Genomic DNA, 126,035 nt, shown 5'->3' with positions numbered 1-126,035 from the left:
CCCCTGTGTCTACACACCCTCCACCAACCTAGTCCCCCCCATATATGGGGGACAAGGGGAGAGCAACGGACTTGAACTCATGCTTCCTTCATGCCTGAGTGTCCAAGTCCGCTTTCTTTTCAAAGATCATTCATTCTGTTAAGACCATGTTTCTGTTTAATCAGGTTTTTAAAAGTAATCTTTTTGATCATGTGGAAGTGTTTTTTTTTTTTAAATGACAACGGGCCGGAGATCAACGTCAAACCCTGACCTCCTATAATTTCAGGGCGGACACTATAAAGGCTATAAGCACAATATGGCCACCTCACGAGATAGACAGTATACAGCACCTCAGTAAACTAGTCCAAACAGTCACAGACAGTACAGACACACAACTAACCACAAGGCTGCACTGAGCTGGTGGTGCCAGAACGTAATTTAGGCCTATTACGTTTTTTGTTTTGTTTTTGTTTGTGTTTGTTTTTTATCCAACGTGCACACGATGTGCACGCAGCACACGGGCACCTGCACAACACTTTCTGTCCAACTGAATGTGTTAAAACAACATTTGTTTTTATGTTTTTGTTTTATATTAACGCATGAATGTCTGCAGCAGTTAAACTTTAGAGGAAGAGACAGGCTGTATAGTTTCTATTAGCTTGTAAGTGGAGGTAGAAGAAGTAATCATGTAGCCTAATAATGAAAATTAATTGGTCCAGAACCCATAAAGGTTGGTTCCAAGGAGTCCACTTTGGAAACAGAACTGTGATGTAGCGTAAGTTCTGTTTCTGTATTTTGTTGTTTATGTCCAGTGTCTTTATAGTCAAGCAATGAGAAGACATCCTGTATTGTGAAAGTGACACAAGCTGGACAGAACATGTGTCTCTCTGTGCAGTTTTCCTTTGGAAATTAATAGATGTTGACTATGTGTGGAACAGTGATGCACTCTAGTGGTGAGAAAGTGTATCACAACATTTCTTGCCTCATTTTGCATCTTTAATTACCTTTATTTTGTTTTACTTAGTGTCTGAGCTTTGTAACGTAATTATTTGTATAATGCAACACTTTTCATAGCCTAAAAATCTAGGTGCACACGTAGATATATGGTGTGTGTGTGTGTGTATACTGTATAACTACTGTTTCTGCCAATGTATGTGGCATTTTGAACTGTGCCAACATCTCTGCGATTTCGTAGCTTAATTCCAGACCTTTTAATAAAATAATAATAATAATGAATTTATTTTCCAAGTGCTCAAAGCGCTTTACAATGGTTCATTCATTCATACATTGGGAGGTGAAGCGGCGAACAGTCGACGCCAGCGTCCTCACTTCCCACCCCCAATCCAACCCTTGATGCTGAGTGTCAAGCAGGGAGGCACTGGGTCCCATTATTTACAGTCTTTGGTATGACCCGGCCGGGGATCGAACCCCGACGTCCCAGTCTCAGGGCGGACACTCTAACCACAAGGCCACTGAGCTGGCTTTTTCAGAACTCTTAGTGGTACTGCGTATCAAGAGACTTTGCCTGCGTCGTTGTGTCTTTCTCCTTTTTTTTCTTTCAAACTCACGAAAAAGTCTTTGTCCTTTGTAGCGAGTTCGTCATGATTGGTATCAAGGTGACGCTTCAGTTTACTCGGAACCATGCCGCTGTTTGCCAGCTTGAATCCACAAGCTATACACAGCGGAATCGGATACGTTGTATCCCCAGTAAAAGTCTAGTTGTTAGGATTCATAATTAAGTGTATGATGAAGGAGAAATGTGCATTCAACAGGGTACTGTAGATGTGTGTATGCGCGAAGACCCGTTTGTGGTTCTGGTTTTGGGTGCGTTTGGAAATGCGCACCGGGAATGTGGTCAGTTTGTTGAGTGTGGTGGGCGGTGACGTCACAGAGTGCGTTCAGTGTGCCTTATTTACAAGCCTAGCTTATTGTAACCATAGTTTAGATTAGTGTATGTGTGCACGTGTACGAGTGTGTTTATTTCATTTTTTTCTTTATATAAAAGCAACAAAATACATTTACGTTATGGTTTGAGTGTTTTTTGCATTAGGTTGATGTCCAACATGTGTCTCAGAGTGAGACACACGTTGAAGAAATGATGAAGAATGAGGATTTGAAAAAAATACTAAATCACTCGTCTCAGTGAATTTTGTCTTATTTTTTTATCCTAACAAAAAAAAGAACGGCGTGCTATAGTATGCCGTCCGATATGGGCTATAGCACATGGTCTAAAAATGATGAGAAACGAGGATTTGAAAAAAGAAAAGACGAAATCACTCCGAGACCATGGGCTATATATAGTCCATCATCTTGAGTGATTTTCGTCTTTTTTTTTTCAAATCCTCAAAAATGATGAAAAACGGCGTGCTATAGTATGCCGTTTTTCATCATTTTGTTTTCATCATTGACTGTATAGTCAGGTCAAAAATACATTGTTTTTTCCTGTGATGCTATAGGTTAATGTCTCCAGACGCTTTGAAATCGGCTATTTTTTTCCTACACAAAGATTTACATGTAGTATTGGTACTTTATTCCACCCGGCTATCCTCAGCCTACACCTGTTTACACCTACACCTGTTTACACCTACATCTGTTTACACCTACACCTGTTTACACCTACATCTGTTTACATGAGCTATCCTCACGTTTACATGCAACATGTTGCACATCTTTTCCCAACAGGTTTAGGTACTTATAATGCACTGTTCAAGTGATTCATGCTATGTGCCTATTTTGTTATTTCACTTTGATATTTTGAGCACACATATTTTTCAGCCAATGATTGTGCCTGTTATTGCACTTTATTGCCTCAAAGATGTAACACACTGCATGTATTTAAACCACCACAAGATGGGGCTGTAGCAACAACAAACAACAAACAAAATTTACATTTCAACGAAAGGACCTGTAAATGACAACACAAAAACTAAGGCACTGGTGTCTTACTTCTGGTTTACCGGAACGGGGTTCAACTCCCTGCAGTGCCCTGCTCAATGTGTTGTATTTACATGGTTCATTGGTCCATGGTCTCAGAGGTCATTGAGCGGCACGAAAAAAATGACGAAATGACAAAAACGATGGGTTATAGCCAAAATCCGCAATTTTGAAAAAAAAAGTTAGCCTCGTTTCTCATCATTTTGGACCGTGGGCTATAGCCCATATCGTACGGCATACTATAGCGTGCAGTTTTTCATCATTTTTGAAGATTTGAAAAAAATGACGAAATGACAAAAACGAAAGGTTATAGCCCATGTTTTTTGAAATTTTGAAAAAAAAAGTTAGCCTCGTTTCTCATCATTTTGGACCGTGGGCTATAGCCCATATCGTACGGCATACTATAGCGCGCAGTTTTTCATCATTTTTGAAGATTTGAAAAAAATGACGAAATGACAAAAACGATGGTTTATAGCCCATGTTTTTTGAAATTTTGAAAAAAAAAGTTAGCCTCGTTTCTCATCATTTTGGACCGTGGGCTACAGCCCATATCGTACGGCATACTATAGCGCGCAGTTTTTCATCATGTTTGAAGATTTGAAAAAAATGACGAAATGACAAAAACGATGGGTTATAGCCCATGTTTTTTGAAATTTTGAAAAAAAAAGTTAGCCTCGTTTCTCATCATTTTGGACCGTGGGCTATAGCCCATATCGTACGGCATACTATAGCGTGCAGTTTTTCATCATTTTTGAAGATTTGAAAAAAATGACGAAATGACAAAAACGATGGGTTATAGCCCATGTTTTTTGAAATTTTGAAAAAAAAAGTTAGCCTCGTTTCTCATCATTTTGGACCGTGGGCTATAGCCCATATCGTACGGCATACTATAGCGCGCAGTTTTTCATCATTTTTGAAGATTTGAAAAAAATGACGAAATGACAAAAACGAAAGGTTATAGCCCATGTTTTGTGAAATTTTGAAAAAAAAAGTTAGCCTCGTTTCTCATCATTTTGGACCGTGGGTTATAGCCCATATCGTACGGCATACTATAGCGTGCAGTTTTTCATCATTTTTGAAGATTTGAAAAAAAGTGACGAAATGACAAAAACGATGGGTTATAGCCCATGTTTTTTGAAATTTTGAAAAAAAAAATTAGCCTCGTTTCTCATCATTTTGGACCATGGGCTATAGCCCATATCGTACGGCATACTATAGCGCGCCGTTTTCATCATTTTTGAAGATTTGAAAAAAATGACGAAATGACAAAAACGAAAGGTTATAGCCCATGTTTTTTGAAATTTTGAAAAGAAAAGTTAGCCTCGTTTCTCATCATTTTGGACCGTGGGCTATAGCCCATATCGTACGGCATACTATAGCGTGCAGTTTTTCATCATTTTTGAAGATTTGAAAAAAATGACGAAATGACAAAAACGAAAGGTTATAGCCCATGTTTTTTGAAATTTTGAAAAAAAAAGTTAGCCTCGTTTCTCATCATTTTGGACCGTGGGCTATAGCCCATATCGTACGGCATACTATAGCGCGCAGTTTTTCATCATTTTTGAAGATTTGAAAAAAATGACGAAATGACAAAAACGATGGTTTATAGCCCATGTTTTTTGAAATTTTGAAAAAAAAAGTTAGCCTCGTTTCTCATCATTTTGGACCATGGGCTATAGCCCATATCGTACGGCATACTATAGCGCGCAGTTTTTCATCATTTTTGAAGATTTGAAAAAAATGACGAAATGACAAAAACGATGGGTTATAGCCCATGTTTTTTGAAATTTTGAAAAAAAAAGTTAGCCTCGTTTCTCATCATTTTGGACCGTGGGCTATAGCCCATATCGTACGGCATACTATAGCGTGCAGTTTTTCATCATTTTTGAAGATTTGAAAAAAATGACGAAATGACAAAAACGATGGGTTATAGCCCATGTTTTTTGAAATTTTGAAAAAAAAAGTTAGCCTCGTTTCTCATCATTTTGGACCGTGGGCTATAGCCCATATCGTACGGCATACTATAGCGCGCAGTTTTTCATCATTTTTGAAGATTTGAAAAAAATGACAACATGACAAAAACGATGGGTTATAGCCCATGTTCTGTGAAATTTTGGAAAAAAAAGTTAGCCTCGTTTCTCATCATTTTGGACCGTGGGTTATAGCCCATATCGTACGGCATACTATAGCGTGCAGTTTTTCATCATTTTTGAAGATTTGAAAAAAAGTGACGAAATGACAAAAACGATGGGTTATAGCCCATGTTTTTTGAAATTTTGAAAAAAAAAATTAGCCTCGTTTCTCATCATTTTGGACCATGGGCTATAGCCCATATCGTACGGCATACTATAGCGCGCCGTTTTCATCATTTTTGAAGATTTGAAAAAAATGACGAAATGACAAAAACGAAAGGTTATAGCCCATGTTTTTTGAAATTTTGAAAAGAAAAGTTAGCCTCGTTTCTCATCATTTTGGACCATGGGCTATAGCCCATATCGTACGGCATACTATAGCGCGCCGTTTTTCATCATTTTTGAAGATTTAAAAAAAATGACGAAATGACAAAAACGAAAGGTTATAGCCCATGTTTTTAGAAATTTTGAAAAAAAAAGTTAGCCTCGTTTCTCATCATTTTGGACCATGGGCTATAGCCCATATCGTACGGCATACTATAGCGCGCCGTTTTTCATCATTTTTAAAGATTTGAAAAAATTACGAAATGACAAAAACGATGGGTTATAGCCCATGTTTTTTGAAATTTTGAAAAAAAAAGTTAGCCTCGTTTCTCATCATTTTGGACCATGGGCTATAGCCCATATCGTACGGCATACTATAGCGCGCCGTTTTTCATCATTTTTGAAGATTTGAAAAAAATGACGAAATGACAAAAACGAAAGGTTATAGCCCATGTTTTTTGAAATTTTGAAAAAAAAAGTTAGCCTCGTTTCTCATCATTTTGGACCATGGGCTATAGCCCATATCGTACGGCATACTATAGCGCGCCGTTTTTCATCATTTTTGAAGATTTGAAAAAAATGACAAAATGCCAAAAACGAAAGGTTATAGCCCATGTTTTTTGAAATTTTGAAAAAAAAAGTTAGCCTCGTTTCTCATCATTTTGGACCATGGGCTATAGCCCATATCGTACGGCATTCTATAGCGCGCCGTTTTTCATCATTTTTAAAGATTTGAAAAAATTACGAAATGACAAAAACGAAAGGTTATAGCCCATGTTTTTTGAAATTTTGAAAAAAAAAGTTAGCCTCGTTTCTCATCATTTTGGACCATGGGCTATAGCCCATATCGTACGGCATACTATAGCGCGCCGTTTTTCATCATTTTTGAAGATTTGAAAAAAATGACGAAATGACAAAAACGAAAGGTTAAAGCCCATGTTTTTTGAAATTTTGAAAAAAAAAGTTAGCCTCGTTTCTCATCATTTTGGACCATGGGCTATAGCCCATATCGTACGGCATACTATAGCGCGCCGTTTTTCATCATTTTTGAAGATTTGAAAAAAATGACAAAATGACAAAAACGAAAGGTTATAGCCCATGTTTTTTGAAATTTTGAAAAAAAAAGTTAGCCTCGTTTCTCATCATTTTGGACCATGGGCTATAGCCCATATCGTACGGCATACTATAGCGCGCCGTTTTTCATAATTTTTGAAGATTTGAAAAAAATGACGAAATGACAAAAACGAAAGGTTAAAGCCCATGTTTTTTGAAATTTTGAAAAAAAAAGTTACCTCGTTTCTCATCATTTTGGACCATGGGCTATAGCCCATATCGTACGGCATACTATAGCGCGCCGTTTTTCATCATTTTTGAAGATTTGAAAAAATTACGAAATGACAAAAACGATGGGTTATAGCCCATGTTTTTTGAAATTTTGAAAAAAGAAGTTTCTCATCATTTTGGACCATGGGCTATAGCCCATATCGTACGGCATACTATAGCGCGCCGTTTTTCGTCATTTTTGAAGATTTGAAAAAAATGACAAAATGACAAAAACGAAAGGTTATAGCCCATGTTTTTTGAAATTTTGAAAAAAAAGTTAGCCTCGTTTCTCATCATTTTGGACCATGGGCTATAGCCCATATCGTACGGCATACTATAGCGCGCCGTTTTTCATCATTTTTGAAGATTTGAAAAAAATGACGAAATGACAAAAACGAAAGGTTATAGCCCATGTTTTTTGAAATTTTGAAAAAAAAAGTTAGCCTCGTTTCTCATCATTTTGGACCATGGGCTATAGCCCATATCGTACGGCATACTATAGCGCGCCGTTTTTCATAATTTTTAAAGATTTGAAAAAAATTACGAAATGACAAAAACGATGGGTTATAGCCCATGTTTTTTGAAATTTTGAAAAAAAAAGTTAGCCTCGTTTCTCATCATTTTGGACCATGGGCTATAGCCCATATCGTACGGCATACTATAGCGCGCCGTTTTTCATCATTTTTGAAGATTTGAAAAAAATGACGAAATGACAAAAACGATGGGTTATAGCCCATGTTTTTTGAAATTTTGAAAAAAAAAAGTTAGCCTCGTTTCTCATCATTTTGGACCATGGGCTATAGCCCATATCGTACGGCATACTATAGCGCGCCGTTTTTCATCATTTTTGAAGATTTGAAAAAAATGACAAAATGACAAAAACGAAAGGTTATAGCCCATGTTTTTTGAAATTTTGAAAAAAAAAGTTAGCCTCGTTTCTCATCATTTTGGACCATGGGCTATAGCCCATATCGTACGGCATACTATAGCGCGCCGTTTTTCAAAATTTTTGAAGATTTGAAAAAAATGACGAAATGACAAAAACGAAAGGTTATAGCCCATGTTTTTTGAAATTTTGAAAAAAAAAGTTAGCCTCGTTTCTCATCATTTTGGACAATGGGCTATAGCCCATATCGTACGGCATACTATAGCGCGCCGTTTTTCATCATTTTTGAAGATTTGAAAAAAATGACAAAATGACAAAAACGAAAGGTTATAGCCCATGTTCTTTGAAATTTTGAAAAAAAAAGTTAGCCTCGTTTCTCATCATTTTGGACCATGGGCTATAGCCCATATCGTACGGCATACTATAGCGCGCCGTTTTTCATCATTTTTGAAGATTTGAAAAAAATGACGAAATGACAAAAACGAAAGGTTATAGCCCATGTTTTTTGAAATTTTGAAAAAAAAAGTTAGCCTCGTTTCTCATCATTTTGGACCATGGGCTATAGCCCATATCGTACGGCATACTATAGCGCGCCGTTTTTCATCATTTTTGAAGATTTGAAAAAAATGACGAAATGACAAAAACGAAAGGTTATAGGCCATGTTTTTTGAAATTTTGAAAAAAAAAGTTAGCCTCGTTTCTCATCATTTTGGACCATGGGCTATAGCCCATATCGTACGGCATACTATAGCGCGCCGTTTTTCATCATTTTTGAAGATTTGAAAAAAATGACAACATGACAAAACGAAAGGTTATAGCCCATGTTTTTGAAATTTTGAAAAAAAAAGTTAGCCTCGTTTCTCATCATTTTGGACCATGGGCTATAGCCCATATCGTACGGCATACTATAGCGCGCCGTTTTTCATCATTTTTGAAGATTTGAAAAAAATGACGAAATGACAAAAACGAAAGGTTATAGCCCATGTTTTTTGAAATTTTGAAAAAAAAGTTAGCCTCGTTTCTCATCATTTTGGACCATGGGCTATAGCCCATATCGTACGGCATACTATAGCGCGCCGTTTTTCATCATTTTTGAAAATTTGAAAAAAATTACGAAATGACAAAAACGAAAGGTTATAGCCCATGTTTTTTGAAATTTTGAAAAAAAAAGTTAGCCTCGTTTCTCATCATTTTGGACCATGGGCTATAGCCCATATCGTACGGCATACTATAGTGCGCCGTTTTTCATCATTTTTGAAGATTTGAAAAAAATGACGAAATGACAAAAACGAAAGGTTATAGCCCATGTTTTTTGAAATTTTGAAAAAAAAAGTTAGCCTCGTTTCTCATCATTTTGGACCATGGGCTATAGCCCATATCGTACGGCATACTATAGCGCGCCGTTTTTCATCATTTTTGAAGATTTGAAAAAAATGACGAAATGACAAAAACGAAAGGTTATAGCCCATGTTTTTTGAAATTTTGAAAAAAAAAGTTAGCCTCGTTTCTCATCATTTTGGACCATGGGCTATAGCCCATATCGTACGGCATTCTACAGCGCGCCGTTTTTCATCATTTTTAAAGATTTGAAAAAAATTACGAAATGACAAAAAAGAAAGGTTATAGCCCATGTTTTTTGAAATTTTGAAAAAAAAAGTTAGCCTCGTTTCTCATCATTTTGGACCATGGGCTATAGCCCATATCGTACGGCATACTATAGTGCGCCGTTTTTCATCATTTTTGAAGATTTGAAAAAAATGACGAAATGACAAAAACGAAAGGTTATAGCCCATGTTTTTTGAAATTTTGAAAAAAAAAGTTAGCCTCGTTTCTCATCATTTTGGACCATGGGCTATAGCCCATATCGTACGGCATACTATAGCGCGCCGTTTTTCATCATTTTTGAAGATTTGAAAAAAATGACGAAATGACAAAAACGAAAGGTTATAGCCCATGTTTTTTGAAATTTTGAAAAAAAAAGTTAGCCTCGTTTCTCATCATTTTGGACCATGGGCTATAGCCCATATCGTACGGCATACTATAGCGCGCCGTTTTTCATCATTTTTGAAGATTTGAAAAAAATGACAAAATGACAAAAACGAAAGGTTATAGCCCATGTTTTTTGAAATTTTGAAAAAAAAAGTTAGCCTCGTTTCTCATCATTTTGGACCATGGGCTATAGCCCATATCGTACGGCATTCTATAGCGCGCCGTTTTTCATCATTTTTAAAGATTTGAAAAAAATACGAAATGACAAAAACGAAAGGTTATAGCCCATGTTTTTTGAAATTTTGAAAAAAAAAGTTAGCCTCGTTTCTCATCATTTTGGACCATGGGCTATAGCCCATATCGTACGGCATACTATAGCTCGCCGTTTTTCATCATTTTTTAAGATTTGAAAAAAATGACGAAATGACAAAAACGAAAGGTTATAGCCCATGTTTTTTGAAATTTTGAAAAAAAACGTTAGCCTCGTTTCTCATCATTTTGGACCATGGGCTATAGCCCATATCGTACGGCATACTATAGCGCGCCGTTTTTCATCATTTTTGAAGATTTGAAAAAAATGACGAAATGACAAAAACGAAAGGTTATAGCCCATGTTTTTTGAAATTTTGAAAAAAAAAGTTAGCCTCGTTTCTCATCATTTTGGACCATGGGCTATAGCCCATATCGTACGGCATACTATAGCGCGCCGTTTTTCATCATTTTTGAAGATTTGAAAAAAATGACAAAATGACAAAAACGAAAGGTTATAGCCCATGTTTTTTGAAATTTTGAAAAAAAAAGTTAGCCTCGTTTCTCATCATTTTGGACCATGGGCTATAGCCCATATCGTACGGCATTCTATAGCGCGCCGTTTTTCATCATTTTTAAAGATTTGAAAAAAATACGAAATGACAAAAACGAAAGGTTATAGCCCATGTTTTTTGAAATTTTGAAAAAAAAAGTTAGCCTCGTTTCTCATCATTTTGGACCATGGGCTATAGCCCATATCGTACGGCATACTATAGCTCGCCGTTTTTCATCATTTTTTAAGATTTGAAAAAAATGACGAAATGACAAAAACGAAAGGTTATAGCCCATGTTTTTTGAAATTTTGAAAAAAAACGTTAGCCTCGTTTCTCATCATTTTGGACCATGGGCTATAGCCCATATCGTACGGCATACTATAGTGCGCCGTTTTTCATCATTTTTGAAGATTTGAAAAAAATGACGAAATGACAAAAACGAAAGGTTATAGCCCATGTTTTTTGAAATTTTGAAAAAAAAAGTTAGCCTCGTTTCTCATCATTTTGGACCATGGGCTATAGCCCATATCGTACGGCATACTATAGCGCGCCGTTTTTCATCATTTTTGAAGATTTGAAAAAAATGACGAAATGACAAAAACGAAAGGTTATAGCCCATGTTTTTTGAAATTTTGAAAAAAAAAGTTAGCCTCGTTTCTCATCATTTTGGACCATGGGCTATAGCCCATATCGTACGGCATACTATAGCGCGCCGTTTTTCATCATTTTTGAAGATTTGAAAAAAATGACAAAATGACAAAAACGAAAGGTTATAGCCCATGTTTTTTGAAATTTTGAAAAAAAAAGTTAGCCTCGTTTCTCATCATTTTGGACCATGGGCTATAGCCCATATCGTACGGCATTCTATAGCGCGCCGTTTTTCATCATTTTTAAAGATTTGAAAAAAATACGAAATGACAAAAACGAAAGGTTATAGCCCATGTTTTTTGAAATTTTGAAAAAAAAAGTTAGCCTCGTTTCTCATCATTTTGGACCATGGGCTATAGCCCATATCGTACGGCATACTATAGCGCGCCGTTTTTCATCATTTTTGAAGATTTGAAAAAAATGACGAAATGACAAAAACGAAAGGTTATAGCCCATGTTTTTTGAAATTTTGAAAAAAAAAGTTAGCCTCGTTTCTCATCATTTTGGACCATGGGCTATAGCCCATATCGTACGGCATACTATAGTGCGCCGTTTTTCATCATTTTTGAAGATTTGAAAAAAATGACGAAATGACAAAAACGAAAGGTTATAGCCCATGTTTTTTGAAATTTTGAAAAAAAAAGTTAGCCTCGTTTCTCATCATTTTGGACCATGGGCTATAGCCCATATCGTACGGCATACTATAGCGCGCCGTTTTTCATCATTTTTGAAGATTTGAAAAAAATGACGAAATGACAAAAACGAAAGGTTATAGCCCATGTTTTTTGAAATTTTGAAAAAAAAAGTTAGCCTCGTTTCTCATCATTTTGGACCATGGGCTATAGCCCATATCGTACGGCATACAATAGCGCGCCGTTTTTCATCATTTTTGAAGATTTGAAAAAAATGACAAAATGACAAAAACGAAAGGTTATAGCCCATGTTTTTTGAAATTTTGAAAAAAAAAGTTAGCCTCGTTTCTCATCATTTTGGACCATGGGCTATAGCCCATATCGTACGGCATTCTATAGCGCGCCGTTTTTCATCATTTTTAAAGATTTGAAAAAAATACGAAATGACAAAAACGAAAGGTTATAGCCCATGTTTTTTGAAATTTTGAAAAAAAAAGTTAGCCTCGTTTCTCATCATTTTGGACCATGGGCTATAGCCCATATCGTACGGCATACTATAGCGCGCCGTTTTTCATCATTTTTGAAGATTTGAAAAAAATAACGAAATGACAAAAACGAAAGGTTATAGCCCATGTTTTTTGAAATTTTGAAAAAAAAAGTTAGCCTCGTTTCTCATCATTTTGGACCATGGGCTATAGCCCATATCGTACGGCATACAATAGCGCGCCGTTTTTCATTATTTTTAGAAGATTTGAAAAAAATGACAAAATGACAAAAACGAAAGGTTATAGCCCATGTTTTTTGAAATTTTGAAAAAAAAAGTTAGCCTCGTTTCTCATCATTTTGGACCATGGGCTATAGCCCATATCGTACGGCATTCTATAGCGCGCCGTTTTTCATCATTTTTAAAGATTTGAAAAAAATACGAAATGACAAAAACGAAAGGTTATAGCCCATGTTTTTTGAAATTTTGAAAAAAAAAGTTAGCCTCGTTTCTCATCATTTTGGACCATGGGCTATAGCCCATATCGTACGGCATACTATAGCGCGCCGTTTTTCATCATTTTTGAAGATTTGAAAAAAATGACGAAATGACAAAAACGAAAGGTTATAGCCCATGTTTTTTGAAATTTTGAAAAAAAAAGTTAGCCTCGTTTCTCATCATTTTGGACCATGGGCTATAGCCCATATCGTACGGCATACTATAGCGCGCCGTTTTTCATCATTTTTGAAGATTTGAAAAAAATGACAAAATGACAAAAACGAAAGGTTATAGCCCATGTTTTTTGAAATTTTGAAAAAAAAAGTTAGCCTCGTTTCTCATCATTTTGGACCATGGGCTATAGCCCATATCGTACGGCATTCTATAGCGCGCCGTTTTTCATCATTTTTAAAGATTTGAAAAAAATACGAAATGACAAAAACGAAAGGTTATAGCCCATGTTTTTTGAAATTTTGAAAAAAAAAGTTAGCCTCGTTTCTCATCATTTTGGACCATGGGCTATAGCCCATATCGTACGGCATACTATAGCGCGCCGTTTTTCATCATTTTTGAAGATTTGAAAAAAATGACGAAATGACAAAAACGAAAGGTTATAGCCCATGTTTTTTGAAATTTTGAAAAAAAAAGTTAGCCTCGTTTCTCATCATTTTGGACCATGGGCTATAGCCCATATCGTACGGCATACAATAGCGCGCCGTTTTTCATCATTTTTGAAGATTTGAAAAAAATGACAAAATGACAAAAACGAAAGGTTATAGCCCATGTTTTTTGAAATTTTGAAAAAAAAAGTTAGCCTCGTTTCTCATCATTTTGGACCATGGGCTATAGCCCATATCGTACGGCATTCTATAGCGCGCCGTTTTCATCATTTTTAAAGATTTGAAAAAAATACGAAATGACAAAAACGAAAGGTTATAGCCCATGTTTTTTGAAATTTTGAAAAAAAAAGTTAGCCTCGTTTCTCATCATTTTGGACCATGGGCTATAGCCCATATCGTACGGCATACTATAGCGCGCCGTTTTTCATCATTTTTGAAGATTTGAAAAAAATGACGAAATGACAAAAACGAAAGGTTATAGCCCATGTTTTTTGAAATTTTGAAAAATAAAGTTAGCCTCGTTTCTCATCATTTTGGACCATGGGCTATAGCCCATATCGTACGGCATACTATAGCGCGCCGTTTTTCATCATTTTTGAAGATTTGAAAAAATGACGAAATGACAAAAACGAAAGGTTATAGCCCATGTTTTTTGAAATTTTGAAAAAAAAAGTTAGCCTCGTTTCTCATCATTTTGGACCATGGGCTATAGCCCATATCGTACGGCATACTATAGCGCGCCGTTTTTCATCATTTTTGAAGATTTGAAAAAAATGACGAAATGACAAAAACGAAAGGTTATAGCCCATGTTTTTTGAAATTTTGAAAAAAAAAGTTAGCCTCGTTTCTCATCATTTTGGACCATGGGCTATAGCCCATATCGTACGGCATACTATAGTGCGCCGTTTTTCATCATTTTTGAAGATTTGAAAAAAATGACGAAATGACAAAAACGAAAGGTTATAGCCCATGTTTTTTGAAATTTTGAAAAAAAATGTTAGCCTCGTTTCTCATCATTTTGGACCATGGGCTATAGCCCATATCGTACGGCATACTATAGCGCGCCGTTTTTCATCATTTTTGAAGATTTGAAAAAAATGACGAAATGACAAAAACGAAAGGTTATAGCCCATGTTTTTTGAAATTTTGAAAAAAAAAGTTAGCCTCGTTTCTCATCATTTTGGACCATGGGCTATAGCCCATATCGTACGGCATACAATAGCGCGCCGTTTTTCATCATTTTTGAAGATTTGAAAAAAATGACAAAATGACAAAAACGAAAGGTTATAGCCCATGTTTTTTGAAATTTTGAAAAAAAAAGTTAGCCTCGTTTCTCATCATTTTGGACCATGGGCTATAGCCCATATCGTACGGCATTCTATAGCGCGCCTTTTTTCATCATTTTTAAAGATTTGAAAAAAATACGAAATGACAAAAACGAAAGGTTATAGCCCATGTTTTTTGAAATTTTGAAAAAAAAAGTTAGCCTCGTTTCTCATCATTTTGGACCATGGGCTATAGCCCATATCGTACGGCATACTATAGCGCGCCGTTTTTCATCATTTTTGAAGATTTGAAAAAAATGACGAAATGACAAAAACGAAAGGTTATAGCCCATGTTTTTTGAAATTTTGAAAAAAAAAGTTAGCCTCGTTTCTCATCATTTTGGACCATGGGCTATAGCCCATATCGTACGGCATACTATAGCGCGCCGTTTTTCATCATTTTTGAAGATTTGAAAAAATGACGAAATGACAAAAACGAAAGGTTATAGCCCATGTTTTTTGAAATTTTGAAAAAAAAAGTTAGCCTCGTTTCTCATCATTTTGGACCATGGGCTATAGCCCATATCGTACGGCATACTATAGCGCGCCGTTTTTCATCATTTTTGAAGATTTGAAAAAAATGACGAAATGACAAAAACGAAAGGTTATAGCCCATGTTTTTTGAAATTTTGAAAAAAAAAGTTAGCCTCGTTTCTCATCATTTTGGACCATGGGCTATAGCCCATATCGTACGGCATACTATAGTGCGCCGTTTTTCATCATTTTTGAAGATTTGAAAAAAATGACGAAATGACAAAAACGAAAGGTTATAGCCCATGTTTTTTGAAATTTTGAAAAAAAATGTTAGCCTCGTTTCTCATCATTTTGGACCATGGGCTATAGCCCATATCGTACGGCATACTATAGCGCGCCGTTTTTCATCATTTTTGAAGATTTGAAAAAAATGACGAAATGACAAAAACGAAAGGTTATAGCCCATGTTTTTTGAAATTTGAAAAAAAAAGTTAGCCTCGTTTCTCATCATTTTGGACCATGGGCTATAGCCCATATCGTACGGCATACAATAGCGCGCCGTTTTTCATCATTTTTGAAGATTTGAAAAAAATGACAAAATGACAAAAACGAAAGGTTATAGCCCATGTTTTTTGAAATTTTGAAAAAAAAGTTAGCCTCGTTTCTCATCATTTTGGACCATGGGCTATAGCCCATATCGTACGGCATTCTATAGCGCGCCGTTTTTCATCATTTTTAAAGATTTGAAAAAAATACGAAATGACAAAAACGAAAGGTTATAGCCCATGTTTTTTGAAATTTTGAAAAAAAAAGTTAGCCTCGTTTCTCATCATTTTGGACCATGGGCTATAGCCCATATCGTACGGCATACTATAGCGCGCCGTTTTTCATCATTTTTGAAGATTTGAAAAAAATGACGAAATGACAAAAACGAAAGGTTATAGCCCATGTTTTTTGAAATTTTGAAAAAAAAAGTTAGCCTCGTTTCTCATCATTTTGGACCATGGGCTATAGCCCATATCGTACGGCATACTATAGCGCGCCGTTTTTCATCATTTTTGAAGATTTGAAAAAAATGACGAAATGACAAAAACGAAAGGTTATAGCCCATGTTTTTTGAAATTTTGAAAAAAAAAGTTAGCCTCGTTTCTCATCATTTTGGACCATGGGCTATAGCCCATATCGTACGGCATACTATAGCGCGCCGTTTTTCATCATTTTTGAAGATTTGAAAAAAATGACGAAATGACAAAAACGAAAGGTTATAGCCCATGTTTTTTGAAATTTTGAAAAAAAAAGTTAGCCTCGTTTCTCATCATTTTGGACCATAGGCTATAGCCCATATCGTACGGCATTCTATAGCACGCCGTTTTTCATCATTTTTAAAGATTTGAAAAAAATACGAAATGACAAAAACGAAAGGTTATAGCCCATGTTTTTTGAAATTTTGAAAAAAAAAGTTAGCCTCGTTTCTCATCATTTTGGACCATGGGCTATAGCCCATATCGTACGGCATACTATAGCGCGCCGTTTTTCACCATTTTTGAAGATTTGAAAAAAATGACGAAATGACAAAAACGAAAGGTTATAGCCCATGTGTTTTGAAATTTTGAAAAAAAAAGTTAGCCTCGTTTCTCATCATTTTGGACCATGGGCTATAGCCCATATCGTACGGCATACTATAGCGCGCCGTTTTTCATCATTTTTGAAGATTTGAAAAAATGACAAAATGACAAAAACGAAAGGTTATAGCCCATGTTTTTTGAAATTTTGAAAAAAAAAGTTAGCCTCGTTTCTCATCATTTTGGACCATGGGCTATAGCCCATATCGTACGGCATTCTATAGCGCGCCGTTTTTCATAATTTTTAAAGATTTGAAAAAAATTACGAAATGACAAAAACGAAAGGTTATAGCCCATGTTTTTTGAAATTTTGAAAAAAAAAGTTAGCCTCGTTTCTCATCATTTTGGACCATGGGCTATAGCCCATATCGTACGGCATGCTATAGCGTGCCGTTTTTCATCATTTTTGAAGATTTGAAAAAAATGACGAAATGACAAAAACGAAAGGTTATAGCCCATGTTTTTTGAAATTTTGAAAAAAAAAGTTAGCCTCGTTTCTCATCATTTTGGACCATGGGCTATAGCCCATATCGTACGGCATACTATAGCGCGCCGTTTTTCATCATTTTTGAAGATTTGAAAAAAATGACAAAATGACAAAACGAAAGGTTATAGCCCATGTTTTTTGAAATTTTGAAAAAAAAGTTAGCCTCGTTTCTCATCATTTTGGACCATGGGCTATAGCCCATATCGTACGGCATTCTATAGCGCGCCGTTTTTCATCATTTTTAAAGATTTGAAAAAATGACGAAATGACAAAAACGAAAGGTTATAGCCCATGTTTTTTGAAATTTAAAAAAAAAAAGTTAGCCTCGTTTCTCATCATTTTGGACCATGGGCTATAGCCCATATCGTACGGCATACTATAGCGCGCCGTTTTTCATCATTTTTGAAGATTTGAAAAAAATGACGAAATGACAAAAACGAAAGGTTATAGCCCATGTTTTTTGAAATTTTGAAAAAAAAAGTTAGCCTCGTTTCTCATCATTTTGGACCATGGGCTATAGCCCATATCGTACGGCATACTATAGCGCGCCGTTTTTCATCATTTTTGAAGATTTGAAAAAAATGACAAAATAACAAAAACGAAAGGTTATAGCCCATGTTTTTTGAAATTTTGAAAAAAAAAGTTAGCCTCGTTTCTCATCATTTTGGACCATGGGCTATAGCCCATATCGTACGGCATACTATAGCGCGCCGTTTTTCATCATTTTTGAAGATTTGAAAAAAAATGACAAAATGACAAAAACGAAAGGTTATAGCCCATGTTTTTTGAAATTTTGAAAAAAAAAGTTAGCCTCGTTTCTCATCATTTTGGACCATGGGCTATAGCCCATATCGTACGGCATACTATAGCGCGCCGTTTTTCATCATTTTTAAAGATTTGAAAAAAATTACGAAATGACAAAAACGAAAGGTTATAGCCCATGTTTTTTGAAATTTTGAAAAAAAAAGTTAGCCTCGTTTCTCATCATTTTGGACCATGGGCTATAGCCCATATCGTACGGCATACTATAGCGCGCCGTTTTCATCATTTTTGAAGATTTGAAAAAAATTACGAAATGACAAAAACGAAAGGTTATAGCCCATGTTTTTTGAAATTTTGAAAAAAAAAGTTAGCCTCGTTTCTCATCATTTTGGACCATGGGCTATAGCCCATATCGTACGGCATTCTATAGCGCGCCGTTTTTCATCATTTTTAAAGATTTGAAAAAAATGACGAAATGACAAAAACGAAAGGTTATAGCCCATGTTTTTTGAAATTTTGAAAAAAAAAGTTAGCCTCGTTTCTCATCATTTTGGACCATGGGCTATAGCCCATATCGTACGGCATACTATAGCGCGCCGTTTTCATCATTTTTGAAGATTTGAAAAAAATGACGAAATGACAAAAACGAAAGGTTATAGCCCATGTTTTTTGAAATTTTGAAAAAAAAAGTTAGCCTCGTTTCTCATCATTTTGGACCATGGGCTATAGCCCATATCGTACGGCATACTATAGCGCGCCGTTTTTCATCATTTTTGAAGATTTGAAAAAAATGACGAAATGACAAAAACGAAAGGTTATAGCCCATGTTTTTTGAAATTTTGAAAAAAAAAGTTAGCCTCGTTTCTCATCATTTTGGACCATGGGCTATAGCCCATATCGTACGGCATACTATAGCGCGCCGTTTTTCATCATTTTTGAAGATTTGAAAAAAATGACGAAATGACAAAAACGATGGGTTATAGCCCATGTTTTTTGAAATTTTGAAAAAAAAAGTTAGCCTCGTTTCTCATCATTTTGGACCATGGGCTATAGCCCATATCGTACGGCATACTATAGCGCGCCGTTTTTCATCATTTTTGAAGATTTGAAAAAAATTACGAAATGACAAAAACGATGGGTTATAGCCCATGTTTTTTGAAATTTTGAAAAAAAAAGTTAGCCTCGTTTCTCATCATTTTGGACCATGGGCTATAGCCCATATCGTACGGCATACTATAGCGCGCCGTTTTTCATCATTTTTGAAGATTTGAAAAAAATGACGAAATGACAAAAACGATGGGTTATAGCCCATGTTTTTTGAAATTTTGAAAAAAAAAGTTAGCCTCGTTTCTCATCATTTTGGACCATGGGCTATAGCCCATATCGTACGGCATAATATAGCGCGCCGTTTTTCATCATTTTTGAAGATTTGAAAAAAATGACAAAATGACAAAAACGAAAGGTTATAGCCCATGTTTTTTGAAATTTTGAAAAAAAAAGTTAGCCTCGTTTCTCATCATTTTGGACCATGGGCTATAGCCCATATCGTACGGCATACTATAGCGCGCCGTTTTTCATCATTTTTGAAGATTTGAAAAAAATGACGAAATGACAAAAACGAAAGGTTATAGCCCATGTTTTTTGAAATTTTGAAAAAAAAAGTTAGCCTCGTTTCTCATCATTTTGGACCATGGGCTATAGCCCATATCGTACGGCATACTATAGCGCGCCGTTTTTCATCATTTTTGAAGATTTGAAAAAAATGACGAAATGACAAAAACGAAAGGTTATAGGCCATGTTTTTTGAAATTTTGAAAAAAAAAGTTAGCCTCGTTTCTCATCATTTTGGACCATGGGCTATAGCCCATATCGTACGGCATACTATAGCGCGCCGTTTTTCATAATTTTTAAAGATTTGAAAAAAATTACGAAATGACAAAAACGATGGGTTATAGCCCATGTTTTTTGAAATTTTGAAAAAAAAAAGTTAGCCTCGTTTCTCATCATTTTGGACCATGGGCTATAGCCCATATCGTACGGCATACTATAGCGCGCCGTTTTTCATCATTTTTGAAGATTTGAAAAAAATGACAAAATGACAAAACGAAAGGTTATAGCCCATGTTTTTGAAATTTTGAAAAAAAAAGTTAGCCTTGTTTCTCATCATTTTGGACCATGGGCTATAGCCCATATCGTACGGCATACTATAGCGCGCCGTTTTTCATCATTTTTGAAGATTTGAAAAAAATGACGAAATGACAAAAACGAAAGGTTATAGCCCATGTTTTTTGAAATTTTGAAAAAAAAAGTTAGCCTCGTTTCTCATCATTTTGGACCATGGGCTATAGCCCATATCGTACGGCATACTATAGCGCGCCGTTTTTCATCATTTTTGAAAATTTGAAAAAAATGACGAAATGACAAAAACGAAAGGTTATAGCCCATGTTTTTTGAAATTTTGAAAAAAAAGGTTAGCCTCGTTTCTCATCATTTTGGACCATGGGCTATAGCCCATATCGTACGGCATACTATAGCGCACCGTTTTTCATCATTTTTGAAGATTTGAAAAAAATGACAAAATGACAAAAACGAAAGGTTATAGCCCATGTTTTTTGAAATTTTGAAAAAAAAAAGTTAGCCTCGTTTCTCATCATTTTGGACCATGGGCTATAGCCCATATCGTACGGCATTCTATAGCGCGCCGTTTTTCATCATTTTTAAAGATTTGAAAAAAATTACGAAATGACAAAAACGAAAGGTTATAGCCCATGTTTTTTGAAATTTTGAAAAAAAAAGTTAGCCTCGTTTCTCATCATTTTGGACCATGGGCTATAGCCCATATCGTACGGCATACTATAGCGCGCCGTTTTTCATCATTTTTGAAAATTTGAAAAAAATGACGAAATGACAAAAACGAAAGGTTATAGCCCATGTTTTTTGAAAATTTGAAAAAAAAAGTTAGCCTCGTTTCTCATCATTTTGGACCATGGGCTATAGCCCATATCGTACGGCATACTATAGCGCACCGTTTTTCATCATTTTTGAAGATTTGAAAAAAATGACAAAATGACAAAACGAAAGGTTATAGCCCATGTTTTTGAAATTTTGAAAAAAAAAGTTAGCCTCGTTTCTCATCATTTTGGACCATGGGCTATAGCCCATATCGTACGGCATACTATAGCGCGCCGTTTTTCATCATTTTTGAAGATTTGAAAAAAATGACGAAATGACAAAAACGAAAGGTTATAGCCCATGTTTTTTGAAATTTTGAAAAAAAAAGTTAGCCTCGTTTCCCATCATTTTGGACCATGGGCTATAGCCCATATCGTACGGCATACTATAGTGCGCCGTTTTGCATCATTTTTGAAGATTTGAAAAAAATGACGAAATGACAAAAACGAAAGGTTATAGCCCATGTTTTTTGAAATTTTGAAAAAAAAAGTTAGCCTCGTTTCTCATCATTTTGGACCATGGGCTATAGCCCATATCGTACGGCATACTATAGCGCGCCGTTTTTCATCATTTTTGAAGATTTGAAAAAAATGACGAAATGACAAAAACGAAAGGTTATAGCCCATGTTTTTTGAAATTTTGAAAAAAAAAGTTAGCCTCGTTTCTCATCATTTTGGACCATGGGCTATAGCCCATATCGTACGGCATACTATAGCGCGCCGTTTTTCATCATTTTTGAAGATTTGAAAAAAATGACGAAATGACAAAAACGAAAGGTTATAGCCCATGTTTTTTGAAATTTTGAAAAAAAAAGTTAGCCTCGTTTCTCATCATTTTGGACCATGGGCTATAGCCCATATCGTACGGCATACTATAGCGCGCCGTTTTTCATCATTTTTGAAGATTTGAAAAAAATGACGAAATGACAAAAACGAAAGGTTATAGCCCATGTTTTTTGAAATTTTGAAAAAAAAAGTTAGCCACGTTTCTCATCATTTTGGACCATGGGCTATAGCCCATATCGTACGGCATACTATAGCGCGCCGTTTTTCATCATTTTTGAAGATTTGAAAAAAATGACGAAATGACAAAAACGAAAGGTTATAGCCCATGTTTTTTGAAATTTTGAAAAAAAAAGTTAGCCTCGTTTCTCATCATTTTGGACCATGGGCTATAGCCCATATCGTACGGCATACTATAGCGCACCGTTTTTCATCATTTTTGAAGATTTGAAAAAAATGACAAAATGACAAAAACGAAAGGTTATAGCCCATGTTTTTTGAAATTTTGAAAAAAAAAGTTAGCCTCGTTTCTCATCATTTTGGACCATGGGCTATAGCCCATATCGTACGGCATTCTATAGCGCGCCGTTTTTCATCATTTTTAAAGATTTGAAAAAAATTACGAAATGACAAAAACGAAAGGTTATAGCCCATGTTTTTTGAAATTTTGAAAAAAAAAGTTAGCCTCGTTTCTCATCATTTTGGAACATGGGCTATAGCCCATATCGTACGGCATACTATAGCGCGCCGTTTTTCATCATTTTTGAAGATTTGAAAAAAATGACGAAATGACAAAAACGAAAGGTTATAGCCCATGTTTTTTGAAATTTTGAAAAAAAAAGTTAGCCCCGTTTCTCATCATTTTGGACCATGGGCTATAGCCCATATCGTACGGCCTACTATAGCACGCCGTTTTTCATCATTTTTGAAGATTTGAAAAAAATGACGAAATGACAAAAACGAAAGGTTATAGCCCATGTTTTTTGAAATTTTGAAAAAAAAAGTTAGCCTCGTTTCTCATCATTTTGGACCATGGGCTATAGCCCATATCGTACGGCATACTATAGCGCGCCGTTTTTCATCATTTTTGAAGATTTGAAAAAAATGACGAAATGACAAAAACGAAAGGTTATAGGCCATGTTTTTTGAAATTTTGAAAAAAAAAGTTAGCCTCGTTTCTCATCATTTTGGACCATGGGCTATAGCCCATATCGTACGGCATACTATAGCGCGCCGTTTTTCATCATTTTTGAAGATTTGAAAAAAATGACGAAATGACAAAAACGAAAGGTTATAGCCCATGTTTTTTGAAATTTTGAAAAAAAAAGTTAGCCTCGTTTCTCATCATTTTGGACCATGGGCTATAGCCCATATCGTACGGCATACTATAGCGCGCCGTTTTTCATCATTTTTGAAGATTTGAAAAAAATGACAAAATGACAAAAACGAAAGGTTATAGCCCTTTTTTTTTAAATTTTGAAAAAAAAAGTTAGCCTCGTTTCTCATCATTTTGGACCATGGGCTATAGCCCATATCGTACGGCATTCTATAGCGCGCCGTTTTTCATCATTTTTAAAGATTTGAAAAAAATTACGAAATGACAAAAACGAAAGGTTATAGCCCATGTTTTTTGAAATTTTGAAAAAAAAAGTTAGCCTCGTTTCTCATCATTTTGGACCATGGGCTATAGCCCATATCGTACGGCATACTATAGCGCGCCGTTTTTCATCATTTTTGAAGATTTGAAAAAAATGACGAAATGACAAAAACGAAAGGTTATAGCCCATGTTTTTTGAAATTTTGAAAAAAAAAGTTAGCCTCGTTTCTCATCATTTTGGACCATGGGCTATAGCCCATATCGTACGGCATACTATAGCGCGCCGTTTTTCATCATTTTTGAAGATTTGAAAAAAATGACAAAATAACAAAAACGAAAGGTTATAGCCCATGTTTTTTGAAATTTTGAAAAAAAAAGTTAGCCTCGTTTCTCATCATTTTGGACCATGGGCTATAGCCCATATCGTACGGCATACTATAGCGCGCCGTTTTTCATCATTTTTGAAGATTTGAAAAAAAATGACAAAATGACAAAAACGAAAGGTTATAGCCCATGTTTTTTGAAATTTTGAAAAAAAAAGTTAGCCTCGTTTCTCATCATTTTGGACCATGGGCTATAGCCCATATCGTACGGCATACTATAGCGCGCCGTTTTTCATCATTTTTAAAGATTTGAAAAAAATTACGAAATGACAAAAACGAAAGGTTATAGCCCATGTTTTTTGAAATTTTGAAAAAAAAAGTTAGCCTCGTTTCTCATCATTTTGGACCATGGGCTATAGCCCATATCGTACGGCATACTATAGCGCGCCGTTTTCATCATTTTTGAAGATTTGAAAAAAATGACGAAATGACAAAAACGAAAGGTTATAGCCCATGTTTTTTGAAATTTTGAAAAAAAAAGTTAGCCTCGTTTCTCATCATTTTGGACCATGGGCTATAGCCCATATCGTACGGCATACTATAGCGCGCCGTTTTTCATCATTTTTGAAGATTTGAAAAAAATGACGAAATGACAAAAACGAAAGGTTATAGCCCATGTTTTTTGAAATTTTGAAAAAAAAAGTTAGCCTCGTTTCTCATCATTTTGGACCATGGGCTATAGCCCATATCGTACGGCATACTATAGCGCGCCGTTTTTCATCATTTTTGAAGATTTGAAAAAAATGACGAAATGACAAAAACGATGGGTTATAGCCCATGTTTTTTGAAATTTTGAAAAAAAAAGTTAGCCTCGTTTCTCATCATTTTGGACCATGGGCTATAGCCCATATCGTACGGCATACTATAGCGCGCCGTTTTTCATCATTTTTGAAGATTTGAAAAAAATTACGAAATGACAAAAACGATGGGTTATAGCCCATGTTTTTTGAAATTTTGAAAAAAAAAGTTAGCCTCGTTTCTCATCATTTTGGACCATGGGCTATAGCCCATATCGTACGGCATACTATAGCGCGCCGTTTTTCATCATTTTTGAAGATTTGAAAAAAATGACGAAATGACAAAAACGATGGGTTATAGCCCATGTTTTTTGAAATTTTGAAAAAAAAAGTTAGCCTCGTTTCTCATCATTTTGGACCATGGGCTATAGCCCATATCGTACGGCATAATATAGCGCGCCGTTTTTCATCATTTTTGAAGATTTGAAAAAAATGACAAAATGACAAAAACGAAAGGTTATAGCCCATGTTTTTTGAAATTTTGAAAAAAAAAGTTAGCCTCGTTTCTCATCATTTTGGACCATGGGCTATAGCCCATATCGTACGGCATACTATAGCGCGCCGTTTTTCATCATTTTTGAAGATTTGAAAAAAATGACGAAATGACAAAAACGAAAGGTTATAGCCCATGTTTTTTGAAATTTTGAAAAAAAAAGTTAGCCTCGTTTCTCATCATTTTGGACCATGGGCTATAGCCCATATCGTACGGCATACTATAGCGCGCCGTTTTTCATCATTTTTGAAGATTTGAAAAAAATGACGAAATGACAAAAACGAAAGGTTATAGGCCATGTTTTTTGAAATTTTGAAAAAAAAAGTTAGCCTCGTTTCTCATCATTTTGGACCATGGGCTATAGCCCATATCGTACGGCATACTATAGCGCGCCGTTTTTCATAATTTTTAAAGATTTGAAAAAAATTACGAAATGACAAAAACGATGGGTTATAGCCCATGTTTTTTGAAATTTTGAAAAAAAAAAGTTAGCCTCGTTTCTCATCATTTTGGACCATGGGCTATAGCCCATATCGTACGGCATACTATAGCGCGCCGTTTTTCATCATTTTTGAAGATTTGAAAAAAATGACAAAATGACAAAACGAAAGGTTATAGCCCATGTTTTTGAAATTTTGAAAAAAAAAGTTAGCCTTGTTTCTCATCATTTTGGACCATGGGCTATAGCCCATATCGTACGGCATACTATAGCGCGCCGTTTTTCATCATTTTTGAAGATTTGAAAAAAATGACGAAATGACAAAAACGAAAGGTTATAGCCCATGTTTTTTGAAATTTTGAAAAAAAAAGTTAGCCTCGTTTCTCATCATTTTGGACCATGGGCTATAGCCCATATCGTACGGCATACTATAGCGCGCCGTTTTTCATCATTTTTGAAAATTTGAAAAAAATGACGAAATGACAAAAACGAAAGGTTATAGCCCATGTTTTTTGAAATTTTGAAAAAAAAGGTTAGCCTCGTTTCTCATCATTTTGGACCATGGGCTATAGCCCATATCGTACGGCATACTATAGCGCACCGTTTTTCATCATTTTTGAAGATTTGAAAAAAATGACAAAATGACAAAAACGAAAGGTTATAGCCCATGTTTTTTGAAATTTTGAAAAAAAAAAGTTAGCCTCGTTTCTCATCATTTTGGACCATGGGCTATAGCCCATATCGTACGGCATTCTATAGCGCGCCGTTTTTCATCATTTTTAAAGATTTGAAAAAAATTACGAAATGACAAAAACGAAAGGTTATAGCCCATGTTTTTTGAAATTTTGAAAAAAAAAGTTAGCCTCGTTTCTCATCATTTTGGACCATGGGCTATAGCCCATATCGTACGGCATACTATAGCGCGCCGTTTTTCATCATTTTTGAAAATTTGAAAAAAATGACGAAATGACAAAAACGAAAGGTTATAGCCCATGTTTTTTGAAATTTTGAAAAAAAAAGTTAGCCTCGTTTCTCATCATTTTGGACCATGGGCTATAGCCCATATCGTACGGCATACTATAGCGCACCGTTTTTCATCATTTTTGAAGATTTGAAAAAAATGACAAAATGACAAAACGAAAGGTTATAGCCCATGTTTTTGAAATTTTGAAAAAAAAAGTTAGCCTCGTTTCTCATCATTTTGGACCATGGGCTATAGCCCATATCGTACGGCATACTATAGCGCGCCGTTTTTCATCATTTTTGAAGATTTGAAAAAAATGACGAAATGACAAAAACGAAAGGTTATAGCCCATGTTTTTTGAAATTTTGAAAAAAAAAGTTAGCCTCGTTTCTCATCATTTTGGACCATGGGCTATAGCCCATATCGTACGGCATTCTATAGCGCGCCGTTTTTCATTATTTTTAAAGATTTGAAAAAAATTACGAAATGACAAAAACGAAAGGTTATAGCCCATGTTTTTTGAAATTTTGAAAAAAAAAGTTAGCCTCGTTTCCCATCATTTTGGACCATGGGCTATAGCCCATATCGTACGGCATACTATAGTGCGCCGTTTTTCATCATTTTTGAAGATTTGAAAAAAATGACGAAATGACAAAAACGAAAGGTTATAGCCCATGTTTTTTGAAATTTTGAAAAAAAAAGTTAGCCTCGTTTCTCATCATTTTGGACCATGGGCTATAGCCCATATCGTACGGCATACTATAGCGCGCCGTTTTTCATCATTTTTGAAGATTTGAAAAAAATGACGAAATGACAAAAACGAAAGGTTATAGCCCATGTTTTTTGAAATTTTGAAAAAAAAAGTTAGCCTCGTTTCTCATCATTTTGGACCATGGGCTATAGCCCATATCGTACGGCATACTATAGCGCGCCGTTTTTCATCATTTTTGAAGATTTGAAAAAAATGACAAAATGACAAAAACGAAAGGTTATAGCCCATGTTTTTTGAAATTTTGAAAAAAAAAGTTAGCCTCGTTTCTCATCATTTTGGACCATGGGCTATAGCCCATATCGTACGGCATTCTATAGCGCGCCGTTTTTCATCATTTTTAAAGATTTGAAAAAAAATACGAAATGACAAAAACGAAAGGTTATAGCCCATGTTTTTTGAAATTTTGAAAAAAAAAGTTAGCCTCGTTTCTCATCATTTTGGACCATGGGCTATAGCCCATATCGTACGGCATACTATAGCGCGCCGTTTTTCATCATTTTTGAAGATTTGAAAAAAATGACGAAATGACAAAAACGAAAGGTTATAGCCCATGTTTTTTGAAATTTTGAAAAAAAAAGTTAGCCACGTTTCTCATCATTTTGGACCATGGGCTATAGCCCATATCGTACGGCATACTATAGCGCGCCGTTTTTCATCATTTTTGAAGATTTGAAAAAAATGACGAAATGACAAAAACGAAAGGTTATAGCCCATGTTTTTTGAAATTTTGAAAAAAAAAGTTAGCCTCGTTTCTCATCATTTTGGACCATGGGCTATAGCCCATATCGTACGGCATACTATAGCGCACCGTTTTTCATCATTTTTGAAGATTTGAAAAAAATGACAAAATGACAAAAACGAAAGGTTATAGCCCATGTTTTTTGAAATTTTGAAAAAAAAAGTTAGCCTCGTTTCTCATCATTTTGGACCATGGGCTATAGCCCATATCGTACGGCATTCTATAGCGCGCCGTTTTTCATCATTTTTAAAGATTTGAAAAAAATTACGAAATGACAAAAACGAAAGGTTATAGCCCATGTTTTTTGAAATTTTGAAAAAAAAAGTTAGCCTCGTTTCTCATCATTTTGGAACATGGGCTATAGCCCATATCGTACGGCATACTATAGCGCGCCGTTTTTCATCATTTTTGAAGATTTGAAAAAAATGACGAAATGACAAAAACGAAAGGTTATAGCCCATGTTTTTTGAAATTTTGAAAAAAAAAGTTAGCCCCGTTTCTCATCATTTTGGACCATGGGCTATAGCCCATATCGTACGGCCTACTATAGCACGCCGTTTTTCATCATTTTTGAAGATTTGAAAAAAATGACGAAATGACAAAAACGAAAGGTTATAGCCCATGTTTTTTGAAATTTTGAAAAAAAAAGTTAGCCTCGTTTCTCATCATTTTGGACCATGGGCTATAGCCCATATCGTACGGCATACTATAGCGCGCCGTTTTTCATCATTTTTGAAGATTTGAAAAAAATGACGAAATGACAAAAACGAAAGGTTATAGGCCATGTTTTTTGAAATTTTGAAAAAAAAAGTTAGCCTCGTTTCTCATCATTTTGGACCATGGGCTATAGCCCATATCGTACGGCATACTATAGCGCGCCGTTTTTCATCATTTTTGAAGATTTGAAAAAAATGACGAAATGACAAAAACGAAAGGTTATAGCCCATGTTTTTTGAAATTTTGAAAAAAAAAAGTTAGCCTCGTTTCTCATCATTTTGGACCATGGGCTATAGCCCATATCGTACGGCATACTATAGCGCGCCGTTTTTCATCATTTTTGAAGATTTGAAAAAAATGACAAAATGACAAAAACGAAAGGTTATAGCCCTTTTTTTTTAAATTTTGAAAAAAAAAGTTAGCCTCGTTTCTCATCATTTTGGACCATGGGCTATAGCCCATATCGTACGGCATTCTATAGCGCGCCGTTTTTCATCATTTTTAAAGATTTGAAAAAAATTACGAAATGACAAAAACGAAAGGTTATAGCCCATGTTTTTTGAAATTTTGAAAAAAAAAGTTAGCCTCGTTTCTCATCATTTTGGACCATGGGCTATAGCCCATATCGTACGGCATACTATAGTGCGCCGTTTTCATCATTTTTGAAGATTTGAAAAAAATGACGAAATGACAAAAACGAAAGGTTATAGCCCATGTTTTTTGAAATTTTGAAAAAAAAAGTTAGCCTCGTTTCTCATCATTTTGGACCATGGGCTATAGCCCATATCGTACGGCATACTATAGCGCGCCGTTTTTCATCATTTTTGAAGATTTGAAAAAAATGACGAAATGACAAAAACGAAAGGTTATAGCCCATGTTTTTTGAAATTTTGAAAAAAAAAGTTAGCCTCGTTTCTCATCATTTTGGACCATGGGCTATAGCCCATATCGTACGGCATACTATAGCGCGCCGTTTTTCATCATTTTTGAAGATTTGAAAAAAATGACAAAATGACAAAAACGAAAGGTTATAGCCCATGTTTTTTGAAATTTTGAAAAAAAAAGTTAGCCTCGTTTCTCATCATTTTGGACCATGGGCTATAGCCCATATCGTACGGCATTCTATAGCGCGCCGTTTTTCATCATTTTTAAAGATTTGAAAAAAATACGAAATGACAAAAACGAAAGGTTATAGCCCATGTTTTTTGAAATTTTGAAAAAAAAAGTTAGCCTTGTTTCTCATCATTTTGGACCATGGGCTATAGCCCATATCGTACGGCATACTATAGCGCGCCGTTTTTCATCATTTTTGAAGATTTGAAAAAAATGACAAAATGACAAAAACGAAAGGTTATAGCCCATGTTTTTTGAAATTTTGAAAAAAAAAGTTAGCCTCGTTTCTCATCATTTTGGACCATGGGCTATAGCCCATATCGTACGGCATACTATAGTGCGCCGTTTTTCATCATTTTTGAAGATTTGAAAAAAATGACAAAATGACAAAAACGAAAGGTTATAGCCCATGTTTTTTGAAATTTTGAAAAAAAAAGTTAGCCTCGTTTCTCATCATTTTGGACCATGGGCTATAGCCCATATCGTACGGCATTCTATAGCGCGCCGTTTTTCATCATTTTTAAAGATTTGAAAAAAATACGAAATGACAAAAACGAAAGGTTATAGCCCATGTTTTTTGAAATTTTGAAAAAAAAAGTTAGCCTTGTTTCTCATCATTTTGGACCATGGGCTATAGCCCATATCGTACGGCATACTATAGCGCGCCGTTTTTCATCATTTTTGAAGATTTGAAAAAAATGACAAAATGACAAAAACGAAAGGTTATAGCCCATGTTTTTTGAAATTTTGAAAAAAAAAGTTAGCCTCGTTTCTCATCATTTTGGACCATGGGCTATAGCCCATATCGTACGGCATACTATAGTGCGCCGTTTTTCATCATTTTTGAAGATTTGAAAAAAATGACGAAATGACAAAAACGAAAGGTTATAGCCCATGTTTTTTGAAATTTTGAAAAAAAAAGTTAGCCTCGTTTCTCATCATTTTGGACCATGGGCTATAGCCCATATCGTACGGCATACTATAGCGCGCCGTTTTTCATCATTTTTGAAGATTTGAAAAAAATGACGAAATGACAAAAACGAAAGGTTATAGCCCATGTTTTTTGAAATTTTGAAAAAAAAAGTTAGCCTCGTTTCTCATCATTTTGGACCATGGGCTATAGCCCATATCGTACGGCATACAATAGCGCGCCGTTTTTCATCATTTTTGAAGATTTGAAAAAAATGACAAAATGACAAAAACGAAAGGTTATAGCCCATGTTTTTTGAAATTTTGAAAAAAAACGTTAGCCTCGTTTCTCATCATTTTGGACCATGGGCTATAGCCCATATCGTACGGCATTCTATAGCGCGCCGTTTTTCATCATTTTTAAAGATTTGAAAAAAAATACGAAATGACAAAAACGAAAGGTTATAGCCCATGTTTTTTGAAATTTTGAAAAAAGAAGTTAGCCTCGTTTCTCATCATTTTGGACCATGGGCTATAGCCCATATCGTACGGCATACTAGAGCGCGCCGTTTTTCATCATTTTTGAAGATTTGAAAAAAATGACGAAATGACAAAAACGAAAGGTTATAGCCCATGTTTTTTGAAATTTTGAAAAAAAAAGTTAGCCTCGTTTCTCATCATTTTGGACCATAGGCTATAGCCCATATCGTACGGCATTCTATAGCGCGCCGTTTTTCATCATTTTTAAAGATTTGAAAAAAATACGAAATGACAAAAACGAAAGGTTATAGCCCATGTTTTTTGAAATTTTGAAAAAAAAAGTTAGCCTCGTTTCTCATCATTTTGGACCATGGGCTATAGCCCATATCGTACGGCATACTATAGCGCGCCGTTTTTCATCATTTTTGAAGATTTGAAAAAAATGACGAAATGACAAAAACGAAAGGTTATAGCCCATGTTTTTTGAAATTTTGAAAAAAAAAGTTAGCCTCGTTTCTCATCATTTTGGACCATGGGCTATAGCCCATATCGTACGGCATACTATAGCGCGCCGTTTTTCATCATTTTTAAAGATTTGAAAAAAATGACAAAATGACAAAACGAAAGGTTATAGCCCATGTTTTTTGAAATTTTGAAAAAAAAAGTTAGCCTCGTTTCTCATATCGTACGGCATACTATAGCGCGCCGTTTTTCATCATTTTTGAAGATTTGAAAAAAATGACAAAATGACAAAACGAAAGGTTATAGCCCATGTTTTTTGAAATTTTGAAAAAAAAAGTTAGCCTCGTTTCTCATCATTTTGGACCATGGGCTATAGCCCATATCGTACGGCATTCTATAGCGCGCCGTTTTTCATCATTTTTAAAGATTTGAAAAAAATTACGAAATGACAAAAACGAAAGGTTATAGCCCATGTTTTTTGAAATTTTGAAAAAAAAAGTTAGCCTCGTTTCTCATCATTTTGGACCATGGGCTATAGCCCATATCGTACGGCATACTATAGCGCGCCGTTTTTCATCATTTTTGAAGATTTGAAAAAAATGACGAAATGACAAAAACGAAAGGTTATAGCCCATGTTTTTTGAAATTTTGAAAAAAAAAGTTAGCCTCGTTTCTCATCATTTTGGACCATGGGCTATAGCCCATATCGTACGGCATTCTATAGCGCGCCGTTTTTCATCATTTTTAAAGATTTGAAAAAGATTACGAAATGACAAAAACGAAAGGTTATAGCCCATGTTTTTTGAAATTTTGAAAAAAAAAGTTAGCCTCGTTTCTCATCATTTTGGACCATGGGCTATAGCCCATATCGTACGGCATACTATAGCGCGCCGTTTTCATCATTTTGGAAGATTTGAAAAAGATTACGAAATGACAAAAACGAAAGGTTATAGCCCATGTTTTTTGAAATTTTGAAAAAAAAAGTTAGCCTCGTTTCTCATCATTTTGGACCATGGGCTATAGCCCATATCGTACGGCATACTATAGCGCGCCGTTTTTCATCATTTTTGAAGATTTGAAAAAAATGACGAAATGACAAAAACGAAAGGTTATAGCCCATGTTTTTTGAAATTTTGGAAAAAAAAGTTAGCCTCGTTTCTCATCATTTTGGACCATGGGCTATAGCCCATATCGTACGGCATACTATAGCGCGCCGTTTTTCATCATTTTTAAAGATTTGAAAAAAATGACGAAATGACAAAAACGAAAGGTTATAGCCCATGTTTTTTGAAATTTTGAAAAAAAAAGTTAGCCTCGTTTCTCATCATTTTGGACCATGGGCTATAGCCCATATCGTACGGCATTCTATAGCGCGCCGTTTTTCATCATTTTTAAAGATTTGAAAAAAATTACGAAATGACAAAAACGAAAGGTTATAGCCCATGTTTTTTGAAATTTTGAAAAAAAAAGTTAGCCTCGTTTCTCATCATTTTGGACCATGGGCTATAGCCCATATCGTACGGCATACTATAGCGCGCCGTTTTCATCATTTTTGAAGATTTTAAAAAAATGACGAAATGACAAAAACGAAAGGTTATAGCCCATGTTTTTTGAAATTTTGAAAAAAAAAGTTAGCCTCGTTTCTCATCATTTTGGACCATGGGCTATAGCCCATATCGTACGGCATTCTATAGCGCGCCGTTTTTCATCATTTTTAAAGATTTGAAAAAAATGACGAAATGACAAAAACGAAAGGTTATAGCCCATGTTTTTTGAAATTTTGAAAAAAAAAGTTAGCCTCGTTTCTCATCATTTTGGACCATGGGCTATAGCCCATATCGTACGGCATACTATAGGGCGCCGTTTTCATCATTTTTGAAGATTTGAAAAAAATGACGAAATGACAAAAACGAAAGGTTATAGCCCATGTTTTTTTAAATTTTGAAAAAAGAAGTTAGCCTCGTTTCTCATCATTTTGGACCATGGGCTATAGCCCATATCGTACGGCATACTATAGCGCGCCGTTTTTCATCATTTTTGAAGATTTGAAAAAAATGACGAAATGACAAAAACGAAAGGTTATAGCCCATGTTTTTTGAAATTTTGAAAAAAAAAGTTAGCCTCGTTTCTCATCATTTTGGACCATAGGCTATAGCCCATATCGTACGGCATTCTATAGCGCGCCGTTTTTCATCATTTTTAAAGATTTGAAAAAAATACGAAATGACAAAAACGAAAGGTTATACCCCATGTTTTTTGAAATTTTGAAAAAAAAAGTTAGCCTCGTTTCTCATCATTTTGGACCATGGGCTATAGCCCATATCGTACGGCATACTATAGCGCGCCGTTTTTCATCATTTTTGAAGATTTGAAAAAAATGACGAAATGACAAAAACGAAAGGTTATAGCCCATGTTTTTTGAAATTTTGAAAAAAAAAGTTAGCCTCGTTTCTCATCATTTTGGACCATGGGCTATAGCCCATATCGTACGGCATACTATAGCGCGCCGTTTTTCATCATTTTTGAAGATTTGAAAAAATGACAAAAACGAAAGGTTATAGCCCATGTTTTTTGAAATTTTGAAAAAAAAAGTTAGCCTCGTTTCTCATCATTTTGGACCATGGGCTATAGCCCATATCGTACGGCATTCTATAGCGCGCCGTTTTTCATAATTTTTTAAGATTTGAAACAAATTACGAAATGACAAAAACGAAAGGTTATAGCCCATGTTTTTTGAAATTTTGAAAAAAAAAGTTAGCCTCGTTTCTCATCATTTTGGACCATGGGCTATAGCCCATATCGTACGGCATACTATAGCGCGCCGTTTTTCATCATTTTTGAAGATTTGAAAAAAATGACAAAATGACAAAACGAAAGGTTATAGCCCATGTTTTTTGAAATTTTGAAAAAAAAAGTTAGCCTCGTTTCTCATCATTTTGGACCATGGGCTATAGCCCATATCGTACGGCATTCTATAGCGCGCCGTTTTTCATCATTTTTAAAGATTTGAAAAAAATTACGAAATGACAAAAACGAAAGGTTATAGCCCATGTTTTTTGAAATTTTGAAAAAAAAAGTTAGCCTCGTTTCTCATCATTTTGGACCATGGGCTATAGCCCATATCGTACGGCATACTATAGCGCGCCGTTTTTCATCATTTTTGAAGATTTGAAAAAAATGACGAAATGACAAAAACGAAAGGTTATAGCCCATGTTTTTTGAAATTTTGAAAAAAAAAGTTAGCCTCGTTTCTCATCATTTTGGACCATGGGCTATAGCCCATATCGTACGGCATACTATAGCGCGCCGTTTTTCATCATTTTTGAAGATTTGAAAAAAATGACGAAATGACAAAAACGAAAGGTTATAGCCCATGTTTTTTGAAATTTTGAAAAAAAAATTTAGCCTCGTTTCTCATCATTTTGGACCATGGGCTATAGCCCATATCGTACGGCATACTATAGCGCGCCGTTTTTCGTCATTTTTGAAGATTTGAAAAAAATGACAAAATAACAAAAACGAAAGGTTATAGCCCATGTTTTTTGAAATTTTGAAAAAAAAAGTTAGCCTCGTTTCTCATCATTTTGGACCATGGGCTATAGCCCATATCGTACGGCATACTATAGCGCGCCGTTTTTCATCATTTTTGAAGATTTGAAAAAAATGACAAAATGACAAAAACGAAAGGTTATAGCCCATGTTTTTTGAAATTTTGAAAAAAAAAGTTAGCCTCGTTTCTCATCATTTTGGACCATGGGCTATAGCCCATATCGTACGGCATTCTATAGCGCGCCGTTTTTCATCATTTTTAAAGATTTGGAAAAAATTACGAAATGACAAAAACGAAAGGTTATAGCCCATGTTTTTTGAAATTTTGAAAAAAAAAGTTAGCCTCGTTTCTCATCATTTTGGACCATGGGCTATAGCCCATATCGTACGGCATACTATAGCGCGCCGTTTTTCATCATTTTTGAAGATTAAAAAAAAATGCCGAAATGACAAAAACGAAAGGTTATAGCCCATGTTTTTTGAAATTTTGAAAAAAAAAGTTAGCCTCGTTTCTCATCATTTTGGACCATGGGATATAGCCCATATCGTACGGCATTCTATAGCGCGCCGTTTTTCATCATTTTTAAAGATTTGAAAAAAATTACGAAATGACAAAAACGAAAGGTTATAGCCCATGTTTTTTGAAATTTTGAAAAAAAAAGTTAGCCTCGTTTCTCATCATTTTGGACCATGGGCTATAGCCCATATCGTACGGCATACTATAGCGCGCCGTTTTTCATCATTTTTGAAGATTAAAAAAAAATGACGAAATGACAAAAACGAAAGGTTATAGCCCATGTTTTTTGAAATTTTGAAAAAAAAAGTTAGCCTCGTTTCTCATCATTTTGGACAATGGGCTATAGCCCATATCGTACGGCATTCTATAGCGCGCCGTTTTTCATCATTTTTAAAGATTTGAAAAAAATTACGAAATGACAAAAACGAAAGGTTATAGCCCATGTTTTTTGAAATTTTGAAAAAAAAAGTTAGCCTCGTTTCTCATCATTTTGGACCATGGGCTATAGCCCATATCGTACGGCATTCTATAGCGCGCCGTTTTTCATCATTTTTAAAGATTTGAAAAAGATTACGAAATGACAAAAACGAAAGGTTATAGCCCATGTTTTTTGAAATTTTGAAAAAAAAAGTTAGCCTCGTTTCTCATCATTTTGGACCATGGGCTATAGCCCATATCGTACGGCATACTATAGCGCGCCGTTTTCATCATTTTGGAAGATTTGAAAAAGATTACGAAATGACAAAAACGAAAGGTTATAGCCCATGTTTTTTGAAATTTTGAAAAAAAAGGTTAGCCTCGTTTCTCATCATTTTGGACCATGGGCTATAGCCCATATCGTACGGCATACTATAGCGCGCCGTTTTTCATCATTTTTGAAGATTTGAAAAAAATGACGAAATGACAAAAACGAAAGGTTATAGCCCATGTTTTTTGAAATTTTGAAAAAAAAAGTTAGCCTCGTTTCTCATCATTTTGGACCATGGGCTATAGCCCATATCGTACGGCATACTATAGCGCGCCGTTTTTCATCATTTTTAAAGATTTGAAAAAAATGACGAAATGACAAAAACGAAAGGTTATAGCCCATGTTTTTTGAAATTTTGAAAAAAAAAGTTAGCCTCGTTTCTCATCATTTTGGACCATGGGCTATAGCCCATATCGTACGGCATTCTATAGCGCGCCGTTTTTCATCATTTTTAAAGATTTGAAAAAAATTACGAAATGACAAAAACGAAAGGTTATAGCCCATGTTTTTTGAAATTTTGAAAAAAAAAGTTAGCCTCGTTTCTCATCATTTTGGACCATGGGCTATAGCCCATATCGTACGGCATACTATAGCGCGCCGTTTTCATCATTTTTGAAGATTTGAAAAAAATGACGAAATGACAAAAACGAAAGGTTATAGCCCATGTTTTTTGAAATTTTGAAAAAAAAAGTTAGCCTCGTTTCTCATCATTTTGGACCATGGGCTATAGCCCATATCGTACGGCATTCTATAGCGCGCCGTTTTTCATCATTTTTAAAGATTTGAAAAAAATTACGAAATGACAAAAACGAAAGGTTATAGCCCATGTTTTTTGAAATTTTGAAAAAAAAAGTTAGCCTCGTTTCTCATCATTTTGGACCATGGGCTATAGCCCATATCGTACGGCATTCTATAGCGCGCCGTTTTTCATCATTTTTAAAGATTTGAAAAAAATTACGAAATGACAAAAACGAAAGGTTATAGCCCATGTTTTTTGAAATTTTGAAAAAAAAAGTTAGCCTCGTTTCTCATCATTTTGGACCATGGGCTATAGCCCATATCGTACGGCATACTATAGCGCGCCGTTTTTCATCATTTTTGAAGATTTGAAAAAAATGACGAAATGACAAAAACGAAAGGTTATAGCCCATGTTTTTTGAAATTTTGAAAAAAAAAGTTAGCCTCGTTTCTCATCATTTTGGACCATGGGCTATAGCCCATATCGTACGGCATACTATAGCGCGCCGTTTTTCATCATTTTTGAAGATTTGAAAAAAATGACGAAATGACAAAAACGAAAGGTTATAGCCCATGTTTTTTGAAATTTTGAAAAAAAAAGTTAGCCTCGTTTCTCATCATTTTGGACCATGGGCTATAGCCCATATCGTACGGCATACTATAGCGCGCCGTTTTTCGTCATTTTTGAAGATTTGAAAAAAATGACAAAATAACAAAAACGAAAGGTTATAGCCCATGTTTTTTGAAATTTTGAAAAAAAAAGTTAGCCTCGTTTCTCATCATTTTGGACCATGGGCTATAGCCCATATCGTACGGCATACTATAGCGCGCCGTTTTTCATCATTTTTGAAGATTTGAAAAAAATGACAAAATGACAAAAACGAAAGGTTATAGCCCATGTTTTTTGAAATTTTGAAAAAAAAAGTTAGCCTCGTTTCTCATCATTTTGGACCATGGGCTATAGCCCATATCGTACGGCATTCTATAGCGCGCCGTTTTTCATCATTTTTAAAGATTTGGAAAAAATTACGAAATGACAAAAACGAAAGGTTATAGCCCATGTTTTTTGAAATTTTGAAAAAAAAAGTTAGCCTCGTTTCTCATCATTTTGGACCATGGGCTATAGCCCATATCGTACGGCATACTATAGCGCGCCGTTTTTCATCATTTTTGAAGATTAAAAAAAAATGCCGAAATGACAAAAACGAAAGGTTATAGCCCATGTTTTTTGAAATTTTGAAAAAAAAAGTTAGCCTCGTTTCTCATCATTTTGGACCATGGGATATAGCCCATATCGTACGGCATTCTATAGCGCGCCGTTTTTCATCATTTTTAAAGATTTGAAAAAAATTACGAAATGACAAAAACGAAAGGTTATAGCCCATGTTTTTTGAAATTTTGAAAAAAAAAGTTAGCCTCGTTTCTCATCATTTTGGACCATGGGCTATAGCCCATATCGTACGGCATACTATAGCGCGCCGTTTTTCATCATTTTTGAAGATTAAAAAAAAATGACGAAATGACAAAAACGAAAGGTTATAGCCCATGTTTTTTGAAATTTTGAAAAAAAAAGTTAGCCTCGTTTCTCATCATTTTGGACAATGGGCTATAGCCCATATCGTACGGCATTCTATAGCGCGCCGTTTTTCATCATTTTTAAAGATTTGAAAAAAATTACGAAATGACAAAAACGAAAGGTTATAGCCCATGTTTTTTGAAATTTTGAAAAAAAAAGTTAGCCTCGTTTCTCATCATTTTGGACCATGGGCTATAGCCCATATCGTACGGCATTCTATAGCGCGCCGTTTTTCATCATTTTTAAAGATTTGAAAAAGATTACGAAATGACAAAAACGAAAGGTTATAGCCCATGTTTTTTGAAATTTTGAAAAAAAAAGTTAGCCTCGTTTCTCATCATTTTGGACCATGGGCTATAGCCCATATCGTACGGCATACTATAGCGCGCCGTTTTCATCATTTTGGAAGATTTGAAAAAGATTACGAAATGACAAAAACGAAAGGTTATAGCCCATGTTTTTTGAAATTTTGAAAAAAAAGGTTAGCCTCGTTTCTCATCATTTTGGACCATGGGCTATAGCCCATATCGTACGGCATACTATAGCGCGCCGTTTTTCATCATTTTTGAAGATTTGAAAAAAATGACGAAATGACAAAAACGAAAGGTTATAGCCCATGTTTTTTGAAATTTTGAAAAAAAAAGTTAGCCTCGTTTCTCATCATTTTGGACCATGGGCTATAGCCCATATCGTACGGCATACTATAGCGCGCCGTTTTTCATCATTTTTAAAGATTTGAAAAAAATGACGAAATGACAAAAACGAAAGGTTATAGCCCATGTTTTTTGAAATTTTGAAAAAAAAAGTTAGCCTCGTTTCTCATCATTTTGGACCATGGGCTATAGCCCATATCGTACGGCATTCTATAGCGCGCCGTTTTTCATCATTTTTAAAGATTTGAAAAAAATTACGAAATGACAAAAACGAAAGGTTATAGCCCATGTTTTTTGAAATTTTGAAAAAAAAAGTTAGCCTCGTTTCTCATCATTTTGGACCATGGGCTATAGCCCATATCGTACGGCATACTATAGCGCGCCGTTTTCATCATTTTTGAAGATTTGAAAAAAATGACGAAATGACAAAAACGAAAGGTTATAGCCCATGTTTTTTGAAATTTTGAAAAAAAAAGTTAGCCTCGTTTCTCATCATTTTGGACCATGGGCTATAGCCCATATCGTACGGCATTCTGTAGCGTGCCGTTTTTCATCATTTTTAAAGATTTGAAAAAAATGACGAAATGACAAAAACGAAAGGTTATAGCCCATGTTTTTTGAAATTTTGAAAAAGAAAGTTAGCCTCGTTTCTCATCATTTTGGACCATGGGCTATAGCCCATATCGTACGGCATACTATAGCGCGCCGTTTTCATCATTTTTGAAGATTTGAAAAAAATGACGAAATGACAAAAACGAAAGGTTATAGCCCATGTTTTTTGAAATTTTGAAAAAAAAAGTTAGCCTCGTTTCTCATCATTTTGGACCATGGGCTATAGCCCATATCGTACGGCATACTATAGCGCGCCGTTTTTCATCATTTTTGAAGATTTGAAAAAAATGACGAAATGACAAAAACGAAAGGTTATAGCCCATGTTTTTTGAAATTTTGAAAAAAAAAGTTAGCCTCGTTTCTCATCATTTTGGACCATGGGCTATAGCCCATATCGTACGGCATTCTATAGCGCGCCGTTTTTCATCATTTTTAAAGATTTGAAAAAAATTACGAAATGACAAAAACGAAAGGTTATAGCCCATGTTTTTTGAAATTTTGAAAAAAAAAGTTAGCCTCGTTTCTCATCATTTTGGACCATGGGCTATAGCCCATATCGTACGGCATACTATAGCGCGCCGTTTTTCATCATTTTTGAAGATTTGAAAAAAATGACGAAATGACAAAAACGAAAGGTTATAGCCCATGTTTTTTGAAATTTTGAAAAAAAAAGTTAGCCTCGTTTCTCATCATTTTGGACCATGGGCTATAGCCCATATCGTACGGCATTCTATAGCGCGCCGTTTTTCATCATTTTTAAAGATTTGAAAAAAATTACGAAATGACAAAAACGAAAGGTTATAGCCCATGTTTTTTGAAATTTTGAAAAAAAAAGTTAGCCTCGTTTCTCATCATTTTGGACCATGGGATATAGCCCATATCGTACGGCATTCTATAGCGCGCCGTTTTTCATCATTTTTAAAGATTTGAAAAAAATTACGAAATGACAAAAACGAAAGGTTATAGCCCATGTTTTTTGAAATTTTGAAAAAAAAAGTTAGCCTCGTTTCTCATCATTTTGGACCATGGGCTATAGCCCATATCGTACGGCATACTATAGCGCGCCGTTTTTCATCATTTTTGAAGATTAAAAAAAAATGACGAAATGACAAAAACGAAAGGTTATAGCCCATGTTTTTTGAAATTTTGAAAAAAAAAGTTAGCCTCGTTTCTCATCATTTTGGACAATGGGCTATAGCCCATATCGTACGGCATTCTATAGCGCGCCGTTTTTCATCATTTTTAAAGATTTGAAAAAAATTACGAAATGACAAAAACGAAAGGTTATAGCCCATGTTTTTTGAAATTTTGAAAAAAAAAGTTAGCCTCGTTTCTCATCATTTTGGACCATGGGCTATAGCCCATATCGTACGGCATTCTATAGCGCGCCGTTTTTCATCATTTTTAAAGATTTGAAAAAGATTACGAAATGACAAAAACGAAAGGTTATAGCCCATGTTTTTTGAAATTTTGAAAAAAAAAGTTAGCCTCGTTTCTCATCATTTTGGACCATGGGCTATAGCCCATATCGTACGGCATACTATAGCGCGCCGTTTTCCACATTTTGGAAGATTTGAAAAAGATTACGAAATGACAAAAACGAAAGGTTATAGCCCATGTTTTTTGAAATTTTGAAAAAAAAGGTTAGCCTCGTTTCTCATCATTTTGGACCATGGGCTATAGCCCATATCGTACGGCATACTATAGCGCGCCGTTTTTCATCATTTTTGAAGATTTGAAAAAAATGACGAAATGACAAAAACGAAAGGTTATAGCCCATGTTTTTTGAAATTTTGAAAAAAAAAGTTAGCCTCGTTTCTCATCATTTTGGACCATGGGCTATAGCCCATATCGTACGGCATACTATAGCGCGCCGTTTTTCATCATTTTTAAAGATTTGAAAAAAATGACGAAATGACAAAAACGAAAGGTTATAGCCCATGTTTTTTGAAATTTTGAAAAAAAAAGTTAGCCTCGTTTCTCATCATTTTGGACCATGGGCTATAGCCCATATCGTACGGCATTCTATAGCGCGCCGTTTTTCATCATTTTTAAAGATTTGAAAAAAATTACGAAATGACAAAAACGAAAGGTTATAGCCCATGTTTTTTGAAATTTTGAAAAAAAAAGTTAGCCTCGTTTCTCATCATTTTGGACCATGGGCTATAGCCCATATCGTACGGCATACTATAGCGCGCCGTTTTCATCATTTTTGAAGATTTGAAAAAAATGACGAAATGACAAAAACGAAAGGTTATAGCCCATGTTTTTTGAAATTTTGAAAAAAAAAGTTAGCCTCGTTTCTCATCATTTTGGACCATGGGCTATAGCCCATATCGTACGGCATTCTGTAGCGTGCCGTTTTTCATCATTTTTAAAGATTTGAAAAAAATGACGAAATGACAAAAACGAAAGGTTATAGCCCATGTTTTTTGAAATTTTGAAAAAGAAAGTTAGCCTCGTTTCTCATCATTTTGGACCATGGGCTATAGCCCATATCGTACGGCATACTATAGCGCGCCGTTTTCATCATTTTTGAAGATTTGAAAAAAATGACGAAATGACAAAAACGAAAGGTTATAGCCCATGTTTTTTGAAATTTTGAAAAAAAAAGTTAGCCTCGTTTCTCATCATTTTGGACCATGGGCTATAGCCCATATCGTACGGCATACTATAGCGCGCCGTTTTTCATCATTTTTGAAGATTTGAAAAAAATGACGAAATGACAAAAACGAAAGGTTATAGCCCATGTTTTTTGAAATTTTGAAAAAAAAAGTTAGCCTCGTTTCTCATCATTTTGGACCATGGGCTATAGCCCATATCGTACGGCATTCTATAGCGCGCCGTTTTTCATCATTTTTAAAGATTTGAAAAAAATTACGAAATGACAAAAACGAAAGGTTATAGCCCATGTTTTTTGAAATTTTGAAAAAAAAAGTTAGCCTCGTTTCTCATCATTTTGGACCATGGGCTATAGCCCATATCGTACGGCATACTATAGCGCGCCGTTTTTCATCATTTTTGAAGATTTGAAAAAAATGACGAAATGACAAAAACGAAAGGTTATAGCCCATGTTTTTTGAAATTTTGAAAAAAAAAGTTAGCCTCGTTTCTCATCATTTTGGACCATGGGCTATAGCCCATATCGTACGGCATTCTATAGCGCGCCGTTTTTCATCATTTTTAAAGATTTGAAAAAAATTACGAAATGACAAAAACGAAAGGTTATAGCCCATGTTTTTTGAAATTTTGAAAAAAAAAGTTAGCCTCGTTTCTCATCATTTTGGACCATGGGCTATAGCCCATATCGTACGGCATACTATAGCGCGCCGTTTTTCATCATTTTTGAAGATTTAAAAAAAATGACGAAATGACAAAAACGAAAGGTTATACCCCATGTTTTTTGAAATTTTGCAAAAAAAAAGTTAGCCTCGTTTCTCATCATTTTGGACCATGGGCTATAGCCCATATCGTACGGCATACTATAGCGCGCCGTTTTTCATCATTTTTGAAGATTTGAAAAAAATTACGAAATGACAAAAACGAAAGGTTATAGCCCATGTTTTTTGAAATTTTGAAAAAAAAAAGTTAGCCTCGTTTCTCATCATTTTGGACCATAGGCTATAGCCCATATCGTACGGCATTCTATAGCGCGCCGTTTTTCATCATTTTTAAAGATTTGAAAAAAATACGAAATGACAAAAACGAAAGGTTATAGCCCATGTTTTTTGAAATTTTGAAAAAAAAAGTTAGCCTCGTTTCTCATCATTTTGGACCATGGGCTATAGCCCATATCGTACGGCATACTATAGCGCGCCGTTTTTCATCATTTTTGAAGATTTGAAAAAAATGACGAAATGACAAAAACGAAAGGTAATAGCCCATGTTTTTTGAAATTTTGAAAAAAAAAGTTAGCCTCGTTTCTCATCATTTTGGACCATGGGCAATAGCCCATATCGTACGGCATACTATAGCGCGCCGTTTTTCATCATTTTTGAAGATTTGAAAAAATGACAAAATGACAAAAACGAAAGGTTATAGCCCATGTTTTTTGAAATTTTGAAAAAAAAAGTTAGCCTCGTTTCTCATCATTTTGGACCATGGGCTATAGCCCATATCGTACGGCATTCTATAGCGCGCCGTTTTTCATAATTTTTAAAGATTTGAAACAAATTACGAAATGACAAAAACGAAAGGTTATAGCCCATGTTTTTTGAAATTTTGAAAAAAAAAGTTAGCCTCGTTTCTCATCATTTTGGACCATGGGCTATAGCCCATATCGTACGGCATACTATAGCGCGCCGTTTTTCATCATTTTTGAAGATTTGAAAAAAATGACGAAATGACAAAAACGAAAGGTTATAGCCCATGTTTTTTTAAATTTTGAAAAAAAAAGTTAGCCTCGTTTCTCATCATTTTGGACCATGGGCTATAGCCCATATCGTACGGCATACTATAGCGCGCCGTTTTTCATCATTTTTGAAGATTTGAAAAAAATGACAAAATGACAAAACGAAAGGTTATAGCCCATGTTTTTTGAAATTTTGAAAAAAAAAGTTAGCCTCGTTTCTCATCATTTTGGACCATGGGCTATAGCCCATATCGTACGGCATTCTATAGCGCGCCGTTTTTCATCATTTTTAAAGATTTGAAAAAAATTACGAAATGACAAAAACGAAAGGTTATAGCCCATGTTTTTTGAAATTTTGAAAAAAAAAGTTAGCCTCGTTTCTCATCATTTTGGACCATGGGCTATAGCCCATATCGTACGGCATACTATAGCGCGCCGTTTTTCATCATTTTTGAAGATTTGAAAAAAATGACGAAATGACAAAAACGAAAGGTTATAGCCCATGTTTTTTGAAATTTTGAAAAAAAAAGTTAGCCTCGTTTCTCATCATTTTGGACCATGGGCTATAGCCCATATCGTACGGCATACTATAGCGCGCCGTTTTTCATCATTTTTGAAGATTTGAAAAAAATGACGAAATGACAAAAACGAAAGGTTATAGCCCATGTTTTTTGAAATTTTGAAAAAAAAAGTTAGCCTCGTTTCTCATCATTTTGGACCATGGGCTATAGCCCATATCGTACGGCATACTATAGCGCGCCGTTTTTCATCATTTTTGAAGATTTGAAAAAAATGACAAAATAACAAAAACGAAAGGTTATAGCCCATGTTTTTTGAAATTTTGAAAAAAAAAGTTAGCCTCGTTTCTCATCATTTTGGACCATGGGCTATAGCCCATATCGTACGGCATTCTATAGCGCGCCGTTTTTCATCATTTTTAAAGATTTGGAAAAAATTACGAAATGACAAAAACGAAAGTTTTTTGAAATTTTGAAAAAAAAAGTTAGCCTCGTTTCTCATCATTTTGGACCATGGGCTATAGCCCATATCGTACGGCATACTATAGCGCGCCGTTTTTCATCATTTTTGAAGATTAAAAAAAAATGACGAAATGACAAAAACGAAAGGTTATAGCCCATGTTTTTTGAAATTTTGAAAAAAAAAGTTAGCCTCGTTTCTCATCATTTTGGACCATGGGATATAGCCCATATCGTACGGCATTCTATAGCGCGCCGTTTTTCATCATTTTTAAAGATTTGAAAAAAATTACGAAATGACAAAAACGAAAGGTTATAGCCCATGTTTTTTGAAATTTTGAAAAAAAAAGTTAGCCTCGTTTCTCATCATTTTGGACCATGGGCTATAGCCCATATCGTACGGCATACTATAGCGCGCCGTTTTTCATCATTTTTGAAGATTAAAAAAAAATGACGAAATGACAAAAACGAAAGGTTATAGCCCATGTTTTTTGAAATTTTGAAAAAAAAAGTTAGCCTCGTTTCTTATCATTTTGGACCATGGGCTATAGCCCATATCGTACGGCATTCTATAGCGCGCCGTTTTTCATCATTTTTAAAGATTTGAAAAAATTACGAAATGACAAAAACGAAAGGTTATAGCCCATGTTTTTTGAAATTTTGAAAAAAAAAGTTAGCCTCGTTTCTCATCATTTTGGACCATGGGCTATAGCCCATATCGTACGGCATTCTATAGCGCGCCGTTTTTCATCATTTTTAAAGATTTGAAAAAGATTACGAAATGACAAAAACGAAAGGTTATAGCCCATGTTTTTTGAAATTTTGAAAAAAAAAGTTAGCCTCGTTTCTCATCATTTTGGACCATGGGCTATAGCCCATATCGTACGGCATACTATAGCGCGCCGTTTTCATCATTTTGGAAGATTTGAAAAAGATTACGAAATGACAAAAACGAAAGGTTATAGCCCATGTTTTTTGAAATTTTGAAAAAAAAAGTTAGCCTCGTTTCTCATCATTTTGGACCATGGGCTATAGCCCATATCGTACGGCATACTATAGCGCGCCGTTTTTCATCATTTTTGAAGATTTGAAAAAAATGACGAAATGACAAAAACGAAAGGTTATAGCCCATGTTTTTTGAAATTTTGAAAAAAAAAGTTAGCCTCGTTTCTCATCCTTTTGGACCATGGGCTATAGCCCATATCGTACGGCATACTATAGCGCGCCGTTTTTCATCATTTTTAAAGATTTGAAAAAAATGACGAAATGACAAAAACGAAAGGTTAAAGCCCATGTTTTTTGAAATTTTGAAAAAAAAAGTTAGCCTCGTTTCTCATCATTTTGGACCATGGGCTATAGCCCATATCGTACGGCATTCTATAGCGCGCCGTTTTTCATCATTTTTAAAGATTTGAAAAAAAATTACGAAATGACAAAAACGAAAGGTTATAGCCCATGTTTTTTGAAATTTTGAAAAAAAAAGTTAACCTCGTTTCTCATCATTTTGGACCATGGGCTATAGCCCATATCGTACGGCATACTATAGCGCGCCGTTTTCATCATTTTTGAAGATTTGAAAAAAATGACGAAATGACAAAAACGAAAGGTTATAGCCCATGTTTTTTGAAATTTTGAAAAAAAAAGTTAGCCTCGTTTCTCATCATTTTGGACCATGGGCTATAGCCCATATCGTACTGCATTCTATAGCGCGCCGTTTTTCATCATTTTTAAAGATTTGAAAAAAATGACGAAATGACAAAAACGAAAGGTTATAGCCCATGTTTTTTGAAATTTTGAAAAAAAAAGTTAGCCTCGTTTCTCATCATTTTGGACCATGGGCTATAGCCCATATCGTACGGCATACTATAGCGCGCCGTTTTTCATCATTTTTGAAGATTTGAAAAAAATGACGAAATGACAAAAACGAAAGGTTATAGCCCATGTTTTTTGAAATTTTGAAAAAAAAAGTTAGCATCGTTTCTCATCATTTTGGAAGATTTGAAAAAAATTACGAAATGACAAAAACGAAAGGTTATAGCCCATGTTTTTTGAAATTTTGAAAAAAAAAGTTAGCCTCGTTTCTCATCATTTTGGACCATGGGCTATAGCCCATATCGTACGGCATACTATAGCGCGCCGTTTTTCATCATTTTTGAAGATTTAAAAAAAATGACGAAATGACAAAAACGAAAGGTTATACCCCATGTTTTTTGAAATTTTGCAAAAAAAAGTTAGCCTCGTTTCTCATCATTTTGGACCATGGGCTATAGCCCATATCGTACGGCATACTATAGCGCGCCGTTTTTCATCATTTTTGAAGATTTGAAAAAAATTACGAAATGACAAAAACGAAAGGTTATAGCCCATGTTTTTTGAAATTTTGAAAAAAAAAGTTAGCCTCGTTTCTCATCATTTTGGACCATGGGCTATAGCCCATATCGTACGGCATTCTATAGCGCGCCGTTTTTCATCATTTTTAAAGATTTGAAAAAAATTACGAAATGACAAAAACGAAAGGTTATAGCCCATGTTTTTTGAAATTTTGAAAAAAAAAGTTAGCCTCGTTTCTCATCATTTTGGACCATGGGCTATAGCCCATATCGTACGGCATTCTATAGCGCGCCGTTTTTCATCATTTTTGAAGATTTGAAAAAAATTACGAAATGACAAAAACGAAAGGTTATAGCCCATGTTTTTTGAAATTTTGAAAAAAAAAGTTAGCCTCGTTTCTCATCATTTTGGACCATGGGCTATAGCCCATATCGTACGGCATACTATAGCGCGCCGTTTTTCATCATTTTTGAAGATTTGAAAAAAATGACGAAATGACAAAAACGAAAGGTTATAGCCCATGTTTTTTGAAATTTTGAAAAAAAAAGTTAGCCTCGTTTCTCATCATTTTGGACCATGGGCTATAGCCCATATCGTACGGCATTCTATAGCGCGCCGTTTTTCGTCATTTTTAAAGATTTGAAAAAAATTACGAAATGACAAAAACGAAAGGTTATAGCCCATGTTTTTTTAAATTTTGAAAAAAAAAGTTAGCCTCGTTTCTCATCATTTTGGACCATGGGCTATAGCCCATATCGTACGGCATACTATAGCGCGCCGTTTTTCATCATTTTTGAAGATTTGAAAAAATGACGAAAACGAAAGTTTATAGCCCATGTTTTTTGAAATTTTGAAAAAAAAAAGTTAGCCTCGTTTCTCATCATTTTGGACCATGGGCTATAGCCCATATCGTACGGCATACTATAGCGCGCCGTTTTTCATCATTTTTGAAGATTTGAAAAAAATGACGAAATGACAAAAACGAAAGGTTATAGCCCATGTTTTTTGAAATTTTGAAAAAAAAAGTTAGCCTCGTTTCTCATCATTTTGGACCATGGGCTATAGCCCATATCGTACGGCATTCTATAGCGCGCCGTTTTTCATCATTTTTGAAGATTTGAAAAAAATTACGAAATGACAAAAACGAAAGGTTATAGCCCATGTTTTTTGAAATTTTGAAAAAAAAAGTTAGCCTCGTTTCTCATCATTTTGGACCATGGGCTATAGCCCATATCGTACGGCATACTATAGCGTGCCGTTTTTCATCATTTTTGAAGATTTGAAAAAAATGACGAAATGACAAAAACGAAAGGTTATAGCCCATGTTTTTTGAAATTTTGAAAAAAAAAGTTAGCCTCGTTTCTCATCATTTTGGACCATGGGCTATAGCCCATATCGTACGGCATTCTATAGCGCGCCGTTTTTCGTCATTTTTAAAGATTTGAAAAAAATTACGAAATGACAAAAACGAAAGGTTATAGCCCATGTTTTTTTAAATTTTGAAAAAAAAAGTTAGCCTCGTTTCTCATCATTTTGGACCATGGGCTATAGCCCATATCGTACGGCATACTATAGCGCGCCGTTTTTCATCATTTTTGAAGATTTGAAAAAATGACGAAAACGAAAGGTTATAGCCCATGTTTTTTGAAATTTTGAAAAAAAAAAGTTAGCCTCGTTTCTCATCATTTTGGACCATGGGCTATAGCCCATATCGTACGGCATACTATAGCGCGCCGTTTTTCATCATTTTTGAAGATTTGAAAAAAATGACGAAATGACAAAAACGAAAGGTTATAGCCCATGTTTTTTGAAATTTTGAAAAAAAAAGTTAGCCTCGTTTCTCATCATTTTGGAAGATTTGAAAAAAATTACGAAATGACAAAAACGAAAGGTTATAGCCCATGTTTTTTGAAATTTTGAAAAAAAAAGTTAGCCTCGTTTCTCATCATTTTGGACCATGGGCTATAGCCCATATCGTACGGCATACTATAGCGCGCCGTTTTTCATCATTTTTGAAGATTTAAAAAAAATGACGAAATGACAAAAACGAAAGGTTATACCCCATGTTTTTTGAAATTTTGCAAAAAAAAGTTAGCCTCGTTTCTCATCATTTTGGACCATGGGCTATAGCCCATATCGTACGGCATACTATAGCGCGCCGTTTTTCATCATTTTTGAAGATTTGAAAAAAATTACGAAATGACAAAAACGAAAGGTTATAGCCCATGTTTTTTGAAATTTTGAAAAAAAAAGTTAGCCTCGTTTCTCATCATTTTGGACCATGGGCTATAGCCCATATCGTACGGCATTCTATAGCGCGCCGTTTTTCATCATTTTTAAAGATTTGAAAAAAATTACGAAATGACAAAAACGAAAGGTTATAGCCCATGTTTTTTGAAATTTTGAAAAAAAAAGTTAACCTCGTTTCTCATCATTTTGGACCATGGGCTATAGCCCATATCGTACGGCATACTATAGCGCGCCGTTTTCATCATTTTTGAAGATTTGAAAAAAATGACGAAATGACAAAAACGAAAGGTTATAGCCCATGTTTTTTGAAATTTTGAAAAAAAAAGTTAGCCTCGTTTCTCATCATTTTGGACCATGGGCTATAGCCCATATCGTACTGCATTCTATAGCGCGCCGTTTTTCATCATTTTTAAAGATTTGAAAAAAATGACGAAATGACAAAAACGAAAGGTTATAGCCCATGTTTTTTGAAATTTTGAAAAAAAAAGTTAGCCTCGTTTCTCATCATTTTGGACCATGGGCTATAGCCCATATCGTACGGCATACTATAGCGCGCCGTTTTTCATCATTTTTGAAGATTTGAAAAAAATGACGAAATGACAAAAACGAAAGGTTATAGCCCATGTTTTTTGAAATTTTGAAAAAAAAAGTTAGCATCGTTTCTCATCATTTTGGAAGATTTGAAAAAAATTACGAAATGACAAAAACGAAAGGTTATAGCCCATGTTTTTTGAAATTTTGAAAAAAAAAGTTAGCCTCGTTTCTCATCATTTTGGACCATGGGCTATAGCCCATATCGTACGGCATACTATAGCGCGCCGTTTTTCATCATTTTTGAAGATTTAAAAAAAATGACGAAATGACAAAAACGAAAGGTTATACCCCATGTTTTTTGAAATTTTGCAAAAAAAAGTTAGCCTCGTTTCTCATCATTTTGGACCATGGGCTATAGCCCATATCGTACGGCATACTATAGCGCGCCGTTTTTCATCATTTTTGAAGATTTGAAAAAAATTACGAAATGACAAAAACGAAAGGTTATAGCCCATGTTTTTTGAAATTTTGAAAAAAAAAGTTAGCCTCGTTTCTCATCATTTTGGACCATGGGCTATAGCCCATATCGTACGGCATTCTATAGCGCGCCGTTTTTCATCATTTTTAAAGATTTGAAAAAAATTACGAAATGACAAAAACGAAAGGTTATAGCCCATGTTTTTTGAAATTTTGAAAAAAAAAGTTAGCCTCGTTTCTCATCATTTTGGACCATGGGCTATAGCCCATATCGTACGGCATTCTATAGCGCGCCGTTTTTCATCATTTTTGAAGATTTGAAAAAAATTACGAAATGACAAAAACGAAAGGTTATAGCCCATGTTTTTTGAAATTTTGAAAAAAAAAGTTAGCCTCGTTTCTCATCATTTTGGACCATGGGCTATAGCCCATATCGTACGGCATACTATAGCGCGCCGTTTTTCATCATTTTTGAAGATTTGAAAAAAATGACGAAATGACAAAAACGAAAGGTTATAGCCCATGTTTTTTGAAATTTTGAAAAAAAAAGTTAGCCTCGTTTCTCATCATTTTGGACCATGGGCTATAGCCCATATCGTACGGCATTCTATAGCGCGCCGTTTTTCGTCATTTTTAAAGATTTGAAAAAAATTACGAAATGACAAAAACGAAAGGTTATAGCCCATGTTTTTTTAAATTTTGAAAAAAAAAGTTAGCCTCGTTTCTCATCATTTTGGACCATGGGCTATAGCCCATATCGTACGGCATACTATAGCGCGCCGTTTTTCATCATTTTTGAAGATTTGAAAAAATGACGAAAACGAAAGTTTATAGCCCATGTTTTTTGAAATTTTGAAAAAAAAAAGTTAGCCTCGTTTCTCATCATTTTGGACCATGGGCTATAGCCCATATCGTACGGCATACTATAGCGCGCCGTTTTTCATCATTTTTGAAGATTTGAAAAAAATGACGAAATGACAAAAACGAAAGGTTATAGCCCATGTTTTTTGAAATTTTGAAAAAAAAAGTTAGCCTCGTTTCTCATCATTTTGGACCATGGGCTATAGCCCATATCGTACGGCATTCTATAGCGCGCCGTTTTTCATCATTTTTGAAGATTTGAAAAAAATTACGAAATGACAAAAACGAAAGGTTATAGCCCATGTTTTTTGAAATTTTGAAAAAAAAAGTTAGCCTCGTTTCTCATCATTTTGGACCATGGGCTATAGCCCATATCGTACGGCATACTATAGCGTGCCGTTTTTCATCATTTTTGAAGATTTGAAAAAAATGACGAAATGACAAAAACGAAAGGTTATAGCCCATGTTTTTTGAAATTTTGAAAAAAAAAGTTAGCCTCGTTTCTCATCATTTTGGACCATGGGCTATAGCCCATATCGTACGGCATTCTATAGCGCGCCGTTTTTCGTCATTTTTAAAGATTTGAAAAAAATTACGAAATGACAAAAACGAAAGGTTATAGCCCATGTTTTTTTAAATTTTGAAAAAAAAAGTTAGCCTCGTTTCTCATCATTTTGGACCATGGGCTATAGCCCATATCGTACGGCATACTATAGCGCGCCGTTTTTCATCATTTTTGAAGATTTGAAAAAATGACGAAAACGAAAGGTTATAGCCCATGTTTTTTGAAATTTTGAAAAAAAAAAGTTAGCCTCGTTTCTCATCATTTTGGACCATGGGCTATAGCCCATATCGTACGGCATACTATAGCGCGCCGTTTTTCATCATTTTTGAAGATTTGAAAAAAATGACGAAATGACAAAAACGAAAGGTTATAGCCCATGTTTTTTGAAATTTTGAAAAAAAAAGTTAGCCTCGTTTCTCATCATTTTGGAAGATTTGAAAAAAATTACGAAATGACAAAAACGAAAGGTTATAGCCCATGTTTTTTGAAATTTTGAAAAAAAAAGTTAGCCTCGTTTCTCATCATTTTGGACCATGGGCTATAGCCCATATCGTACGGCATACTATAGCGCGCCGTTTTTCATCATTTTTGAAGATTTAAAAAAAATGACGAAATGACAAAAACGAAAGGTTATACCCCATGTTTTTTGAAATTTTGCAAAAAAAAGTTAGCCTCGTTTCTCATCATTTTGGACCATGGGCTATAGCCCATATCGTACGGCATACTATAGCGCGCCGTTTTTCATCATTTTTGAAGATTTGAAAAAAATTACGAAATGACAAAAACGAAAGGTTATAGCCCATGTTTTTTGAAATTTTGAAAAAAAAAGTTAGCCTCGTTTCTCATCATTTTGGACCATGGGCTATAGCCCATATCGTACGGCATTCTATAGCGCGCCGTTTTTCATCATTTTTAAAGATTTGAAAAAAATTACGAAATGACAAAAACGAAAGGTTATAGCCCATGTTTTTTGAAATTTTGAAAAAAAAAGTTAGCCTCGTTTCTCATCATTTTGGACCATGGGCTATAGCCCATATCGTACGGCATTCTATAGCGCGCCGTTTTTCATCATTTTTGAAGATTTGAAAAAAATGACGAAATGACAAAAACGAAAGGTTATAGCCCATGTTTTTTGAAATTTTGAAAAAAAAAGTTAGCCTCGTTTCTCATCATTTTGGACCATGGGCTATAGCCCATATCGTACGGCATTCTATAGCGCGCCGTTTTTCGTCATTTTTAAAGATTTGAAAAAAATTACGAAATGACAAAAACGAAAGGTTATAGCCCATGTTTTTTTAAATTTTGAAAAAAAAAGTTAGCCTCGTTTCTCATCATTTTGGACCATGGGCTATAGCCCATATCGTACGGCATACTATAGCGCGCCGTTTTTCATCATTTTTGAAGATTTGAAAAAATGACGAAAACGAAAGGTTATAGCCCATGTTTTTTGAAATTTTGAAAAAAAAAAGTTAGCCTCGTTTCTCATCATTTTGGACCATGGGCTATAGCCCATATCGTACGGCATACTATAGCGCGCCGTTTTTCATCATTTTTGAAGATTTGAAAAAAATGACGAAATGACAAAAACGAAAGGTTATAGCCCATGTTTTTTGAAATTTTGAAAAAAAAAGTTAGCCTCGTTTCTCATCATTTTGGACCGTGGGCTATAGCCCATATCGTACGGCATACTATAGCGCGCCGTTTTTCATCATTTTTGAAGATTTGAAAAAAATGACAACATGACAAAAACGATGGGTTATAGCCCATGTTTTGTGAAATTTTGAAAAAAAAAGTTAGCCTCGTTTCTCATCATTTTGGACCGTGGGCTATAGCCCATATCGTACGGCATACTATAGCGCACAGTTTTTCATCATTTTTGAAGATTTGAAAAAAATGACGAAATGACAAAAACGATGGGTTATAGCCCATGTTTTGTGAAATTTTGAAAAAAAAAGTTAGCCTCGTTTCTCATCATTTTGGACCGTGGGCTATAGCCCATATCGTACGGCATACTATAGCGCGCAGTTTTTCATCATTTTTGAAGATTTGAAAAAAATGACGAAATGACAAAAACGATGGGTTATAGCCCATGTTTTTTGAAATTTTGAAAAAAAAGTTAGCCTCGTTTCTCATCATTTTGGACCGTGGGCTATAGCCCATATCGTACGGCATACTATAGCGCGCAGTTTTTCATCATTTTTGAAGATTTGAAAAAAATGACGAAATGACAAAAACGATGGGTTATAGCCCATGTTTTTTGAAATTTTGAAAAAAAAAGTTAGCCTCGTTTCTCATCATTTTGGACCGTGGGCTATAGCCCATATCGTACGGCATACTATAGCGCGCAGTTTTTCATCATTTTTGAAGATTTGAAAAAAATGACGAAATGACAAAAACGATGGTTTATAGCCCATGTTTTTTGAAATTTTGAAAAAAAAAGTTAGCCTCGTTTCTCATCATTTTGGACCGTGGGCTATAGCCCATATCGTACGGCATACTATAGCGCGCAGTTTTTCATCATTTTTGAAGATTTGAAAAAAATGACAACATGACAAAAACGATGGGTTATAGCCCATGTTTTGTGAAATTTTGGAAAAAAAAAGTTAGCCTCGTTTCTCATCATTTTGGACCGTGGGCTATAGCCCATATCGTACGGCATACTATAGCGTGCAGTTTTTCATCATTTTTGAAAAAAAGTGACGAAATGACAAAAACAATGGGTTATATCCCATGTTTTTTGAAATTTTGAAAAAAAAAGTTAGCCTCGTTTCTCATCATTTTGGACCGTGGGCTATAGCCCATATCGTACGGCATACTATAGCGTGCAGTTTTTCATCATTTTTGAAGATTTGAAAAAAAGTGACGAAATGACAAAAACGATGGGTTATAGCGCATGTTTTTTGAAATTTTGAAAAAAAACGTTAGCCTCGTTTCTCATCATTTTGGACCGTGGGCTATAGCCCATATCGTACGGCATACTATAGCGCGCACAATGAGCAGAAAATGAACCATGTAAATACAACAAATTGAGGGCACCGCAGGGAGTTGAACCCCATTCTGGTAAACCAGGAGTACCACACCAGTGCCATAGTTTTTTGTTTTATAATTTACAGGTCCAAAATCAGTCATTAGTTTAAATTTTGCTAAATATGTTTAACTTACTCTTGCCGACCTCCTGCGGCAAGATAATACAAAGATAGCCTAAACACTCAATTTGAATGATAGCCATGATTATGTCTTTACACAATTGAAAGAAGACTCACACCACAAATACATTAAGGAAAACTCCTCAGACATAAACTAAGACATTTATTTTGTCATGCTCATAAAGTGCTGCAAAGTGCTACAAGTGAAAAGTGCAGCAGAAAACGTTTGGGTCATAGGCCCATCGTCGATGCCTCGCCTACTGACCGGCATGGATGATGAAGTTTTAGCTGTGCAAATGGAAGCATAAATAAATCACATCAATACACACCACATAATGTGATGTTAACTGACGCGATGAAGCTTCACTCGCACATTATAAAAGACATACATCACATCAACCAACATCACATACCTAGCCCTAACCCTACCCTATGTACATTATGTGATGTAGGAGGACATGATGAAGCCTTACTCACAAATGTGAAATGAGACAAGACATAAACACACATCACATACCGGGCCTGTGTTCATAGGTGATGTGGGCTTACATAATGAAGCTTTACTCACAAATTAGATCTGATAATATAGCACCAACAATGGTCTTATGACCTAGATGTTTGCTGCTGCACTTTTCACTTTAAGAACTTTGAGCACTTTATGAACATGAACAAAATAGATTTTCTTGGTCTCTGCCCAAGCAGTTGGCCTTAAGTTTCCGTGGCACAAGTTTGTGTATCTAGTTGTCCCATGTAGGAAACATGGGGCAAAATGTACAATTTATGCCATTTGTGGACGATTGACATAAATGATACGAGGTAGCAGCATTCTTTGCGCCCCAGTATTAGTCAGCAATACTACGAACATTAGTACACAACATACAACAGCAATAAACACAATTCGTATGGCGCAATGCCAACAGACGTGAATAACAAGCTATCCGCAATTGCTGTGAAATATCACCTTTAAAAAACACATGAATGCACATCACATATCGGCCTGTGTTCATATCTGATGTGAACTGACGTGTTGACGCTTTACTGGTAAATTACATGAAACAGCTTCAAGTGAGAAACTGTACACGAGACATGACCCGAGTCACACATACACTAGTGAAGAACTAGTGTCATAGATAGGAAAGAAAGAAATTAGAAATTACAATACAGCAAAATGCGATTAAAAACTCTGACCACAAAAAAATAACTTTATTAAAGCAAAGAATAGAAGGGAGAAAAGATGAAGGTTGGGTAGAAACCTTGTACATCCAAAACAGTTACTTTTCTGGACTAAAAAACTACTGTGATCCAATATTATTAATATAATAATCTGTGTTCCAATGTTATTATTTAGTCACAAGCTCTTGCTGATACTTCACTGGTTCAATATATTAGAAAAACAGAATACTACATAATGTTAAATATTCAATAATGCATTTGCCTCGTGAGATTGGCCATTTGCTACTTGTGTGTGACACTGTAGCATGACCAAGTAAGGAAATTTATTTACTAAAGATTGAACTATGGCGATACAAGGTTTCTGCCCAACAGTCAAGGATAATAAACTACGCTCACTTACCTTCAATATCAGCACTAAACAAAACACACACACCAACCAAGGAAACAAATGACACAGCGGCCATCATTTGCTTCCTCTTGTTAGTTTGCACAGACCTACAGCATAGTAAGCTGTAAACACAGTGTTAAGGGGCTACATGCTACCATAATGACGCAAGACATAAATAACATACCTCCACATCACATTTGTACACGCATAAAACACTAGTGAAGAACTAGGGCAATAGATAGGCAAGAAGAAAGAAATAACCTAAATAAAGCAAAATGCGATTAAAAACTATGACAACAAAAAATAAATAACTTTATTAAATCCAAAGAATAGAGAAGAGAAAGGAGACACAAGAGAACATACATATGTGATGTGGATGTGGACAGACTTTACCCGTAAATTATGTTAAACGATAAATAAATCACATGCCTCAACAAACATCACATAACGGTGATGTGGACTGGCATTATACACACAAATTAAGTGAAACTATACATGGCGCGAAAGACAACCTACGGTATGGTAGCATGTAGCCCACTTAAACAAGCAGCAGGAATCAGACGGTTAACTAACCTTCACTGCTAACAGCAGCCAGCAGTGGCAACAGCATAGAGTTCACCCAGCAGTGGCAACAGCATAGAGTTCACACCTCCAGTCAGCTTCAATTTCTGAAATGGCAGGGGGAAAGAAAATTAGTTGTCGGCCTACAGGATGACATTTTGGAAGTCATAAAAGTCACTGACAGGGCTGTGTCACCTTTATTACACACAGTCTAGAGCTATAATCTGCCTTGTGCAACCATTTATTTTATGAAGACAGCCCTAGTTTCTACTACAGCCACATGTAATCCAGGTACATACCATGTGGGGCCTTCCGTCGCTCGGTTGAAGATGGCCGGTATTAATAGAGCCGCGTAGGTTGTATGGCACAATACGTCCCGAGCACCGTACGCCTCGTAATCTCAGGGAGCGTTCGTTGACACCGTTATTCGTTTCAGCCCAGCCGAGTAGACACTCTATTACCAATACCAGCCATCTCCTGATGACTGCAGCCAAGGTCACCGCATGACACCAAGGTCACATGATCAACCTGTAAGACACAAACATACACCAACATTACTCTTTATCCAGATTTTAAACATTGTAGAAAATACGTCTTTAGGAAATTCTTGCATTTTTCTTTTGCAACCAGATCTTATTTTAATGATGTTTGGGAGACAAAAAACATTTTCCTGGGGTTTTTATGCGTTTAGATATTTTAGTATTTCAAAGAGTCCATGATGTCATGGACACTGGGCTCACTTCCTTCCTGGACTGTTGTCTCAGCAAGACAGCCCTCCCCTATCCACAAGGAGGAGCAGTGGACCAAAGCATTGTGGGAATTGTAGTTCAGGAAGGAAGTGAGCCAGGTGTCCATGACATCATGGAGTCCATAGACACTTTGAAATACTAAAATAACTAAAAACACATAAAAACCCCAGGAAAGTGTTTGTCTCAAAAATCATTCAAATAAGATCTGGCTGCAAAAGGGGTGAAGTGGCCCTTTAAAGTTGCTCTGTATGGTAGAAATTGGCATGTAGATCGGCTACTTTTGTATGCATGTGTACGTTTGTACATTTGAGTTTTCCATCCAGCAGAGACATTTAGTTTAATCTTATGAATGTGTCTGAGCCACAGTTACAACTTGTGTTACCATGATGTACTAAAGTAAAAGGGTATGGCATCAAAATGCACTAACAAAATGCCAAATGTAGCTCATTATGCAGATATGTCCCATTTCAAATGTTTGAAAGAAAACAAATCTGAAAATAGCAGATCTACAATCTCACAATGCATTGTGAGCTTGTAGATAAGCTACTTTCAAATTTCAAAATGTGGTTGTAGCCATAGTGGTAAATAACTGCAATGTAGCTAGGCTGTTTATTTTAATAATCCAAATCGACAAAGTAACTAGCAATTAAGTTTCCAAATAATTGTAGTGTAGTATAAAAGTAGCCTACAACATATTTTCCACAGTAGCCCAACTTCAATAAAATGTAGTGATTAACTTCCCACTGGTTTAGTTTAGCTTGTTTGCTTCTCAAAAAGGACCAACTAATTCCTCATGTTGTCCATTTAGTGTCACAATAAACAACCAACAGTCCTTCTAACAACTCTAATGTTTACACAATAGAGTTAATGGTGGATAAAAACCTTACCTTGCTGCAGCTACGCCCCAAACACACTGCCACTGCACCGCATGCGTCCATTTTAAACCTAGAGTATCCGGATCTGTTGAAACACGTCATTGGAAAGTCCATCGGTCATTGGTTGGTTGGTTCCGTCAGAGTGAATGGACTCATCTCATCCGCTGCAGCTGTGTGTGGATTTACAAGCAGCACACACACACACACACACACACACACACACACACGCACCAGCGAGTGGAAGTAGGCAGCCTGCATGCACTCACAAACGTGTTATATTAAATTAAATTAACATCATGAATGTTGTGTTCTTATGTCCTTACTGAATTGAATCATATACATAAGATTGTCTTTCTGGTTTCTTTATTATCATGACCGCTCCTGTCGACTTGGCGGTCTCAATCATAACATCCTGTTACATCACCTTTGGTGTCCCTATACATTTATGTTACCTGTCGTTACCTGCTTGCTTCCTGGTCATGTGACTTCAGTAACCAATACACGACAATGAATATAAATTATAAACGGTTTATTGATTAAAGAACCCTGAAAGAAGAGATGTATAAACATAGCCTACTCTGTTGTAAAGTATAGGAAGTAAAACAAGTATAGGAAGTATACATGAATAGATAAATAGACAGACAGACAGACAGACAGACAGACAGACGGACGGACGGACAGACAGACAGATCTAGAATGGTTTGGACATACAGCTAATTAATGATACATGTGATTGTTCTTTATAGCAATTTTATGTTTAATGCATTTTTATTTTATTTATTCATTCATAATTATTTGAATAAATTGTCACCTTTTACTTTTAAATGATTTGTAGTTTTTGAGCATTTTAACTTAAACGCCCAATGCATATATTTTGCCAATGGCAATAGCACAAACTTCGGCACGCTACTAGTCCTATACATACATACACCTCGTTTCTCATCATTTTGGACCATGGGCTATAGCCCATATCGTACGGCATACTATAGCGCGCCGTTTTTCATCATTTTTGAGGATTTGAAAAAAAAGAAAAAATGACAAAAACGATGGGTTATAGCCCATGTTTTTTGAAATTTTGAAAAAAAAAGTTAGCCTCGTTTCTCATCATTTTGGACCATGGGCTATAGCCCATATCGTACGGCATACTATAGCGCGCCGTTTTTCATCATTTTTGAGGATTTGAAAAAAAAGAAAAAATGACAAAAACGATGGGTTATAGCCCATGTTTTTTGAAATTTTGAAAAAAAAAGTTAGCCTCGTTTCTCATCATTTTGGACCGTGGGCTATAGCCCATATCGTACGGCATACTATAGCGCGCCGTTTTTCATAATTTTTGAAGATTTGAAAAAAATGACGAAATGACAAAAACGATGGGTTATAGCCCATGTTTTTTGAAATTTTGAAAAAAAAAGTTAGCCTCGTTTCTCATCATTTTGGACCATGGGCTATAGCCCATATCGTACGGCATACTATAGCGCGCAGTTTTTCATCATTTATTGACCTCTTCCTTCCTTCCTTCCTAGGTGTTCACAAAATACATTATTATTATGCAATCATGTTTTTTTATTATTAACTCCCAAAGTACACAGAATCACGGTTCATTTTCATTCAGCTCAGTTGAGAATTTAAACACATTTTTCCATAATTCACTCATTATCACAATTTATTGCTGTCAATTAGCTGTGATTACCTTCCATTACAAATAGACTTTAGGAGTCAATTCCCTGTGCGATGACTTCTCTCTGCCACCAGGGGGCAGAAATAACCTTTATTTTTTTACTGCTGAATGCCAAATTCTTCACTTGGTGCTTTAAAGCGCCTTTGAGTGTTTGTTTTGAAAAACGCTTCATATAAACCGTTCATAAAAATGTGATTATAATTATATTATAATTACAATTTACTGACAAATAGAGCAGTTTAAATGCAGGGGTCAATATTTTTCAAAAAGGGTGCATAATCTCTCGCAAACGTCCCCCATATTTTGTAACTTTCCCCCAATTTCACCCGATAAAAGTCACATAAAAACCTGCATATTTCATCGCAAAATCGTACAGGGGATCTACAAGCTCACAACATGTTGCGACACGACGCATTGTGAACTTGTAGATCGGGTATTTTCAGCACGCAAAACAAGGGTAAAATCAGGCATTATACACCACGCCACCAAGATACATTTTTAGTTGGCATTTTAGTCGACTAAATGGATTTAGTCGAGTAAATTCTTACAATACCAGAAGACTTATTGCAATACTTTACTCGAAGTCAATTTTGAATTCCGGACAATTTGTTTAACTTGTAACGGACAATTTCCACATTGCAGTATCGATACTTTTACTTTAACACATTTTGGGGCGGGAACCCCTTTTGGTGTTAGCATCATGTTATGCTTTAGCTATTGAAAAATAGCAGATCTACAAGCTCATAGCGCGACCACCGAGTGGCGCGCTACGAGCTTGTAGGTCTGCTATTTTTGAAAAATCGAAGAACGACTGACACATAGAAACATAGCGTTTTCAGAAAACTGTCAGGATGTAGAAGACATTTATAGAATCTGATCTCAGGTCAGAATGGCTTAAGTTTAGCATTTGAGTATACTTGTGGCCCCACCACTGGTTGCGGGTTCGACCCCCCCTCCCTCGTCAGTGCTGGTAGGGCCTCGGCCCCTGCAGCTTGAGCAGGTCGCTGGACGTGAGGTGGCTGCCGGTGCGAGTCCCCGGCTCCCCCCTCCTCCCCCCTCCTCCTCCCATAGGGGTCCCCATCAGGGACTCCATGGGGCTGAGGGGCCGGCGTGGTGGGGGCCCCGCCTCCACCCTGGGGCTCAGGGACGCCCCGGACTCGAACCTGTGGAGCGAGAGAGAGAGGGGGAAGAGAGAGAGAGAGAGAGAGAGAGAAAGAGAGAGAGGGGGAGGTGGGGGAGAGTGAATAATTGAATTGAATTGAATTCAACTTCAAAGAACTTTATTTTTCCTTTCGGAAACTTCTTTTGTGCAGTGGTAAAGACAACAGAGATCACAGTACACACAAACACAGATACTATATAAAGATCATAAAAACGACTTTTTAAGAGGAACTACTTAAAAGCATAATATTTTAAAAATCTGTTCTATAAGTACTAATAATAATTAAAAATCTAAAATCTTGGTCTGAGAGGAGCTGCTCTAGAATTGAATTGTGAGGCACTTCATTGATGTTCAAATAAGCTAGCGTTCTGCATTCGTCCACTGCTTCGTGTCATGTGTGCGTGTGTGTGCCCGTGCGTGCGCGTGCGTGTGCATGTGCGTGTGCGCGCGTGTGTGTGTGTGTGTGTGTGTGTGTGTGTGTGTGTATGTGTGTGTGTGTGTGTGTGTGTGTGTGTGTGTGTGTGTGTGTGTGTATGTGTGTGTGTGTGTGTGCCGGCCGGTCGGTCGGTCAGTCAGTCTACCTGGACGGTGGAACCTCAGAGCTGACGGACATCTTCAACACGGGCTTAGAAGGCAGAGACATGGAGGAGATGACGACGGGGGCCCTGCCCCCCCCGCCGGGGGCGCTGCGCCCGCCACCACCCAGGCAGCTCTCACCACCACCACCACCACCACCAGGGGGCGACGGGGAACACTCCAGCTTTGGATCCCTGCTCACAGAAAAGGAGGGAAAAAAAGGAAATCACACGACTGCGGCGCCCCGGCCGCTGCACACAATCGTCCGCCGTTTGTTTTTAACTGCTCTAAAACAAACAGCAAAAGTCCATAGACTTTGGCTGCCACATGACGTCACGTTTAGTGCTCTAAACCAGGTGTTCCCAAACTTTTTTGGACCAGGTACCCCTTTTGGGGTAGATATTTTTCCAGGTACCCCCTCATCCTCGCAACACGGATAACAATATATTTACAACCACAAGCAGTGTTTCCTGCAGGAAAAAGCTTTGGCATGGTGCTGGGCACAGGCCGCAATTTTGATTAATTCATTAATTTGATTCATTAATTAATAAGATTAATACATTAGGATTAATTTGTATTATTGCTCTTGTATTGCTATTGGAGACACTGGGGGGACACTGGGGGACACTGGGCAGGCACTGAGGAGGCACTGGGGAGACACTGGGGAGGCACTCAGGGGCACACTGGGGAGGCATTGGGGAGGCACTCAGGGGGACACTGGGGAGGCACTCAGGGTGACACTGTCTAAATGTATACGTCTAAATGTAGACGTCTAAATGTAGACGTCTAAATGTGTACGTCTAAATGTAGACGTCTAAATGTATACGTTTAAATGTAGACGTCTAAATGTGTACGTCTAAATGTAGACGTCTAAATGTATACGTTTAAATGTAGACGTCTAAATGTGTACGTCTAAATGTAGACGTCTAAATGTAGACAGACGTCTAAATGTAGACGTCTAAATGTAGACGTCTAAATGTGTACGTCTTCTCTTATGGGGGTCCCTGGCATATCTTTTCAAATGGGGGTCCACAGGCTAAGTAGTGTCAATTTGGGGGTCCTTGACATGAAAAAGTTTGGGAACCACTGCTTTAAACACTTTAGCACTTTATGAACATGAACAAAATAGATGGGTCCCCCCTGGAACTCCCTCAGGTACCCCTGGGGGTCCCCGGACCCCACTTTGGGAACCTCTGCTCTAAACAGCCGTTATAAGTCCATAGACTTTGGCTGCCACATCAACGCAATTTCAAAATCCAGACCTTGGAGGGGATGGCGGCAAGTGTCTCGTGACGAAAATCTAAAATCCAATGATAGCAATCAAAGTAGCAATTATCCTACGTTCTCTAATTGTGTAGACGTCTTGTTTAGGCTTAAATTGCAAACAATGCAGATGTTTTAATAATAATTTAACTCTTGAGTGTAATGGACCTGTATGGGGTTAAAGATCTATTCTACAACAGGTCGTTTCGAGGAAGCAATCTGATTGGTTGAAACGGCTTCTAGCCGTGGGTTTAAACCAGCACCGTTCACCACCTAATCAAAACAAAGAATTCAGCTGCTCTGTTCTCCCAGAGCGCTAGCAAACTCGGTGGCTAGGCTAGCTAGTTTCTTGGGACATTTGTGGTCGTAGTGACTACATCTGTCATTAAAAAAATATTTTTTTTCAGCGATTTTCTTAGTTTTAAGGGTAACTGTTAAGGGTAAGAATTGCAATATTACACCCGAGGGTGTGGTTTAACGTGATTATTGCCACTTCAGTGATGCTTGCGGAACTCTACTTCGTCTCGTTCTCCTGAGCGCATCACTGTCGTGGCAATAATCACGTTAACCCACACCCTCTCGTGTAATCTTGCTTAAATAGCCCACAACATTTAAAAACAAATCCAAACTAAACAGAAATGTGAAAACCAAAAAAAAAAAACAATATCACAACCAATATAAAACGTAAAATTAACGAAGAATTCACCTTGATTTCGGCTCCTTGGCTCCGCCACAGCTCTCATCTCCACCAGAGGGCAGCAGTGATCTGGGCTCTCTGCCGCCACAGCTCTCACCGCCACCAGAGGGCAGCAGTGATCTCTCACCGCCACCAGAGGGCAGCAGTGATCTGGGCTCTCTGCCGCCACAGCTGTCATCGCCACCAGAGGGCAGCAGTGGACACACCGGCTTCAGATCGCAGCTCTTCTGTCCTCCTGGACAATCCTCCTGTTGAGAGGATGTGATTGAAAAGAAAAATACAAAAATACAAAATAAGTGGTCAAAGTTGTGTTTGGCGGTGGGTTTTTAAGACCGCCACCACCACCATTGAACTCAACAACGCCAATGGTCAAATCAAGGTAAAAAATAATATAATACTACCTGATGATCATGTTTTAGCCCATTCTGACCTGAGATCAGATTACAAAAAAAGTCTTCTACATCCTGACAGTTTTCTGAAAAGCTATGTTTCTATGTCAGTCGTTCTTCCATTTAAAAAAAAAATAGCAGACCTACACATGGATGATCATTTCTAAATCCGGGTGTGAAACAACAGGTCTAAGTTTGGCGATATTGCGAAGGTGGGAAAAACAGACACTGGACACAGACTTGACATGCTTATCCAGAAGCATGGCCTGGTCAAGGATCATTCCTAAGTTTCTATAGGGTTGGAGCAAATGTTAGATCTTAGTGACCCGGGGTGGTTGGAAACATCTGCAGCGACTTCATCTGTGGCAACAATTGAAACTTGGGTTTTTTCTGCATTTAGTTGCAACAAATTGCTGGCCATCCAGTTTTTGATGGCCACTAGACATTCATGGAGTGTGTTGATTATGCCGATCTTATCTGGCTTGAATGAGCAGTAAAACGGAATGTCGTCCGCATAGCAGTGATAGGAGATACGCTCAAAGCTGCTTATTATTCATCACTAACATCCGGCCGTGTTCCATCTAATTAAAAAAGGGCAATCATTCGATACGCTGGTGTGCCTTCAGGTCACCTATTTGACTGAAACGCTTATCACAATGTTTACAACAGAATGGTTTTTCTCCCGTGTGGACACGCTGGTGGCTCTTGAGATTGCCTAACTGATTGAAGCTCTTGTCACAGTGCTTACAGACGAAAGGCCTCTCCCCTGTGTGGATATGCTGGTGTGTCTTAAGGCTATGTAACATTGTGAAACTCTTTCCACACTGTTTACAACAGAAGGGTTTTCTCCAGTGTGGACACGCTGGTGTGTCTTGAGGCCTCGTAACTTACTAAAACTCTTGTCACACTGTTTACAGTTGAAAGGACTCTCTCCTGTGTGGATACCTTGGTGTGTCTTGAGGTCACCTATGTGACTGAAACTCTTGTCACACTCTTTACAGCTGAACGTTTTTTCTCCAGTGTGTATACGCTGGTGTCTCTTCAGGGAACCCATCTCACTAAAACTCTTGTCACACTGTTTACAACAGAAGGGTTGTTCTCCAGTGTGGATACGCTGGTGGCTCTTGAGATGGCCTACCCGATTGAAACTCTTACCACACTGTTTACAACAGAAGGGTTTTTCTCCAGTGTGGACACGCTGGTGTGTCCTGAGGTCACCTAACCGACTAAAACTCTTGTCACAGTGTTTACAGACGAAAGGCTTCTCCCCTGTGTGGATACGCTGGTGTGTCTTGAGGCTATCTAACAGAGAGAAACTCTTGTCACACTCTTTACAACAGAAGGGTTTTTCTCCCGTGTGGATACGCTGGTGTGTCTTGAGGCTATTAAACACAGAGAAACTCTTTCCACACTGTTTACAACAGAAGGGTTTTTCTCCCGTGTGGATACGCTGGTGTCTCTTCAGGGAACCCATCAAACTAAAACTCTTGTCACACTGTTTACAACAGAAGGGTTTTTCTCCAGTGTGGATACGCTGGTGTGCCTTCAGGTGACCTATCCGACTGAAACTCTTGTCACACTGTTTACAACAGAAGGGTTTTTCTCCAGTGTGGATACGCTGGTGATTCGTCAGGTTACCTATCTGACTGAAACTCTTCTCACACCGTTTACAGACGTGAGTTTTCATTCCTGTAGAAGTCATCTGACGTGTCTTCACTTCTCCTGGTGGAGTCAAAGTCTCGGTAAACAGTTGATGACTGTACAATCTAGGTTCATCTACGTCTCCTTGTTCCCGGCTGGTTATTACAACGCTGGTGATTTGCTGACGGGATTCCGAGGGGATCGGCGGTCCCTTTCTGGGCACTTGGTGGTAGAGGTCGTCGTGGCTCGATCTGTATGTACAACCAGAACGGGGGACCTTAGCCTGGGAAGATTGAGACTCCTTCCTGGAGTGGTGGTTCATCATCTACACATGGACCGTGGTGGCGCTGTGGGTTCTGTCGGGGAACGGACAAATCTTCTCTCTCTGTCTCCCTATTATCCTCTCTTCTGACTCCTATTGGTCACTTTATGTATCCTCTCTTTGACTCCCTTTAATATGTGTTCTATCTGCTTCTCTCACAGAACTGAGTAAAGCCAGCTAAAAAGGGGGTGTGTCCTGGTCTCTGTGGAATGAAGTGGAATTGATTTATTTTCTTTGAATAATTATAATACTGAGCAGAGTTCTGATCTGACCTCACTCACAACACACAACCGGTTGCCGTGCATGTCTGACTACACCGATGTGCGCATGCAGGCCACCGCCCACTCCATATTTGGGCAATAATGACGTCATCAATATGATATCTCTATTTCTGTTTTGCGTATAGCTTTTTTTCCTTTTTGGGCTTGACCCTCTCTTATAACTGCTTGCAGCTATATTTTTGATTGTTTCCACAAAAGGAAAGAAAAGGAGGGGGGGGGGGGGGGGGGCAGGTGGATAAAAAAAATCACTGAACTGAGCGGTGCAGGCTGCTCAAAAACACCTCTGGCTGGCTGCCAGCGGTATTGCCTCTAGCGACTGGTAAGCTACTACACGGTAGATATTATTAGCGAGACCATTCTGAATCAATTTTAAAAAATAACTCTTATCACATCAATCACGTCAAGGGCAGGAATCGACATTAGGAAAAAAATCACGTCATTGGCAGTCAAAGGGTTTTAACGTCCATAGGCTTTGTATGTCATCATAACTACCCTTAACAAAAAATAAAATCTATAGACTTGGCTGGCCTATGATGCAATTTCTAGCGCCTCTCAAACATGTTGTCATTTCTGATCCCTCCCCCCTTTTGTCGTTTTTCAACTTTGACCTTCACTGACATACCGTCACAGTCGACTTGCACACATCACGCTGGTGTGCCTTGAGGCTGCTTGACACAGTAAAACTCTTGTCACACTGTTTACAACAGAAGGGTTTTTCTCCAGTGTGGATACGCTGGTGGCTCTTGAGATTGCCTAACGTAGTGAAGCTCTTGTCACAGTGTTTACAGACGAAAGGCCTCTCCCCTGTGTGGATACGCTGGTGTTTCTTGAGGCTATCTAACATTGTGAAACTCTTTCCACACTCTTTACAACAGAAGGGTTTTTCTCCCGTGTGGATACGCTGGTGTCTCTTCAGGGAACCAATCACACTAAAACTCTTGTCACACTGTTTACAACAGAAGGGTTGTTCTCCAGTGTGGATACGCTGGTGTGCCTTCAGGTGACCTAACTGACTGAAACTCTTGTCACACTGTTTACAACAGAAGGGTTTTTCTCCAGTGTGGATACGTTGGTGTGTCTTGAGGTCACATATGTGACTGAAACTCTTGTCACACTGTTTACAGCTGAACGTTTTTTCTCCAGTGTGTATACGCTGGTGGCTCTTGAGATGGCCTACCCGATTGAAACTCTTTCCACACTGTTTACAACAGAAGGGTTTTTCTCCAGTGTGGATACGCTGGTGTGTCTTGAGGCTATCTAACACAGAGAAACTCTTTCCACACTGTTTACAACAGAAGGGTTTTTCTCCCGTGTGGATACGCTGGTGTCTCTTCAGGGAACCCATCTCACTAAAACTCTTGTCACACCGTTTACAACAGAAGGGTTTTTCTCCAGTGTGGATACGCTGGTGTGCCTTCAGGTGACCTATCTGACTGAAACTCTTGTCACACTGTTTACAACAGAAGGGTTTTTCTCCAGTGTGGATACGCTGGTGTTTCGTCAGGTTACCTATCTGACTGAAACTCTTCTCACACCGTTTACAGACGTGAGTTTTCATTCCTGCATAGGTCATCTGACGTGTCTTCACTTCTCCTGGTGGAGTCAAAGTCTCGGTAAACAGTTGATGACTGTACAGTCTAGGTTCATCTACGTCTCCTTGTTCCCGGCTGGTTATTACAACGCTGGTGATTTGCTGACGGGATTCCGAGGGGATCGGCGGTCCCTTTCTGGGCACTTGGCGGTTAGAGGTCGTCGTGGCTCGATCTGTATGTACAACCAGAACGGGGGACCTTAATTAGCCTGGGAAGATTGAGACTCCTTCCTGGAGTGGTGGTTCATCATCTACACATACATGGACCGTGGTGGCGCTGTGGGTTCCGTCGGGGGATGGACAAGTTGTCCTCACTCTTCTGTCTCCTTATGGACAATCTATTTATCCTCTCTCCCTTTGACTCCCTTTGTTTTCCTACCTCCTTCTTTCACAACACTGCGTAGAGACAACGGAAACTCCTGGTCTCTGTGGAATGAATTTTATTATAATACTGAGTTCTGAGTTCTGATCCGACCTCACTCTCAACAACACAACCGGTTGTCGTGCATACAGGCCGCCGCCCCCACGCCATATTTGGGCAAGAATGACGTCATCAATATGATATCTTTAATTCTATTTTGCGTATAGCTTTTTTTTCTTTTTGGGCTCGTAGGTCTGCGATTTTTGAAAAATCGAAGAACGACTGACATGGAAACATGGCTTTTTCAGAAAACTGTCAGGATGTAGAAGATTTTTTTTAAATCTGATCTTAGGTCAGAATGGGTTAAAACATGATCATCAGGTTAGTATAATTTTATTTTTACCTTGATTTGCAAGTGGTGGTGGTGGTGGTGGCGGTCAATGAGTTTTTAAAAATCCACCGCCAAACACAACTTTGACCGCTTATTTTGTATTAAAATAATACTACCTGATGATCATGTTTTAGGGCACAAAAACAACACTCCCATTACACCTATAAAGACAGACAGATTTAAAGCACAGGCCAATGGATACTTATTCACTCTGGATTTTAGTCTTTTTTTGTTTTTGAGGGGCACTATAGCCCCTCCTCCTATGCCCAGCTTTGTGTGGGCGTGTGGACAACAGCGATGATTTGATTGGCTGAACACGTAATTGAGATGATTTGATTGGCTGAGCAAATGTGTTTATGTATTGAGGACATTAAAAAAGTGAGGGCAGAAATGTGAGGACGTATGATGATAAGTGCGCCCCTCACTTCACACGGGTGTGATTTATTTAATTATCTGTGTGGTTATTCATGTCTACACCGTTTTGCCTCATTCACCGTCTTTATTGATATTATTTTAATGCTTTGTTTTATGCTTTTGCTTTATTTGCTCTGTAAAGCAATTTGAGCTGCATGTCATGAAAAGGAAAGGTACTATGTTTACCCAGGGTAACTGGACTAAGGAAAGGAAAGGTACTATGTTTACCCTGCAGGGTAACTGGACTAAGCTCAATAACTTGTTTACAGCCAGGCCCTGCTCATAGAACATTTCATGGTAGGGGTTCAATGCCTTGCTCAAGGGCACTTCAGCGGTGGTAATTTTAACGTGCCGGTCCGGGTATACGAACTATAGCGACCTTCCGATATCAAGACCGCTCCGCAAACCGTTCGGCCACCGCTGCCCCAAAAGGTAGGTACTATACCTACAGAACAAATAAAGCCTTGTTGTTATTGTTGTTGTTGTTGTTATTATTACCTTGTCCTTGGACGGCCCCTCCCCTTCAGATCCACTGCAGCTCTGCTGGCACACAATTCATGTTGTTTATTTTAAAATCCACAGGTTCATGTACTTTGTATTTGCATTGTAATCCCCCATAGGGGGGGGTTTTAGATCGCCTCATATAAGAACTGTGTTTTAAAAATAAACATGTCACCCCGGCCGCTTCACTCATATGGATATGAAGAATCAACTGACGTGAGAGAAAACGCTATTGCTACTGCTACTGAATTAGTTACATTTTCGCTAGAAGCAGACTGTATCATATATGAATGACTGACTGTTGCAAACAATGCAGAGACACCTCCCTGACAATATAACGATACCGAGACACCTCCCTGACAATATAACGATACAGAGACACCTCCCTGACAATATAACGATACAGAGACACCTCCCTGACAATATAACTATACAGAGACACCTCCCTGACAATATAACGATACAGAGACACCTCCCTGACAATATAACGATGCAGAGACAACCTCCCTGACAATATAACGATGCAGAGACATCGGCCTCAGGGTTAATGGGTTAACAATGCTGTATACTTTGGCTATTCAGAAACCTTGGAGGTAAAAAAAAGGTTTTAGTGGGCGCCATTTTACTATTTGTAATAAAAATAAAAAATCACCTTTTTTTTTTTCTTCTTGTCTCGTCCACAGGAAGTGTCGGTACCGGAACCCGAGTCCTGAAAACACACAATGTGTCAAAACTGTCAATCATTTCTGTCATTTTATCACAACATCATCAAATGTTTAGACACATTGTTGGGTTAATTGCTGGGCGATCCAGTGGACAGAAGATGGACGGGAAACCAGACGACTTGTTTAAGGCAGGGGTGCCCATTACGTCGATCGCGGTCGACCAGTCGATCGCAAGCGCTGCGCAAGTAGACCGCTTGGCCCTGACATGAAAAAATAAAAATAAAACAATCCTCGAGTTGCCTCGGGCAGGCGGCGGCGGCTTTAAAACCCCCCACAATGCAGTGCCTTGTTTTCAAGTGTGGGGAACGCTCTATGGGGGAACGTCGGGTCTGTTCTGTCTGTTCAAACACATTAAAAGGATATCTATCCATCATTGTTCATATAGCAAGATGCGCGCGGCAAAGAAGCCTAAAACATATCACTTCCATGCAGAGTGGGAAGAAGATAATTTTTTCACGATGTCACATTCCAAGTCCAACTGCGTTTGCCTTACTCGAGCCCAAAGCCCATCGCTACATTCATGTGCTTCCCATTCAGAAGCTGATGTTGATTCCATTGCCTCGAAAATAGCAACACTTTTTAACATGAACTCTTCTGCGTTGGAGAATGAGATCATGGCACTGCAGGCTGACATACAGTTAAAGTTGCGCGCCCGCGATGAAGGAAAAGTATCCAAACATCAGGACTTGTGCAGCCTCGCTCACAGCGTTATTTGGCTCCACATTCCACATATTTATGTGAATCAGCGTTTTCCCACATGAAGATAATTAAGTCCAAATATCGTTCCACGTTGACGGACGATCATTTGGAGGCCTGTTTAAGACTAGCTGTCAGCAGTGACTGTCCGGATTATGCAGCGCTGACGGACTCCATTCAGTGCAAGGCTGAAAGCAGTCATCTGATTAAAGGGATAGTTGACTTTTTTTTTAACTTAAATTGTATGAAATACTTTCCATTAATATAGTGGTTGCAACTGTAGGCCTATTATTTGATTGCCAGAGTCCTGTGGTAGGAGTTCTGCTCTGGTTAAGTTGAGTGCATTATTCTTTCATGTGATTGTGTATGCTTTTTATGTGTGATACTTTTAATATTTGTGAGCAATATGTTATTACAAATTAAAATTGATTGACGTTATTACAAAGAGTAACTTTAACAAAATAAAGCTGGTAAATAAATAGAATTTATTGATTGAAACAGTCCTAATGCCTTAATGTTATTTATTTTGAGTAGGCTATTTTAAGCAATGGGATAATATTTTTTTGGTTGGTAGATCACCTTGAGCTGGCAATTTTAAAAGTAGACCTCAAGTCAAAAAAGTGTGGGCACCCCTGGTTTAAGGCATTCAAAGAGTGATAAAAATAAAAGGTGAGCCTCCGTCGCAAAACACACATCGTTTTCCCACGTCCGGTTTATGTCTTTGGGTTCCCGCGGAAACCTTCAAAAACAGGAGAATTCCATACTAAAAGGCTTTCTTACCTTTCTTTGTAGTTGTTACGTCCCCACCAAAGAGGTCCAGGTGTTATTTTGTGCAAAAGCTCCTCATTGGCTATTTCCCCTACCATAAGCCCTCAATGAATTGCATTGAATTGAATGGGACGTATGGGGTGTTGTGCTAATTCGCTTATTTCCATCGAAATAAGTAGTAAAGTGTGCCGCTTGGGTTATTATTTACATTATGAAGAGAGGATATATTAAAAAATTATATATTTTTTAGCGATGGAAATAAGCGAATTAGCACAACACCCCATACAATACATCCCATTCAATTCAATGCAATTCATTGAGGGCTTAGGGTAGGGGAAATAGCCAATGAGGAGCTTTTGCACAAAATAACACCTGGACCTCTTTGATGGGGACGTAACAACTACAAAGAAAGGTGAGAAAGCCTTTTAGTATAGAATTCTCCTTTAACGCTGTTAAGAACGTCAATCTGTCATTTTAGCACAGCATCAAAATAATGTTTTTGCATTACCTTCTTCTGTTTCTTCTTCTTCTTCTTTTTATCCTTCTCCTTCTTCTTCTTCTGCTTCTTCTTGTCATCAGCATCGCTGCCGGAACCCTCCGAGTCCTAGAGATAACAACAACAACAGCATTTATTTGTTTATGTTAAAAATGTCAGATTTCTAAGTCGTGTGAAGTTCTGCCTCTGTGCGCGATGGCAGTCTCTCAGTCAAATCTGGTCACATGTATATATGCAAATATCATGACCACAATGGCATTGTAAGACTAAACAATGAACATCAATGATGATGTCTAGGTGAAAGTAATTTGCCCCCCATGCGCGCGTATCTATATATCCTCCCGGAAGGTCCCGCACAAACCTGCCACGCGTCGACAGATCGATGTAGCCTGCAGGGCATTTGGCTTACACACGCACGGTCCGCGCGTTTAGAGTAAACGCAGGAGAAAAGCCTGGTGTAGCTTTGGCCGTAACACAGAAATCCCTAGTAATAGAGCACCCAAGTCCTGACGTAACTCGCTCATCCCGACGATTCCCCTCCTGGTTCACGGAAGTAATTTCTCTCATGGAGAATAACATGGGGTGATCTTAATGTCGTCTACTATAAGCGTTGTGGTCCAAAAATAAACAAGCTGTCTCGGCGTTATTGTCAGGGAGGTGTCTCTGTGTCGTTATATTGTCAGGGAGGTGTCTCTGTGTCGTTATATTGTCAGGGAGGTGTCTCTGTGTCGTTATATTGTCAGGGAGGTGTCTCTGTATCGTTATATTGTCAGGGAGGTGTCTCTGTATCGTTATATTGTTAGGGAGGTGTCTCTGTATCGTTATATTGTCAGGGAGGTGTCTCTGTATCGTTATATTGTCAGGGAGGTGTCTCTGTATCGTTATATTGTCAGGGAGGTGTCTCTGTATCGTTATATTGTCAGGGAGGTGTCTCTGCATCGTTATATTGTCAGGGAGGTGTCTCTGTATCGTTATATTGTCAGGGAGGTGTCTCTGTATCGTTATATTGTCAGGGAGGTGTCTCTGTATCGTTATATTGTCAGGGAGGTGTCTCTGTGTCGTTATATTGTCAGGGAGGTGTCTCTGTATCGTTATATTGTCAGGGAGGTGTCTCTGTATCGTTATATTGTCAGGGAGGTGTCTCTGTATCGTTATATTGTCAGGGAGGTGTCTCTGTATCGTTATATTGTCAGGGAGGTGTCTCTGTATCGTTATATTGTCAGGGAGGTGTCTCTGTATCGTTATATTGTCAGGGAGGTGTCTCTGCATCGTTATATTGTCAGGGAGGTGTCTCTGTATCGTTATATTGTCAGGGAGGTGTCTCTGTATCGTTATATTGTCAGGGAGGTGTCTCTGTATCGTTATATTGTCAGGGAGGTGTCTCTGTGTCGTTATATTGTCAGGGAGGTGTCTCTGTATCGTTATATTGTCAGGGAGGTGTCTCTGTATCGTTATATTGTCAGGGAGGTGTCTCTGTATCGTTATATTGTCAGGGAGGTGTCTCTGTATCGTTTGCGACAGTCAGTCACTCATATATGATACAGTCTGCTTCTAGCGGAAATCTAACTAATTCAGCAGCAGTAACATTAGCGTTTTTTCTCAGTCAGTTGATTCTTCACATCCATATGAGTGAAGCGGCCGGGGTGACATGTTTATTTTTCAAACACAGTTCTTATATGAGGCGATCTAAAATCGCCTCAATGGGGATTTCAATGCAACTAAACAAATACATGAACCTGGGGACTGGCGCCCTCTACTGGAAGTGACGCCAGACTTCGGTGCTCTATTATATATATATGTTTTTATCCTGAACTGATTGACCTTGTTCTTGTCCTCCTTCTTCTTCTTCTTATCTTTCACGTCCTTCTTCTTTTTCTTCTTTTTCTTCTTCTTCACGTCGTCGTCACTGGAGGCCTCGGAACAAGACTCCTGGAGACAGGAAACAGAAACAACAACATCCTGTTCACAACACCGAGAGAGGAAACGGAAACACAACCAGTTTAGGCTTTGAGTGCCAATTCTCCCATTATAATAAAGAAAGCATTTGTAATTCTATTATGCATGTAATGTGCATGATGTCATCACCTGACCTGTACACCAGATTGGAGGAATTTTCAAAATATGGATTAAAAGAAAAAAGAAAAAAAAAAGAAAAAAGAAAATTGAATTCCCAAGTAAAGGGAAGACGTCTTGTCATCCGGTACATAATTGGCGTCTTGACGTTTTTGGCTCTTAAACTGTTTCAAGTACACAAATGTAACACGTTTTTGGCTCTTAAACTGTTTCAAGTACACAAACGTAACACGTTTTTGGCTCTTAAACTGTTTCAAGTACACAAACGTAACACGTTTTTGGCTCTTAAACTGTTTCAAGTACACAAACGTAACACGTTTTTGGCTCTTAAACTGTTTCAAGTACACAAACGTAACACGTTTTTGGCTCTTAAACTGTTTCAAGTACACAAACGTAACACGTTTTTGGCTCTTAAACTGTTTCAAGTACACAAACGTAACACGTTTTTGGCTCTTAAACTGTTTCAAGTACACAAACGTAACACGTTTTTGGCTCTTAAACTGTTTCAAGTACACAAACGTAACACGTTTTTGGCTCTTAAACTGTTTCAAGTACACAAACGTAACACGTTTTTGGCTCTTAAACTGTTTCAAGTACACAAACGTAACACATTTTTGGCTCTTAAACTGTTTCAAGTACACAAACGTAACACGTTTTTGGCTCTTAAACTGTTTCAAGTACACAAACGTAACACGTTTTTGGCTCTTAAACTGTTTCAAGTACACAAACGTAACACGTTTTTGGCTCTTAAACTGTTTCAAGTACACAAACGTAACACGTTTTTGGGGAGTGAGAGTATATTATGTCGCATAAATACCTCCTTCTTCTTCTTCTTCTTTTTTTTCTTTTTTTTCTTTTTCTTCCCTCCGTCGCTGTCGGATGAATCCTGAAAGAAACATAAAACCAGACATAAAATATAGTAAAAAAATAAAACTCCACAGAATCAAAGTTAATGTCACTCGCTTTTGACCTGAGATCAGATTAAGAAAATGTCTTCTAAATCCTGACAGTTTTCTGGAAAAGTTACATTTCTATGTCAGAGCGGTTCCCCGGTTCCCCCTAGGCCGAGACATCACACTATAGTTACTTTTGTATATTTTGATTACCAGTAAGACGCGCAAACGCGGGAAGCGAACGCAGCTGAGACCCTGTAGATCATGTCTGTCTGTCTGTCTGTCTGTGTGTCTGTCCCGCTGTTACTGTATATGTGGACCTGGCCCCTTTTGTGCCCATATATGGAGCTGAGTGGACCTGGCCCCTTTTGTGCCCATATATGGAGCTGAATGATTGCTGATGCAACACACTCCATATTTGGACGTATAGCGGGACAGACAGACAGACAGACAGACAGACAGACAGACAGACAGACAGACATGATCTGCTAGGTCTCATAGTAAGTGCTCACTGCATTCGCAATCATCACCACAAAACATATACATTGACCACTTCAGCCCTGTATAGATTTTAGGCCAGATCTAGAAGCTCAGCGATTATTAGATCATTACCTCCTCCTTCTTCTTCTTTTTCTTCTTCTTATCCTTCTTCTTCTTCTTCTTTTTAACATCATCATCATCATCGCTGTCTGAGTCAGCATCCTGTCGGAGAGAAGATCCATTACAGTTTTTACTCCCAAACAGAGTCAGTCTGATATGTGTCGCATTGTTTTTACTCCCAAACAGAGTCAGTCTGATATGTGTCGCATTGTTTTTACTCCCAAACAGAGTCAGTCTGATATGTGTCGCATTGTTTTTACCCCCAAACAGAGTCAGTCTGATATGTGTCGCATTGTTTTTACTCCCAAACAGAGTCAGTCTGATATGTGTCGCATTGTTTTTACCCCCAAACAGAGTCAGTCTGATATGTGTCGCATTGTTTTTACCCCCAAACAGAGTCAGTCTGATATGTGTCACATTGTTTTTACTCCCAAACAGAGTCAGTCTGATATGTGTCGCATTGTTTTTACCCCCAAACAGAGTCAGTCTGATATGTGTCACATTGTTTTTACCCCCAAACAGAGTCAGTCTGATATGTGTCGCATTGTTTTTACTCCCAAACAGAGTCAGTCTGATATGTGTCGCATTGTTTTTACTCCCAAACAGAGTCAGTCTGATATGTGTCACATTGTTTTTACCCCCAAACAGAGTCAGTCTGATATGTGTCGCATTGTTTTTACCCCCAAACAGAGTCAGTCTGATATGTGTCACATTGTTTTTACTCCCAAACAGAGTCAGTCTGATATGTGTCGCATTGTTTTTACTCCCAAACAGAGTCAGTCTGATATGTGTCGCATTGTTTTTACTCCCAAACAGAGTCAGTCTGATATGTGTCGCATTGTTTTTACTCCCAAACAGAGTCAGTCTGATATGTGTCACATTGTTTTTACCCCCAAACAGAGTCAGTCTGATATGTGTCGCATTGTTTTTACCCCCAAACAGAGTCAGTCTGATATGTGTCACATTGTTTTTACTCCCAAACAGAGTCAGTCTGATATGTGTTGCATTGTTTTTACTCCCAAACAGAGTCAGTCTGATATGTGTCGCATTGTTTTTACTCCCAAACAGAGTCAGTCTGATATGTGTCACATTGTTTTTACTCCCAAACAGAGTCAGTCTGATATGTGTCGCATTGCTGACAACTAGCTAATCAACCGATATTTTATATATTTTTTATTATATTTGACCTTTATTTAACCAGTAAAACACATTGAGACTGCGACTCTATTACAAGTGGGAACTATACTGGCCAACAAGAGGCAGAAATAGAATTACACTTCAATACTACATACTACATAAATATCATACTTTGAGTACATTTTGATGCCGGCACTTTTACAAGTACTTATGTACTTGTAAAAGTTGTAAAAGTTTTTGGGGCTCACCCCCCAAAAACAATGTCTCTGTGACACATCTATCTATCTATTTAACACATTCTGACCTGAGATCAGATTCATACGAGGTTTCCACTGGACACACACTGGTCTGATTAACCCATTCTGACCTGAGATCAGATTCATACGAGGTTTCCACTGGACACACACTGGTCTGATTAACCCATTATGACCTGAGATCAGATTCATACGAGGTTTCCACTGGACACACACTGGTCTGATTAACCCATTCTGACCTGAGATCAGATTCATACGAGGTTTCCACTAGGACACACACTGGTCTGATTAACCCATTCTGACCTGAGATCAGATTAAAAAAAAGTCGGTCTTTCTTCGATTTTTCAAAAATAGCAGACCTACTACTGGCCAAGAGGCAGAAATACAATTACACTTAAAAACTAAATATCGTAAATATCACATAAAACATCCATAATACACCTCAAAGTACCAATAAAATCACCAAAGTCCTAATCTTTTTAGTAGCAGGGCAATTAAAATACACAAAAAATATACAAAATCTAAACAGACATAATGAATATATAGGCATGAACATGGGCTAGTACTGTACATATCCACACATGTGCAGGTGTTGGGACTGTACATCTAAGATGATCCTTTTGAAACGTCTCGAGGGAACTGTCAAAGACAATTTTAGTCTGGACTGTAGGTCGTTCCACGGCCACCAGGGGGCCAAATGTATTTTTTACCCCCCTTGGATTTGAATGCTGGTACCATAGATATGGCTGCTACTACACACCAGATATCACTCCAATGCAATCAGGCCAGCAGGTTATCTGGAGCCTATAGAGCAGGGGTGGGAAACTGGCGGCCCGGGGGCCACATGCGGCCCCCCACCTTCACTTAATGCGGCCCTCAGGTTAATGTCAGAATACTGATATAATGTTGGTTCCAGCTGTTTACAATTCCACAACATGCAAACATGACCTGCTTTAATTACTTCAGTCTAAATTAGTAGCTCAATGCTCAACACACGTATAATTAAAGGCATTTGAAACATAAAAATGTAAAATGTCAGGATTCCAATTCGAATAATAGCAAAAAATAGCCGATCTACAAGCTCAAAACGTGTCGCAGCGTTTTGAGCTTGTAGATGATCGGCTATTTTTGCCACGACAGTAATATATGACCCTAGGGAGTGAGTGTGGAAATATAGTGGCTCCTCTCCATCGTCAAAGTTGCCCACCCCCCCCTGCTATAGAGCGTCGCACACCCCGACCCCTTACCAGGGCCCAGGAAATGATTCTCCGTTCATTTTTACCTCATAGACATTTCAAAAAGTATTTATTTAAAGACGTTTATACGCCGCGGAACAAAGCCAACTCTTGTCGTGACAAATCATGACAACAAACACATTTTTTTGGGGGCCGAACAAATAATTAGAAAGAAGACAAAAACGGCATGATTCTGATGCACTCATGAACACACCTTCTTTTTCTTCTTATCTTTCTTCTTCTTCTTCTTATCTTTCTTCTTTTTCTTCTTCTTTTCGTCTCCATCAGAGTCTGATTCCTGTCAGAGAGAACATAGAGAACATGTGTCCTTCATTTAGTCCCAGCCAGCACTCGTCATCTCCATGCTGGCTTATGGTGGACACAGTTTGGTCAACATTCAATGTTTTGCCACAGACATGTAGGCTACTATACAACATGTAGGCTACTATACAACATGTAGGCTACTATACAACATGTAGGCTACTAATACTATACAACATGTAGGCTACTATACAACATGTAGGCTACTAATACTATACAACATGTAGGCTACTATACAACATGTAGGCTACTAATACTATACAACATGTAGGCTACTATACAACATGTAGGCTACTAATACTATACAACATGTAGGCTACTAATACTATACAACATGTAGGCTACTATACAACATGTAGGCTACTAATACTATACAACATGTAGGCTACTATACAACATGTAGGCTACTAATACTATACAACATGTAGGCTACTATACAACATGTAGGCTACTAATACTATACAACATGTAGGCTACTAATACTATACAACATGTAGGCTACTATACAACATGTAGGCTACTAATACTATACAACATGAGTGGACAATACCATCACCATAAAATCATAAAAAAGCTATCCCCGAATGACCACAACAGGTCTGTAACTCTGAGAGTGTAACACATGGAACCAAATGGATATGACATGAGGTTAGGGGGACTTAGGTAGCCGGTTAAGACTGATATGAGGTTAGGGGACTTACGTGGCCGGTTAAGACTGATATGAGGTTAGGGGGACTTAGGTAGCCGGTTAAGACTGATATGAGGTTAGGGGATTTACGTGGCCGGTTAAGACTGATATGAGGTTAGGGGATTTACGTGGCCGGTTAAGACTGATATGAGGTTAGGGGATTTACGTGGCTGGTTAAGTCTGAGGTTAGGGGATTTATGTGGCCGGTTAAGTCTGAGGTTAGGGGATTTATGTGGCCGGTTAAGACTGATATGAGGTTAGGGGATTTACGTGGCCGGTTAAGACTGATATGAGGTTAGGGGATTTACGTGGCTGGTTAAGTCTGAGGTTAGGGGATTTATGTGGCCGGTTAAGTCTGAGGTTAGGGGGACTTAGGTAGCCGGTTAAGACTGATATGAGGTTAGGGGATTTACGTGGCCGGTTAAGACTGATATGAGGTTAGCGGATTTACGTGGCTGGTTAAGTCTGAGGTTAGGGGATTTATGTGGCCGGTTAAGACTGATATGAGGTTAGGGGATTTACGTGGCCGGTTAAGACTGATATGAGGTTAGGGGATTTACGTGGCTGGTTAAGTCTGAGGTTAGGGGATTTATGTGGCCGGTTAAGTCTGAGGTTAGGGGATTTATGTGGCCGGTTAAGACTGATATGAGGTTAGGGGATTTACGTGGCCGGTTAAGACTGATATGAGGTTAGGGGATTTACGTGGCTGGTTAAGTCTGAGGTTAGGGGATTTATGTGGCCGGTTAAGACCGATATGAGGTTAGGGGATTTACGTGGCCGGTTAAGACCGATATGAGGTTAGGGGATTTACGTGGCCGGTTAAGACTGAGGTTAGGGTTAGTAATAGTGGGAAAACGTTGGATGTCTCCGTGTCTCCTGCATTGATCTCCTTACAACCCCCCAATGCGACAATATAATTCTGATATAATTCTGATATAATTCTGATATAATTCTGATTGTGATGTTGACGTCCGCACTCATGGACATACCTCTTCCTCCTTCTTTTTCTTCTTCTTCTTATCTTTCTTCTTTTTTTTCTTCTTTTCGTCTCCATCAGAGTCAGAATCCTGTCAGAGAGAACATACGTGTGTGTCCTCCATTTAGTCCCAGAGAACATACGTGTGTGTGTGTGTGTGTGTGTGTGTGTGTGTGTGTGTGTCCTTCATTTAGTCCCAGAGAACATACGTGTGTGTGTGTCCTTCATTTAGTCCCAGCCAGCACTCCGCAGCCGCGTGCAGAGAGTGTTTAGAGAGGGGCAGGGACTGAAATCCCGTAACAGGGCACTCTTTGGGACAAAAAATAGCTAAAACAGCAGATCTATCATCTATTCTACAAGCTCTCGACGTGATGCGCTGTGCCGCGTTGAGAGCTTGTAGATCGGCTATCTTCTTCGGGGCGCATTAAGCCAGCACTCTTTAGCTGTAGTGGAGATGTGATATTGTACGACATGGATTTATAAATAACTTTGTTCAGCGCAAAAATGGCGCGTTCCGAGTTCAGGAGACTTCGGGGGGAAAATTCTCCCACACACTCTATAGTAGTTTAATGCCACCCCTGAAGATGAGAGATATTGTCTGTTCTGTGATCTAGATGAAATTGAAAACGAAGTTCACTTTCTGTTTTACTGCTCTAAATACTCTAGCTCTTAAGGGATATTTTGGTTAATAAGATGTCTTCTATATGTGGGGATTTCCTAGATTTAAATGACTATGTAAAAATGGAGATATGTTTTGCCAAAGGGACTTTTGTTGTGGCAGATTTTATTTGTCAAGCTTGGGAAAGAAGACAGAGTACTCTGTATACATCTGAGGTGTAATATAATGAATTATGTAATGTAAACATGCTGTAAAATGCATAAATTGTGTATTGTAAAACATGCTGTAATTGCAAATGTGAAATGGTGTCTTATAAACCCATGAGGGTTAATTGGGCACAAGGTGTGCATGACACGAAAATAAATAAACAATCAATCAATCAAAAGGTAGGGAGGATTATTTGAATTAAGTGAAATCACTTGAATATACCTTTAAAATAATTGATATAAATAGTTTTGGAAATCTCTATGGTGAGAAAAAAAAAAAAAATTCAAGTGCCACCACAAAATGTCCATCACTGCTATGCTTATGCCCTATCTGGGACTGGAAATTCCAAGATGGTGGATTTGAATTCAGCTGAAATATAAATGTGGTTATAGCACTTATATACGTAAACACACACCTCTTCCTTCTTCTTCTTCTGCTTCTTCTTCTTCTTTTTCTTCTTCTGCTTCTCCTTCTTCTTCTGCTTCTCGTCATCATCGCTGTCAGAGCTACAGGAGTCGTCGTCCTGGCATACAGAAAATATCAGAAAATTATAAATATAAAATATAACATCTGGGAGTTATACAGCGCTTTCCTTGTGTGAGGGAAGAGAACAGAGAAGAGATAAACGAGTACGAGAAAATAATTCAACCAAAACACTAAAAGTAACAAGTTTAGCTCGGAAAGGCTAGTCTAAACAGGTGCAGATCAGTGCGTATATCTCTGATATGATCTGCCCCCTGGAGGGGGCATCTCTGAGGGTGCAGGTCTTTTTTCCGACAGCATATTGATCCGAAACCTCAATCCTAACCTAACCCTAACCGCAAGCACGGGAGCAGCGCATGTCGGACCATCGCTTTTTCGCATCGCAGCGACGGTCCCCCCGCTGCGGAGCGGACCATTGCCCCGTCGGCTAGAATGCTGTCGGAAAATAGTCCGCCTCCCATCTCGGATATGTTTGGGGAGTACATTCCAGAGGGAGGGGGGCAGCCACAGAGAAGGCCCCGTCTGTCGCCCCACAGAGGGACCTGAGTGAAGCGTTATTCATAGTCGGATTTATCGGTGGTGAGGTGACGTCACTGAGCCGCTGGTGAAGAGCAAACCACCGCCACCGCTCCAGCCCTTCTCTCTGTTTTTACTCACCGCCGCTCCACGTTTATTACAGCTCCCGGTGGTCGCCTCACCACCGGAGCGGTGGTCACCTCACCACCGGAGCGGTGGTCGCCTCACCACCGGAGCAGGGTGGTCACCTCACCACCGGAGTGGTGGTCGCCTCACCACCGAAAACCATGACTATATGAATAGGCCTTGAACGGGACATGTGTCTCGAGGAGGGTGGAGAGGTAAGGGGGGGGCATGTTGTGCAGTGTCTTGTCGGTGGTGAGGTGAGGAGTTCTTTGAAGTGAACTCTTCAAAAAATATCATCGTCAAATACCGTCTACAGTATCTGTGTATAGTAGAGCTCTACCGGGGTCCAGAAATAAATACATAAACAGATTTGTTTGTTGAGAGGAAACCTCTTGTCCTACTGATCAAGTAGGGACGTTACTTTATGAAAAAAACAAACACAAAAAGATAGAATATGGAGATAAGACGTTTCTGCCTGACAATGTAATAAAACATCACAGTAGTTAAACATTATTAAACAATTAATCGATTGATTGATTAATATATCACCTTCTTTTTCTTCTTCTTATCCTTTTTCTTCTTCTTCTTGTCCTTTTTCTGAAATCAACAAAGTGACCGTTAATGTGGTCACTTCCATATAGGCTCACACACACGAGTGTGTATATAATGGGTAATGATGGGATTTGGCTCGGGGGTCATGACCGGGTTAAATATCTGTCTGACTGCCCCCCTGGTTAAATATCTGTCTGACTGCCCCCCTGGTTAAATATCTGTCTGACTGCCCCCCTGGTTAAATATCTGTCTGACTCCCCCCCTGGTTAAATATCTGTCTGACTGCCCCCCTGGTTAAATATCTGTCTGACTGCCCCCCTGGTTAAATATCTGTCTGACTGCCCCCCTGGTTAAATATCTGTCTGACTGCCCCCCTGGTTAAATATCTGTCTGACTGCCCCCCCCCCCCTGGTTAAATATCTGTCTGACTGCCCCCCTGGTTAAATATCTGTCTGACTGCCCCCCTGGTTAAATATCTGTCTGACTGCCCCCCTGGTTAAATATCTGTCTGACTGCCCCCCTGGTTAAATATCTGACTGCCCCCCTGGTTAAATATCTGTCTGACTGCCCCCCTGGTCATGACCCCGCACCCGTCATGACCTGACCACAGGTGAGAGTCGTTGAACTAATTAATAAAACATGTTGACATTTCCTCACCTGATCCTCGTCACTGTCAGAGCAGGAAGAGGAGGAGTCTTCATCAGTGGAACAGCTGGACTTCTACAGAAAGTAGAAAAAAGAAAACACACCAGAGGTTGTCGTAAAACTGCCCTTAAGACCTGGAACACATCTGTGTCGCCTTATAGCGTTTAACCACCTTAAGACCTGGAAAACATCTGTGTCGCCTTATAGCGTTTAACCACATTAACCATTAATTTAAACTGTAGCTGTTGAAACATAACAGATCTACAGGCTCTAGGAAAATGTGTGCAAATCGTTGAAAATATGTTCTTTTGTTTATATTAACGCGTCTAAAGATAGATCAGACTTATTAGCACGATGTAGTAATGGAAGATTTCACCTCCCGATGTTTGGGGGGAAAAGGCGATTCAGTGAAATTAAACCATTTTGGGCGGGAACCCCTTTTGGTGTTTTAAGCGTTACGTTATACTTTAGCTATTGAAAAATAGCAGATCTACAAGCTCCTAGCGCGCCACCGAGTGGCGCGCTACGAGCTTGTAGGTCTGCTATTTTTGAAAAGTCGTGAAAATGTGGTGCATATCTTTGAATATATTCTTTCAGAGCGAACGTTTATTTTATTTTATTTTTTATCCCACAATTTTGTAACCCATTGTTCACCCCTACCCTAGGGGGACACGGGGAGACCATGTGAGGGTACCTACCCTAGGGGACACGGGGAGAACATGTGAGGGTACCTACCCTAGGGGACACGGGGAGAACATATGAGGGTACCTACCCTAGGGGACACGGGGAGAACATATGAGGGTACCTACCCTAGGGGACACGGGGAGAACATGCAAACTCCACACAGAAAGGCCCAGAGCGAACGTTTTTAACTCAAATGTTTGCTTCTGGGGGAGGGTCCCTGGAACAACATATTTTCAGATGGGGGGAGGGAGGCATATTACATATAATTTTTGGGGTCCTTGACATGAAATATTGAGAACCATGACTGATGTAGAAACATGAGGTTTTTCACATTTATTTATTTTTATTTCAATGTCAGTCCCAAATGGATTAAATGGGAATTCAGACTGAGTGTCAGGCTACTGACTGGGGAATGGATTAATTAACCCTTTGATTTCCTATAAGCTCTCATCATCGCAGTGGTCTCACCTTCTTCTTCTTTTTATTTTTTTTCTTCTTCTTGTCATCCTCGCTATCGGAAGAAGTCGATAAAGATGAGCAGGAATCCTGAACAGAGAGAGAGAGAGAGTTTTGCACAGTTAATAGGCAGCAGAATACGTGTGGAGTTGTCATCAACTGAGGGACAGTCAGTGGACAGAAGAGACAGGTATATCTGTCTGAGGGACAGACAGTGGACAGTAGAGACAGGTATATCTGTCTGAGGGACAGACAGTGGACAGTAGAGACAGGTATATCTGTCTGAGGGACAGACAGTGGACAGTAGAGACAGGTATATCTGTCTGAGGGACAGACAGTGGACAGTAGAGACAGGTATATCTGTCTGAGGGACAGACAGTGGACAGTAGAGACAGGTATATCTGTCTGAGGGACAGACAGTGGACAGAAGAGACAGGTATATCTGTCTGAGGGACAGACAGTGGACAGAAGAGACAGGTATATCTGTCTGAGGGACAGACAGTGGACAGTAGAGACAGGTATATCTGTCTGAGGGACAGTCAGTGGACAGTAGAGACAGGTATATCTGTCTGAACAACAGGGTCATTAAGTTGCTGTTATGTTTAATGTTTGTTAATATATTTTCATTGTTACTGTATTGCTTGTTGTTCATTATTGTTGGGATGTTTGTTGACTTTTGTTTTGTTGTATGTACGCTTTGGCAACGTAGAACATATTTATCATGCCAATAAAGCCTTTTGAAATTGAATTGAGAGAGAGAGAGAGTGTTGTGGATTTCGTCACCTGAATATGCCAATAAAACAGGACAATTCCTTGCATTTCACATCACAAGGAAAAACAATTAAAATAAATAGTTAAAAAAATAGCAAGAAGGAAAAAAAAGGAAAAAGAAAATAAATAAATAAATCTAAGCATATTATCCGAAAAGGAGTGAGAAAAAGAAGTAGAAACGTATAAACTCCCACCCCTCTATAACTGAAACGACTCGCTGGATTCTGTGCCAGTTAAGCTGCTCTTCAAAAGTAATATGAGTTATACATATTATAAAATATACATATGTTGTACACCCTAATGCTATCCCATATACTTACACACATACATCCATATTATACATATAAAAAATTGTCTATTTATTTATTTTAATTTTTTTATCCCACGATTTTGTAACCCATTTTTCACCCCTGTGTCAATCATCTAATGTGATCCTGGGCTCTACACACCCTCCACCAACCTAGTCCCCATATATGGGGGACAAGGGGAGAGCAACCTAGTCCCCATATATGGGGGACAAGGGGAGACCAACATAGTCCCCATATATGGGGGACAAGGGGAGAGCAACGGACTTGAACTCATGCTTCCTTCATGCCTGAGTGTCCAAGTTGCTCCTTTACACCTGACAGGGGGGAGTTTCCCTGGTTGGACGTAACGTAGCGCGTGGAAGGAACACGTTATTCCAACCAGTTCCTTTCCCCTCCATCAGGCGCCCCGGCTGGCCAGGGGGAGGCAGTTTAGAGACCAGGATTACTAAAATTGTCTATTTTAATTATATAGACAATTAAATACCAATCTGCTACTAAAAACAGGACTAAAGAGATAAGAACCTTATCTTTCTTCTTCTTCATCTTTTTCTTCTTTTTCTTTTCATCATCGCTGTCTGATGATGATGATGATGATGATGATGATGATGAAGATGAAGATGAAGAGCAGGAGGAATCCTACAGGTGAAGAAAAAACAGAAACTTAAGGCTCCATTTTCGGCACCGCTAAACCCCTTATCCATAAACTTCTTACCCATTTTGGCAGTTTTCTGAAAAAGCTATTTTTTTTCTATGTCAGTCGTTCTTCGATTAAAATAAATAAATAGCAGATCTACAAGCTCGGAGCGCGCCACCGAGTGGCGCGCTACGAGCTTGTAGATCTGCTATTTTTCAATAGCTATTAAGCATAACATAATGCTATAACACCAAAAGGGGTTTACTATTTTGAAAAACATTTTTGAATAGTTCAACTATATATTCAACTATATATATTTTAACTACCGGTATTCAAAAATGTTTTGCAAAATAGTAAAGTAGTAAAAAAGGCAAAGAAGTTTAGGGATAAGGCGAGCCCTTAACCCCAAGGAGACCTGAGAGCAGATTCTACAAAATGTCTTCTAAATCAATGACAGTTTTCTGTCAGAGGTCAGTATAATGTTAGCCTTATTGGTTGCATTATTAGACGTTTATGTTCTTACAATTTATAATTTAGGCATTTAGCAGACGCTCTTAATCCAGAGCGATTTACATTAAGCAAGAACAAAAGCATGGGAATACATCACATAAAAGCATTTATCATGAAACATGCGTAAGCTAAGAAAGTAACAGTGGAATATCTATATAATGAAACTATACATATAAACTATACATATATACTACTATGCTATACATATGTAGGCCTACTATGGCGTGCTATGACTACATACAATGCAATTATAGTGCTGTCTACATAACATGCTATAAGTCTGTATCAAATGCTATCTAAGTCTTCCTATGAGCTTCTCTTTGTTAGTGGGTCTATTACTGTGTTTATGAATATTACGTTGTTGTATTTGTCCTGTTGTATTCATTGTTACAGGCAGAGCTACGTGTTACTTATTTCGCCTCTTCTCTTGGCCAGTTTTGGGGCGGGAACAACTTTTGGTGTTTGCATCATCATGTCATGCTTTAGCTATTGAAAAATAGCAGTTCTACAAGCTCATAGCGATGAGGATCACAGAGGATCACAGAGGATCACAGAAACATCGAAGAGGATCACAGAACTACAGAGATAAGATAGATAACCTTTTCTTCTGTCTTCTTCTTCTTTTTCTTCTTTTTCTTCTTCTCATCTTCGCTGTCTGATGAGGAGCTGTCAGAGCAGGATGAGGATGATGAGGATGAGGAGGAGGATGAAGAGCTGGAGGAATCCTACAAATGAAGGACAGACAGAGACATTAAAGGCGGACGGTGGATTGTCGAAAAAGCACACGTACCTACGAGCGGACGACGCAGCGCGAAAATAAAACACCATCTGAAAATAAATGTAAACAAAACAGAGGAGGTCATAGTAGACCCCAGGTCCATAGGAGACCACAGTATAATTAGTGTCCATGACCATAACATCAAACAGGTCCCCTCATATAAATATCTGGGAGTACAGATAGATGAGGACCTGAGCTGGCACACGCATGTTACAACACTGTGTTCTAAGATACACCAACGTCTACACTTTCTCAGAAGACTTAGACTTTTTGGAGTCAGTAGAAATATCATGTTGACCTTTTACAGAGCTATAGTATAGAGTCAATCCTAAGATATGGTATATCCAGCTGGTTTGGCAATCTAACTGTGAAATACAAGTCTCAAGTAAATAGGCTAGCAAACATGGCTGGGAAGATCATGGGCATGTCCACCCCACCCATCACTCCCCAGGCCATCTTTGAACAAGCAGTGGTGAGACAGGCTCGGAATATTGTATCTGACCCCTTGCATGTACTGTACCGAGAGTACGAGCTAATGCCATCCGGTAGGAGGTATAGAACTCCACGATGTGTATATAATAGATGTAAACACTATTTTGTTCCCCTGTCAACTAAAATGCTCAATCAGGGATTGACGAATGCACTTTAATGACTATAGTTGCACTTTATCAAGGGAATGTGTGCAATATCTCTGTTTTGTGTATGTTGGGGTGTTTCATGGTGTTTTTTCTTTTCGTATGTGAACGTGTCTGTTATTTGTATGCAGCTGTGACTCTGTCTCCAAGACAAATTTCTCCCAAGGGAGACAAATAAAGATAACCTTGAGCTTTATAGACGTGACGCTTTACGTTCACAGAGTCCAGACAGACTGCTTTTAGACGACGGGTTTTAAATGAAAAAATAAAATAAAATAAAAAAGCTCTTCACCTTTTCTTTTTTCTTCTTCTTCTTCTTCTTCTTCTGGTCTTCGCTGTCTGAGTCAGAGTCCTGTGGGTAGACAGTGGTGGAAAATACATCTACTGAAGTACTGTACTTATACTCAAGTGCAATTTTTAGGCATTTTTTTTACTTTACTGGAGTGTTTCCAATATCTAATATACTTTTACTCCTGCTCCACTACATCTCGGACCCAAATGTGCGCTTTTCCTCCAACTAAATTGAACATTGTGCGATCACCTTTTGGTACACAGTTAAGGCTCATACATAGTCTGGATTTAAGGTGGTGGGGTGACCACCGAACTACAACATGACATCACTGAGGTGACCACCGAACTACAACATGACGTCACTGAGCCGCGGTGAAGAGCAAACCACCGCCACCGCTCCAGCCCATCTCTCTGTTTTTAACTCACCACCGCTCAACGTTATTTCAGCTCCGGTGGTCACCTCATCACCGAAGAACCAGACTATGAATAGGCCTTTAGAATACAAGAGTGACCGGCATAAGCACATTGGCTCACTTGCAAGAATTAACAAGCAGTTTGGGATGTTATCAGATCATTTAATGTCCGTCATCAGCCTTTATCCACACTATGCAATGGATATGGAGCCATGGAGGTTTCCTACACATTGACCTTGGTGTTGTTCATTTATCCCATAGAGATTGACAAGAACATGTAAATCAATTATTTTAAGCCTATATAGAATCAACCAAACCATCCAGTATGCTGGTTGAATCATGAAACCATAAAACCTTTGATATCGTGAAAACGTTTAAACAAAAAAAAGGCTAAATAAAGCATAATGTCATATATAATTAAATACTTTAAGGACCCTTTTTCCCCCCAAGTCCGTATATATATATATATACGTACGTCGACACTAGGTGGCGTCATATCCCAGGTCCGTATACACCAGTAAGACGCGCAAACGCGGGAAGCGAATAACGCAGCTCGTACATATTTGGGGTTTTTTTAAGATCTATTTTTAAGTTATTTCTTTTTTAAGTTAAGTTATTTTTAAGTGAAGTTTTTAACTTAGCCATAACCATATAAGGAGTCCCCAAAGCAGCTATACGTCCAAATATGGAGTGTGTTGCATCAGCTCCATATATGGGCACAAAGGGGGGGGATCTGCTAGGTCTCATAGTAAGTGCTCACTGCGTTCACAATAATGGTTGATGCCTACGGAAGCCTTCAACATTGGTCCAGTTCCTATAGCAACGCCCCACCGTTCCAACTATGGGATTGCAAATATATTCACAGTGCAAACCGTAGTTGAAAGGAGGATTTTCAAACTGCCATAACTCGGATTCTTGGATCGCTGTCCTTCATGGTGGATTTTCTGCCGTCCCCACATTTCAGATTTAATTTGTGCCTTTTGTACCGCGACGCTGCCACCGCCATGTGAAAGCTTCTGACGAAAGGTACAGTACAAGAGTGTGTGCGTGTACAGTAACAATAATACTAGAGTGTGTGTGGCGAGAGAGTGTGTGGGGGCGGGGCAAGCTCAGACTATTTAAAGTGAGAGCGTACGCTGGCCCCTGGAACTGGGGTTTATGCTAACGGCTAGCGGTAGAGATAGAGGTAACGGTTTGCTCTAAATAGCGTTAATTACCTTCTTCTTCTTTGTATCTTTCTTCTTCTTCTTCTTCTTCTCCTTTTTCTTCTTTTTCTTCTTCTTGTCTTTCTCCTTCCCTCCTTCCCCCTCGTCGTCACTCAGGTTTCCGTCAGCTGTGGTGTGACATCGCACGGTGACATGTGTCAATCAATAACATTGACATCGCACGGTGACATGTGTCAATCAATAACATTGACATCACACACGACACGTGTAATTATTAGGGGGGTGTAACGGTTATGAGATTATATGACCGATATCCGACCTCCGATTATCTGCAGGGTCATATATTCTGCCGATACCGATTCTCACCGATTCAGATATTATGCAGAGGACCACAATGGAAACAAGCCAATAGGGCAGGCCCTATAGAGCGTCGCAGTCCCGCCCCCCCTCGAGAGAGAGACCCGGAAAAGAAATTGCCGTCTATTTTCCTCATAGACTTTTCAGAAAGTATTATTTAAAGACGTTTATACGCCGCTGGACAAAGACAACTCTTGTCGTGACAAATCATGACAATAAACACAATGTTTTGGGGCCGAACAAATAATTAGAAAGTAGAAAAAAACGGCAGGTTATACAACACTTTTTTTGTTGTTCTTCTTCTTATAAATGATTTGATCGGCCCCAAAACATTGAGATGAGATGAGAGATGAGATATACTTTATTAATCCCCGAGGGGAAATTGCAGTGTTACAGCAGCAAAGTGCATAGAGTATTGTGATGTCAATTGTGTTCATCGTCATGATTTGGTCACGATCCGAGTTGGCTTTGTCCGCGGCGTAACCGTCTTTAACCCATTCTGAACGGGAACCCATTTTGGTGTTGACATCATGTTATGCTTTAGCTATTGAAAAATAGCAGATCTACAAGCTCATAGCGCGCCACTCGGTGGCGCGCTATGAGCTTGTAGATCTTGTAGACGATTGCTTGTAGACGATCTTGTAGGTCTGCTATTTTTTTTAAATCGAAGAGCGACTGTGACATTTTTAGAATCTGATCTCAGGTCAGAATGGGTTCATCAGACCAGTGTGTCCCACTGTCCCCAGTGGAAACCTCGTATGAATCTGATCTCAGGTCAGAATGGGTTAAATAAATACTTTAGGAAAAGCCTATGGGAGAAAATGCATTGGGATTCATTTCCTGGGCCACTCGTCGTTCTGAAAGGGGGCGGGACTGCGACGCTCTATAGGGGCTTATTGGCCCAACGCCTATTAACCCATTCTGACCTGAGATCAGATTCATACGAGGTTTCCACTGGACACACACACTGGTCTGATTAACCCATTCTGACCTGAGATCAGATTCTAAAAATGTCAGTCGTTCTTCAATTTTTCCAAAAATAGCTAAAGCACGACATGATGCTAAAACAGCAAAATGGGTTCCTGTTCAGAATGGGTTAATAAAGTATTCAATCAATCAATAAATAGCCTATACTCTTTTCCAAGTGTCTGTTTTCCCAACTGAATGAGACGAGCACACAAATTAAATGTAGAATTATTTTTCATTTTTATTTATATATATTTTTTGCTGGTGATTAAACGACGATTAAATAATCTGTATTATTTTGAGCCCGTTCCGATATCGATGTGGCATTTTTATTGGCCGATACGGAAGGTTTCCGATTATGCTACCGATTGATCGCGCATACAGTTATTATTAATACTGATGCACAATATCAGCGGTATAGGGCAGGCTAGCATATCGATATCGGGCGGCCGTTTCATTAAAAATGCAATGTCGGTATATACAGTATGGAACTGCCAAAATAGTTCCGATATTGGTTTCGCCGATATCCTATTGTGGAACATCGTACTATACAGTAAATACACCACCAGACATCAAACAGATATCATACTGTACCACCAGCATACTGTTGTACGGTAACAAGACAACTCACCCCGTTTCTGTTTTCCTCCCAGAACCTTCCCCAGTGAGGGGTGGGTGGGAGAGGCTGGACAGCAGACGGCTGGACTTTGAATGTCTCTAACTATAAACTTTCATGACAGCAGAACAGCCTAAGTACAAATATCACTTATCACGAAAAGCTACTACAGTGAAGTCTGTTCACAGAAGTTGTTGTAGGATATGATGTGGGGATTATCTGACGAAGGTACCATTTGAGTGGGCAAAACCTTACATATATACTAAATAATACTAAATTGTTTATAGGGTCAATATAAGTAAAATAACATAGCCTTCCCACAGGAGTATCTTTTTATATTTTTCCAAAAAGAATACAAACAGCCAATAGCATATTACAAAGTTATCCCCCTCACTGGTGACAATTCCGGGAGGAAAAACGGACACGCACAGGGGTGAGTTGTCCAGTATTCTACTGTAGCACCAGACATCAAACCCTCATTCCACAATTTACAGCATAAATCAGCCAAATGGTGCAGATTATGCAGGGGTACATTTTGCTTCACAAAGGTCACATAATCGCGCAAACTTCCCGCATATTTAGCAATTAAGTTTAACAATTCTTGAGAGTTTAGTGATTAACATGAATCATTTAGACCTTTTTAAAGCTCAGCTCAAGACCCACTTCTACAACATTGCTTTTAATTGATCTTTTATTTTTTATTTTTGTTATTCATGTCCTCACTGTATTGCATTACTGCTTGTTTTTTAATGTCGTTGCCTTGCTTTTCTTTTATTCTCCATTTTTCTGTAAAGCACTTTGAGCTGCATTTCATGTCATGAAAGGTGCTATACAAATAAAGTTTTATTATTATTATTATTTATCAACGAATATAAACTTCACAAACTTACCAATCAATGAATAGGATGCTTTGTCACCGGCTTGTTTCTTGCACTGTTCACGAAAAGGGAAAACAAGTTCATGAATGTGTGTGTATGTGTGTGTGTGTGTGTGTGTGTGTGTGTGTGTGTGTGTGGTGGAGAAAGTACTCAAATGTTTTGCTTAAGTAAAAGTATAAACACTGCAATGTACTCCGTTAAAGTAGAAGTCCTGTATTCAAAATATAATATATTCAAGTAAAAGTACAAAAGTATCTGCATCAAAATGTAGCCTATACTTAATCATCATACATTTCACCTGAAGTTCAAAATCTGTACAAAATCTTTTGAAAATAGCCAAATGTATTTAGGGCTGAAATCTCTAGTAAGTAACTAAAGTTTTCAAGTTCTAAGTTTTATTGTAGCAGAGTAAAAGTAATACTCAAGACAGCACTTCACATTAGGGAGGTGAAGCGGTGAACAGTCGACGCCAGCGTCCTCACTTCCCACATTCACACACCGACGGTGGCGAGCTCACACCGACCCACTCACTGGAGGCAACGTAGGGTTCAGTGTCTTTGCCCAAGGACACTTCCACATGTAGGACAGGAGGTCAGGAGGAGCCGGGATTCGAACCGCCGACCCAGGGATCATTGGACGACCTGCTCTACCTCCTGAGCCACAGCCGCCATACTTACTTAACACCATAAGTATTACCTTTTTTTTTATATATATTTTTTATCCCACGATTTTTGTAACCCATTTTTCACCCCTGTGTCAATCATCTAATGTGATCCTGGGCTCTACACACCCTCCGCCAACCTAGTCCCCATATATGGGGGACAAGGGGAGAGCAACGGACTTGAACTCATGCTTCCTTCATGCCTGAGTGTCCAAGTTGCTCCTTTACAACCTGACAGGGGGGAGTTTCCCTGGTTGGACGTAGCGCGTGGAAGGAACACGTTATTCCAACCAGTTCCTTTCCCCTCCATCAGGCGCCCCCGGCTGGCCAGGGGGAGGCAGTTTAGAGACCAGGATTACTGCATGTTTTTTTTGTGAGGGTATTAGTATTACCTTATAAGCATCTTGGTCACTGTCGGTCATGTAGGTCTGAAACACAGAGGTACAGACATATGAGGGACAATCACCAGGAATGTGACAAAAACACACAGATGTCCATGAATTCACAACAAGGCTTCATGGGGTAGGAAAGAACTCCCTTGTTTGGGTGAATATAATACAAGACTTCATCCAGAAATACCTTGTTCTTTTTCTTGTCTTTCTTCTTCTCTCCAGCAGGCGGCGCTCTTTCACCACCTGCAGGTTATTATAATAATGATCAGACACCGATAAGCGTCTTTCATATTCTATTGCACGATGCATGTTGTTCATTAAAAGTACATAAAACACAAATTAATTTATAATGAATCACAGGTATGTATATTGTTTAAGAGTATAGAAGACAGTATATGCAAATGGTTTGTTTGCCCTGTGTCGATATAGAAAATCAATACATATATTTATTTTGTAATAATTTTATTTATTTATCCTTTTTTTTGGGGGGAGTCCCCAGATTATCTTAATGTGCAACGTTGTTTTCTCAGTAAACAAACCAGCATTCAGTATAAGTAAAATGACTTTTAATACACCTTTTGGTGTTTTAAGCATTATTTTATACTAGAGCTATTGAAAGAATAGCAGATCTACAAGCTTGTAGAGCGGCACCGAGTGCCACGCTACAAGCGTGTAGATCTGCTATTTTTTTTTTTTTTAAATGTGGCGCAAATCTTTGAATATATATTCTTTCACAGTGAACATTTTTAACTCAAATATTTGCTTCTGGGGGGGGGGGGGGGGTCCCTGGAACTACATATTTTCAGATGGGGGTCGGCGGCCAAATACATATAATTCTGAGGGTCACTGACATGAAAATGAAACATAGAAACATCACGTTTTTCAGAAAACTGTTAGAATTTAGAAGACTTCTTTTTTATCGTCATCAGGTCTAAATGGGTTAAATACCAATTTGGTCAAATAGTCAAATATATTATATGAGAAAGAAACAGTTCCAAGTGCTAGTTGTCACAGGGTGGGCTCTCTAACCAATCAGCTACCCCACCCCCCCCCCAAATCTCTATGTTGAAAATAGGACCATCTACAAGCTTGTAGATCTGCTATTTTCAGCAGAATAGTATAGGGTTAGTGTGGTTAAACGTTGTCTGTCACCTGACCTGCACAGCTGAGTTCATCTTCACTCTGATGACCATCCTCTTCCTCCTGTGGAACGACACACACACACACACACACACACACACACACACACACACACACACACACACACACACACACACACACACACACACACACACACACACACACACACACACACTTTAGTCCAGAGTGATTTACAAAACAAAAAGCATGACAATAAATAACATACTATGCATGTACAGTATATAGTGCTACAGTATGTCTACATAAAATGCTATGGGCTGTCTTTAAGTACCAGGTCTTATTCCCTAACTTGAGTAAACTAAAGACCTGGAGGCGTGGTCGATGCCATTTGGCTATTCTGAGTGGCCAAAGAGCATTGACCACGCCTCCAGGTCGTTAGTTTAGAATCTGATCTCAGGTCAGAATGGGTTCATCAGACCAGTGTGTGTCCAGTGGAAACCTCGTGTGAATCTGATCTCAGGTCAGAATGGATTAACAGTTATCTCCATATAGTGAGAACCCTTCAGTTTAGTTTATGGAACATAAAATACCTTCTTTTTATATTTCTTATCTTTCTTCTTCTTCTTTCCATCGCAGTCGGAGGAGCTAGAATCCTGTTTCAACAGAAAAAGGTGTTCCCACAAGAGTGATGTTCACGAACAAAACAGCTTTTTTTGAGTGGTGCAACCACTCCTATAGACAGCTATGTGTGTCCCTGGGTCTGTCTGTCTGTCCAAGCACGATATAGCGTTATAGCGTTTGTTCACCACCAAGTGTCACAGCCTAACACACAGACACACACAGGCCAGGGAGGAGCGCTTGTACAGTACAGTACGGTACGGTACAGTACAGTACAGTACAGTACAGGCCGCGTTTCTCGGAATTGAGGCTAAGATTGTTAGGGATGTTAGGGAGCAGTGCAACTGTATCATGTGGGGGTCCCTGGGACATCCAGCTCCCCAGGAACACGCCCAGGGGAGCGGCCTGGTTCCGGCAAGCCGCCCCACGTCCGAAACAGTCGATAAATGACAGAGTTACCGTGTTGCAGCTTTCCGTGCTCGGACATACAGACCCAGGGACAGACACGGGGACAGACAAACATACACACACACATTGCTACTTAAAGGGACACTTCACCCTTTTTGCAAAAGAATATATGTTAATGACGTTTAGGAGCTTTAGAACACTTTCCTGGGGGTATTCATGTGTGTAATATGTGGTTTTAGATATTTTAGATTGTAGCAGTGAGCCTGTTGTCTCTGATGTCATGGACACTGGGCTCACTTCCTTCCTGGACTACATGTTGTCTCAGTAAGACAGCTCTCCCCCCTATCCACAAGGAGGAGCAGTGCACCAAATAATTATGGGAATTGTAGTCCAGGAAGGTAATGAGACCAGTGTCCATGACATCAGAGACAACAGGCTCACTGCTACAATCTAAAATATCTAAAACCACATATTACACACATAAATACCCCCAGGAAAGTGATCTAAAGCTTCTAAACATCATTAACATATATTTTTTTGCAAAAAGGGTGAAGTGTCCCTTTAATGGAGTGGTTAGGCACCGCTCAGAAATATAAACTCTGATGACTTTTACGCCCGGCAGATTATAGTTATCGGCGATTCTGCTTCCGGTTAATTTGGGGTGAATTTGGGGTGTTTTCAAAATAAAAGACGCCGTGCATCTTGTCGGCAGTGAAACGACAGCACCGGAGTTCAATAGTGGCAGGAAATGAGAATGTGTGTGGACACATTAATGTTGCTTTAACTGCAAGTGAAAAGAATTATAACCACATTGTCAGGATGAACGATTATACCTTCGTCTTTTTCTTCTTTTTCTTCTTTTTCTCGTCTTTCTCGCTGTCAGATGATGAAGATGATGATGATGATGATGAAGACGACGACGACGACGAACTATCAGAGGAGGAGGAGTCCTGAAAGTTGATTGACAGTTCATTAACACTGACTTTGTTTGACCAGAATGGAACAGAGCCTTCGTTAGCATCATTAACACTGACTTTGTTTGACCAGAATTGAACAGAGCCTTCGTTAGCATCATTAACACTGACTTTGTTTGACCAGAATGGAACAGAGCCTTCGTTAGCATCATTAACACTGACTCTGTTTGACCAGAATGGAACAGAGCCTTCGTTAGCATCATTAACACTGACTCTGTTATGATCAGAATGGAACAGAGCCTTCGTTAGCATCATTAACACTGACTTTGTTTGACCAGAATGGAACAGAGCCTTAATTCATTAGTATCATTAACACTGACTCTGTTTGACCAGAATGGAACAGAGCCTTCCGTTAGCATCATTACCACTGACTCTGTTTGACCAGAATGGAACAGAGCCTTCGTTAGCATCATTAACACTGACTCTGTTTGACCAGAATGGAACAGAGCCTTCGTTAGCATCATTAACACTGACTCTGTTTGACCAGAATGGAACAGAGCCTTCGTTAGCATCATTAACACTGACTCTGTTTGACCAGAATGGAACAGAGCCTTCGTTAGCATCATTAACACTGACTCTGTTTGACCAGAATGGAACAGAGCCTTCGTTAGCATCATTAACACTGACTCCGTTTGACCAGAATGGAACAGAGCCTTCGTTAGCATCATTAACACTGACTCTGTTTGACCAGAATGGAACAGAGCCTTCGTTAGCATCATTAACACTGACTCTGTTTGACCAGAATGGAACAGAGCCTTCGTTAGCATCATTAACACTGACTCTGTTTGACCAGAATGGAACTGAGCCTTCATTAGCGTCATTAACACTGACTCTGTTTGAGCAGAATGGAACAGAGCCTTCGTTAGCATCATTAACACTGACTCCGTTTGACCAGAATGGAACAGAGCCTTCGTTAGCATCATTAACACTGACTCTGTTTGACCAGAATGGAACAGAGCCTTCGTTAGCATCATTAACACTGACTCTGTTTGACCAGAATGGAACAGAGCCTTCGTTAGCATCATTAACACTGACTCTGTTTGACCAGAATGGAACAGAGCCTTCGTTAGCATCATTAACACTGACTCTGTTTGACCAGAATGGAACAGAGCCTTCGTTAGCATCATTAACACCGACTCTGTTTGACCAGAATGGAACAGAGCCTTCGTTAGCATCATTAACACTGACTCTGTTTGACCAGAATGGAACAGAGCCTTCGTTAGCATCATTAACACTGACTCTGTTTGACCAGAATGGAACAGAGCCTTCGTTAGCATCATTAACACTGACTCTGTTTGACCAGAATGGAACAGAGCCTTCCGTTAGCATCATTACCACTGACTCTGTTTGACCAGAATGGAACAGAGCCTTCGTTAGCATCATTAACACTGACTCTGTTTGACCAGAATGGAACAGAGCCTTCGTTAGTATAATCAACATAGAACAAACTGATAATAAGAACCCGGGCGAAACAGGGCAAAGGAATTCGCTGTAGCCTAATTATTAACACCTAGACTTTGGTGCTCTGTTGAATTGTTTGTTAACAAACAAACAAACTGTACAATGGTTTATAAATGTTTGGAGGCATGCCTTCTTCTTCTTTTTGGTCTTCTTATTCTTCTTCTTCTTCTTCTTCTTTTTGTCCTCGCTGTCTGAGGATGAGGAGCAGGCAGAGGAGGAAGAGGAGGAGTCCTGGGATAACAAGAACACACAAAGAAGAAATTAGAGCATAGCATAAAATACAGTTAAAATTGTAAATGGTGCATTTATATCGCGCCTTTATCCAAGGCGCTTTACATAGATTGTGCATTACATTTACCCATTCACACACCTTTACATAGATTGTGCATTACATTCACCCATTCACACACCTTTACATAGATTGTGCATTACATTCACACGCCGATGGCGGAGGAAACCATGCAAGGCACCAACCAACACATCAGGAGCAATTAGGAGGTTCAGGGCTGTATTTTGCGTGTCTTAAGTACCAGGTCTTATTCCCTAACTTGAGTAAACTAAAGACCTGGAGGCGTGATCAATGCCATTTGGCTATTCTGAGTGGCCAAAGAGCATTGACCACGCCTCCAGGTCTTTAGTTTACTCAAGTTAGGGAATAAGACCTGGTACTTAAGACACGCAAAATACAGCCCTCAGTGTCTTGCTCAAGGACACTTCGACACTAACTCTGGGGGAGGAGCCCACAGGGATCGAACCGGGAACCTTGCGGTTACCATCCAGCCACTCTACCCCCTGCATGAGCCACCGATGACTCAGTTATGTTCTGCTAGTTGTAAAAGGACACGAACATACTGTATACATTATGTGTACGGTAGAGACAAGTTAGTTTAGGTCACATTTTTTGTCATCTGAAATGCTTCAGTGTCAGTCTAGTTTTAGTTGACTAAATCTACGCTCCAGACACAGACGGCGATTATGAAACAGACCAGTGACGCGAGGTTACTTCTCCACTGGACTTAGTTCTATGTTTGCATGTTTACCTTCTCCATCTTCTTCTTTTTCTTCTTGTTCTTCTTCTCGTCTTCACTGGAAGAATCCTAGTGAACGCGGGGATCAAGACAAAAGGAAAGAATGTATTTGTATTTGTATAAATGCATAAAAATAAAATCACACCCGTGTGAACTGAGTGGTGCAACTCCCCACTATCTCTCCCTCTCATTAGCAGGCAACAGTGCAGCACTAATACTATCTCTCCCTCTCTCTGTTTCTGGCCCAACAGCGCCCCTACTGGTACTCATAGTCATATACTGGTGCTCATTAACGTCACATGGGTGGGTGAACATGGACATTGCTGTTCCTTGGAGTGGTTGCACCACTCAAAAAATAAAATCTAAAAAGGGCACACAGAGAGGCATGTCTCTGTGAACATGATTTATGTCCCACACCATTTTGCAGCTTTTTTGCATATTTCGCACATTTCACACTTTTGGCATTATTTACCATTTTCCACATATTTTGCAAATTACCAAAGTCCATGTTTTTAGTTTGTCTTACTTTGTTCTTCGACTCCTCCATGGATGCAGGAATCATGTCATCAGGACCTGCAGACACACGCGCACGCACGCACACGCACACACACATTTTATCTAAAAAACGCCCTCCCTCAAAATGTGACTAAATTTGACTACGGGAATGTGATTGGATTTTTTGGAATTTTCGTTTTTTCATGTCATATGAAAGCAGGGAATCGTAGCTTCAAATTGACATATTGGTTGTTCAGGAGAGATCTTGCTGCTTTGCAGAGAAACAGCGAGTTGAGAAAACAGGCTTGAAAGGTTCACTTCTGTGGTCTCTAACATTACATAATTTGCGCGATGGCAGTCTTTCAGTCAAATCTGGTCACATTATGACTAAAACTAGAGTAAATGCTATTGAAAAGACTTTGACTAAAACAAAATTGAATTATATTCAGAACGAGGTTGTGATAGTTAACAAACAACTAACAATATAATAAAAAGTTAAATATGACTAAAAGTGAAACATTTCAGATGACTGAAATAGAAACTAAATGGATATGAGCTGACCGTGTCCAGAGATGACCACACTGCCCCAGACACACTCCTCCTCCTCCTCATCCCCCCGTTTCTGTTTCTTCACCTTCTTCTTCTTCTTCTTTTTCTTCTTGTCATCCTGCACAGGAAACATGGGGAAGGAAGCAGGAGGTCAGTCCGTTGCTCTCATAGAGTTATAAAGGATAGAGGGAGAGCAGGAGGTCAGTCCGTTGCTCTCATAGAGTTATAAACATGGGGGAGGAAGCAGGAGGTCAGTCCGTTGCTCTCATAGACTTATAAAGGATAGCAGGAGAACTGGGAACGTCTACGACGTCTAAAAACCAGACCAACATAATATAACATGCCTATTGCATGACCGACTGCAACAGACACTGATCTTGCATATTTAAGTTTGCCTTCACACTGCGCTGTCATCCGCAGCAATTGGAAACGCAGCAGGGGACCTTTCTTTATCAATGTGTTCAATTCATAAACTAGCCGACACAGTGAAATCTATAAAATTAAACTCATTACGTGCTGTGTGCCATCTCTCTCTCTCTCTCTCTCTCTCCGCACGTACTGTTCTGTTGGGCATGGAGCGCACTGAGCACTGACAGCAGCGCAACATGTTTACAATACAAGTTTATCGAGATGAAGAAAGTCCCTACTCTGCTCTCCACACAGTGACAGCACTCCATGTTTACGCACAGACAGACAGACAGACTATTCTGTAGGCTACACATGCAGTGTTTTTATGTGTATGTTTCCTTAAGCAATTGATTAATGTACTCGTCCTCATGTTTCGATCAGGGCTTCGGTCTTCTCATTCGACCACGTCTATCCACGGTAACGGGACATCTTTGCGCCGCGTAAAATATGCCTTCTCCGTCTCCAACTGTGTTCACTAGCTCCTCACCCGCCACATTGTTTGCTTCATTTCCTTTATTTGCTGCGGATTGCATTCACACCTGCACCGAATCGAAATCAAGTGCGATTGGAAGCGAAGCGAAACCCCCGTTTTTGCTCGGAGTAGAATGCGGTTTTTTGACACGCATTAAGATTCGAACGATGCTTCACACCTGCCAAACGAAGCGCACTTTCGGACAATGTGCAGCCGCAGCAGCAGGATTCGTTTTAATCGCAGTAACGCTTTCTGGTGTGAAGGTCGACCTTATAGTGTGAAGATTTAGAAGACATTTTGTAGAATCTGGTCTCAGTCCAAATGGGTTGAGCTGAAGCATTCCAACTAATGGCCACGCCCACTCTAACTAACAGTAAAGTATTCAATCAGAATGTGATCTGACATCACGACACCTGTTGTGATTGATTTATAACGTGCATGCAGGCATTCAGCTTTACCACACACACACACACACACACACACAATAAACTACGGTATGTACTCTGTGTGTGTCTCTCTCACACACACACACACACACACACACACACACACACACACACACACACACCTGTGCAGAGTACCGTACAATACCTGTCACAGGTGTTGACAGGTATTGAATGGAAAAGTGTGTTCATGCATTATTGCATTGTTTCTTCGTTCGTTCGTTCAGTCATGTGTGCATTCATTCATCTCCACATGTTCCACCTCTCGGCCATGGGTGCATGGGTCTCAGCTCTGGTCCATAGCTCTAATGCCTTCATTAGAGCTATGGGACTGTTGTCTTCCTGCGTTCGCATGAAATACAGACCGGCCTCTCCTCTGTTGTGAAAATATAAAGAATGCTTCACCTACTCACCAATACAAAGGCGGCTTGTGTTATTAGAAAGCCTACTTTCCCTCACAAAAACATGCAGTAATCCTGGTCACTAAACTGCCTCCCCCTGGCCAGCCGAGGCGCCTGATGGAGGGGAAAGGAACTGGTTGGAATAACGTGTTCCTTCCACGCGCTATACGTCCAACCAGGGAAACTCCCCCCTGTCAGGTGTAAAGGAGCAACATGGACACTCAGGCATGAAGGAAGCATGAGTTAAGTCCGTTGCTCTCCCCAGGTTGGCGGAGGGTGTGTAGAGCCCAGGATCACATCAGATGATTGACACAGGGGTGAAAAATGGGTTACAAAATCGTGGGATAAAAAATATATAAAAAAGAAAGAAAGCCTACTTTCCTTAGTGGACGCTCTCTGAGTATAAGTCATTTTACACGTGGTCGCATGCTGAAAATAGCAGATCTACAAGCTCACACCTATTGGAAGCACCGCCCACGCTGCAAGCTGCAGCTTCATTTTCCATCCACCAGCATGTCTATAAAAACCAGGAAGTGAAGCCTGGAGGACACCTTTTTGTTTGCAGCCAAGGTGTGCTCACAGTCACGCCCACTCCCCTCTCACCTATAGTGCAAAGCAGTGTTGACACATGTCTGCTTATTATTAGCCTCTCTGAGCTTGTTTATTTTTTTCTTCTGTAAAGTTCACTGTATTTATTTATTTAAAACTTTTCCATGTCAAGGACTCCAGAATGCATAATCATGTATTTTGTCCACACACACACACACACACCTCTCCAGACTCCACCGTAGCCTGTATAGCCCGTAGCAATGGCTATAATAAAATTCATGCACTCTGTCAAGGTGTCAACTTACTCCTTGCATACAAGTAGCAGTAGGCCATACATGGCCTACTGCTACAAGTAGGCCATACATGTAGGCCATACATGTAGGCCTTAGTGCCTTAGTTATACATCACCATCAACAGCCAACAAGGGACCACCATTCTTAAATAATATATTTTTTTATCCCACGATTTTGTAACCCATTTTTCACTCCTGTGTCAATCATCTAATGTGATCCTGGGCTCTACACACCCTCCACCAACCTAGTCCCCATATATGGGGGACAAGGGGAGACCAACCTAGTCCCCATATATGGGGGACATGGGGAGACCAACCTAGTCCCCATATATGGGGGACAAGGGGAGACCAACCTAGTACCCATATATGGGGGACAAGGGGAGACCAACCTAGTCCCCATATATGGGGGACAAGGGGAGACCAACCTAGTACCCATATATGGGGGACAAGGGGAGACCAACCTAGTCCCCATATATGGGGGACAAGGGGAGACCAACCTAGTCCCCATATATGGGGGACATGGGGAGACCAACGGACTTGAACTCATGCTTCCTTCATGCCTGAGTGGGGGACCACCATTCTTACGTCTTACCTTAGTTATGTCATCAAGAACGGTGGTCCCCTAGTGACCGACATACGCAGCCGATTACAGTTATTGCGTGCTCTGCTTGCGCACAATGCGCAGTGATAATAATATTACAACAACATCAACAAAACGTTTTACCTCACTGTCACTTTCTGAACAGCTGCTTTCTGAAGAGGAGGAGGAGGAGGAGGATGATGATGAAGATGATGAGGAGGAGGAAGATGAGGAAGGAGAAGATGAACTACAGCCCTGTAGTGCAGAACAATGTGTGAGATGATTGGTCCAATCAAACAATGTGTGATTGGTCAACAATCTTCATCATCTGTCAAAGTTTAGTCACACAGCCAATGACACTCGCTCTCACGCACGCACGCACGCACGCACACACACACTATCTATGCACAACCATGTGACAGATAAGACGTTACACTTTGACTCGGCAGAAGGGAGGGGCACTTAGTGTCGAGATTTAGAAGACATTAATTTGTTGAATCTGGTCTCAGTCCAAATGGGTTAAAACATTCCAACTAAGGGCCACGCCCACTCTAACTACTGTAACAGTAAAAAGTATTCAATGTGATCTGGCGCCACCACACCCGTTGTGATTGGTCGATAACACACAATACACTACGGTATGTACGACTATGTGTCTCACACACACACACACACACACACACACACACACACACACACACACACACACACACACACACACACACACACACCTCTCTTCTGGCTCCAAACTATAATGGAATGAACTTCCCATTGCAGTCAGAACTGCAGCATCACTCCCAATCTTCCGCCCGTAGTCTGAACACCCACCTGTTCAGACTCCTTCATGGCCCATAGCACTTACCCTATTGCCCCTTAGATAGCACTTTTGTAGACCTAGATAGCTTAATATACAGCACTAGAATTGCATTGTATATGTATCATAGCACATATAACAATATAAGTATAGTTTATATACTGTATGTATAGTTTCATTGTAGAGATTCCACTGTTACGCATGTTTCTTGAATACTACTTTTCATGTATGTGATGTATTGGGGGAATTAGCAGACTCTCCTCTCCTCTCCTCTCCTCTCCTCTCCTCTCCTCTCCTCGGGTCTAGGTAAGGAGGTAAGGAGTCATGGTTCATGTTGGTACTGGGGTCTAGGTAAGGAGGTAAGGAGTCATGTTTCATGTTGGTACTGGGGTCTAGGTAAGGAGGTAAGGAGTCATGTTTCATGTTGGCACCGCGTCGGGCCGCACCTCGAATACTTTCCATTTCTGTCACACCTAATCTGATCTGGAGCGCTGCCAAATATGGGCGTATGGTTGCCTCTATAGTCACACACACACACACACACACACACACACACACAGTCCACTATGTCAACAGTCACACACAGGGAGACATCAGATCGCAGTGACTTCATGGATCTTGACGTTCGTTGTATTTCTCCGTGCGGTGACAGAGTGGAATGTGTAGATCCTGCTTACACTAACTTAATTAATGGTGTAAAAAAAAGTAAAGTACTGTATCCTCAAGTACTTTACTAATACTAATACTTTACTAATACCATACAACAAACGTTGCTGTCTTATGTACTTTACCCATTTAGGTCTGACCTCAACATTTAAAAGAATTCTTCTAAATCCTCCAGTTTTCTGAAATAAATATTTTCACGATTTTTCAAAAAATCAAGCTCGTAGCGCGCCACTCGGTGGCGCGCTACGAGCTTGTAGATCTGCTATTTTTAAATAGCTAAAGTATAACATTATGCTTAAAACAAAATCGATTAAGATCGACGACTTTACTGAAGTATTTCCAATTTCCGGCCATTCTGTCTTGTAGTTTATTTCTTTCTTAGTTCATTTATCAGTTTCTTTCTCAACTCTATTGCTATCAGTGTTCTTTGGGTCGTTGTCATGACAATGTTTGAGTCGGAGCCACCATATTTTAAAAGGCATATTATTTTGTATCGTGATTATTTTTCAGAGACTTACTTTCTTCTTTTTCTTCTTCAGTTTCTTCTTCTTCTTCTTGGGAATCTTTTGACCCAAACCCTCGTCTTCACTGTCTGAAGAGAGAGAGCTGTCCACAGAGTACTGCTCCTGATGGGAGAGAGACATGGAGAGACATAGAGAGAGAGAGAGAGAGAGAGAGAGAGAGAGAGAGAGAGAGAGAGATTATTCTTTTTTAAATCTCAAATTCAATGTGAGACACACACAAATGTGTCAAAAGTATAATCAACACACTATACTATTCTAAGTCTAACACTAGCATGTCTGAAGTCAAATCAGACAGAAGTAGCATTAGTGCTTAAATACCTGAGATCAGATTCTAAAAAATGTCTTCTACATCCTGACAGTTTTCTGAAAAAGCTATATTTCTATGTGTCAGTCGTTCTTCGATTTTTCAAAAATAGCAGACCTACAAGCTACGAGCTTGTAGATCTGCAATAGCTAAAGCATAACATAATGCTAACACCAAAAGGGGTTCCCGCCCAAAATGGGTTAGAATGCTATCGTGTTTTGGTGGCAATTAATGTATTGCAGTGTTCATTTCATCGACTACCTTTTCTTCCACTGGCGAAAACTAAAAGGAAACTAAAAGGAAATACAGACAATTTCGTCGACAAATAAAAACTAGACTAAAATGTTATAGGAAGGGACTAGACTAGTGGACAAGAGATCCAGTCATCAAGCCATTTTACACTTTGGTTGCATGATGAAAATAGCAGATCTATACAGGTGGAGCTTGTAGATCTGCTATTTTCAGCAGGTGTAAAAAATTACACGTCATTACGACGGCATCCGAGACCCTCCAATTCCAAAATACATTTTCCACACAGTAAACGTTCCATGGTCTTAACCCATTTTGAACGTGAACCCCTTCTGGTGTTCAGCATCATGTCATGCTTTAGCTATTGAAAAATGGCAGACCTACAAGCTCGTAGCGGCTACGAGCTTGTAGGTCTGCCATTTCTGAAAAATCGACTGACATATAGAAACATAGCTTTTTCAGAAAACTGTCGGGATTTATAGAAGACATTTTTAGAATCTGATCTCAGGTCAGAACGGGTCAATGTAAGGTCCTTTACCTCCCCGGGAGCAGGACATCTGGGTCTCTGGTGGGGGGGTCGTTGTCCCCCCGGCTCTCCTCCAGGCTCCAGGGCTTCCTCCACCACCTCCAGCCCAGGAGAGAAGCTCTCCGCTGGGGCACAGCTGGGCCTCATGCTGCCTCCGCCTGGGGCTTCACAGTTCACACACACACACACACACACACACACACACACACACACACACACACACACACACACACACACACACACACACACACACACACACACACACACACACACACACACACACACACACACACACACACACACACACACACAGCTTACTCACAGTATCAACAGTGGAGGAAAGCATACAGTATGTAACAGGGTTTGACTGAGGGGATGCAGACTCCAGCTTTTCACCAGAGGAGAAACTGTTTGTTTCTGTTTGTTTTTTTATCCAAAACGTGTTAATAGCACACTAGCACAGGCAGGCTCTTCTAGTTAATAGCACACTAACACAGGCACAGGCTCTTCTCATACAAGAGGTCGGGGTCGGGCAACCTTAACCTGAACTGCCAGGTTTTCATTTTGTTTTATAGTTTATTGAAAGTTACATGAAATATTATTAAGACACCACATCAAAATGTAACATTTCCATAATAGGCTATAACAATTGTGCTGTATTATTGTCTTTTGTAATATTGTCTTTCACATCAGGATGTATAGTGATCATTGGAAATGACCACCCTCCCCTGTGCCAGTGACCACCCTCCCCTGTGCCAGTGACCACCCTCCCCTGTGCCAGTGACCACCCTCCCCTGTGCCAGTGACCACCCTCCCCTGTGCCAGTGACCACCCTCCCCTGTGCCAGTGACCACCCTCCCCTGTGCCAGTGACCACCCTCCCCTGTGCCAGTGACCACCCTCCCCTGTGCCAGTGACCACCCTCCCCTGTGCCAGTGACCACCCTCCCCTGTGCCAGTGTTGGCACCCGTGCCTAAGGTTACCTAGCCTGTACTAGAGCATGTCTGTAAATATAAAATTAGAGTCCATAGTGAACCTTTCAGGGCTCTTTTCTCAACTCGCTGTTTCTCTGCAAGACATTACTCTATAAGCCATATCTCCAAAACCGGTGGGTCAAACTGAACAACCAATATGACAATTTGAAGCTATGATTCCCTGCTTTCACAAAATGAAGCTAGCCCTCCTACTAAGCCATGTAGTGTCGTAGTAAATCAGTGTTGTACATACAGTAGTCTGCAGAAAACCTTGAGACTGACGTTCAGTAATTGCAGGTCTTGTGATCAAAATGAGAGCATTATAAATGTGTGTAAAGAGTTAGAATTTGCCACGGACACATTTGTCCGCTTGGGCATGTATTGATGAGGCCTGCGCAGGAATGTAGAGTCAACAAGAGATGGATATAAAATAAATATGGAGGGGGGAAAGTAAAGTTAAAACATGTATTCAGTGTCCGTGATGGAGACCTTATAACCACCATGTCAGCGTTGTTTTATAGAATACACTTTGATTTTAAACTCCGCTTCCTCTCATTCCTCTTCCCTTTTTTAAACTGTAATGTTTGTGTTGGTTTAACAGTAAATCATGTTTGTGTCAGTTTAACAGTAGGCTTACATCATGTTTGTGTCGGTTTAACTGCACATCATGTTGGTGTCGGTTTAACAGTAAATAATGTTTGTGTTGGTTTAACTGTACATCATGTTTGTGTTGGGTTTTACTGTACATCATGTTTGTGTTGAATGACAAGTGTAGCTGACACTACACTATACAGCTCTGTAGCAACAGGTAAGAAGGAATGATCCGTCGTGTCCATTTAGCCGTGCAGAACTCAAGGGATTTTACACATTTACAATGTACAGTAGGCATTTATCAGAAGCTTTTAATCCAGAGCGATTTACAGCACAAGCGATATAAACTAAAAGCTCACCTTGCGATGGACACGACTCCATCGGCCCCCGGGCAGTCAGTCGCTCCACTCAGATCCTTGGGTGGGATTCGGCGTTCAACCGGCAGCCAGTCTGTGTGTGTGTGACAGAGAGAGAGAAAGACTGTGTTTCTGCGATGCGAGAGGTGTGTGTGTGTGTGTGTGTGTGTGTCTGTGTGTGTGAGACAGAGTGTACGCAAGAGGCGTGTCTGTGAGTGAGGAGCTGCTGCTAGCCGTCATAAAATAGGGGGAAGCGCGCACACACACACACACACACACACACACACACACACACACACACACACACACACTCTGGTTGACGCCCACACAGGTAAAGAAGGAAGGCGCATGCATGCGTGTGTGTTGTGACATGTGCATGAACCACAACAGGGTGTGGCAAGTCCCGAAGTTCATGTACGTCTCAAACATTGTACTTGAGATTCAGAGGTATGTTTATGTCAATGTTTAAATACTTTAAGTTCTACATTTTAATTCACACATGTATACATTTGTACTCTTTTTACTCCACTCCACTTATTTGGAAACTTATTAAGTTACAACGTTACTTTGCAGAGTCAAAGATTGTTTTGATAAAACGAACGAGTGAGCGTGTAGATCTGCTATTTTCGAAATGTGTAGAAAATATGAATGTTTTAGATTATTATCATTATCATTACAAAACATGCATCAACCACTTCACCCCTAAATACTTTGGCATGTTCGCAAGGCGCCTATATTTAAAAATGCCTATTATTAAAAAACTTTTACTTTTGGCACTCTAAAGTAAGTCCCTTTTGATCCATAGCTTAAGGATAGTATTTCATTCAGAACTTAACATGTGAATAACTGAATATACAGTAGTTGTTCTTTCAGAGTAAAACAGGTTTGACAGGCTGGTGTGTTCTTTTTTCTCTCTCTGCGTAGCTCCTGTGATTGGTCACTCGCTGAAACAGACCATGCATCTCTCTCTATCTCTCTGCCAGCCAGCCAGCCAGCCAGCCAGCCAGCCAGCCAGCCAGCTAGTCGTGCCCACAACAAAATCTGAGGCTGGGGGGAAAAAAAGCCTTGTGCTTTTTGGACCCTGGTCTCTGAATGACCTGTGCAGACCAGACTCAAACTGGACCCTGTGATCCCCTATAGTGAGTTTCATAATGATGGTAACACTTCCCAGACATGCTCCTGATTTGACGTACAGCAAATGTTGATTCTCTTGCTTCTTAGGACATTTTATTGCTTAGACTTTCTTTTAAATATATCTCTGCTGTCTGGAGGAAACCTCATAACTCCAAAATGTTCATTTTTCAGGAAATGAAAAATATATATTTTTAAAGGGAATGAAGAAAACCTTATTTTTAACGGTGCAATACTGCTTCATCAAAGTTGGTGTTGTGACATTAGCTGTTGTCAATTACTTGCATGAGAAGGAGAGAGGTGGTGGATTTAGCTGTTTTAGCAGACAGTTTGAGGGTCCAATGGAGTTAAGAGGTTTTGTCCAATGCGTTTTTTACTACTTTCCAATGGTTCAATATGTTCTAAACAACACACAGACGTAAAGGGTGTTCAATAGCACTGATTTATGAAACAACACACAGACGTAAAGGGTGTTCAATAGCACTGATTTATGGAACAACACACAGACGTAAAGGGTGTTCAATAGCACTGATTTATGAAACAACACACAGACGTAAAGGGTGTTCAATAGCACTGATTTATGAAACAACACACAGACGTAAAGGGTGTTCAATAGCACTGATTTATGAAACAACACACAGACGTAAAGGGTGTTCAATAGCACTGATTTATGGAACAACACACAGACGTAAAGGGTGTTCAATAGCACTGATTTATGAAACAACACACAGACGTAAAGGGTGTTCAATAGCACTGATTTATGGAACAACACACAGACGTAAAGGGTGTTCAATAGCACTGATTTATGAAACAACACACAGACGTAAAGGGTGTTCAATAGCACTGATTTATGGGAAACATAGGGACATGTTCCTTGGAGTGGTTGCACCACTCAAAAAATCAAAAGCCTCAATAATGGAGTTATGAAATACTTTATTGGGCACGTTATATTTTCGTGTTCTCCCTTTGAGCTTCTTAGGTGGGTACTGTATTTATGAAGGTTGCATGACTGTCCTGTTATTATCTTGAAGGTATTATTGTTACTGGCAGAGGCTGTGTTACTTATTTCACCTCTTCTGTTGGGCAGTTCACACTTGTTACTGGTTACATAAAGTTGTGCTCCCAGATAATTATTTACTTTAAAGTGGTACAACCAAGTAAATCAGGGGCAGGCAACTTTGACGATGGAGAGGTCCACTATAGTTCCACACTCACTCCAGAGAGCCACTATAGTTCCACACTCACTCCAGAGGGCCACTATATTTCCACACACACTCCAGAGGGCCACTATAGTTCCACACTCACTCCAGAGGGCCACTATAGTTCCACACTCACTCCAGAGGGCCACTATAGTTCCACACTCACTCCAGAGGGCCACTATAGTTCCACACTCACTCCAGAGGGCCACTATAGTTCCACACTCACTCCAGAGGGCCACTATAGTTCCACACTCACTCCAGAGAGCCACTATAGTTCCACACACACTCCAGAGGGCCACTATAGTTCCACACTCACTCCAGAGGGCCACTATAGTTCCACACTCACTCCAGAGGGCCACTATATGTCCACACACTCACTCCAGAGGGCCACTATAGTTCCACACTCACTCCAGAGGGCCACTATAGTTACACACTCACTCCAGAGGGCCACTATATGTCCACACACTCACTCCAGAGGGCCACTATAGTTCCACACTCACTCCAAAGAGCCTCTATAGTTCCACACTCACTCCAGAGGGCCACTATAGTTCCACACTCACTCCAGAGGGCCACTATAGTTCCACACTCACTCCAGAGGGCCACTATAGTTCCACACTCACTCCAGAGGGCCACTATAGTTCCACACTCACTCCAGAGGGCCACTATAGTTCCACACTCACTCCAGAGGGCCACTATAGTTCCACACTCACTCCAGAGGGGCCACATTGCATTATTACTGTTGTAGCAAAAATAGCCGATCTACAAGCTCAAAACGTGTCGCAGTGCTATTTTTTTTATTGGAATCCTGGAAAAGTAACATTTTTTTATTTTATTTCCAATGCCTTTTCAAATTATACTTATGTTAACTTTATGAACTACTGTAAATAAAAATAGTAGGCCTATACTTTGGACATAAAAAGACAATAATAGTTTAAACTGCTCTACTAGAGCTACGAATTTAGACTGAAGTAATTTAAGCGGGTCATGCTTGCATGTTTGGAATTGTAACAGCTGGAATTAATAATATATATATATATATATATATATATCAATATTGCAATATTAACCTGAGGGCCACATTAACCCATTTTGACCTGAGATCAGATTCTAAAAATGTCTTCTACATCCCGACAGTTTTCTGAAAAAGCTACGTTTCTATGTCGGTCGTTCTTCGATTTTTCAAAAATAGCAGACCTACAAGCCGAGTGGCGCGCTACAAGCTTGTAGATCTGCTATTTTTCAACAGCTATTGATTTGTTATAATGACCAAAAATAAATTAAACTCTACTCTACTCTTCTAAATCCTGACAGTTTTCTGAAATACCTTTATGTTCCTACAATGTTAGTGGTGCTCAATATCTCATGTCAAGGTCAGGACCCCCAAAATTATGTCTATTTGGCCGCCGACCCCCGTCTGAAAATGTTATTCTGCAGGAACCGCTCAGAACCGCTCAGAACCGCTCAGAAGCAAAGATTTGAGTTAAAAAAACGTTCGCTCTGAAAGAACATAATATATTCAAAGATCTGTAGGCGTTTTCACGATTTAAAAAAAATAGCAGATCTACACAAGCTTGGCACTCGGTGCCACGCTGTGAGCTTGTAGATCTGCTATTTTTCAATAGCTAAAGTATAACATAATGCATTAAAGGAGAATTCCATACTAAAAGGCTTTCTTACCTCTCTTTGTAGTCGTTACGTCCCCACCAAAGAGGTCCAGGTGTTATTTTGTGCAAAAGCTCCTCATTGGCCGTTTCCCCTACCATAAGCCCTCAATGAATTGCATTGAATTGAATGGGAATTAAATGGGGCTAAGGGGTGTTATGCTAGTTCAATTATTTCCATCGCTCAAAATTTCTTTGTATATATCCTCTCTTCATAATGTAAATAATATCTCAAGCGGCACACTTTACTACTTCTTTCGATGGAAATAAGCAAACTAGCATAACACCCCATAGCCCCCATTCAATTCCCATTCAATGCAATGCAATTCATTGAGGGCTTATGGTAGGGAAAATAGCCAATAAGGAGTTTTTGCACACAAAAAACACCTGGACCTCTTTGGTGGGGACGTAACAACTACAAAGAAAGGTAAGAAAGGTAAGAAAGCATTCTAGCATGGAATTCTCCTTTAAAACACCAAAAGGGGTTCCCGCCCAAGCCTCTACCTATGTATGACAATGACACACTTTTGATTGATTGATTGACTGATTGATTTATGCAGAATGGGTATACATTTCAAACGAAAGCACAATTAAGTCAATACAGAAACTGTTACTTTGTGGACGACACCATGATAAAGCATTACACTTGTTTACAACAGGGTCCACCATGTTCAATTCATCAGAACATTTAGAGACGTCCAAATAATATTAACTATAGGTAAATCATGCCTTTAGCTTCTGTGGCCCAAATACATGGAACCAGAACCACCTACACAATACATTCAAATTGACCACATTGGTACCCCTGCATCGTTTTAAAACCTTGGTGAGCATACAGACCCCCACAATGTCACTGTTTTTAGATCATTTTGAAATTAGTTTTGGGTTTTTATTTGTAAACCTATGTTAATTCACAATTTCACACGTATACCTTTTGATTTTATTTTCCTCTGGCGCCCTCCTGTGGCCATCCACGTGCATTGCAACCAACGGTCATAATTTAAGGCACACTGCACAATAACTACAACTTCCTGTCTGTCCGCGGTGGCAGTTCCGTCAACAACAAGAACGCCGTTCAAAGTTTTTAAGAACCCTCAACAAACTCCTCCGATCCAGCAATCAATCAATCAATCAAGTGAATCAATAACCTGCTTTTAACAGCATGTCGGGACCGGGTCACTTTAAAAACGAAACATCACTGGTGGAAACAACACATGCAGATGTTGTTTTTTTCTTTTTAGGATAAAAGTAAAAACAAAAAAAAAGAAAAGAAAACGACAGTGACTTTTTTATATATTTTACGCATATTACGCACGTGGCGTCGCTTGATTTATTTCGCGAAATGGAGAGTTTTATCAACTCTTGTGGGACATTCTAGAAAAGATGGATGGAGAGCCAGATGTGTGTGACTGTGTGAGTGACTCTGTGTGTGTGTGTGCGTGCGTGCGTGTGATCTGACCGAATGAGTGGACTGTGGATTTGTGCGTATGCGTCCGTGTCAGTGCGTGCCTGCGTGTGTGTGTGCGTGACTGACCACCACCACCTTCACCGAGGCGTGCCGACATGTCCAGTCCGCTCGCGGTGAGCCTGCTGGCGGCAGCGTGCCTCAGCGTGGCTCGGTATCAGCTGGTCGGTGCCTCCGGAGGTGGCTGGGCTGCTGCTGCATCCTCCTGTGACAATGGAATGGTAATACATTTAATACGTTAATATATTTGCTACTAAATACAGTAATAACAATATCCTGCTGTGACAATGGAATTACTACTACCCCAGCTAGCAAGTTATGGCGCGCCGCCTGCGGGAGGCGGTCGCCGCGCGCCGCCGATCGTGTCCTCCGCCGGGCGCGTCGCACGATGTGGCCGCGTCGTTCTTGATCAGCGTGTGCCGTGCGCGCCGACGCGCGTGTAGCCGGCGCCCCGCTTCTCTGCCGCGACTCGAACGTCAGCTCAGCTACGACGGCAGCAGCAGGACAGCGTGGAGCTGTCTTATGACACCCCCCCCCCCCCCCCCCCCATATGACCCCGCACCCCTCGATCCTCCCCCATGCTCACCTCCCTCCCACATATTTATAGAAACATAATAAAGCAGCAAATGTATACTTAATTTTGTTTCTTTATTAGGAAAAAAAAAGGTTACAATGAAATCATTTAGGCACATAGAAAAAATATGTAAACAACCAAGTTTAGAATACAAGTGGTTGATTTTTATGTCATTTTGCTGAGAATGCACTTTAAGACCACTCTGAGAACCACTGGCTTCTAAAATCTATAAAACACCAACTTTCCTGAAACCACCAGAACATGTTGGATAAGATTGTGTCCACATTTCCACAGTTTTCTGAAAAACCTATGTTTCTATATTAGTGGTTCTCAAATTATGTTATGTCAAGGACCCCAGAAATATTATGAAATTGGCCGCAGACACCTACAGTATCTGAAAATATGTTGTTCCAGGGACTACCCAGAAGCAAAGATGAGTTTAAAAACGTTTGCTCTGAAACAATATATATTCAAAGATTTGCACATTTTCAGGATAAAACTAAATAGCAGACCTACAAGCTCGTAGCGCGGTCCCTAGAACAACATATTTTCAGATTGGAGTAAATCGTTTGAACACCAATGATACAGAAACATCTAGGCTTTTCAGAAAACAGTCATACCATTCAAACACTTTAACCATAATTTTAAAAGCTGTTAGATTGTTGGCAGATTTACAAGCTCACAAGCTTGTAGATTTGCTAATACTAAAATGTGGCCCAAACACAGTGAACGTTTTAACTAAAATCTGCGAGGATTTAGAAGACATTTTGTGGAATCAGTTCAAGTTTAATTTCTATAAAACACCAAGTCTATTCTGTGTGGAGTTAGTTATGTAGGCCCAGTAATGTTGCAATAACAGTTACACAGCAATAAACAGAACACACAATCGAGATTCACCTTTTGAGCAAGAAATCGTGCAGCATACATTCAAGAGTCCATTTGGAAACCCCTATAGCGGTGGGTTTGAACCCTTTTCATGCCAAAGTTATTCACCATTTGAGCCACGGACCACCATTTGATGAGCTGCCTGCCGTGCCTGTCCGTTTCCTTCCTTTATGAAGCCTGACTGGTGGTGGCCGCCAGCAGAAGTTCCAAAATGCACCCTGTCCAACGTCTCCGGCTCTCAGACCCCAGGTCCCTGTCACTGAAGTCCAAGATCCCCTGGTTTTAGCCACTTTAACCATTATTTAAAAAGCTGTAAGCTGTTGAAAACGAGTTTGTAGATTTGCTAATTTTGAAACATCGTGAAAATGTGGCACAAATCTGTAAATATATATTATTTTGCAGCAAATGTTTTAACTAAAATCTGTGAGGATTTAGAAGACATCAGTTCTCAAGTGTAAGTGCTTAAGTCTTTAAAACACCAATTCTCTTCTGAGTGGAGTCAGGAGTTTCTGAGCGTAGCAATGTATGTATGTCCCCATGTCTGTATGTCCGAGCACGGAAAGCTGGGTGCGTTCCTTGAGGTCTGGATGTTGCGTATAGTAGAGGGTCAGGGAAACCCGACTGGTGGTAGCCTTTCCAGCAGAGGTTGCATTTGAAGTCGATAGGTCTTCCTCCAGCGAAAGTTCGTCTGAAATCACAGAATTAATTAAATAAATTATTGTGGGATAATGTTTTGATGGCTGTGAGAACCACTGCCTTAACCCATTTAGACCTGAGGACGCATCTGTGTCGCCTCATAGGTTTTAAACATTATTTTAAAAGCTGTTATCTGTTGAAAAATAGCAGATCTACAAGCTCATAGTGTGGCACAGAGTGCCACAGTACTCATCATAATACACCTCAGTCATTTAAAATGTTATGATGGTAACAATGGTACACAGTTACACATTGTTGGGTGCCAATTTTCTGTCCTTGGTAAAATGAACAATTACCTTAAATTAAAGAACGATGTCTCAGCTCTGTACAGCATGTCACCTTGTCTGTAAAATGAAATCAAATTCAAGTCAAATTTCTTTCAAATGTAACAGCAAACTTGAGGCAAGAGAGCTTGTAGCATGCAACCTTAATTCAGTGGTAGAAATGTTCTTACCGTTTGTACGCCCAACAGATCCAAGTCCTGTGTCTGAAATCACAGTAACAACAAAATGGTAAACATTGTATGTACATAAAAATCAATTTGATGAAAACAGAAGATCTACAAGCACACAATGTGCTGCGAGCTTGTAGACCAGCTATATTCAGCATGCAACCAAGTGTAAAAATCAGGCTTAGAATAAAACAACAAAATGACTAAAATGACAAAAATTAAATCAAAATGTGTTGTAATTAGACAAATCTTTATTTGCAATTGTGGCCTAGCAAAGTTCCTTTAGAGGAGACAACAGAGAGAAGAGTAAAAGAAATACCTGCATGGCAATGCTCATTTTGGTCACTGCATCTGCACCTATAATAGAATAACAAAAAAAGTCTGTTTTAAACATTAGCCTACTATGTGATATTTTTTTACATTTGCAAGACAGACATTTGACGAAGATTTAGCCTTGCAGACCCCACATACACACAGACCCCATGCTGTATTGATGTGGTACCATAGGAGAAGTTCTAAAACAAAGAATGACAAAAAATGTGATTTACAGCTAAATGCTGTTTATGTAGTCTACACAAGCAACGTATCAAATCTTATCTAATTCGAATAATTGTGTTTAAGGACTTATCAACACAATAAGAAGTTACCTGTTAAAATAGCATGAGTTATACGTTTGCTAATGCTAACCTTATCCCCTCGTCCAAACAATAGATTGCCCAGGTAGCTAGGCTAGCTAGCTAGAGGGAAACATACACAGATAAAGATCGAAACGATTCTAACACGGGCAATTACACTACACACGGTAGATATCGGATATAAAAATACACTGACCTTTCAACTGAATTTCTCCGGAGAAAAACGGTGTAAGAACTAATATAAGCATTTGTTGGAGAGTCTTGTCTTCTGCGACTGCCTCCACCCCCGTACGTCGATTCAACAAAAACAACAACACTGCAATGCATGCCGGGTAAAGCCTCGGCTCCAGGCTAGGTAGGCTAGCCTGAACTAAAGTTATAATTATAAGTCTGCAGGTACATATTATTATTATTATTATTAATAACAACAACAATAATAATAATAATAAATATAACCGCAAGAAGAAGAAGTAGAAGAAGAATCCACTTAATTATATTCAATAGTTAAAAAATTATGTATTTTATACATATAATGCACATCCTTGTCTGAGAGAGAGAGAGAGACGGGCGGGGGAGGCAAGCCTTACGTCAGCGTGAGGAGGGACTGTAAATCGCTGTAAATTCACGATCGCATTAAAAAGTAACTGATCGCGATCGTTTGACGCGCGGACGGCGGGGGGACGTCCAAGCCAGCCCGGGCGTGCTACGCTGTGAAGGCGACAGCGGGAGGCGGTAGCTAGCGGGGAAATGTTAGCTGGGACGTTATGTATAACCGCTCCTATATCCAGCAGAATAACAAACGCTCCAACTGATATCTCAAGGTTGTTTATTTCCCCATGAAGACAACGTGAAAAACTGCAACACAAAACATATTAATGTCCTTTTAAACACAATGAAACATGAAATATGAATGTCCTTGTTGTCAGTCAATCATGACGTCCGTATCAAGATTCAAGATTCAAGATTCAAGATTCAATAATTTATTTGCCATGTCAACAAGTTGATAGGAATTTGTCTTGGTTCATACTCAACATATACACAAACAAGAAGGACAGTACAATACAATAACCAGCAGCATATGAAATTACATTCAGTTTTTTTAAAGTGCTATATGCATATACTGTACTATTGGTTCAGATGTCTAATGGCTACTGGGTAAGTGCTATCCCTGAAGCGACATGTAAAGCTCTGGATACTTCTATATCTCCTGCCTGATGGGAGGAGATTGAAGAGGTGATGTGCAGGATGGGAGTTGTCTGCAATGATTTTGTTTGCCTTTCTAATTATTCTGGTGGAATAGAGTGAGGAAAGTGTAGGGAGGCTGCATCTATGCATATATGTAAACAAACACAATGAGATGTACACAAACTTTAATTAAACGATCGACAGAAGTACAACACTGTTTACAAACAAAGAAAACAAAAACAACAAATATTGTAACATACCGTGTGCGCCTTCTGCAGATTATTTTAGGAGAGCTACGTACGTTATCTTCTCTTATATTCTTTATTTAAGGACACTCTCCTTTTAGACGTAGGAAGAGCTCCTTACACCACTGAAACTCAGGCTTGTTCTGACTGAGTTCGGCTCACACAGGTGCAATGAATCAATGCTGCCTCACTCTAATCACAGGGCTCTGCTCCGGCATGCCCTTCTAGGTCATAATGAACAGCAATAAAGGACCAGGCACCACACACAGCATGCAAATACAATATGTACCCAAATAAACACACATATAATGTTCACATATTATACGTTTTCAGAAAGGTAAGCAATAAAATAGAATATTACAAAATACCCATTGCTGGGACAGCTATACACTATGGTATTAACTAAGAGTAATACAATAGGATACCAGGGGCGTCAGGTTCACTACTTAACTTGGACCCAGTTCTGTTCAGAACATGTATAGCCTACTTAAAATAGGGTGCATTTTGCATCCCAAAACGCAGTTTGTAGTTAACCCATTCTGACCTGAGATCAGATTCATACGAGGTTTCCACTGTGGACACACACTGGTCTGATTTTAAGGGACACAATAAAACATCCACCTCTGCATATATAAAAGTTAAAAAAAAAGAAGAAAAAATAATTATACTTGCGGCCAGTGAAGCTTGTTTTTTGTTGTTTTTGTTGTTAATGCTTTGGGAATATTCTTTTATTGTTTCTATATTGCACTTATTTTAATTCTTTGACTTTTTTATTATGTTCGGAATAAAGTTTTTAATTCATTCATCCACGGGATGCACTACTGTACTCGGCATGTACAGTAAAGATAATACACGTAACAAACAAATCGCCATATTTAGCTGGCTTTAGTTATAATAATCATTTCTTCTTCTGTTTTCTAACATGAATTTAACCACATTATAACCATATAAAATAAAATAGTTAAATGCTGCAATTTGTAAAAAAAAACATGACTCCTATATAACGTTGTTGAAGTGGGACTCATAAAATGTCCCTGGGACTCGTCTAAAAGACCATCCCTGCACGTATTTACATCACTAGTGCCTACATCGTATAGCATAGCCTACAGTACATGTATGTGTACATATAGCCTATTTTTAATATAGCCGATCAAAGCTTGTAGATCGACTATTTTCAAAGTGTATAATGGTTGACGGAGTTAATGCATGTTTTTTTTGTTATAATATTCAAAAGCTTCAACTATAGTAAAAGTTTTCAAATAAATGTAGTGAGGCAAAAAGGACAATATTTGCCTCTGAGATAGTGGAGCAGAAGTACACAGTCCCTTAAGTAGGCTACAGCACTTTTAAATGTATCATTTAGATTCTGCAGTTCAAGTGCTTAAGTGTGTTTGTTTGTGACAGTGCGACAACGCTGAGCAGGAGGTCAACGCTGAGCTCCACCAGGAGGCCCACAACACTGACCTCCACGAGGAGGCCCACACCGCTGACCACCACCAGGAGGCCCACAACTCTAACCTCCATCGGGAGGCCCACATTGCTGAGCCCAGAGCAGCTCCTTCCTCTCCTGACTCTCACATCTCGGAGCAGGACCCGACCCCGCCGGGACCCGGGGGTACCTCCTCCTCACGTCGTCACGCTACGAACGACTCTACCGGACGAGAGACTCTGGAGGACAGGAGGAGAGACAAAGACGCAGCTCAGCGCATCACTAAGCAGACGCAGACCAAGGCAGCTCAGCGCATCACTAAGCAGACGCAGACCAAGGCAGCTCAGAGCATCGCTGTGCAGACGCAGACCAAGGCAGCTCAGAGCATCACTAAGCAGACGCAGACCAAGGCAGCTCAGAGCATCGCTGTGCAGACGCAGACCAAGGCAGCTCAGAGCATCACTAAGCAGACGCAGACCAAGGAAGCTCAGAGCATCACTAAGCAGACGCAGACCAAGGCAGCTCAGAGCATCGCTGCGCAGACGCAGACCAAGGCAGCTCAGAGCATCGCTGGGCAGACGCAGACCAAGGCAGCTCAGAGCATCGCTGGGCAGACGCAGACCAAGGCAGCTCAGAGCATCGCTGGGCAGACGCAGACCAAGGCAGCTCAGAGCATCGCTACGCAGACCAAGGCAGCTCAGAGCATCGCTAAGCAGACGCAGACCAAGGCAGCTCAGAGCATCGCTACGCAGACGCAGACCAAGGCAGCTCAGAGCATCACTAAGCAGACGCAGACCAAGGCAGCTCAGAGCCTCACTAAGCAGACGCAGACCAAGGCAGCCGGAGACGAGCGTACAGACGACGTACGCGTCTCCCACGGACACAACGCCACGGTAAGCTCATAGTTATGAAAATAAGACCAGACCATGTATAGAAATGTTAACATCTTCTACACTCATCGTTTCTATGTTGTTAAATCCATTTAGACCGGAGATCAGATTCTACAAAATGTCTTCAAGGACCCCCAAAAATATCTGTAATTGGCCGCCGACCCCCATCTGGAAATATGTTGTTCCAGGGACCCCCCCCCCCCCCCCCAGAAGCAAAGATTTGAGTTACAAACTTTCGCTCTGAAAGAATATATTACACCTACAAGCTCATAGCGCAGCACTTGAGCTTGTAGATCTGCTCTTTTTCAATAGCTAAAGCATAACATAATGCTTAAAACACCAAAAGGGGTTCCCGCACAGAATGGATTAACTCTTTCTTTGCCAACTATATGTGAATGTCCTTACCCCCCGCCTATATGTGACGTCATACGCCAGCCACGGCTATATCCGTTTGATGTATTATCACCATGTGTTTTTGTTCTTGCTTACTGTGAGTGGCTCTGGATTAAGAGCGTCTGCTAAATGCTACATTATCGCAAAATTATAGAATTGCATTGTTATTTGTCCACTTTTATGACGGCCGGCGATTGGCAGCCCGACGCGTCACAGAGGCGGGCAGACATCAGCCTGCTGGAAGTGACGGAGAGAGAGGTGGCGAATAAACGAACGCATGGCAACACACACATCAACACACACATCAACGCACGCGCTCGCAGCAAAAAACGAAAGGGCGTCTTCACCTCGCCTCCGACCCCCCACACCCCACGAAACAGGGTGAGTACTGGATGTCGTTTACACGGTTAGCATAGTTGACTAAAACATGTATGTAAATGTTACCTATAAGCCCAGTCTCCATTAACATGTATGTAAATGTTACCTATAAGCCCAGTCTCCATTAACATGTATGTAAATGTTACCTATAAGCCCAGTCTCCATTAACATGTATGTAAATGTTACCTATAAGCCCAGTCTCCATTAACATGTATGTAAATGTTACCTATAAGCCCAGTCTCCATTAACATGTATGTAAATGTTACCTATAAGCCCAGTCTCTTTATCATGTATGTAAATGTTACCTATAAGCCCAGTCTCCATTAACATGTATGTAAATGTTACCTATAAGCCCAGTCTCTTTATCATGTATGTAAATGTTACCTATAAGCCCAGTCTCCATTCTCATGTATGTAAATGTGATTCCTTAGTTTTGACGTGGCCAAAAAAAGTCTGAAAAGTGGATCGAGCAAATCATATCAATGTACTCACTCTCTTATCTCTCTCTCTCTCTCTCTCTCTCTCTCTCTCCAGTCCTCCGGGCCACCAGGTGGCGCCAGTGAGGATCCCGACAGCGGCAGAGTGCTGAGGAAAGGCACAGCGTCCATGTCTTCACCACCGTCGTCATCATCATCGTCGTCGTCGTCTTCGTCTCACGCAGCCAGGACAGACGAGGCGGTCTGGGCGGCGGCGGCGCTGGGTTTCCTGCTGGTTCTGTTGGCGCTGTCCGTGTTGCAGACCCGCCTCTACCGCCACTGGAGGACCGCCCCCAGCCTCTACTGGAGGGACCCCCGGTTGGACTACGACACTGTAGCGGGTAAACACACCACGCCCACTTTATACCGGACACACACCCCCCCTGATCCCTGATTGGACAGGTAGACACACCACGCCCACTTTACACCGGACACACCCCCCTGATCCCCCCCCCCCCGATTGGACAGGTAGACACACCACGCCCACTTTATACCGGACACGCGTGTGAAGTGAGCAGCACGCTTATCATCATACATCACATTCCGAGCTTAAACAGACATTGGAGCGGCTAGTGCCGCAAGCAAAAAGAAAAGGCCAAATAATCAACTATACACTTAGAAACAATCAAGTCCAATTATTCTACTACTGGGACATAAGTCGGGACTTGATCACCCCGGCTGGGTCACCTGAGTGAGGGGTGATGTTCGAGAGACCCGAAACCCGGGTGACCTTGGGATACGTCCCAGGTGCATCCATGCAATGTTTTGTTCTAGAAACAATGCCAAATAACCAACTACACTTTAGAAACAAGCCCAAATAATCAACTACACTTTAGAAACAAGCCCAAATGATCAACTACACTTTAGAAACAAGATCAAATAAACAACTACACTTTAGAAACAAGCCCAAATAATCACCTACACTTTAGAAACAAGCCCAAATAATCTGCTTTTTGGAAGCACTGGTATGAATGTTTATTGTAAAATTATGTTTTTATGGGTTAGGGGTGTTTCTCTCTGTATGTAGTGTTTTATGTTGTCTGTTGTTATTGGACCTTGAGTCTGAACAAATAAAGTTGATTGAATCAACTACACTTTAGAAACTAGACCAAATAATCAACTACACTTTAGAAACAAGCCCAAATAATCAACTACACTTTAGAAACAAGCCCAAATAATAAACTACACTTTAGAAACAAGCCCAAATAATCAACTACACTTTAGAAACAAGCCCAAATAAACAACTACACTTTAGAAACAAGCCCAAATAACCAACTACACTTTAGAAACAAGCCCAAATAATAAACTACACTTTAGAAACAAGCCCAAATAATAAACTACACTTTAGAAACAAGCCCAAATAAACAACTACACTTTAGAAACAAGCCAAAATAATCAACTACACTTTAGAAACAAGCCCAAATAAACAACTACACTTTAGAAACAAGCCCAAATAATAAACTACACTTTAGAAACAAGCCCAAATAAACAACTACACTTTAGAAACAAGACCAAATAAACAACTACACTTTAGAAACAAGCCCAAATAAACAACTACACTTTAGAAACTAGACCAAATAATCAACTACACTTTAGAAACAAGCCCAAATAATCAACTACACTTTAGAAACAAGCCCAAATAATAAACTACACTTTAGAAACAAGCCCAAATAACCAACTACACTTTAGAAACAAGCCCAAATAATAAACTACACTTTAGAAACAAGCCCAAATAATAAACTACACTTTAGAAACAAGCCCAAATAATAAACTACACTTTAGAAACAAGCCCAAATAAACAACTACACTTTAGAAACAAGCCAAAATAATCAACTACACTTTAGAAACAAGCCCAAATAAACAACTACACTTTAGAAACAAGCCCAAATAATAAACTACACTTTAGGAACAAGCCCAAATAAACAACTACACTTTAGAAACAAGCCAAAATAATCAACTACACTTTAGAAACAAGCCCAAATAATCAACTACACTTTAGAAACAAGCCCAAATAAACAACTACACTTTAGAAACAAGCCCAAATGATCAACTGTGCGTGTGTATGTGTGTGCGTGTCCGTGTGTGTGTGTGTGTGTCAGATGTGATTGACAGGAGGCTCAGGGTGATTGACAGCAGGAAGAAGAGGAGGACGTCACGCAGCAGGAGGCGGGACTTTGTTCTACTTCCTACTTCCTCCAGTGAGGACGACAGCCAATAGGGACGCTCCTCCAGTGAGGAAACACGGTTTTACACAGATGGGTTTCTGAGGCTGTCTCACAGGAGAGGCTAGAGAGGACAGCAGGGAACTCACAAGGACACTGGATGCTTTGAGGAAAGAGCATAATTAAACTATACATGCATACTGTATAATTATGTTCACTGCATTTTACTGGATTTTGATACTTGACATTCTCTTTACAATATGATAATTTTGTAGCACACTAAGTAAGTGCACTGAATGATGTTTGTATGTAGATCCTTTTACCATGAATTTGACTTTTACTTTTACATGATTCAAGAATGAGTCTCAAAATCAGTTCAAAATAGCAAGATTTATTGGCCATAATAACGTCGGGCAAAATATCAATATCAACTGTCCATTTACAGGAACTGTC

General features: G+C 39.0%; 2 protein-coding genes and 1 long non-coding RNA gene across 6 annotated transcripts; 1 reads left to right on the top strand and 2 right to left on the bottom strand.

The window, feature by feature from the left end:
• Positions 1 to 61,680: 61,680 nt before the first annotated feature.
• LOC308321639 (uncharacterized protein) lies at positions 61,681 to 109,905 on the bottom strand. Of its 4 annotated transcripts, none has more exons than XM_080772644.1 (33): positions 109,731 to 109,903; positions 107,820 to 107,971; positions 106,723 to 106,830; positions 104,869 to 104,979; positions 101,592 to 101,697; positions 101,062 to 101,108; positions 100,548 to 100,604; positions 99,637 to 99,738; positions 97,917 to 98,022; positions 96,637 to 96,701; positions 96,103 to 96,148; positions 95,133 to 95,188; positions 94,946 to 94,981; positions 93,905 to 93,947; positions 91,127 to 91,242; positions 89,498 to 89,557; positions 88,392 to 88,517; positions 87,171 to 87,284; positions 85,582 to 85,659; positions 84,442 to 84,504; positions 83,782 to 83,829; positions 82,523 to 82,630; positions 81,295 to 81,372; positions 79,511 to 79,594; positions 76,683 to 76,772; positions 75,995 to 76,063; positions 74,926 to 75,033; positions 73,117 to 73,212; positions 71,072 to 71,128; positions 70,417 to 70,461; positions 64,538 to 64,776; positions 62,574 to 62,762; positions 61,681 to 61,993 (listed from the first exon to the last, which is right to left on the bottom strand). In XM_080772644.1, exons 1-33 carry the CDS (start codon positions 109,750 to 109,752, stop codon positions 61,792 to 61,794), a joined length of 3,027 nt encoding a protein of 1,008 aa, XP_080628770.1. In that variant the 5' UTR covers positions 109,753 to 109,903; the 3' UTR covers positions 61,681 to 61,791. The 4 variants fall into 4 exon arrangements, with proteins under 4 accessions (XP_080628770.1, XP_080628771.1, XP_080628772.1 ...); XM_080772645.1 differs by having other exon boundaries at positions 70,417 to 70,458; XM_080772646.1 differs by having other exon boundaries at positions 96,103 to 96,145.
• Positions 109,906 to 114,933: 5,028 nt separating this feature from the next.
• On the top strand, positions 114,934 to 125,736 carry LOC308321251 (uncharacterized protein). Its single transcript, XM_080772090.1, has 5 exons — positions 114,934 to 115,404; positions 121,259 to 122,176; positions 122,768 to 122,947; positions 123,479 to 123,761; positions 125,520 to 125,736. The coding sequence occupies exons 1-5, from the start codon at positions 115,282 to 115,284 to the stop codon at positions 125,636 to 125,638; spliced, it is 1,623 nt and encodes a 540-aa protein (XP_080628216.1). The 5' UTR covers positions 114,934 to 115,281; the 3' UTR covers positions 125,639 to 125,736.
• LOC308321015 lies at positions 115,938 to 117,828 on the bottom strand. Its single transcript, XR_013964581.1, has 3 exons — positions 117,793 to 117,828; positions 117,635 to 117,682; positions 115,938 to 117,330 (listed from the first exon to the last, which is right to left on the bottom strand). It is a non-coding gene; the product is annotated as an uncharacterized lncRNA (long non-coding RNA).
• Positions 125,737 to 126,035: the final 299 nt, after the last annotated feature.

Source organism: Protomyctophum bolini, assembly GCF_963924005.1.
Source record: "Protomyctophum bolini genome assembly, chromosome: 9".
Classification (NCBI taxonomy): domain Eukaryota; kingdom Metazoa; phylum Chordata; class Actinopteri; order Myctophiformes; family Myctophidae; genus Protomyctophum; species Protomyctophum bolini.
The sequence above is the reverse complement of the archived record's forward strand: the minus strand, read 5'-3'. Positions and strand labels throughout refer to the sequence as shown.

What these genes read in the sequence shown, in the direction of transcription:
- LOC308321639 (XM_080772644.1), bottom strand. Translation starts at nt 109,752, where the DNA reads ATGGAGTCGTGTCCATCGCAAG. An exon ending in AAAAGAAGAAGATGGAGAAG is followed by an intron (nt 99,739 to 100,547) that starts GTAAACATGCAA and finishes TTGTTATCCCAG; the next exon opens with GACTCCTCCTCTTCCTCCTC. An exon ending in GCCAAGGAGCCGAAATCAAG is followed by an intron (nt 62,763 to 64,537) that starts GTGAATTCTTCG and finishes TTCTGTGAGCAG; the next exon opens with GGATCCAAAGCTGGAGTGTT.
- LOC308321251 (XM_080772090.1), top strand. Translation starts at nt 115,282, where the DNA reads ATGTCCAGTCCGCTCGCGGTGAGCCTGCTGGCGGCAGCGTGCCTCAGC. An exon ending in CCTCCTGTGACAATGGAATG is followed by an intron (nt 115,405 to 121,258) that starts GTAATACATTTA and finishes TGTTTGTGACAG; the next exon opens with TGCGACAACGCTGAGCAGGA. An exon ending in GGACTACGACACTGTAGCGG is followed by an intron (nt 123,762 to 125,519) that starts GTAAACACACCA and finishes TGTGTGTGTCAG; the next exon opens with ATGTGATTGACAGGAGGCTC.